At 38.2% G+C, this 123,604-nt stretch overlaps 2 protein-coding genes and 1 long non-coding RNA gene across 11 annotated transcripts in view; 2 read left to right on the top strand and 1 right to left on the bottom strand.

The window, feature by feature from the left end:
* Positions 1–13,812, top strand: part of RBM45 (RNA binding motif protein 45) — a 14,424-nt gene extending 612 nt beyond the window's left edge. Inside the window, exons 1-10 of one of the 4 annotated variants that reach the window (XM_075756570.1) lie at positions 1–13; positions 1,621–1,743; positions 1,872–1,998; positions 3,503–3,613; positions 3,961–4,140; positions 5,072–5,201; positions 5,911–6,007; positions 6,351–6,514; positions 8,405–8,601; positions 12,824–13,812. The exon at positions 1–13 is cut by the window's left edge and continues 610 nt beyond it. In XM_075756570.1, the coding sequence (XP_075612685.1) occupies positions 1–13; positions 1,621–1,743; positions 1,872–1,998; positions 3,503–3,613; positions 3,961–4,140; positions 5,072–5,201; positions 5,911–6,007; positions 6,351–6,514; positions 8,405–8,597 (1,138 nt within the window). In that variant the 3' untranslated portion in view covers positions 8,598–8,601; positions 12,824–13,812. Of the gene's footprint in view, positions 14–1,620; positions 1,744–1,871; positions 1,999–3,502; positions 3,614–3,960; positions 4,141–5,071; positions 5,202–5,910; positions 6,008–6,347; positions 6,515–8,404; positions 8,965–12,823 lie in introns of those variants that run through there. The other 3 variants (XM_075756568.1, XM_075756571.1, XM_075756569.1) reach the window with 3 other exon arrangements.
* A 3,559-nt stretch (positions 13,813–17,371) lies between these two features.
* LOC142602347 (uncharacterized) lies at positions 17,372–25,988 on the bottom strand. The gene is made up of 3 exons (XR_012836069.1): positions 25,859–25,988; positions 18,954–19,239; positions 17,372–17,489 (listed from the first exon to the last, which is right to left on the bottom strand). It is a non-coding gene; the product is annotated as an uncharacterized LOC142602347 (long non-coding RNA).
* Positions 25,989–26,066: 78 nt separating this feature from the next.
* OSBPL6 (oxysterol binding protein like 6) lies at positions 26,067–123,038 on the top strand. Of its 6 annotated transcripts, none has more exons than XM_075756549.1 (24): positions 26,067–26,150; positions 73,528–73,765; positions 87,140–87,235; positions 89,740–89,862; positions 93,529–93,582; positions 94,308–94,421; positions 94,541–94,705; positions 95,237–95,372; positions 95,816–95,919; positions 96,859–96,951; positions 101,799–101,873; positions 106,033–106,198; positions 107,161–107,291; positions 111,866–112,003; positions 113,367–113,454; positions 113,650–113,903; positions 116,155–116,292; positions 116,639–116,702; positions 117,310–117,388; positions 118,675–118,819; positions 119,799–119,943; positions 120,935–121,061; positions 121,629–121,751; positions 122,692–123,033. In XM_075756549.1, the coding sequence occupies exons 2-24, from the start codon at positions 73,664–73,666 to the stop codon at positions 122,798–122,800; spliced, it is 2,769 nt and encodes a 922-aa protein (XP_075612664.1). In that variant the 5' UTR covers positions 26,067–26,150; positions 73,528–73,663; the 3' UTR covers positions 122,801–123,033. The 6 variants fall into 6 exon arrangements, with proteins under 6 accessions (XP_075612664.1, XP_075612665.1, XP_075612668.1 ...); XM_075756547.1 differs by lacking the exon at positions 26,067–26,150 and adding an exon at positions 109,386–109,493 and having other exon boundaries at positions 73,532–73,765; XM_075756550.1 differs by lacking the exons at positions 96,859–96,951; positions 101,799–101,873 and adding an exon at positions 109,386–109,493 and having other exon boundaries at positions 122,692–123,038.
* Positions 123,039–123,604: the final 566 nt, after the last annotated feature.

Here is a 123,604-nt window from a genome sequence, read left to right as displayed (position 1 = left end):
CAAGCCCATCAAGGTACCGCCGCCGGGCCGCGCCGCACCGCCCCCTTCCTGGCGGGGAGCGGGGCCAGAGGAAGCGAGCGAGTCCCGGCGGGGTGCCCCCCGCTCCCTCCCCAGCATGGCGGCCGCGGAGGGAAGCAGGCCTCGGCCGCTGCGCCCCGAGCTTGCCGCTTGCAGGTCGTGTTGGCCTACGCGGGGGTGACGGGAAGCCCCTCAGCAGGGGGCTGCGGGGGCGGCCGGTGGCCGAGGCCCGCCGGGAGCAGTCCTGGAACACCCCCAGCGAGCTGGCCGCCTCGCTTGGCGGCGGGCAGCGAACCGCCACGGGGAGCGTCAGAGCCGCGCCTTGTGGCCCTCTCTCCGCCCGCGCTACTGGTGTTGATGCTGTCACCCTTTTGGGTCAAACCCGGGCGGTTTCGGGCTGCGGGGCTTGCGCGCTTGGCGGTGCTCGTCAGTGGCCCCCACCCTTGTCTGAAGTTCCCACGCGTGGCATAAGCTGCAGCAGTCCTGGGGAAAATGCAGTACCTGCAAACCAGCCTTTTTTTTTTTTTTTTTTTTTTTTGAGGGACTCTCTGTGAAATATTCTAAAGCAATATATTTTATTTATTGTAAGCAAGATCGATGTGAATAAATAGCACTGTCTTTGCAAGTAATTATATTTTATATTGGTTTTGTAGGTTATGTACAGGTTTGTTTCAAAACAATTATGGGATTTTTTTTCATCGGTGGAGCTGGCTGGCTGGCAGCTTTTGGCCTTTTGAATTGTTTTCATATCCCCCAAGTACTAAGAAGATATGAATGACTTTGAACAGTGAAAGAAGATTACATGTGTTTCACTTGAAAATGCAGTTCAATCAGTAAAAAATATTTTTTGAAGACCTTGTGGTTAGAAGCCAAAAAATGAGAGTTGTATTCCTTACTCCCCTGCATGACTGTAAGAAAAATAATGTGAGAGCTCTGTGATATCAGTTCCTGTTTTTGCATAAGAGGCTTATTTTGAAGGTTGTTTGCATTTTTCTTACTTGGTTGTTTTGGCTTGGTTTGTTCACTTGGTTTTTTTTTTCCTGGGTGCCTTCTGGGGTGCACTTCTGAGATAAATTTATTTCAATAATTAAAAAGGATTTTAACAGTTACAGATGTGAGAAGTTAACAAACTTTCACGGAGCGCTAGACCTGCAGACTTTGGCCCAACTGAGCAATGGACTGCAGTAGGAAACTTTTAATAAGCTGCTAGGCTTGGTTTTTTGCTTGCTTATTTTTTGTTGCCACTGCTATACTAGGCCTGTTGCAGCAATGCATTTTTTGCTACCCCACATGCCACCTGTGACATTGGCAGTGCTGGTGAATCAGGCTTTGATAGTCCTGAACGTTCTTCATTATCCCCAGTGAGAACTGCTGCTGGCCTCTGTCCTGTTTGGGAAACCATTTGGGGTGTATTATGTTTGTAGGCCTTTTGTCACAGATGCATCTATGATCAGAGATGTTCTTTTTTTTCCATATTAGGAAAGCTAGTTCATGCGAAAGATAAATACAAAGATTTGTTAAAACAAACTATTTTTCTTGCTTGTTGATATGTGGTTAAGACCCTTTCTCCAGTAATTAATGGCTATGTAATTATTTCATTAGGTATTTATTGCACAGTCAAGAGCTTCTGGAAGCCACCGAGATGTTGAAGATGAGGAGCTTACACGAATCTTTGTTATGATACCAAAATCCTATACAGAAGAAGATCTGCGAGAGAAGTTTAAGGTACTGATTTGCTATTTGTTAATTGTTTTTCAAATTGCTTTTGTCTTAATTTATCAGAAGGGCTTAACACATGGAACTTTAATGCATTTTCAAATATTGTAAATTAATATGCTTTTTAATTGTTCTAGATGTATGGAGACATTGAATATTGCAGCATTATTAAAAACAAGACTACTGGAGAAAGTAAAGGTTTGGGCTATGTGAGGTATTTAAAACCATCGCAAGCTGCCCGAGCAATTGAAGAGTGTGATCGAAGTAAGAATTTGAATGAATTCTTTCAAGTTTTTCACAATAAGTGTGTATCATCATTAATGTACCTTTAATTTTTAGTTTTGTTTGCAGGTAAATTATTTAGGCTGTAAACACATCTTGAGACAAAGTTCTATGCAAATAAAAAATAGTATTATTAACACTCATTGAGAACAGTCACCTGATTACATTCTTGCAGGACCAAACTGCAAGTAAGGCCAGTGAAAAGAGTTTGGACATGGTTATAGAATTCTCCTTCATGCATTATTATATGCCTGTAATGTAGGCTTCATACACAGGAAAACCTCATTTTAATGTATCCCTAGGAATATGCATTTTTAATCAAATATATTTGATATAAAATGAATTTAGATATAAAATATATTTGATAATCCATAGGTGTACTGTTTTGATTAAATTTATTTAGGAACAACTACATCTTAATTGAAGTTTGGGAGTTGGTTTGTTTTGTGGTTTTTTTTTTTGTTTGTTTTCATTTAATGTCATGATTAATCTGTTACAGAATGGAAGACTTTGTATGCTTTATGACCAACCATTGGTTATTTATGCTCTAGTACCAAAAGGGTGTTAATGAATTTGAATGAGTCCAGTGGAAGGCCACCAAGGTGGTCAGGGGCTGAAGCTCGTCCAGGAGGAGAAAGGCTTTTGGGGAAACCTAACAGCAGCCTTCCAGTCCAACCTCCTGTTCAATGTTTGCTTAATCACAAATATGAAACAACTTGGTGTGTGAGTGTGGTTGGTTTTTTGTAGTTCTTGTGGGTTTTTTTTTCTTTTTTCTCCAGTAATATATATGGTATTGCTACATCATATCTATTGTAAGTGGTTCTACAAAAATTATATTTGTGACAATTCTTGCATAGGAATATGAGTCTGAGATTACTTAGCAGTTAAATTTTATTTCCTTTTTGCTGTGAGGTTGAAATGAAATTAGTTGGATAGCCTGTGAGTAATAACTATTTCTTTCATAAAAGCAAAACCTAGATCAGTGCAAAACCTGCATAAACTGCTGTTACAGCATGGAAGTTCAAATGATTGCCTCTGGAGTGTCTCTGAATCCTGCCAAGTATCACAGAATGGTTGAAGTTGGAAGGGACCTCTGGAGATCGTCTTGGCACCTGCCTGGCTCAGCCAGGGTCACCTGGGCACTGTGGTTGCCCAGGACCATGTCCAGATGGCTTTTGGATATCTCCAAGGACAGAGACTCCACAACCTCTCTGGGGAACCTGTGCCAGTGCTCAGTCACACTCACAGCAAGAAGGCTCTGTTGTGCTTAGCTTGTGACTAGGAGTAGTTCTATGTGGAAGTTGTTAATTTTCAGGCAATTATTATGGCAGACTGCAAGAGTTATAAATTAGTTATTTTCCTAAAGCCAGCACTTTCTGGGTTTTTAGAATAATATGTTTCTAAATACGGTACTTGGAGAATGCAGATCCGGTCAGATAATTCAGATATGCTGAGGCGTTGCTATATGTGTGATTGTTTCTTTCAGGCTACAGGGCTATTTTGGCTGAACCTAAAAATAAGTCATCTGACTCTTTTGAACATGATTATTATAGTAATAACACAAGGCAAGAACCAAGAGGAAATACACTTCCATTTTGTAAGTCTCAGCTTTTTATACTAAAAATTATTTGTGGACTTGAGTACGGTCACAAAGTAAGAACGCAGTTTGGAAGAAGGGAAGCTAACGGAGGCTTAGATCAACACTTATGTAGTAGATTGAGTGTTGGAGTTAGAAAGGAGTCAAGTATTTCGTTTCTATATTTTTATGGCTCGCTTTCCTCTAGTTGGCTGATTATTCTGTGACCTGCGTTGGTGAAATAAGCACTTTACCTTTAGTATATAGTTGACCTAGATTGCTTTTAAAAGTTAAATGAAAAATATGTATGAAATGAAGGCATGCTAGTGTGATGACTTGAATTATTTATTTTTGTGTTGATTATTGAGGTGGGCAGCCAGAGTTTTGTAGTTTTGAAAAAAATGAGAGCAGAATTCAAGAGTCAGTCTCCAAACGTCTGTCAGTGGTATCGCAGCTTCCCTTTATCCAAGAGCAGCTGTTTGCCCTCTTTGATCTAGTCCCAGGACTGGAATATTGTGATGTTCAGCGAGATCCTCATACTAATAGTGGTAAGTTAAAGTTCAGAAAGACTTTTTTTATGAGTGGAAGTAATCTTAATTGTACTTCATTTGTGTTGCAAATACAGTACACTTGTTGGAAAGAATTAATGTTTTATGTATCAATGGCTGCTGCTATCACTGATGCATAAACCCAAAAATTTAGTCTTGTTTGAACCTCTTTTGACAGGTAGCCTTAAATACCTCTATTTTCAGATAATAGAATCTCAAGGACAGAATCAAAACCAGAAGAAGTGCTTTTTGGTCAAATTCAGTTAATAGTTTTGGGCTGAATAAAAGGAGAAAAAGTTTTGAAAAATATTAGACATGTAGTTTTCATGTTCTCTAAACAGATCTTCTGAGTTTTCAACATGAACTAGGGTGTGCGTATGTGTCTCTGTGTGTAGAAGCTGACATGAGTAAACAGGATTAAATCATTCCAAAACAAATACTGTTTTGTATTGGAAGGATTGTTTTGGTTTCAGTTTTCTTGTTTCGCTATTGCTGAGAAAAACGTGGAAGAGCTCTGTTTCCCAAGAAGCTTGAAACAGAAATGATTCAGACTTAAAATGTAACTTTACAGTACTTGTGATTCACTGTTGATGGGATAATTGCATTTTAAAATGAAACTGTATATGTTTTTGTTTCTAATACAGGGTTAGGGAAGAAGACATGTTTTTACTTGTGTTGCTTTGTTACCAGCTTTTCAAGTTAGCATAAATATAGCTGATCTGTCACTAGTTAATTCCACTGAATTTTTCTTCACAAACGCTACTGATGTTGCTATTAAGTAATGTATTCTGTGGTAAAAAAAGTACATTAAAAGACTTCAGAATTTTGTATCATGCCTGACAATGTGCACTTTAGTCATAGTGCTTTATGAGTGTAGTTTGTTCTTAGGATTTACCCATATCAACTGAAACTGTGTGCACTGTATTTGTAGGGTATGCGGTGATTCAGTACAGTACTGCTGCATCAGCTATATATGCCAAGTATAAATTACACGGTTTTGAGTATCCTCCTGGAAATCGATTAACTGTCATTTTCCTAGAAGATGGAAGTGATAGCTCAGAGTAAGTACCAATACATATAGAAAGTTGTAACTTGTATTCTGGAAAGCAATATTTAGAAGAAATATTTTTTTTTTTTTTTTTTTTTTTTACATAAGAAGTAACAGCAATGCCACTGTGGTCTTATTTCATACTTGTAGGTAGTATTTTCTGAAATTTAGGCATTTCATGGTCCTACAACATGGGCTGTGAATCTATGCAAAAAGTGCAATTGCTTTTTCTTATTCCCAAACAGAACAAAGAAAAATTACTGGAAAATGAGACCTGAAAGTAAACTTTCTGTGATAATATTCTGACTTCTGAATTCAATCTCTGTGCTCTTTATTGAAACAGGTTACATTTTTTTCCATCCCTTCTGCCTTTTAGGCACCTTTTACAAAATCTAGTGGGCTCTGTAGAGTTAATTTTTTTTTTTATTCCCTGCCAGAGTATTAAAAAAAGCAAACAAGAGGTTTGTATCTCTAAATGTAGAAATATATGAGTCCTTTGAGTGAGTTGCAGTCAGCATGCATACTTTCAGATCACGGCTAGAGTGTCATGAAAGCCTGACTTGATTTTTATCTACACGAGTTCACAGAATTCCAGATATGCTTTTAGCTGTGCATTAAAATTTATTTTCACTTGCTGAAAAATAAAGTGAAAATGAAATAATTTATGATTACTGTAACTTAGCTTTTTCTTTAAAATAGTTTATCATCACTTCTGCTTGCAGCCTCATCAGAAAAATGGCAACACAGCTGGTAACAGCGCATGTGTCATCAGTGTTGCGGAATAACAATGCAATTGCTCAGCAGTATAGGACACCTCCTGTAAGTTAATATAATGGATACTGTTAATATTCTTCTGAGTTGTAAGAAACTTCAGACATGTCAAGGAAGAACACTGCTCACTTTCTTCTGTAACTGTTTTAGATGCTACATTTTTAAGATGTACCTCTGGTTGGTTTGTACGTTTTTAATCCCTGTAAAGGTGTCTGACTTTACTTGGATTTATTGTCCAATTTAATGAAATATCCAGAGTAAACAAATTAATTGAGAACTGGTAGAGCCTGTTTATGTCCTGTGATAGAACAAAAATTGTAAAGAAGGTAAAATTACTTCCCTCCCCCTGCATTGGTTAATTTATACTTGCATTTTTGCCCTGTTTCAGCAGGCATTTGGAGGAACTTCTGGCTCACAGTTACTTCAGCCCCAAACAGATGCAATACTTCCACCACACAAAAAAAAAGTTCCACCTGACACTTCTGTGAAGGAAAGGCTTTTCATACTTTTTCATCCCCATCCTTTACCCGTAAATGTGTTGGAGGATGTGTTTTGGTAAGACTCCATTTACAAATAAGTGTTCTTTAACCAAAAAAATAACCATGACATGTTTAAAATAAATGTTGAAAATAAAAAAAAAAAGATGGTCATCATGAAAACTCTTTCCGGAAAAGACAGTACACAGTGATCAATAAGTAGTAAGTGATCAATAGGTAGCAGTTGTGTTATGAAACAAGTGTGTAATGGAATTTACCTTGAAACACAGATGCAAGATCATCAGTATAGCAGCTTTATTATCGAGTAATGTGATCTGAAGTAACATGTCTACTCTTTTAAAATTTTTTAACCAATAAGTGTAGTACTTGCTGTTCTTATAACCTAATTTATTTGGCATTTTCTTGTACATATTTCTATAAGGAGTTTAGGTATTTTGATAAATTTCCACAGTAATTTAGGGGAGTAAGTATAGGGAGGTCTCTTTTCTCCTATGTCCTGAGACATTTTGATGGTTTGCATCTTAATGACACTGTTTCAACTGTCCTTTCACACTGCCTCCCTCTGAGGAGCAAAGGCTTGAGAGACAATTGTTGCCATCTTTAAAACAAATCTATAGTTCAGCTGTTCTCCAGTATTTTATATTATTTATTTTTAGTGTATTCTTGAAGAAAAAGACATTATTTCCCTCTTGTAATAGCTGGCATTTGCAATAAATCTTTGGAAAGACAAAATACTTTCAAAGCACCAGGAGGGGAAAAGAAACAATATAAACTTGTGTGGAATTTAAAACTGTACCTATCTGATATACTGGATTTTCTTAACTGGATGCTGGAGAAGAAAAAGGCTATGCATCCTAGTCTTGACACTTGTATAACTTCAGTATGAAGCAAGCAGACTTTATTTTTTGAAAACATTTTTTAAGGAGCTGTCCAGGAATCTCCTGAGGACTTGGAAATCTGGGTTTTTCCACAAGGATTTTGCACTTGCTTTCTGAGTCATTTCAGTGAGACCTTTTCAAAAATGAATCACAACTGAGCAAGGTCATTTAAGTGAGTTGCAAGTTTAGCCTTTGAATTACCTGCTGGTTTGTGTGTGTGTGCTTATTTTGTTTTGTTGTGGTATTGATTAGCTTTACATATTCTTTTAAAAAAGATAAATCACTGGTGCTTCTGGTTCTATTGTAATATTCTGTAGAAAACATTGCCTACGAACTTTTGATTTTATTTCTATGCTGCCTGGAATTCTAGAGAACGGGATATGAAAATTGGGAGATTTGGAGGAGGGCAGCACAAGAAAATACAGTATACCTATGAGAATATAGTTTTTGCAGCTACCAAATCACATCTACCCAGACTTTAGTAAAGCCTTTGACACAGTTTCCCACAGCATTCTCCTGAAGAAACTGGCTGCTCATGGCTTGGACGGGTGTGCTCTTCACTGGGTAAAAAAACTGGCTGGGTGGTTGGACCCAGAGAGCTGTGGTGAATGGAGTTAAATCCAGATGGTGGCCGGTCACAAGTGGCGCTCCCCAGGGCTCAGTACTGGGCCGGTTTTCTTTAATAGCTTTATCAATGATCTGGACGAGGGGATCGAGTGTACCCTCAGTCAGTTTGCAGGTGTCACCAAGCTGTGTGGGAGTGTTGGTCTGCTTGAGGGCAGGAAGGCTCTACAGAGGGATCTGGACAGGCTGGATCGATGGGCTGAGGCTGATTGTATGAGGTTCAACAAGGCTCAGTGCCGGGTCCTGCACTTGGGTCACAACAACCCCATGCAATGCTACAGGCTTGGGGAGGAGAGGCTGGAAAGCTGCCTGGTGGAAAAAAAAGGTCTTTTCCAACCTAAACAATTCTATGATTCTATATTTACTTCAGATCAGATAATAGGTATCTATGTTGCAGCAAAACCTGTAAATTATCTTTTTGTTTGTTTTTCTTTTTTTTTCCCCAGTCGTTTTGGACACTTGATAAAAGTTTACCTGGTAGCTGGAAAAAATGTGGGCTACGCAAAATTTGCAGATAGAGCAAGTGCCAGTGATGCCATAACTGCGTTACATGGCAAGATTGTGAATGGTGTCAGGCTTAAAGTAAGGTTGGCAGACTCACCTACAGAAGAATCTAACAAACGTCAGAGAACTTACTGAGCAGGTGAGTACCCAGTCTGAGCTGTTACTTAAACTGAAGTTCAACTACTTGAAATAGTGATAGGCAAAGCATGTTGAAGTTAGGTATGAACATATAATGATAAACCTGAAATCTGTTTTTAGCTAACAACTTGAAAATTAATTTGTAATATATGTGTGTGTATACATATATATGTATATATGGGTGTGTGTATGCTTATATATGCACACGTACACTTTTAGTAAAAATCTATTTTTATAATTTTTGAACAAATATGAACCAGTTGATTAACATCAATCTGGATGTGCACAGAAATACTACTTTATGTACCTAAGAGTATCAGTTAACATTGAAAAGAATATGGAACAATAAACAATGGAACTGAGATCAGCTTGTGTGTGTCTTGTCTTTCATTAAAACACATGCCCCCACAGCGGTGTTGGATAAAGATGCAGAGTTCAGCCCTTGAAGGGCAGAGGAGGGAAAGGGTAAAAAAAAAAGGACATGGGAAGGACAGGGAAGGTTACCAGGTAGAACTGAAGGTTTGGGATATTTGGGTCATCTGCATTCTCAGAAATCAGATGTAGCTGGAATGTGTGATAGGAGATTGAGGTGTACGTTTAAGATAACTAGTTTGAGAATTTATTAGTTCATGCTTATGGCCTATGAAAGCTGGCTGAGCTCATAGAGAGGTTTTAGATACTTCAGGGACCAAAATTCACTTTGTCTTTTAAAACATTGATTTGACTCAAATTATGTTGTGGTTTTGTTGTTGGGTTTTATTTTAACATTAGGACTATTACTAAAGGAGAACTATAGTTGGGGGGGAAAGGTTAAGCCCTCTTTTCTACAAAATAACTCCCAAATTTTACTGTAGTTTCCAAATAATTTCAGTAGCCATATTATCTTTGTAGGGGACATGCAGTTTTGCTTTAACTTATTCAGAAAACATCACATGAAATCCTGACTCTCTTTGCATCTCTTTTTACTTCTAAGTTTCACTCCTTGTACCTTTCTTTGTGTAGATACTCTTTGTGACCCGGGAGTGGCAAAGACCAAAAAAGATTCTGCCCATAGTGTTCTTTTCCTCCTTTTTCCCGAAGGACTTCCATGTTGTTCTTTGCTAAGCAGCAGTTACTAACGGCAGCCTTAGTCTTTATATACAACTTGCTTTTTTTTTTTTTTTAAAAAAAAAGATTTCTGGCATCTTTTTTCTGCATTGAATTGTAACTAAAACTCATTTGAAACTTTTTTTTTAATGAGCAACTCTGGTGAACGCAATTTTAAGTAACTTGTACCCATGCTCTTATCTTTGTACAAAGGTTTTGTTTGTTTTTAATGTGACTTTCAATAATAAAAGTCCAGTCTCTTGGTCACTACAGGAAAAACTATGATGTAAAGTGTAATGCAATAGCAGGTCTGCCTTGACTACTTTTTCCTAAAAAAGTGTAGATATGATATGCATCCAAAATTATAAAGGTAATTTATCCTTACTTTTTGTTTCTTTGTTTTTAGCAAAGGAAAGAGTGAGAAGACTGGGAGGTTCTTTTCTGATTGTCTAGCTAAAACAATTTTTTTTTTTTTTAAATTCACACACACATGTGCACACATTCACAAGCACACACTTTTCCACTGTGATTTTTGAGAAGATTCCTTAAGGTTTCCAGCTGACAAAAGGTGCAGTTGGTCATCAAATGGAATTTTCAAAAGGCTAAAACTTACTTTATTTCAAATTATGTTCAAAAAGTCTAGTATATACCTATTAATGACTATTTAGAAGCCTGAACTCCCCTATAAGGTGAGGGTAAGACATATACTTTTGCTGTTGTGCCATTTTATCTAATTAGAAAACTGGAGAAATAAGGCCACGTTTGAAGATTAATTGTTTTACACATGCAAAATTACAGCAGAGCTTTTTGTCCTTTCCTAGGTTTTTGCATTTGTGTAGATTTTCAAATCATAAAGAGTAGTAGTTTTAATTTATCTGAAGGTGGACACCCTAAATCTGTCTTGGCCAGATTACGTGTGATTCTGGTGCAAACGACTGCTGAGTATTTCCCTCTGGTTAGCCTTTCAGCCGCTGTGTCCGAGCGCTAACACAGGTAGAAGAGCTTTCTAAATTTACTGTGCTATGTCTTGCTACATCCTGTACATCAGGCTTCTGATTCCGAGTCTTTTAGCAGGTTGCCTTAGCATCTGGCTCTTCTTAGGATAGACAGACAAAATTACTTGCTCTCTTTTTGTCCTTTAGCCAGTTTCTCAAATTCAAGTGAAATACATAAAAAGAAAGATTCTATCTGTGCCTTTTTAAAAGGGCTTGTCTGTTAAATCAGGCTTACTACTCTGACTCTGCACTGGACTGACTGACCAACAAGTTTTGCAGTAGCTTAGAGACTTACATTTTTCTTTCAATTAAAGCTTTAAATTGTGCATGTGAAAGGGGGATGTAATTCTCTCTACCCTGAAATTGTACTTTTTTTTTTTTGAAGATGTGAGAATATTAACTTTTGTTCTTTTCGAATTGCAGCTGGAGGAAATAATCTTAGCTAAAATTTCTGTGAGTTTTCACTTAAGGAAGTCATTGCTTCTTAAAAAAATCCTTTCTAAAGTCCTGTTACATTGCTTGCCTCTTCTTGCTAACAAGGTGACTGGATTTCGGCAATAGTCCTTTCTATGCAAGGTTCTCTGATTAAAATCTGTGATAAGACACATGAATTCAATGGAATCTATATGAAAATAAATTGAATTCAATTTAATAATTCAATTTAAATAAAATATTTCAACACGGGTTTTATCTAACTTTATGAAGTTCTTTCCCCGATAATATTTTTCTTACATAAATCATCTTTTTTTTAATACAATTTACAAAATTGTTTCTTAAAAATGTTTTATGGTAATGGTGTGCTACTTATAATGCTCTTGCAATGTAAACTTCTGATCACAAGAACAGTCTATTATCTTACAACAACCTTTGTTTATCAGGAAAATTTGAATACATACGTATTAATATTCTAAACTAATCCATCTAATGAATTTTGCAGGCTCTGGCTCTCCTACAAGTCAATGAAAATTCAATTGTTTATGACTAGTTAAAAGTAGCAGAGAAATGATGGAAATACAGACCAATAAGGTTCTCTTAACTACTTTAAGTTCTAATGTAAGTTTTTTTGGGTGAGGTTCTCCCCTCTTACGCTAAGTAAGTATTAATGATTGAAATAATCACTTTAAACCATCTTGCTTTGAGTCGGTGTAGGCTTGAGAAGTCAACTACAGTGTCTACTTGTAGGCAGTTGCTAAAAGCAGAAGCTATGTTAATGCTCTTGGTGGTGACCAGCTTGTGCTCTCTACTCAGGCTTTTGCATTGCTTTGAGTATTTTGTGAGAACCTCACTGCAATTGTCTGATGCCTGTTGTGTAAATTACATCGCTCAAAAATAGAAGAGGAAGGAAAGAATTTGGTGTCTTTCAGAAGAATATATTGTGGAATTCCAATTAATCTCTTCATTGCAACCTAGTAGTTCTATTTAAATACCACTACCGCCCAAAAAAACCCAAACCCACAAACAAAAAAAAACCCAAACCCCACCCCAAACATTTTTCATGAAGCTTTCAAGTAGTCCTTAGGAAGCAGAGCTTCTAACTAGCACTATATTAGAAATGCAAAACACAGATATCTAGGGCTGGATTCTGTGTCTCTTAATAATCATTGCTGATTGGCTTTAACCCACAGCAAATGGATTCATTGCATTTTTCCCCTTCTGAAAATGTTCACTGATGTTTTTAAATAATTAGTTAGTTAGTTACTAAGTTGAAAAACATTTTCGCTGTCAGGAAATACTTGGTTATTGTCTTTTATTATCCTTGTCCTGAAAATATCCTAATTTGATTTGTGTTCTTTTTTTTTTTTTTTTGAGTTCAAACCTTTAAATCCTGAAGTTTAACATGTATATTTATAATTTTTTTCTGTGCAAAAATGTTTTTTAAAAAAAATCAAAAAAAAGTGCTATATTTTGTATCAACAGTATACTTCAGAAAAATTGCTGCCTTTCACATGCCGCTCAGAAAAAGAGGTACCTCTTTAAAAGCTAGAGAAGCATATATAAAATTTTGGAATTCTTCTTCTAAATATATTAAAGGTCTTATTTATATGGTGTTGTAATGATTATGTTTTATAATATATATGTTTTTAAATAAAAATAGGTATGTTGCTTTTTGATACTATTTTTGTACTTGTGTTTTTTCTACAGAAACTAAATAATGACATGACCCTCAGCTAGCTGACTGACTGACTGAAAACGTGACTAGACATGGTTCCTGTGGACAGTGACAGCTTTTTTTTTCTTTTTTAAATTGTTACTTAGTTTATCTTCTCTCTCTCTCTCTATATATATATGGTGCTTTCTGGTTTTGAAAATGTAGACATGCCGTTTTGAAAATTATCTAGGCATTAAAAATTGTAAAGTAGTTGTTGTTCTTGTAGTAGTCTATAATCTTGTATTACAGAAGTCTCTCTTTTATGTTTAACTGAATTCCTCCTCTAAGACGGAAATTACAATGATGGGGGAGATAAAGGAGTCAGCATTTTGTGGCTTGACTGGTTAATTGATAATGATTCAGATTATGACTGTTGAAATAGAAGACATTTCTCATGATCCAAATTACATTGAAAATTGAAGTACAGCAGTAAATTCAAAGAAAGTGAAATAACTTGTTTCAAAAACTGCTAGCAAACCTGACAGTGTGAAGCTAGATTTAAGAAAATAGCCATAATTAAGAAAACTATTCAAGTACATTCTTAAATATTTTGTTGATATTTGGGCCAAAAGTATTCATTATGCTTTTGTGTGCTGTGTATTGAAAAGGACATTTGACTGTGGGCCAGACTACCAGAGCTGTTTACATTTATTCTTATCCTGAGGTCTTTTGGTTCTAACGGTGGGGAAAGTATGGAGTCTAGGGGTCGTGTTTTGCTTTGAGGGGTTGGGGGGCTTTTTTGGTCTTTTTTTTTTTGAGGTTTTTTTTTTTTTTAAGAAGTTTTCCATGCGTATGTTGTTTAAGAATTGGGCACTTCAGCATTTCAGCATGAAGAAGAGGATTTCAACATTGATGAAGAATAAATGAAGATGGTTGCACAGATAATTTTCAAATGCCAAATACTTTTCTGTGTATTCCTGAATACTACTTGTTGAATTGAAAATATCCTGGTTATTAAAATAATTTATACAGATAAAATTGATACACTTTAGTTGTATGCACACTAGAGGACAGGCATGCTGTTAGATGCATCCTTCTTCCCAGTGTCTCCAGTCCTGGTCCCTTGATCGTCGGTGTGGAGACAGACACAGCTCCTCTGGCTCTGAGCACCTTCAGAAGGCTTTCCTTCCAAGCAGTCCCTAAGATCGGGGTGAGAATGCAGGTCTTACTCCCTTATTTACCAGGCGTGGGATTGTCAACTGAGTTTCAGAGTAGATGCAGCCAGTGTATACAATTTTAATGTGATGGGACGCTTACTTACATTGATAAGGGGGCTTGGGTCACAGGGGAGACAGTGGGAATGACAGTCCATAGTAGATCTGGGTAGTGGGGTTTAAGAACCAAAAAGAGGTGAGCTTTTATCCTACCTTTAGAGTTCCATGCACCTACCTGCTTTTCTCCCCTCCCTGCCAGCAGCGTTAGGTTCACTTCGCCTCCCTTCCCTTCCAGCGGGGATGTTGGTGCTGTCTGGAGGGTTGGGCAGAAAGTTGCGTTTGTGCTGTGCAGCACTCTCGGGTCCTGCTGGCCAGTGCCCCTGGGCAGCCTTTGGCATCTGTTGCTAGGCAGCTCGCTGAGCTCCAGCATCATCCCTCCCTTCCACAATCTTCACCTTCTGCTTCTCTGGCCCCTTATTCTTTTCAAGAATGCTGCTTCTTATTGGAAACCTTCCTTGCAGCCTCCTTTTTGCTGCTCCAAGCCCCTGACTTTTCCCATCCCAATAACAAATGTGCGGAAGCACACCACCTTAAAATTGGGTTTGTCTTGTGTCTCTTCATTAATTTAAGCTATGTTTTTTACCTACAACAGATGGCTTCCTTTTCTTGGTTTGTTTGTTTTTGAAGGAGAAAGAGGAAGGTAGAAGGTATTGGGAAATACTTCCAGTTGTACGTAGCTGAAAGCTGGAGATGCAACCCTTTTTCATTTTTCTCTGTTCTACAACAGCAAAAGACATGTACCCATCAAAGCAATGCCCCTGGTTGGGGTTGGGGGGGAAGAGGAGGGAGCAGAAGAGCAGAGCCTTTGATACAACCTTTTCAACTGGAAGATATCCTTACTCAAAACTTAGAACTTTACCATTCAGCACTTTACAGTCAGCTGTCTTAAAATACTGCTAGAACACAAACCTAGATTAGCTGTCTAGTAATGCCATGAGACTTCACCTACTATCAAATTAATGCCATTAGAAGAATATCTACATGCAGCATGTATAACATTTCTTATGCAGCATATATTTTAAAAAAATTAGTAAATTGTTCTCTAATACAAGATACAGCCACATTCAACTAGTTTTTCTTTGTTTCCTGCTCTTATAAAAAGAGGTATCAGTAAAAATATTTTTGCATTAGAGATGGTATATGAGAATGAGAGCTGTCATTGAATCCGGTTCAGAAGTTTAAAGTTTAAGTGACAGAAACCGTGTATTTAAAAAAAACACAAAGCAGTGCTATTCCTTATGTTAAAAGAATATTAGAATTCAAATGCGCAAATGTTAGGAAGTTGCAGAATAAAGGTTGCCTAAGAAACCTCCTTTTGCTTCTCTCCATTCCCTTCATGTGTGCTACGATGCAGCCCTCGATGACTCACCAGAAGTTTTTTTCCCCAAGAGCACTTGTTTCATTCAGCATGAAGAACAAAATTGAATCTGGGCTGCACGGTTAAAGTGGGCTGTAAAATTCCTGCTTAATTTCTTGTAGATACTAGAAATTGCACAGTCAACCAAACAGATTTATGGTTGAGCCTGGAGAATGGGACCCTGCCTCTGACTCTGACCCAGAGATTGTTTGTGAGGGTGGTTGCCATTTCTCTGGGATGCCTCTAGAAAAGTCCTGTTTGGGTTTTTGCTTGTTTCCCTCATCCTCACCATAAATTTTGGGTAGAATTTGGGGCTTTCTTATATTTGCTCAGGGGAAAAAATCCTGACCAGGTTGCCATAGATCCAAAAACTCCAGAACTTTCAAGCAGCACCCTTGCAGCCTTAACTACACCGTGTACGTGTGCAGTGAGCCCAGTGTTTTTAGAAAGCGTCAGTCCTACTGTGAGCATGAGAGACACCATGCTCGTATAGCAGGTCTGGCACGTGCTGCTGAAGGAGTGCAAGGTGATGTATCTCCATGTTAGGAGTAAGCTAAACCACAGCCTGCAAGGGCTGAGGTACTGTGCCAGCACAAGCATCTTTTCAGTGTATGTGCAGATCTTTACTGTCTTTATTTGTCTTTACTTGAGAGAGGGCTTAAAGTATAGGATAAGGGTGGGAGTGTTATTTAGGTGCTGGATGAAATGCTGAGAATCTCTCTATAGTCAGCTGAAAAAAGAAAAACTTCTCTTTTCCATGTTTGAATCAGCCTTTTTGACGAGTGTCTGCTATATCAAGATCCCCTGACTAACGTGGCTCTGAAGGTGGATGCCTGTGTGTTTAGGTGATGTAAACATCCCCAGGAATGTAACACTCAAAAATGAAGTGATTGGTGTCTGTATGTAGTCCTGCTTTGGGCTACAAAGCTCTTTTCCCTGCTTGTTCACTCAGGTCTTGAACTGAAGAGAATTGGGCTGGTGCTCAAAGAAATTTCCCCATTTTTAGTACTGACACTTCGAGATACCCTAAGAAGCAGCCTGCAAGCAGACAGTATCCTTCCTTTTCAGTCCCTGTTGAATCAGTCTATTAGATGACTCACATGGAGCCATTTGTAGTGTCCTGGTAACATTTTTTAGAAGATTCTTCAAAGCAAAATTATTAGTTGCCCTCCTTAGAGTTCAGCGTATTTCCCAAAAGCATTGATACCGCTTTGTGTAAATACATTTTGCTATTTTAGAGTCCCCTGGCATTTTTGATTGGATATGATATTCATCACTCCTTGTTTAAATTGTGATATAGCACTACTGATAAGTAGATGGCATGCTGCTTTTCTAGGTCATTTCACTGGTAAGAAAAAACTCTGCTGTGAGATTGAGCATTAGGTTCCTGTACTGGAAAAAACTGCCTCACGTATATTCCTTTTGCTGGTGGTTAGTAAATTGGCTAAAACTGTATAGGGTTTTTTGTTTGTTGTTTTGCAGTAATAGTGCTTTAATATTGGTAAGTAGAATTTAGTATGCTTATCTGTGACTTGGATTTCAGCTGTGTTCGTCAGCCATAGTTTCCATGGGCATTGAATGGGGCTTTTATACCTTTCGAAAATGGGATAATACGGGTTTCATACATTATGCTAAATGATGTTGAGTAGAAATTATTTTATCTGTTTATTGAGTCATAACCACTTGGTCAGCAGAGGAGCCTGTTGTTTGTGTAACTGGAGAAAAGTACTAATTTACTTATGTTGCCTGAATGTCTACATTAGGGTATTTCTGATCATTAAATGAAAAAAGGCCGTTATCAAGAGGGCTGCGCATTCCAGTGGGATCTGTGAGTCAGTGATTGCCATCTGTTCCCTTCGCTGGTCTTGGGACTCCTACTTGAGACCTTTTCCTGTGGTGGTACTTCAGGTGGGGGCAGAGCCCAGGTTTGCACTGTGCAGTGGAAATGGATTTCCTTCGCATCCTTCCTCTTTCTTCCTGTTAATCGTCCGTTTTCTGACGCAGGGTACTCAGTCGTGTTATCTCTATTCTCTCTCCAGAGATACCATCTCATGTCTGCAATGCCAGGCACCTCCGCTCTTTCAATTACTGTAGCAGTGAGAGGCATAAGAAGGAAGAATCACATGTAAGTGGAAGCTGTTGAAGGTGAAAACAACATGCAATTACGTGCACAGCTCCAGTTCAGGAAAACTACTCATTTATATTCTCACCGTACCATTTTGCTAAACTTTCTATCTCTATTTGTTAAACATTCACTTAAAAGTTTGTCAAAGATTCTGCTCAAGTTTTTCGCAGAACGTCAGATTTGTACTGCAGTTGTACTGGTAAATTTTCTCCAAAATAAACTGGAGGAAAAAAACCCTGTAACTGAAAGAAGGAGGGTCAACGATGCCGAGTTCGCTTAACATCATCAGAGTAAAGGCACCAAGGGCGATGCCGGGGCCTGCAGCGCTGCGAGGCCACCCGCCCTGTTCCAGCAGAGGTCACTGGTCTCCTGGATGTGCGGGTAGAGGCTGCAACTCCAAATGGATACGGCTTTTGGAAATCTTAACCCGCTTCTAAGGTAATCAATTTATGTACTGGATTTCTTAACCAAAAGGTTGTGGGTTTTGGTTTTGGGTCATGTTCCGCCCCCCCCCCCCCCCCCCCCCCGAGAATTATCTCTAAGTGTATCTATTCCAAACACATAATTTAAAATACTTTAAAACAATTTAATAATTATTATTTAATAATAGTTAAAGCAATTAAGACAGAATCCTAGTTTAACTTGCATCTTTTCTCTGAATTATTTTTTAAACCATTAATTTCTTCATAGCCTCTTAGTTTCGAACTACAAATGATGTATTTTTGCTTGCACAAGTCTCAAATGTCTGTTTCCGATTCTTTTTCTTGCTGTTCCAGAGGCTTTTCATACTTTTGCAAAGGCAGGGTTAGCCAAATAGTTTTAAAATTATCATGCCCAGTGTGAAAATTTTCTGAGACAAACACCACATATGGAACACCTTTTTATACCATTTCTTGGCATTTTTGCAATTTCTTTGTAAAAGATTGAGTGAGATAAGTAGGAAGAGAACCAGAGGAAAGAGGGACAAAACAAAGGAAAAATAAGGAATGTGATAAAAAAGGAGTTGTGATTTTGAGACAACTGAATAGGAAACCGTCTAATAAGAGGTAAGGCATAGAGGAGTTTCCTGAGGGAAAGTCAATTCAGATATTGGGAAAAGCAGGATAATCCAAATGTTTCACATCTTCAGATGGAAAAGATGGAGTGCACAGTGGTGCTCTGGAAGCCAAATGCTTTAAGATTAGGTTGGGTGTAGGGATTTGGAGTCTCTTGGATGGATGTCTATCACCAATGTACCACAGAAGCCCCTACATCAGTCTGTAGTAACTTCACTATTTTGTGTCTTATTTCTCCTTGGTTTTGAAATACACTGATTGTCAGGCACCGTGCACGTTTCATATGCACATAACTAATATTATGGCACCAGGATTACTTTTAAAGCAATAGCTGCTATTTAAAAATGCGTGCGTTCTGTTGAGCTCCTTTACCTTGCTGGGTCATTCCTCCTTCACCCCTCCGCTGTGTGGTGGTTCTGTTCCTCCTCCTTGCACTCAGAGCCCACCCCCAACTGCAGCTTGACTTGACTGAACAACTTGCAGCACGAATTGGCCTCGGGTCACTCATCCGCAGCCTCTGCTTTTGGCAGGGACAGGCACAGCAGCAGAAGCTTGGGTTACAGGCAGGATCAGGCCTCCTGCAGCCAGCCTGGTGCTGTATTGCACTCGAAAAACTCCGGGTGGTTCCAGACGCTTCAGACAGCTCTGGTCGCTGAAGCTGTGGAGACAAAAGGAGGCAGCTCTGCATCAGGCGACTGCTGGGTGCGAGAGCGAAGGGAAGTGTGCAGCTGAACGTAACACAAAACACGGTTCAGCTGCTCGCCCTGATTATTAATGCGTTAAAGGAAGCTCTAAGGAGGAGCTGCTTGGAGGGATGATGGCCTTTATGGCCTTGGTGCTTTGTAAACATCGTAAATCACAGCTTGAAAGTAACACTTCAGTAGTGCACAATCCATGTATCTCATAGATGGTGGGGCTGTTGTTTTGAACTATACATGGCACTGTCAGGTTAATTAAATACTGATATAAGCCTTTTATTTCATCTACTTTAGCAATATGCATCTGCCTGCTCCCAAACCTTAATCCTCTTATTATGAATTTTTCTTGAAAGTCTGCAAACTCTGTGGGGCTTCACCCAACGTGAAGTGTGAAGTGTTCAAATATAATGTTGACGTGCAATATCTGCAGGACCTTCCTCACACTGAAGAGTTAACTGCTGACCAGACCGGACTCTATATTTAGAGAAAGTGTTTACAAATCATCAGCATGGGAGTACAGGAGATACCCTGGGAATTCTTCCAGCTCTTCTGACTGAGTTCTGTCTATGGAAAGTGCTAATGAGCAAGTTTTTCTGATGTCATTTTAAGAAATACAGGACAATGTTAACAGCGTGTATTCAGATGTCTGGACATACCTGAATAACTCTATTGGAAATGCAAATATATGCTGGAAATATTTTCTGAAATTGAAATTATAAGCAACTTCACAATCAAAATTGTAAGATTGCTGAAAGTTATATTAAATATGAGAACTTCAATTACCCTAATCCCAGGCACACTAAATCCCCCTCCTAATGTGTCTGTTACATCTAAGGATAGCAGGAGTGAAGTTATATTTAATCAGCAAAACAAAATCAAAGGCAACGGCATGTGAAAACATGCACTGCATGTCTTGACCCACAGAAGTTTTTAACTTTTAATCAATTCCACAGAATTCACTTCTATTCAGAGTTCACTTCTATTATAATAATGCTGGGGGAGACTAAAATTTGCCGCCTTCCTTCTTCATGACAACAAACCAGCTCAGCTACTTAAAATTATTGCCACAATTTTGGACACAGGTTATCCACACACACGTATGACAGTAGGTTTTTCCTGTACCTGTTGAAAGGACGAGGGTACAAAGATGGCCTCAATGCCCGTATATAACAACGTTCTTGGAATTTTCTCCTGGAGGCCATCTGAAACTGTTTGAAACTGGGTAATCTCTGTTGTTTCTTTGCAAAAGTAAATTAGATAGTTCTCAGAGGTGCAGAGGAAACTGTACCACTTTTTAAAACTGTAACCTTTTTAAAGTTATTGTAGGGAAGGTATTGAGAGAAAAGTCTTTTAAATCTTGAAGTTTTAAAGAACTCAGACTAGAACAGAAACTAGAGTGCTGGTAGTAATCAGCAGGGTTATAATGGCTGTAGTAACAACACTTCCAACCAGAGATTTATTTCTTCTTGTTGTTGTTTAAAAAGCATGGCTTAAAGCGTTTATACTGCTTTGGTTTTGCAGTCTACACGGTGAAGAAATCATATGCATTCTGCTGAAGATGAGGCCATGGGACTACTATCCATTGCTGAAATCAAGTATGAAACAAACTCTTCTCCTTATCTTTGAGTGGAGATAGCTAGCTACACAGAGGATCAACCATACAGATTTTGTTTATACGAGATTTAACCACTCCAGCTGATTTATCATATGTTTGTCTTCAGGGATTCTTGGAGTTCTGCCAAACTGCATTTCAGATTTGCTTTTCGGATTTCTAGTTTCTTGTATTTAATAGGGTTATTCTTAGTACAGCTCTTATAAATTGTGGTCATCTGTGTAAGATATTTACCTGTAATTTGAGTTTTAAAGCATATCTGGATGTTTCTACTTCCCTTTCCAGTTTCTTCAATGAGACGAAATCACTATCCCTTTCTCTTCCAGGATGTCCAAGAATGGTTTAGATTCTACTCCTGTGATGATCTATGAATATGGAAAGTATTTTTGGTATATTCTATGCATATGATACGTTGTTACGCTTCACGATTTCTCTTGCTATGTACTGCCGCAATCTTGTATAAAGGAGAGCAGAAAATGGTGCTGAAATGAATAGACCAGTGCATATGGATCGTCACTACTGAAACTAAAGAGCAAAATGCTGAGAGGAGAAAAACAGTGTTTCCAGGTTTTCTTCAGGGGAATGGAAAAACACCCAAAAGAGGAAGATCAAGAACTAGGAGTCTGATTTAACTTCCAGGGAAGATGGGGAAAGGCAGGAGTATGCTTTCATACCTAGAGATGCTGCTTGTCCTGTGTTTCTCTCACCTAACTGAGCAGAAAGAAAAGAATCAACCATCTGAATGCCTGTACAGGACCAGTGGAAAGGTCCATTTAATCTGCTGTCCTGTTCTCTGCGGTGGCTGGAAACTGATACCTGGAGAGAGCGTTGAAACAGGGCAGATAAAGCGTGTCCTTTCTTGGGCAACTTTCAGCAGGCAACAGGCAGGCACCTTTTAAGCAGGAACTGCAAAGGGAATTATTGTCCTTAATAGCTACAGGTATCCTTCCTTCTTTCACATAATCCCTGCTTAAAAACATCTGTCTCTTCAGCTCCATAGTGTTGTATAGCAGCAAGCCATCTGATTTAATAACACTTTGTATGGAAAAGTTCTTCCCAGTTGTTGTTTCAAACCTGCTGTCTGATCACTTACTGAGTCCCCTGAAGTCTTGTGTGATGGCAAGTAGCGCGTGATCGTTTCCTGTTGGCCTCCTATGTACCATTTGGGATTTTATAGATTGGAAGACAATCCTTCCTCAGTCTGTTCTCCAGCTACAAATTATCTCCTCACACAAATGTATTCCCATCCCTCTGCATATATTCTTTTAGCCACCTACATGCATTTTCTAGTTCCACATTTTTATATGAAGGAATCAGAACTGTACACAGCACTGAAGTGCACAAGAGATTTACATAGGGATGTAATGAGCTCTTCTGCTTTGTTCTTGGCTGCTTTTGGAGTAATTTCTAACATTGTTTGCCTTTTGGACTACTGCTGAGTAGCAAGCTAATGTTTGCAGAAAACTACTCACAACGACTCCAAATGATATAGGCTTATTTAGAGTCCATTATTATGTATGTTTAGTTAGGGCTATTTTCACTACTGTTTACATTAGTTTGCAGTTATTGACACAGACTTTCAGCCACCATCTCATTGCCCTATCACTCACTATTGTCAGATCCTTCTACAACTGTTGAGAATCAGCTTTCGTTTTCTTTCCATAAGTAATTTTGCATCATCAGGAAACTGTGAAGATCCTGGGTCCTCACATGAGTACTTCTAGGCTATTTATGTGCAACAGTGCTCAGCCAGAAGTGCTCTAAGTAATTCAGCCCTATGGAGGACTCAAAGAAGGAAGCAAATAACGTTGTGTTGGGTGGTCTGTCTCTGCAAAAGAAAGAAGAGGTTGATCTGGTTTCCTACTCAGAATGGAGTTACCTGATGTCAGTCCTGATGGCAGCTGTGCTTTCGATTCTTGGGGACGGCTCTTCAGTCTTCTGGCACTCCCGTACTCTAGGGCACATCCAGTTTCCATCTCGCTGGCACTTGCCTTTTGCTGCCCCTGCAGCACGTGCCTGCTCTGAGCCTCCTCCTGCCTCCTGAATTCTCCCTCTGCCTCATTTGGTTTATTATCAGATGCTCTTTAATGCTCTTTGGTGCTCTACCTCATGCTCATTCTTCAAAGCATTTCCAGTTCACTGGTTACTACTGCTGTACTCTCACAGTTTTGCATAATTCAAATTAATTTGCAAAAAAGACAAGGTGTACTTCGCAAAAATCTTTAATAAAAACATGTGTCTGCTACCTGTGCCTTGCCTAAGGGTACCGTGTTGCCAAACACACACGAACCCTAACAATAAATGACAGCAAAGAAACAACAATATTGCTACTACAGGTGAAAATAAAAATATTTTCTTAAGATTCTGTAAGTAAATATTTTCAGTGCCCATAGATCTGCTTATCATCAGTGTATGGTAAGCAAACCTTTCATATTATATTTAGTAAACTTCCCTGTTGCCTGAATTAAAGAATAGGACATTTTAAAGGCATTTGTGTCTTGCCAAGAATTGTGGAAAGAATTCCATGATTTAACCTGTGGAGCTTTTATCTTTGCATGGAGAATCAAACTCTGTTTTACAGCCTTCTTTTGAAGAACAATGCTCCCAATTGTTAATAAGCCTAAACTTGGGAGGAACAGGTCAAGTTCTTGATGGACGAAATAGAATATAGCTCCTTGCCTGTGTTTACGTTCTTACTTTAACATTTCATCAAGATCTTCAAACCTTTGCTCCTGGCAGTGTAAATTATGAGTAAAAATTAGTGAAAAAAATTCTCATGTCATTGGGTAACAACCACACTGATTTTCAAACACTTTACATAAGACTACATAGGCTCAACTTATATCAATGTTTTTTGCCAGTGTTTCTGAAGTGATATGGTTATAATCTTCTACAGTTATGCAAGAAATGTCCATATGAATCCACCCAAACGATGGCTTATTTCAGGACTAAAGCTTTGTGTAGATAAGCCCTTGAAAGATGAGGAGGGTATCTGTGTGCATACACTTTACCAGCATTTTGTCATCCACCATCTATGTAACATAATTGTATAACCAAAATATTTAAACTGACTTTCTACACATTTGTTTCTCTTTGGTTTAAGTATAAGCAAATTAGTAAAAAACCCCCACCCAAACTCTGTAGAATAGCCATTAAGAATTTGGTATCAAGATTTTTAGAGAATATTAAAGAATAAGAACAATTGTTCAGAAACAAGCCAGCTAATTAACAACACAGTTTTCTGTAATTTCTTTCTGTGCAAGGTTTGCTTTTTCAGGGCGCAGATGTTGAGTGGCCTCTTGACTGAAATGAATAATGGTGTTATTGAATGGTGTCTTTAAGACATGATTAAGCGTTGTGTCCTTTATTTCCTTGGCCTGTTACTTATTTCTTTTAGGAGAAAAATAAGTGACTACATTCCTGATATTATTAAGCTCCCCATAATGTATATTGCTTGTTACTGAATCTTTCTGTGGATTTTACAGGAAAACTTACTCCGACACCTCCTGAAATCCCACATAATTTTTTTGCTGCTTCAACTCTTGGAAACTGAGCACAGAAAATAAAGAATTGTGATACTTAATGAATTCCCTAACTTTATTCAACCACATTCAGAATGAAACTTGCAAGGTGCAGCTGAGAGACTAGAGCATATTTTTCTGAGAAGCTTATCCTAGAAGTTACATCAAAAATACTGTGTCATGGGAACCTTCCCTGGAGGTCTCTGATTCGACAGGAAAACAGCCGTGGCTTTTTGTATGCCAGGGTCTGCAAAATGATGCTTTGCTGCACAATGATGCTGCCAAATCTGGAACTGCTAGTTTGAGAAATGGGGAAAACATAAACCAGCTTCTTTGCTTGATGAATAACATAGGTTCAATAATTAGATTTCTAGAAACGTGTACATCTCTCTACTTTTCCCAAGGAATTTGCCATTTCCCCCTTTTCTCTTATTGAAATTTGCTGGCAGTGACATCTAGTTCTCCAGGGATTTCAACTGATTTTCTTGGGCAACAAAATATATTCCCCATCTTGTTACCACGAACCAGCCAGCAGGGCTAAGCTGGAGGATTACAATAGGACAGCCAGGAGGAGCCCAGTTTGCTAGGAGAGGCCTCAGAGCCATCCCCAGAGGACAGGACAGTGCTCCAGCCCTGGGGACAGGGAGTGACCAGGCTCTAGCAGAAGGACCAGGGTGCCAGAGGCAAGTCATTAACCAGATAGGTGAGTCTGCAACCTGTCTCCTCCACAGCAGGGTGAGCTGTGCCACTCAGTGGCTTCTCTACGCAAGACAGTCCGGCTTCCCATTTCCAAAGGTGTGCCTAAGCCATCAAGGAGGTCGTGAAAGCTGTGATGGACAATCTACAGTAAAAAAAAAAGAAAAAAGAAAAAAGAAAGCTAATATAAACTAAGGGAGTAATTTCTCTGGCAGCGTTCAAGAGTACATAATGTGTTTTTTTCCACAACCTCCCATTATCGGATGACAAAGACCAAATCAGCTAAGGCAATGAAAGCTGCGGGCACGGTGACGGTGCAACGCTGGGTATCGTGCTTGCGTTACCAAGCCAGTGAAGGGAAAGGCCCTTACCGCGGCTGCTGACAGCCCTGCTCTGTACCTACGCCCGGTTGTCTCAACAGCATCCCTTTGTCTGACACCACCCTCCCACCGTGGCACGGAGGTCCCTCTGGCTTGAGCGCATCCCCGGTGTTGCCACGTGCTTTCCTGTTTAATTTTAGACCTGATCTCATGACCGAAGCCCGGTACTCGGTCCCCGTTTCTCCGACACGCCGGCATCAGCTTGACTCCGGGCTTTGCTTCGCGAACCGGGGCCGGCTGCGGGAGCGGCCAGCGAGGTGCCGTGCCCCGGCGCCGCCCCGCCGCTGCGCTCAGAGGGCCGCAGGAGCATCCCGGTGCCGCCGGCCCCCTCCGCTCAGCCCAAGCCCAGCCCAGCCCAGCCCCGCGGTACCTGTCACCGGGCCCGGCCCGCTGCCGCCGGCGTGGCGGGGGCAGGTACGGGGCTGCCCCCGCCGGCAGCGGCCGCCCGCCGCAGGTGGGTGCCGGCCGGCGCGGAGGGCACCTTGGCCGGCGGGCGGGGGCGGGAGGCGGCGCGGCGGGGCTGCGGCGGCGGCGCGGTTGCCCGCCCCCTCCCTCCCTCCCTCCGTCAGACGGGCGGGGAGCTGCGGCGGGCGGGAGCGGGGAGCGGCGGGGCGCAGCCGCCCGCGCCGCAGCGGGGATGCGCCGCGGATCCCGGCGAGGAGGTGGGCGCTGAGCGGCGGCGCTGGGGGCGCGCACGGGCGGGGCGCGGGGGCCGGCGGCCCCGCACCGGGCCCGGAGCCGGAGCGGCGGGGCGGGCCGTGCCGTGCCGTGCCGTGCCGCGGAGCGGAGCGGCGGGTCGGGTCGCGCCGCGCGGCGGAGCCGGGTCTCGGCGGCGCCGGGCCCCGCGGGGGGGGGGGGCAGCGCGGCCGGGTGCCGGGGTGGGCGGCGGGGCGCGGCGGTGCCGCCGTGGGAAGCGGGAGCGGACCGGGGCGCGGTGGCGGCGGGCCCGGTGCGGGGGCTGGCTGTGGCCTGGTCCGGCAGCGGCTGCTGCGGCCGGCCCCGGGGCGAAGCCGGAGCATCCGGACCGGGGGGGGCACGGGGTTACGTAACTGCATCCGCGCAGCGAGATGCGCTGGTGTCAGCCCCGGCCCGGCGGCTTAATTGTCGCTCCCCGAAGTCGCATTTTCCCCCCCCTCCCATGCAGAGCAATTTAAAATGCCTCAATAAACTGCCTGGTCTGTGAGAATGAACTATGGATCAGCTATCCTTAAGTTGATACACTCTTACGGTACCTTTTTCTTTTATTCTCTGTCTGCCTCAAAAAAAAAAAAAAAAAAAAAAAAAAAGAAGGAGCGGCCTGTATTCCCAATTTGCTAGCAATGCTGCAAAACCCTTGCAAGTACTTTGAATACGTATGGATTCATTAAAGCAGTTGTTTGGAAATTATCTGCTTCCCACAAGTGCTGATGCTTAAAATGACCATCTGATGTGGGTTTTGCCATTGGCCCATCATGTCATTTTATTTTATAACTGCTTTAGCATGCTGCAAGGCTACATGGTTGATATTCTTCCCCAAAGCTTCAGCAATGCAGATCCTATGGAATATTAGTAACTGAAACAAAAGACCTTGCTGTACTTCTCGGAGTGAATTAGGAATCCAAGGTCGAACAGCAAACTGCAGTGCAACTTGTATGGGGTAATGTGACAGAACAAAAGTATTCACAAATCTTATTAGAGAGTTTAAGCGAAAAGTCTTCCTTAAATAGACTCTTACTCAGTAGATGAAAAAAAATTCCTTAGTGAAGGTGTGAGGAAATAGCTATTTTAAGACTACAATTAACTGTATCAGCTCGATTTTAATGGAACTAGTACATTTAATTGCATTCCTAACAGATTTTCTGTTCTCCAGATGATTAACTTGCAGAATTATACCAGCTCAAAGATTAAAATCTCATCAAATATCTCATGGTTTCTGTATAATATAATTGTGTTTGGTTTATAATAATTCTTTTCTAATAACCATCCTCTGTCCCTATAGCTGTAGATAGTATAATTAGACTTTTTTTATCTTGGTATAAATGACATGACCTTGACCTTTAGAGGTTAAGCAGATGTGGTTGGTATGCATCTCAATGTCTTATATGTTTAATAAAACATTTATTTTGATGTGTACATAATAAAGAGTTTTCTCTTACTTTTGTTTAAAAACTATACAAGAGGACTGCTTTCTCTTTTCTTTCCATGTTAGATAAATTAACAGAGATATGCACAACATTTAGTGTTTAAAATACCCTAAAGAGGTTTATATTTAAACTACTACTTCTGTACAAGTAAATGGTAGGATGTGTATCTGGAAAAAAAAATTGTAGGATTTGTGACTGAAGACCCTCTAAATATTTTCCCTTGCTACTGAGGGCTGAAAGAGGAACCTTTTGTTGTACTGTAGTTCCTCAAGCTCGCTTCTTCCACGTCCTATTAGTTTGCTATTACACTCCCGGATCCTCCGCGGTGCTTGCGAGCTGTATTGTTAGGTGTATTGTTAGCAGTCTTTCTGATTGCTGGCCCTTTTTTGTTCTTAGCCCGTTCTGGCGGTTTATTCATAAATCTCTGTGCTGCTCCAAGTTTCTATTGCGGCTTTTCTAGTCTTTGTTTTGCTTCAGTTCCACCCAGGAATAACAAAACATTGGTTCATCTAGTTGTAGAAACAAGGGAGATTTTTTTCAAGTGCTGGTATCGAAGGGCTGCACTCGCTCTCTCTCTTTATATGTTTGGATATGTTTTTTATGCAACCATCAAAACCATAACTTTGCTCACAAATGTTAACGGAGCAGCCATTCAGACCTTACTACGAAGCCACCATGGCTAACCAAAGCCTTGTGACTTCCTCAGAGGGGAGTTCCCCACCTCTTGCTCTATTGCAAGTGCTGCTGGAGATGGGGGCTGCTCTCCTTTGGCACTACTTCCTTCAATCCATGCTGGAGATGAAGGCAGAGGGTGTTCACAGTACTGCTTCGTTTTCCTTCAGTCCTTTGGCACATGGACGTGTCTGTATGTGGGATCTGTACGTGTGTTTACCCCTTGGTGCCTCACGTTTCTTCTGAGGTAACAGTGGATTTCTCACTGTGACAGAAGTGAATGTTTTTGCTCTTGTTTTGTCAAATACATGAGATACCAGCATGGGTTTTCTCTGGGGATTTATTTTGCGTATACTTCTTTAGTTTCCTGAGAACTTCGTTTCTAGTACCACGCGGCTTTGTCTCGGGAGAGTTGTATTTCTTAGGGAACATTAGTCCTCCAGGTCAGCCCTTCTGTGCCACTGTGGAGAACCTGCTGTCCCTGACGCTGGTGTTGCAGTGGGAGACAGGAAGGGAACCGCCAGTGCTTCACTGCTGGAGGGGCATATGTGTGTCTATTTTTAATGTGTGCGTGTATACAGTGAGTCTGTCTGAATGGTTTAATTAACCCGTATGCCTTGTATATAGGGTAGAAAATAACTGTCCATTACCCCTGTCTTTTCTAATATTTTTTTAAAACATTGAACAATTCAAACAGTTCCCAGAGATTTCTGGTGTACATGCTGATTAAAAACCAGGAGGCTTTATTTTTCAGGTTTTTTTCCTGGTAACTAAATGCTTGCTGGTTTTGAAGCTTTTGACTATGCTGGCATGGGAGAAAGCAGCAGCTTCTGTAGACAGTTTTCATGGGAAATGTTACTCTGGGCAATTGTACTTCTAAAAGGAATTTCTCCAAGAATTTCCTTCAGGCTTGTGTTTCTTTCCTAAGCTGATTTTAATGAGATTTAAAAAAAAAAAAATCCTTCCCAGTGGAATACTAAAGTAAATGCTTACTTTTCTTTTTTTTTTTTTTTTTTTTTTTTTGGTTGAATTTGCAATATCAAGGTTCTAGATGTTGAAGGAAGCAGCAACAGGTACTATATAGAAATAAAAGTAAACATGCTCAGGGCATATGAGGGATGTTGGGTTTTTGACAGATTGAAAGCATGGCTTTGGTGACAGACAAGGAAACTCTCCAGCTGTAAGAAGTCTGATGGGGAGGAAGTTCCATTATGAGGTGCTAGGTACTGGGAACTGAATTTGTAATATTATGAAATATTAAGGCATATGAAATTATAGTAGTATTCATGCTATGAATGGTGCTATTTATGTATATTTGTAATTAATTTCACTATCTCTGTATCTAGGTTTTCTGAGCTGTAAATACAAGCCTACAGTTTTCAGCTATTTCCTGTAAGTCAAAATACAGACATGAGGGCAGTTAAAAGTTTTCTTTAAATGCTGCCACCACTGTACACATCCCGGTGAATGGTGTTTCTAGTATATCCCTCTTTTGGGGTTATTCCTTTCAGAAGAGCTGAAAAAGGATAGAAGAACCGTTTGGTGCTGACAGCTGCTAAGCCACTCAAAGGGAGCACAGGTAAACGTGAAACGTGGAAGATAAGGGAAGACCACGGGAGCGATCGTGTATGGACAGTCAAACTCGTGTCTTTCAGGGGTTGAATAGACTCGTTAAGATGTTAAGGGAGGAAAAAAATGAAGAATACCAAAATACTAGAGACAACTGTTGAAAGAGGAAAAAAAAGGGTTGAAGTGGGGTTTTGTGTGTGTGTGTTTTTTTCTTTTTGTAAGGGGGGTTGGACCAAGTGACATTCAGAGTATGCTTCCAACCTAAATTATTCTATAATTCTAACTGGTTTGGCATTAAAAGCGAAACCCAGACACTACTATTTTCCATTTACAATGAAAAATAGATGGTGCTTAGAAACTCTGAATTATTTTTTCTGGAGTATGTGTATTAATCCTACAGAATTTCCAGCTAGGTTAGGAGGTGGTTCCAAGTAAAATGTGTCCGTATGTGCAGAGGGCTATATACAGTTATGGGTGGTAGCAGCAGGGAGGGAGGTGCTGAATATCAAGCTTGTCTTTCTGAGAAAGCTACAGACTGGTTTCTTAAATGGTTTCGATGTGACCCCCTCCATCACCAACTCAGAAACCAAAAAAGATTGTATCATCATAGTACTTGTTACTTATAACTTTAAAAAGTGAAGCTTGGAAGGAGGGGGAAGTTGGAGATTGAAGAAGAGTAAGAGGATGGGTCTGGAATGTATGGCAGTTGTAATGTCCTAAAGATTAGGAGAGTTTATAATGATCCTTAGAAATGCCTCGCTGTAGCAGAGAGAACAGCTGCATTTTGAAACCAAGTTAAATAAATTCCTTTCTTTTTTTTTCTTTTTCTTCAAGATGAATATATTCTAATACTAGTTGAGAGCACTTCTCTTAAAGGAAATAGTGGATACTTTAACTTGAGATGTAAAGAAAAAAAATTTCTTGTTGATTGTGAGCTTAACATAGAGTCGAAAGAACTTTAAGTAGCAGGTGTCATGTTGCATTTGATTCAAAGATTAAGTTTTCTACCAGAAAAAATATATTTCCTTCTGGGAAACTTGGCTTTCTTGCTGTCGTCTTGCATGGGGATGGTATCTGTATTTCTAGCAAGTGTGGTCCCTGGGCATCTCTTAAAGGTTCTGTGTTCCTCAATCAAATATTTCACATTTGTGGAATTTAAGCCTGGCCCCCACTCCAGTGGGTCTTTTCCTCCTTATTTGGGGATGCTGAGAATCAGGTGGACAAGTTGAATCTACCCAGAATTTAGCAGTTAGGAAGTCCAGTCTTGGTTATGATCTCTCACAGTGCGATCTGACTGCTTGCATTCCTAGCTCTGCTAAAACAAGAGTTTTATTTTCCCTGTTTCACAGTGGAAATTGAGAGATGGAAATGCATGTAGCCTATAAACTGTATAAAAGACCCGTACTTTTCACTTCACATGAAAATTGTGAAAATCACCAAAGCTATGCTTAATCCCTATTGATTTGCATATTTCTAGTCCAAGCAGAAATGCTAAGGAATTTATGGATCCTTTACCTAAAAGGCTGGATTAATTTACCTGTATGTGGTATTGAATGTAGTCCTACTCTCTAATGCAAATGCTGTTCTGTTGGTACAAAGCTTTTCTATAGCATATATTGTTTCCAATTAAGATAGTGAATTATGTTTGTAAAGGATTCAAAGGTATTAAAATATTAGATCCCTTACATCAGTACAGGGGGACATATATCTGGGATTGCTTTGTTATAAAAACAAATAAATCCAACGTAAGTAACATTTGTATAAGAATGATCTATAGAGCAATTTCATGATACCTTATCTTGGACTGTGATATCCTTTTTCAGATTATGAATTGAAAAGTTTTGTGTTGAGAAATGGAATAAGCTCAGGTTGCGCAACAAAAAGGCCGTATGAAACTTGTGCCATGGGGTGAAGGCTACCTGCTCAGAGAGAGAGGAGACTGTGGCTACATCTGCCCAGCGTTAGCTGACCTGATTAATCCTGGAAAATGAGAAAACAATAAAATACATTTCTTCTCTAATTGTTGCTAACTTCACACTTCCTGTAACACATTTGGGGTGGGAGACAAAAGAGTTACAGAAACCTCAGTGGCAACTGCTAACTGACCTTACATACAGACTGTGGAATTGGTGAGACCTTTGATGGCTCATGCTGACAGTTTAATGAGAAAGCAATAAATAATTAAAGCAGTAGCCCCAGGTGCAGGAGATGAGGGAGCATGACGTGGGACATGCACATACCTCTGGCACTTGGAAGGCTGAGCTGGAGGGTAACAGCCTGGTGTGAGGTCCAGGCCACCGACCAGGACTTGGACACACTAAGCAGTTGTTGTGAGCATTCTGTTCCCCAGGGCCTCTGGTGGCAGTGTCACCTGGACCTTGATTTGTGTGTCTCATAGAACAGACAAGCTGGAACAGAAATGCCACACCCATCTTGCTTAATAAAACACGACTAGATTCTGTGACACAGAGTGGTGTCTTTCTATTCTTGCAACCACCTCACCCCATTCCCCTGTGAAAAACCCAGCATAGATGAGATGATGTTAAACAGGATTTGGGTCAAGAGAAGTTTCTTACAGGAACGGCTCCAAGCTGGTGATTCCTCTTCCCATTTCACCTCTGCCTTCACCATCTCTCTCCTGTGTGTGGTCAACCTGCTTCTGCAGTGAGGCTGCAGATGGGCTCTTGTCCCCTCTTCTACTGTATGAGCATTTTTATGCCTGACCTACTCAGGGTTGCCTGATACCCTTGAGGTCTTGTTCAGGAAAACAACTTTTAACTGTTTTTTCCTATCCTGTCTTTGAAAATAAAATTCAATCTTGTTTGGAAAGTAATGGCACTGTGATTTGAGAAATGAGAGAGAAACGAATCCAGATAGACCGTGGCTCCTCATCTCAGATTCTGATTTTTGAGGTTATGACCACAAGATAAAAGTTTCTTCAATTAATTTATTTTTCTACACTAGGAAAACTTTTAGTGGTGGTGGGCAACTTACTTTATTTTACACCTTTGTATTTAGGGTGCTGGTTAGCCATGTTGCCACCTGGTAAGGATTGATCTTCTGGGGAAACTGGAAAGGCAAAACCGCTGATGGAGAGCTACAGAAATGGCAACAAAAGTACCAGATAAAGGGACTTTCAACTTGTAAATGGGAAGCTGGAATGGTTAGTTTAGTGACAAATGTTTCTTTCAGAGTGGAGTAGGTCAGCTGGGTGAGAAGGTGGTGGCTGATGGTGGAAATGATACTTGGTTAAAAGGAAAAAAGCTTCAAAATAAAACAACTTGTTGAGATCTGAAACTAGCAGTTGGTGTTGAGTCATCTTGATGTCCCTCTAACCCCTATGGGAGCATGACACATGCATCCCTCTGGGAAGTGATGATGTCTCTTTCGTGTTTGAAGTCAGTGTTTCTTGGTTTTAATCTGTTTCTGGAAAACAAGCTTTCTTCAGAAGGTGTTTGCACAAAACAGAAGAATGGGAATGATGTGAAATGGAGCTATAGAGTACTCATCCTCTGAGTCTGGATGTAAAGTATCGGTGTGCCCCTGGTACTGGAAGGTTAGCTCTGTAGCCATACAAATTCGGTCTCTTTCATTGTAATGGTTGTTGATGCATAAAATCCATCTTCTTTTTCCCCTGTTCCAGTCAGCTAAATGCAAGTTGTCCTCCCAAGTTCACTTGCACCTGACAACTATGCTTTTTGGGGCATGTAACTTTTAGTAACTATGGCCAGGTCATAGTTGCTGCCTGGTTTAATGCTCTTGGGTGACACAAACATGGGCAAAAATAACCCATTCTCTGACTGGAAAAAAAAAAAAGTTATTTCTATAACTCTCCTTAACTGTAACCTGTATTTGTGTGGGTGTGCAAGAGTGCTATAGGAAGTTAAATGTAAAATATATGGTGGTCCACTGAGAAGGCTTCTCTCGGTCCATCCTATGACTGGTAGTGTAGCCTACATACAAAACCCATGGTCAGTTTGTAGTATATGATTCAGAGTGACATCCAGTGCAAAATAATCTTTAAAAAAAAATTACAAGGTATTTTCTTCAGTTGCTGCACACTCTGTCCCCTGCCCAGTCACCATAAATACCGTTGCATGACAGAGCTTAAAATTAACAATTACAGTGGCTTCTGTCTCTAATTAATACAATAATGGTTTTGCTTTCTTGTGAAATGTGAGTTGGGGCTTATTGGAGTAGGCCTCAAACCAGGTTAGAGCATGAGGATTAGAATTAGCCAACTGACCCTTGGAGGACTCTTCAATAGCTCCACGTGGTTTTGCAGTATCTGTGAGTTTAAGGAACAGAAGCAGTTTCAAAAGTCGTCTGTGACATGCTTTTTAATTTCTATTTCTGGTGATGCAGTGATTGCTGTTGGATCTGCAAAGAAGTTGGTTGCTCTTAAATGCAGCAATGAACGTGGCAGTTTGGGTTCCTAGCTCTTACCCTTTCCCTAACAGCTGCTGTGTGTCCATCTGCCTGGAGAAGGGAAAATGTGCTACAAATTTAAGTAAAATTTTGTGAGCTACACTAGAGAAAGGAGAACGAGTGGCAGATTCTTTGCCTTTAAAATTTACAAATTCTAATTCATAATTCTCTTTCTTTTTTTCATAGTATTTTGCCGAAATCAGTGTAACATGAACCTATGAACAGTAAGTGAGGTAGAGGAGGTGGTAAACCAGCCATGTTGTAATCACTGGGCCTTTCCTAAAGCTGTGGTATTTTTCTTCAGAACCCTTAGGTTTTAGGCTTCCCACTTGAAATACCTAAGCCAGTTCCCCAGAGGCTGTGTATCAGATTGCTCTTCATAGTTCTCCTGGCATTTTGCGCCTTCTTGATTGCTTCATTTTTCTCCTAATTGTGCCACCTTTATAGACCCAAATAAATACTTGTCCTCTATGATGTGTGCACTTTCTAATAGTTGAAATGTTACTGAACCTGTTACCGCATCGTACCAGGGCTGTGCCTGGGGTGGGGGAAGGATCGTTGCCTTCAGCTCTGATACCTGCCGACTGTCCAGTCCAGCGCTGTGCTGGCCCTCGGCTGCCAGCTCGTGCTGCAAATACACCGTGGTATTATCAGCCCCTGCCACCTTATGCTATTTCTGGTATAATTGCTTTCTGATATGTTCATTATTAGATTTCCCCCCTCAATGTTCTTTAGAATTTTGAGAGATTTATTCAGTATTTGCAAATTTTTGTGCTTTAATCTTAATTTTGTGAGCACATTAACTCAATCATTTTGCATAAAGCCAATCAGTCATAAACCTGTGCTGTATCTCTTTACTATTCTATATACTATTTGAATTATTTTTAAGTTATACAGCATGCTTTTGTAAAGTTTAAATATATTGACTTCAGCATTTTCTACATTTTCTTCATTCTTTTTCACTTGTGTTATTTGTAGTAAATCAGTAAAAATAATGTCAAAGAAGCAGTAAAGAATAATGCTATGTAAAAAATAGGTAGAGACTAACAATACAGACACGGTAAACATGGTGGTATTCTCTTGAGGGCAACAGAAGTATGCTAATTTATGTCAGTTGAGGTGGTTTTAAATACAGTAAACCAAAACTGTTTAATCTGGGATTGGATGTAAGTTAGGCTAATAGTGCGCTCTAGAAAAGAGGCGCTTTCTCATAACAAAGAAGTTTTATTTCTTGATGCCACTGCATGTGTTCAATGGTAAGCTCTCCATCTTTTTTTCTTTCTTTTGTTCTCCTGCATGCGTATGGTTGCGGACACTGTGCTCAGTGCTGAGAAATGCAGAATATGCTTGCGGAGGGCATGGCAGCCTTATTCATTTCATACTTTAACATCTCTGGCAACATTCCCACCTTGAAAGCTGATGGAAACAAACTGCTCTTTAGGCTGCAGATATCTTGAGGAACGTGTAGTTCTGCTTTCTTGGCTGGTTCTTGGGTAGTTTGCCATAAAAAATGTGTCATAGTTGTGTGATTTAACACTGAAAAAACCCCAACGTTAGATAAATCTGTTTATAGAAGGAACTTAGTTTCTTATAAAGAAATATAATGAGTGCAAACTAATGTTGAAACTAATTTTTTTGAAGGACAAGTGCACCAGGGGTGTGTTCATTACTCCTCCAGGTTTCCAGCACCGAGATGTGCTTGCTCAGCTTTTGCCCTCTTTATCATTCTGCCTCTCCTCCGCAGGTCACTCCCTACGCGTTGTTAATACACACCTCTCTGGATTTCGGTCCTGTGCCCAGGCGCACCGATCCCCGCTGGGGACAGAGGCACGTCCCCTTGCCCAGGCTGCCGCTGCTCCGTGCCTCTTCCCTCCAGCTGCCCCTCCTGCGTCCTGGCTGAGTCTTCCGTGCTTCTCCTGAGGGTCCTTTGCCATCTCAGGAGAGGAAAGGAAAAGGAAAAGGGAAAGGGAAAGGGAAAGGAAAAGGAAAAGGAAAAGGAAAAGGAAAAGGAAAAGGAAAAGGAAAAGGAAAAGGAAAAGGAAAAGGAAAGGAAAGGAGGGGAAAAAACCAATTTGGCGAACAAAATGCCTGGAAAATCACAACGTTAAGCGTACCAAAGAAAATCGGTTATTTTCCTAATGGGCCTTATGTCTAATAGCAGCGTAAGGTGCTATTTCTTAATGGCAGCAGGTGAAATATTTTTGCACTTTACGTTGGTGATTCTGTCAAGGTGGGTTATACATTTCAACCATGCTGAAGCAGATTTAAACATAATGGTACAACTTCCAAATGTGAGTTTCTCACGTAGAAGGACAAGTCTGAACAGAAATAAATGTGCATGTGTATTATGAAATCCAGAAAGTAATTCAAGCAGACCTCTCTGAAGTTTTTCTTTTTAAACAATCTCAGTATGCTGCAAAAATGACTTTCAATTCTTTAGGCTCCCACAGATTGCAACACAGAAAATCAATACTTTTTCAGCTAATGTCAGTTTTTTACATTAAAGGATAAATGAGGAAGCGTGAGGCTTCTAGGCTTCTCTGACTTCTGCGCGCTTCCCAGACAGCTAATCTTTATTTATCTTTACATTTTGTATAATGCGTACTTAGTGCTTGTCATTTTATTCTCAACCATTGCTTGTGTTTACAAGTTAAATACTCAAATAATGATGGAATTGTGGTGCATTTTTAAAGCCTTTGTTCAAGTACTTCAAGTTAAGAGGGTGACTGTTTTATTTGAGGAAATTAAACTACATAAGAAACTGAAAATGATCCCTATCACGGGTTAGTTTTCTGCTCATTCAATAATGTGATGGCTTGGCTTGGCTTTGTAGTCACTGAAATTTGTCAGTGTTTAAGTATTGGTACTGTGGAGGGTTTGTTCTTCAGTTTGATTTTTATAAACTGAAATGTTACATTTATATATCCCTGAACAAAAGTTTCCTATTGGTATGTTGGCAGCAAGCCAAATGTATTTAATTTTTTAATTTTGTTTGTTACTTTAATGATCTTCTAGATATCCCCCTATACACATCTTTTGAAAATACTTTGAAAATACTGTAGATTTGAATTAAAGAAACTATTTTTTTATTATATCTGGAGCAAATATGCAGTTTGCATTTCTATTTCTATAGATTTATCAAGAGTAGCAAAAGAGTGGCATGATCAAAGGCAACACAAGGGGTCAAAAGTGAAAGATAGCAAATGTCAAAGTTTAGGTTTTGCTCATTATTTCTCTTTTGCTAATAAGAGCATGTGCGCATATGAGCAGAAGGCAGGAGGCAACAGCATTTGCTCTGGCAGATGAGAAGTAGAGAAATAAAGTAGTGTAGGTCAATGGTGCTCCATTCTAGGAGGAGGTGGATCTCGCAAATAATGGTGTTAGGGGAGAAACTTTAGTAAAATTCTGATGTTTGCTTTTATTGTTGCTGCAAAGTTTGCCCGAACATAAAAGCAACCTCATTTGTTAACAGTGGCTGGCAGGAACAGCATGGTAGGAATTTTCACTTGATGATCTACGAAAGACCTAGATAAATAAAGATGGGCAACGTGTATCTCAGGAACAGGGCACGAGAAGAATGTGATTTAGTGAACGGGCTCTGCTGTTCAGAACGCAGGGTCAGGAACTTTAATTCAGAGACAGAATATTTTCCCCTTTGGGTTATGCCCGATTGCGGATTGCAACGGACAGTTCTGAAGGAGCTTATAAACCCGCGTACCTCGTGTAGCCCCAGCACGGGCGCGGGCAGGACAGCCAGCCATCAGCCGGTTCGGACGGCGGCTGTAACTAAGCCCCTATCTACAGACCTCTAGCTATATACGTTGGTTAGCAATCTCGCAGCGAGCTGAGCGAGGTATTTCAGTATTTTTCATTGTAATTAACATTTTACATGCTTCAGTATATTTAGTACCGTGTTTCTGTTCTTTCTGCGCACAAAACCATAGTTTCCTATCTTTGTTATTAAACTATCTAGCTGTAAGAGGCAGTCAGTGTTAAAGAGAAATGCATAAAAGAGAAAGTAAATGGGAGAAAGTTAAAATTAAGCAAACCGTTTCCAGTGCTATTACTAGATTTAGAAGAGAACACGACATTTTACAAATGGTTCCAAAGACTAAAACATAAATATTTGAGAGGAATGGATGGTAAACTTCAAACTCATAGCAGTCATTTGTCACGTTTGCCTGTGGGCTTGCTGAGGATCTGACTGGAGTGGTGTGGAACTGGAAACCAGTGCCCTGCACAGCCGTAGATGGAGTTTAAAAAAAAAAAAAAAAAGTGAGGGAAGTAAATTTCCTAACTTTCATAAATGCATGGGCAAAGCCCTGTTTGGTAGAACAGATGCAGTTTTCTTGCTTCAGGATGCTTGTTAAAAATGAGAGAAAATAAGTGTGAATGTGAGATTTTCTTTCCAGAACACTGCAATTTCCAACTGAATATCTAAAGTGCTTCCCCCCCCTTGTTAATCTGCCTTTCAGAATTTTTATCGCTGGGAAGCTGTCCCAAAACACTTATTTGTTAGGTGTCACTATGTAGCATTAATACTATTAACCTTACAAGTCCTTTTTTCTTCCTTAGCGTATTTGCTTGGTAATCTTTCAAGAATTATTTTACTGCTATTTTCTGATGTTGATTAATTTTGGAACTGGTATTGCATACAGCAGGGGAGTTTCTCTTCTGTGTAAACGGCTATGGGCATCTTGGCTGACATTGCTGACACATATTTGGCTACACGCTGACTTACTAGCTATTGTCAAGGACTAAGGAATGTTACAAAAATAAAATGAGTTACTTAAGAAAATTACTGTTGTCCTTACAGTTGGAGTGATCTCTCCTCCAAAGGAAGAAAAAGTTTTCTAACAGATCTTGAAAGCTGATATTGAGATATTTTATGATATTGGGGTATGAAATTGTTCTAAAGTGCCTTTCAAAAAAAAAAAAAGTGGCTGATTATCTTTGTTCATTCAGGGGCAATATACACAGTAATGAAAAGTTTCAATTGAAAAACACTGACTAGGTCTCACTTTTGAGTACAATTTAGATCCTTCTCTGTAATTCAGTCCTCTGGTGTAACTTTCTGGAGGTATATTTCTTTGTAAAAATGACAGTATTATGACTAGTAATACATAATATTTTTTTGAGATAACGTTTATGTATAAATAAATATATCACAATATATTTTCACTGTCTAGATGATCGATGACTCAGAGTCAATGCAGTCCAACAGTTTTATTCTAGTGAATTTACAAATACTGAGTTGTCCTGCATATAACCTGAGCTTGTAATTTGTGAATGGTAACAAGGAGCAGAGGGAGAAATTTTATCTGTATTCCTATTTTTGCTGTATCTTTTATGGTTTTTAATATAGTAGCATTTTATCATTTTTTGCATGCAATATACTTTTCAGGACTATTCTTATGCCTAGAGGTTGCTGTCAGGAGATTTCTCGGTAGCTATGAAATCAGTAGACGACAGTAAGAGAAGCTTAAAAAGAAGATGTTGAACTTCAAACCATGGGTTGTACGACATTAGAAGTTCTGAAAAACCTGGTGGCTTGAGTTGCAATTTCTGACACAAACTGTTTAGGTGTTCATGGCCAGCAAAGCATGAAGTAAATCCCACTATCCCATTTTCTGCTTCAACAGTGGTACTTAACTGTTCTGTTTCATAAACATATGTGATTCCCCTGAAGAGGGAAGAGGATGCTTGTATTTTGGTCACCAGTTTTATTCATACAAATTTATCATTGGAATCCTGTCTGTATTTTGTTGAATCTTACTCTGGAAAATCCAAATTTATCAGGATCGCACGTGAGAATAAGAAGCTGTCAGAGTGGGGGCAGTGCTCCCTGATTTGTCAAAGTCAGCAAGCGGAGAGAGGTGGAATACTTAATGAACCCTGTTTGATCAGTCTGAGATAGCCAGCACATCGTCTTGGCTCTGGCCAAGACCGCAGATAAAATCTTATGATGGCTGTTAATAGCAGGGGTGGAGGTGTGGATAGGATCCTGGCAACTGGGGGATTTGATGATACAACAATGAAGTCTCACATCATCATGAAAGAAAATGTTTAGTGTCCTGTCTTGAGCGTGAGTATATACCTAATGGTAATAAATGCCTCCTGTTCAGGATGAGAATCAGTCCTAATAGAATTGCGGGTGAATGTTGTGCTGCTTCCTCCTGAGAAATCTTGACAAAAGTAATTGAAACAGCCAGATTTATGTTCAGCTGCTTACTGCTGGAGGTCTTTTTGTTATCTTTAACCCAGGGTTAATTTAGGTCACCCTTTAATCTAAGTAAGAGAGACCATGTATGCTTTCTGCCTTGACTGTACGTCAGGACAGAATGCCCAGAGAACGCTGTTCATTTTGGTGCTAGTGTACTGTAAGAAATGTCAGTTTATAACCTCTGATATGAAAACAATATGGCTGTTAAAATTATTTGATAGTTTATGCTGTGTATTTATTTATTTATTTAGCGTATCCTCCTGTCTTCCTACTTCTAAGTATATTACCAAGTCCTTAAAAATTATTTGTTCTATTGAAGATCAGTGTGGGTACGCAAGCGCAGCAGGAGTCTGTGAGTCTGTAATATCTCTGCCCTGTGATTTGAAGCGCTCAAGCAGTGTCCTCCTGGAGCCCCGCTGAAATAGATGAAGGGCTATGTGAACTGTAAACTCCAAGGTCCACACATAAATATCTGTACAAGCAAAAGTGTCTTCAAAAATTGGCTCAGAATTGAAAACAGAATACAAAAACCCACATTAAGTTGTTTGTTTATTTTCTTCGTAACACCAAATAGTGCAAGGAATGTTTTAACTTGTCATTTACTCACGTAGCGCCTCAGAAAATTAACACACTGTCAATAGTAGTAGTTGTAGGGACAAACCTTACTTTACTTTTCCTGAATACAGTCCACCACTGTCACTGTCATAATAATTTATAATAGAGAAATATGGCTCCTATTGTCTCTTTCTCCAGGCTTAAATAGGAAAGATGTCTTTTCATTCCTATTCATATTATGTACGTTAAAGCATCATTATGAAATTGAAAATGCCTCTGAGTACATTTTATGAAAGTTGAAAGCCCCTGAGTGATAACGGCAGGATATCACTGACCTTGTTGGTGTACTAAGTGGTAGTGGTAGGGTTTCAGGATGCAGAACATCTTGATAGCCAGTTATCTGTGACCTTGGCCTCTCAGACGTTCTTGTTGTTCAAGTGTTCTTAGTGGTAAAATCTGCTTTCTTATGTTAGAGAACGGGAGTGCTTTCCTTGGACAGGGAAAAATGTCTGAAAATGTAGAACACTTGTAAGAAAGAACTACCCAGTCCGGAAGTAACAGAGGCCAAGAAGGTTTTTTTGGCCCAAAGTAGTTGCAAGTGTTTGCAAATCTAGCTAAGCAAACACTATGATGGAGCTTTCTGACCAGTTGTGGCTAAATAAGTCCACCAGAAATTGCTAAAGTTATATCTCTTACTCTGTTTAGTGGGAGCTATTCTCAGGCTTTGGGAACTGGGATGATCCACGGGAAAAAAAAGGGTTATTTTTAAACCAGCATCCTTAGAAAAGTACTGCTAATGGCTTTGAAAATATTTTTTGTTCCCTTTTTTTTCCTTTCCTCCACATGAAAGATGAGCACAGGATGGCTGGGGCACGTTGGGTCTGCTGAGCCCTGCGTCCTGCCTCTGGCAGTAACTCACAGCAGGGAGCGCAACGCCCCGCTCTTACCGGCGCTTCCCCGGGGGCTTCCCCTGCACTGGGAGGCATCTCAGATAGCTTGAGATACAGCTTTCCCTCCATAGTTGGTCCAATCGTTTCCTAGACCTTAAATTTGGTGCTTATTATAGTGTGCTTATGTGCTTATTATAGTGTGCTACAGTGTGCGTAGGTTTGAAGAAACTCAGGGAAGATAGACATTGCATCCAGTAATGTGGGCTGGTTGGCGTAGGCTGGAGAAACCTTTATGTGTTACAGGGCAGATGCTAAAGTGAAAACAGAGTAAACACAATTAAAAGAAAAAAATTGGGTTATTTTCTGTCTTTCTGGTAGGGCCTTAAAGGATTCACTGTAAGTTTCTGCATGGCATCTGTCACACGGCTCTCCAGGGGCGATGAAAACTGGAGAGGGCTGGGTGGATCTCTACCTCCTGTGGTCCAGGCAGAAGATAGCGAGGCAGTACTTGGATCCACAGAAGAGGACTTTTGATTCTGTTAGATTAGGAAGTGGGGTTTATTGGTTCATTATACTCTGAAAAAAGTTGCAGTTTTGTACCTTTGTTAGTGAATTTGGATTAAATTTAGCAAATATTTTCCATAAAAGGAAAAATGGAGAAAAATTTGAAAAGCTGAAATTTCTTTTGAATATGTTTGTAATGAAATGATCGTTTTCCTGTGTCTTGATGTTGAAATGAAACTTTTCCCCCCAAGTTACTTAAAATTTCTCCTTTCTTCCTCCTTTTGGTCTCTGAACTAAAAACATTCCACCATTGATACAGCCGAAGTAGGTTCTTTTTTTGGTTAAGGATTTGAGGTTTATGAAACATGTCAATAAACACGCCCAAGGAAAAACTCAACTGTTCCAAAAATATAAGGCAGACTTTTCTGGTTAAGAAAAGCCATCCCAGCATATGGTGTGTTTCTTTTAAATTGCAAAATATTCATAGACTGAGATGAACCTTCTGGAGGAACTTTGAGGCAATTGCTCCTGCTCTTAAAGCTTCTGCCTTTATTTGTTTCAGCAGAGATTTACTTCCTAAAAGTTTTTCTTCCCAATCTCTAAAAGATGTTAATAGTGCCCTGAGGCCAAACTGTTGTTAACAATCTATTTCTTGTAGGATGCTGTTGTATATAAATAGCTTTTTTTATATATATTTAATTTTCCAAGCCAAGAGGAACATTCAGATTTGCTTTCAACATGAGTCTAGAATAACATTAATGTCTCTGGCATAGTAGTTGGAGTCTTGTATGACAACTCTTGTACACATTATCGTACACAACTGTAGCTGCGGAATAGATTGGGGTTTATATGTGATTGATGCTATTGCATACAGGACTATGTATGCAATCTATTTTTTTTTTCAGTGCGTTGCTTGCAAGTGGTGTTTGCCGCCACTACGCTAGTGTGACCTTCATACAGACCAGCAAAAAACCCATCTTGTTTGCTCAGCATCCCAAAAGACAATTAAGAATGGTTGCCTGAGCAACATAACATCCTTGTCAAATACCACAGGGATCGCTGTGATGCCAGTTGGACTGTTCCCGCAGAAGTGGCATGCTTCCACGCACAAATAGTGGAGTAGCGAAGGAATGTTGTTGCTTCCCATTTCCTTTTTATCTTTGCTTGGACTCTTTTCTGCTGAAGTGGTAGAAAATAAGCAAAGGCACAGAGTAAACAGAGGAGTAGGAGAAAAAAATTGAAAAGCAACAATAACAAGGAAAGGAATCCTGTGGAAAATAGAGGTGGGGATGCTCTGCATTTTGGACGCAGGAACAAAGCAATGGAAAAAAATCAAATAGAAAACAGTGTCAATGTGGAAGAAGCATTTAAACAGAATAAAGCCATTTAGAAAAGGAAAGAGGGAGAAAACATGGGACGTGCTGATGGAACAGTATAAAAGGGTAAAAATGGGAAACATCTTTTTTTTTTAAGCAGCTAGTAACTCTTATGTTAAAACTGTATTTCTTCATGAGAGGTACAGTTTTTGTCTTTGCTGAAAAATCTGAAAAATTTCAGGGGGTTTTTGTTTTGTTTTGGTTGGTTGGTGATGTGTTTTGTTTTGTTTTGTTTTAAATTAAAAAGAAAACAACAGTCTTATTGATGCTTTGATACTTGGGTTTGTTTCTGTAATACAAAATCTGCCAAAGATCCCTTCTGGGTGCAGGTGGCTTATCAGTCTTGTGTGGTTAAGACACACTTGTATTTTGCAGCCAACAGCACACAAGGGAGCAATATGGCTAGTATCACATCTGTTTGCCTTTTTTCTTCTCAGCTTGAATGAAGAGGTACCTATTTACAGCTAGGATAACTGCGGGAAGGCCTTGGCACCCGTCCAGACAAAGGGCTCGCACTCACATCTCTACAGCCATAGTGGGATGCTGTAGCTACTTTCCTGCTGTTAACCCACCTAATTTTCCTTGTTTCATACACATATAGTCTGTGAATTCTTGGATAGCTCATGTACTGTATGAAGTATTTGTTCCATCTGTTCAGAGCATTTAAGCATTTATAATAAATTCTGAGCAATTCAGAGATTTAGTTCTTGACTGTTTTCTTTAGCCAGTAAAGAATTATATTACATGGAAGCCTTTCGAAATAAAAGCTAAACCATGAGAAGAGAACAACAACAAACTGAAAAGGAAAAAAAAAATATCTTCTTTTAGTGTTTTTCCTGGGAGAGGTGTGTGTGTGTGTGTTACCTAAGCTCTCATTAAGAGACAGTTTATTCTGCCACTTAGGTGTTAGCTGCTTCAATTTTTACAGAAAGACATTCATTGTTAGTCCAGAAGTGTTCGTGTTCTCCTTTAACTGCTTTTCTGCTATGTAATTTCATTATGGATGATGTCATCTTCAAGGCTTCCCCCCCCCCCCCCCTCCACTAGCGTGGTCTGATGGGATCAACAAAATCTGTTACATTGATGTGTGTCCTAATGGATTACAATCTAATTTTCGCTGGTCATTGTAGTACTCTGTCAGCTACTTTTAATGTAGCTGTTACTGCCAACAGTCACAATTACTACAGAGAAGTCATGCATGTGGCATCGGGTGTAGAAATTGGGGTGCACTGGCTTATAAGTTATAGAGCTCTAATGCTAGCTACAGCAAAATTCATCTCCCGTCTCTGGACTGCTTAAAAGTTGACATGAATTTATTTGATGCTTTCATGGGGTCCACTTCTGTTCACGTCCTATCTCTATTATAACCTGACCAACCTCTCTTCATGTTGCTGCGTGATGTTTATATAGCAAGGTGAAATTCTGATTGTTTAGTCAGCTGCTTATACAAACATCAATTACCAAAGCAGCGGAATATAATGAACCTGTTACATAAAAGTACCGATACAGGTTGCCCTGTCCTGTCCCTCTAAATTCAGTCTTCAGAGCATCCCACTTCAGATCTGTCTTTTTCTTTTAGAGAGTCTGCACTCGATTTGAGATTTGAGTTCCCTTTTTGCTAAAATGTTTATAAACTCAAAGCAACTGCAGTAGCTAGGCATATAAAATAGTCACCCTGCTGTAGGAATTTGAGCAGGTTTCTTGTAAGAGCTTCGAGTCTGCTATTGGGAATTTTCGTTTTATTTAAATTTCAAGTTAAATCAAGTCTAAATACAGATTTAGGAGGTTAATTTTAGGTTCCCCGTTGTTTAAAAAAATAGACATAATTGACTCTTATCTCTAGGATAAAAATAACTAAAATGAAAAAATGATATGTTTGCGTACACTGGCCTTAGGATAAAACATCTCTGTTTATAGAAATAGAGAATTTTCTTTATTTATTTTAAATGATAAAGAATAGTGCATTTTTAAACTGAGGTGCAATTAAAATTCTTCCTATTATTGTATGAATGTTATAAATAATAAACAGACCTAGCGTAATTTCTTTAACATTTAGAGAATAGAATAAATTCTACTGAAGTGTTTTTGTTTCTACCTTGGAGTCAAAATCTCTTTTATGGTATGTAGATATAAAGATTCATATTTTTTGTCTATTGACTAAAAAATATTAAAAAAAAAAGAAACAAAAACCATTTATTTACTCTTTAATACAAAAATTGTTTACTTTGTACTTTGCAAAGCTGTATATTTCATAGTTTTTGTCTTGTGTGCCTAGAATTTCTTGCATTTTAAACAATACCTTCATGATAATACTTAAAGTACTTCTAATCATCATAATCTCCTTTAAAAAAAGAACACTGATCATTCTATAATTGTATAACTTTTTTTTCTTTTCCATTTACCTCCTTTACCTGCAGCCTGTGTAATCTTCTTAGTTTCTATTCTTCTGATCCCATATTTCCCAGGAGATCCCTATGTATTATTATTTTTATGAGATTAAAATAGAATTCCTGAAACATTTTCTGTATGTCTGCTATTAATGTGATTGGGAAGGGACTCTCTGGGTTGTTTTATTTATTTCCTTGTATTCATACGTTGGAGTGCCTTGTCATAAATACTTATGCAAGTCAAGTGGATTGGTGAGTCACTGTGATGTTAAAGTTAGGTTACAGTCAACCCCCCTGCGTCTTACTCAACTCTTCAGAGATATATGGTCACTGGTAATGAGTCAGCTCTCTTGACTTCGCTGATTTATTCCTACTGTTGCTTAAAACTTTGATACTGTGGCAGATGTGGTACACATACAGAACTAAATAAGATGGAATATTTACCAGCATGCAGGTCATAACCAAAAGATACTAGCTGAATTCCAGTTACAGAGGTTCTGTGTGCAGTACAGTTGTAGATACACTTCTAGGACTGATACTTTCATATTTTTTTTTAATAAGTACATAATGAGTTTTTATATTTGAAACCAATCAAATAACATACCATTTATACAGGCAACTTTCAGACGAGGTCTGCACTTTTATATGCATTAGGGAATTTTTATGAGTATAGGAAAAGATGATGGTTGCCTTGCTTGGCCTGCTACCTAGCACAAGAGAAAAACAGCCACTTATAATTCCTGTAATAATCCAATTGATCTGCACTATGTTTTTCTAGCAATAATTCTACTCTTTGCTTATACCAGCTCCATTTAGAAACATAACGGTATAGAAGCAGAGGAAGCCACCTGAATCACTGAATCCAGCCTACAGCATCACATGCAGTTCAGCAGTGGAGAGTAAGTCCAGAAGGTCTGTAAAAGCACCTGCTGTGGCCAGAAGTCAGAAATATGCCCAGCATCGTAAGTCCTATTCTGTCAAAATCCCAGAGATAAAAACATGAATTGTGCTACCAAGAAAGCAAGACTATTTCCATTGTCTTGACGTACCCCAATGACTTGGAAGAGTTGATATGTCACCAGCAAAGTGTTCATACTCACATGGGACATGCCATGCTCATTTCTTTCTTGCTGTCTCTCCATAAGCTGTGGCAGTTTGAGCTAGAGGAAAAACTTGTTCTTGATCCTAGGTCTGGTAATCAAATTAACTCTGGAAGTATGCAAGTTCTTGAGAAGCTTCTCATTGCCATTAGGATCATCAGTCCTTCCTGCTTGGTACCACACCTGTGTCTTCTGTAAATCTCTGATGGTTCAGGATCTCTCTGCAAGTATGACGGTGGAGGAATAGGGCACTTCCTGGTGCGGGCAGACTGCTGGCACCAACAGGGGAACGTGGTCCGACTCAAGAAAAGAGAAACAGCAAACGCAGTGTTGGTCAACATACCTTCTCATTTCTGCAAAACCTGAAAAACTGAACACAAATTGAGTTGTTCATATAGTCCTACTTGAAAATGTGTACTTTAGTATAAATACGTTAGCTTCAACTTGAGAATGGTACTTTGTTTCTCTGTCCAAGTCTCTGAATTTAGAGCAGACTGAAATCCAAGACCTTGTAAATCGCACTAAGTGTGAGCACTGGTGATTAGGGTAAACCTGTGCTGCCTGTTAGGTGCGTGCAACAAGGAAGGAAATGACAGCACTTTTAAAAAGCTGTAATCACAATAATGGTCCTGTTGACTGGGTCAATTCCAAGGCAAAAAAAGGTCACAAATGAATTTACTATATGAACTCTTATTAAATGTGATGTTGTTTGTGAATTGTTTTTTATTTACATTGTCTAATAAATGTAGAAATGTTTTTCTTAACATTTTGAGGCTAGAGAAAGGAAAGGTAAACCCATCTGAGAAGATGGGTTTGGTGAGATGGTGGGAAGAGAGAGAGAAAAAGGCAGCTGGATGACTTCTGAATTTCTGTTGATAATGCTTACTGAACTGTGATGGCCAGAATGGTGATGCAGAAGTCTGATGTGCCAGTGGTGAATCTTATACACATCATCTTTATTGTTCTAGGATTGGGTTTCTTTGCTTAAACAGCAGACAATTTTCCAAGATACGTGATGCTGTTAATTGTTATAGCATTAATTTGGGATACATTGGATTAAAGAATAGATTGTCATAATTTCAGCTCAATGGATTTTCCAGGATAATGGCAATTAATAAACAAGGTTATATTCAAATAGGAAGAAAAACAAAGAGAGGATTATATGCAATACAAAATCTAGTCAAAATAATTGTTTTAAAGATTCAGCTGTGTATTCTCATACTACTGCAGCTAATCTGACTTTTGAGAGAATTTATTTTGGAATATTAGTTTTATTGATACTCTAATAAGATATTTGTGCAGTATTAAAATCTTTGCATTTCAATTGGTACACTACAGGCAAACTTGGTGCTGAAGGATTTAACCTTTTAAATTGAAAAAGGAAATTCTGTTTCTTTCTGAATTCTGGATGACAAATGACTGAATAATGCTACAAAGTTGATCAGCAGATATGAGCATGGTATGAGCTGGTAAAGAACAGTAATTTGATTGTCTATACTAAAAGAAAACCATTTCTTATGAAATTTAAAATATTCTCTTTTACATTCTGGTATATGAATAATCGTGACTAAAATGCTTTCCCGAAGAAGTAAGAGTACAGCGATGGACTCATAATTTTGATCCTTTTTTTCTTTTATAGTTTTTATTTGTGTGGCAAGTTTGAGGGTGCTCTTTAAGTGATTTGTATTTTGCCTTAGTCTGGAACTGCTGCACCCTCATCTCTTATGGGTCTTCAAAGACTTGGTTTGTAGCACTGCAGGTGTAAAGATGATGTATTTGGTCATTGTGTGCTCTGTTTGTCCTGGCTCTAATAGTGGCCCTTTGCAGCGCCGTCAATCTTCATAGCGTGTCAGCTTCTTCCGATGAACAAGTACTTGATGGCACTGTTTTCTCCTTGGTGGGTTTGCTTTGTATGTCATACGTTCCTTAGGAACCAATCTGTTTCTTTTGTGTGATAGATCACAGTGAGAAAAGGATTTGTGTCTTTTCCGTGTATCTCTTAGAGGAAGCAATGAGACCTGTTACATGGCAGTGTTGATTTCGATGACCCTCTTCTGGTGACAAATATGTACATGTGTAATATCTTTGAACTGGCTATACTAATACATAGACTTTTTTTTTTTTCAGTTTTCCAAGGTGATCTGGTACACCAAGATATACTAGAGTTGACTTTCTCTGAAGAATGCAAAGTATGCAGGATTCCTCCCAGCTTCTTTGTCTCATGTGTCAAATATGCCACTTAGATTAATTATCCTAAAGTTCTGTGATGACAGTTGTCATGCATAGAAATGGTATTTATATAGTAATGGTTAGGTGATACTTGCAGGTTTTCAGGAAGTGCTGGCATTTCCGATGGTGCTAGTTTATTCCTGGAGAGCAGCCCCGTTCCTGTAGCTCTATGCATACTGCAACCTTTGGTTGTAGTTCGGAAAGACAATGTGTCCCACAATGTGTGTAGTGGGGGTTTTCCCTTTTTTTAAAGTTTTGTCAACATTTTTCTTTTAAAGCATTTATTAAATCATCTCAATTAGGATGCAGTTTTTCATATTACAGAATTAGTCTCGAGTATTTTGTTGTAGTGTATTACAGCAAAAATATTTCTGTAATAATTGGCTCTTGTGGCCTTTCAGCCTACCAGATGGGCAAATGGTCAAAGTCTAAACATTTCTTATTTCAGGATAGTAAGATATTTCAAATCAGAATAGCTAGTGCCACCGTGACTAAAAATCCTAAATTTTCTGTCTGACTGTAGAGCTTAGGACGCTGCAGAATATTCCGGGTATCTGCAGTGTGGAGCGTAGGCAGTGAGTCATACACGCTCCTCTGTCTTAACTGGCTTCAGGAGGGAGGGTAATGCAAACTCGGCGGTCCTTAGCTCTGGCTTCTCTCCACAGGCATTCAGGCAAGACAGAGTGGCGGTAGTTATAGTGGCTTTTGGGATGGGAAAGCTTTTATTGACTGCATCAGTAACACCAGTGCCTTTTGGGATATGGCAGACCACTAACTGGTGTTAGTGAAGAGTGAGATTTGGTTGCTGTTAGTCTGCTTTAAAATGTGACCCGGTGGGCTTTGATTGTTCCTGAATTTTGAATTACAGCTCTGGTATTTGACATGGGTGTGCCACCTTAGCTGGATAGGAAATTACTAAGATTCCTTTTATAAATGAAATGATGAATTGTGGGTTTGTTCCAATATGGAAGCACAGTAAAACATACAAATTTAGGAACTTTTATAAAACATCCCACATTCCTCTAATTTCTGCCTTTTATTTCTCCTTTTTTTCCAAACATATGGAAAAAAAAAGTTATTGTACCATTTTCTCCAAGTGCCAGATAAGTGGTGTTTGGATATTTGCAGATCCACAAACCACTGCCCCTATTACAGTGAAACAACAGTTCAAAGAGAGCTAGTTCAACATTCTTCAACTATTAAAATACAATTAAATAGATACAGGTCTGTAGGGAAAACACTGCAAGATGCAGGTATTATTTGTTTCTGTCCTGTTTGTTAGCTGTAGAATGTCACTTTGGGTTTACATTTTAATAACCTCCCAGGTACATTTTAATAACCTCCCATGTTTAGTGGTTTAGTATCAACTGAGAGAAATGTAATTGCATGCAATTTTTGTTTTTCTTGGAGGAGTAGTTAATATCTTGGTATGTGTTTGGGTTTTTTTTTTTTGTTTGTTGTTGTTTTGTTTGTTTTGTTTTGTTTTTTATTTTTTAGGGAACCACTGAGTTGATTATTCCATTGCAGTGAAGCATATGAAGATGATGAGTACTGGCCTGATAACTACTTTTCTCTGTTCTTTACTTTCTAGCATGCTGCTTTGAGCTCCCTGATTTCACAAAACCCATTCTGACTGGAAGTGGCAGTTGCATTTTAAAGTTCCCAAGCACTTGGAGAAAGGGGAGACTAGTCTTCCTGATAGTCAGTGACAGGCATTTTAAATACCACTTCTCTTGTCAGCTTGTTCAAGCAGGTCTATATGATGGCTAGATCTACTATTGAGGATTATGAAGATGGTGCTGTACAACATACACAGCAGTTAGATCAAAAAGAGAGTTGAACTGACAAATAGGTGTGGACTACCTGGAAAACTCCATTTATAACCCAGCTTCTTCATAGTACATAATAATAAATTTGGTTTAAAATTTGTGAATACTGCTTATCAGGGTGTATTGTGTTCAGGACGACATAAGGAACTGGAACTTTTATTGCAGTCCTTCTTGTCTTGCATTATTTTCAGCTTCAAAATTGTAGAGAGGGATATCCAGGTAACTGATCCTATATTGGAACTTCTTTTTGTGGCAGACTTCTACATGACATTAGTTGAGGTGACGTTTTCCTTTTGATTTCTAAATAAAAACCTTATCCCAATGTTGTATAGGAAAAAGTAAGTTTATTTTAGCTGATGGGATGGGACTAGAACATTCAATGTTAGCAGGTTGGTTTTCACCCCTTCCTTATTTTATGTAGTAGGGTTGTGATCAGAGGTTTTAAAGGAAAGATGTGCCTATCTGGAACAGATAATGTGGTTATAGTTGGAAGATGGTTCAAGGAAAGTGTACCTTAAGACTTTGGCTCTATTCCATTTGATTGAATGTACCATCGTTGGAACATTTCATCATAACTTAGGTGATGAGTCATTTCTGACTCAGGCAAAGAAAAAGAAATCAATCTATAAAGAAAACAAGCTTTGAAATGAGAGTGGCAGCCAGGACAGAATAGAAATATGGAATGTTGGAAATCTGGATATGAAATTCTCTAGCATCTCCATTTTGTATGCTTTTATTTGTCTAGTGGATGAAGTAATGAAGAAAGCCTTGCTTGAAAATCTATCTCCAATTAGTGGAAGCTACTGTCAATCTGGTAATAGAATAAATGATTTAATTAAATATTCTTTAAATCATAGAATCATAGAATGGTTTGGGTTGGAAGGAACCCTAACGATCATCTAGTTCCAACCCCCCTGCTGCGGGCAGGGACACCCTCTACTAGACCACGTTGCCCAAGGCCCCATCCAACCTGGCCTTGAACTTCCAGGGATGGGGCATCCACAACCTCTCTGGGCAACCTGTTCCAGTGCCTCACCACTCCAACAGTAAAGAATCTCTTTCTAACATCTAATCTAAATCGACCCTCCTTCAGCTTAAACCCATTACCCCTTGTCCGGTCACTACACTCCCTGATAAACAGTCCCTCACCAGCTTTCCTGTAGGCCCCTTCGGGTACTGGTAAGCCGCAATTAGATCTCCCCGGAGCTGCCTTTTCTCCAGGCTGAACAATCCCAACTCTCTCAGCCTGTCCTCATAGGAGAGGTGCTCCATCCCTCTGATCAGCTTCGTGGCCCTCCTCTGGACTCGCTCCAACAGCTCCATGTCTCTCCTGTACTGGGGCCCCCAGAGCTGGACGCAGTACTCCAGGTGGGGTCTCACAAGAGCGGAGTAGAGGGGCAAGTTCTTCTTATTGTATAATAGTTCTTCTTATTGTATAACCAACAGTAGTTGACTTAAGGAAGTCCAACATATGATAGGTTTCTCTTTCTTTTGTGATAAATTCTTTGAATTGCTAGCTTTCAGTTTACTTCACTCAGGATACTGAGGTGATTTGTTTTGCCACACAAACATATAAAGGTGGTGGGTAGGGGAAGAGGAAGGCAACAGAAATGTAAGTGACAAGTCTTCTGCTTGGATGCATAGACCATAAAAAAGTGAAGTCCTTTTGGTCTTTTTCATGCAGAAGTGGCATAACAAGGCTTTGTTCCTTGTCCTTTATCCTGTTCTGAGCGAGGCCTTACAGAAAAGCCCCCAACATCTGTGCCACTGTTGAGTCCTTTGTGTGCTAGATAGAGTTATGTTCTAAGTTCACTGTTGACTTGGTCTTGACCGTAGTCACAAGACGTTCACAAATCAGTGCTTCTTCTCTTTGAGAAGGGACCTGCTGAAGTGCCAGCTCTAGTTTGGTGAAGCTCGCAGAGCAATAGGAGCAACAGGAGGCAGAGGAGGAGAGAAGATGATAAGATACATATTTAGGGTAGACAAACTTCTGTAGTTTCATAAAGGGTTTGAGAAAACATGCAAATATTTTAATAAAGTGAAACAATATTAGACTTCTACATTGTATACTAGCTATTTGCTTTCACTTTGTATTTTAAAGTCAAGGGAAATAGCTGAGTATTTGCCAGATATATATGGAAAAATGTAAAGTTGGAATATTTTACTTGATGTTTCTCTTACTTGTGCTTCCTTATGCAACTTGCCCATTTAGAGGATAGGCTGGGTTAATCATTGTATTTGGCTGAATCAAATTTCAAAGACAACTTAAAGGTAGTTTATAATGCATCGTTCTCTTACTATCTTCTCTGCTGCATCATCCTGCAATTGTGAACATTGCAGTCTTAATCTTATGTTATAGTTGCTGGGTAATCCTTTTATTATTTGGTCTTTTGTCTCCCATCAAGCTGAAGGCATCATTACCTCATCTTAGAAGGATCAAAAAAAAAAAAAAAAAAAAAAATTTGTATTCTAAGGAGCAGAACCCATTAATTCTAGGAGCTTTCTGTTCTACTTGCTGCTGCTTTGTTTTAGTTGCTCCCCCCTCAAGGTGGAAAGGAGCCAGCTGTGTTAGAAGTAGCATCTCAAGAACATGATGGACTTTTGGATCTAGATGATGTTTGAGGTCCCTTCCAACCCAAACCATTCTATGAACATGAGCTGTCATGTCAGCACCTCATCATTCAGTTTTGTTATGCTGAGACATAAAGGAGGTTTCAACAAAATGTTGATCCTATGGGTATTGCTGGATTTGATCATAAATTACCTTTCCTCAAGCATTTGCCATCCTCGATGGTGCTGAATTAAAATTTCTGTATATGTTGGAAAGTTCTCTGACCCAAAATGTTTATGATCACTGAAAACTTCCCTCAGATTTCTTTTTAATGCAGCAGTTCATTACAATACACATGCTCTTGTATAGTTGCTGCAGCTCTCTGACTTCTTGCTGTGCCATTTCTTTGTACTTTAGGTTTTCTCTAAATCTAACAGATGTGATTAAAGAAGCTGACACCACGAGCAGGTAAAATGAATATTGCTGTGGTCTCTGTGACATCCTTAGCCTTTGACTTTTTTTTGGCATGTGGATTAATACAGTGTATGGCAAATACTGTGGTACTGGCACTTGGCTACCACAGGTTCCTAAGGGTAACCACTGTAGGCTGAAATAGCTTGTTTAAGCAAATAACCACAACATACAGTTACTTTGTTAATTAATACAAAAGCTCTTTATTTTTCTATAGCTTCCTTTTCAGATTCATTATGATGACTTAGAAATGATCATTATAAATAATGAAAAAGGATTTCTATTTCAAACTCTGTGTGAAAACATGGTCAGGGAGAGCAGGCTTGTCCTCTTTATAAAAAACGGTTTTGTGAGCTAGCTCCTGCTAAGCCGTTCTCTGGAGGCTGGAGGCAGAACTCGGCTTAATGCCTTGTGCCAAGAGCAGCATTGCAAACAGGGCAGCGTTTTATTGTGCAGTGTGAGAAAAAGTACTTTTTTACAGATCATGTTGACAAACACAATCTGTTAATAGTTTGTTAGTGTAAAGAACAACACTTCAAAAGCAGGCAAAAATAGTTCTAGAAATACCTTTTCAGGCTGTGGCCAAGCCTAATATCCAGCTATGATTTCCCAGACACTGACAAAATTATTTCACTTCAGTGTTGCTCAGATGTACACTCTGTTTTTACATTCCTCTGCTGCAGCAGGCAGACTATATTTAGCAACGGTCAATTAGCACCATAATCTCTAATCTGTGGTATATAGTATGTCAGGGAAATACCCATCTGAAACGTGACACGATTATGCAAAAGAATGACAGATTTAATGGATCTCTCTACAGTTCATATTCCACAAATCTTCTCCCCTACTCCCCCAAAGTCAAACGCATTGGTACTGTGTTTACAAAAATTTGCAGATGCCAGTTCTGAGGTAGAAGGTTATTACAATAGCCTTGCCAGTCAAGAATGAATAATCTCTGAGATGTCTGGAGTCATCAGTCAGGTTTTGGGGTTTTTTTTTTGGAACATATTAGTTGCACAAATTATTAACTTTTAATTGGTCATACCTTAAGAGCCTTTTTTTTTTGTTTGTAGAGGCCTGTGATCTATATTAATATATCATTGCGATATAAATAATAACTCCCGTAGCACTATATATGTTGGTTCAGTTGTCGTATGTGTATCCTTTCAGTGGAGACTAGGTAGGCAGTAGAGGGTGCATGAAACAACCATAGACCAGGACGTTCTCCAGAAAGCAAGGGATGGATGTGGAGGGCAATGCTCTGGCACTACCAGCTGTGAAACTTTATGGGAGGACTCAGGCAGAGGTACCAGAGGAAAAGCAAGCAGAGGAAACTGGAGGGAGAATAAAAAAAAATGTTGGGTTTTGTTGGTAAAGAGACATTTTTGAAGATGGGGGACTGTTAAATTACAGCTATGGATGATGTAGAGCCTCTTTGTGTACTTGAGAAGATAGGTAGTGGGATTTTATTCAGGCAGCAGAAGCACAAATACCAGTGACGTAACTGGTCATTTTGAAACCAGATGTGTACCAGCACTGGATAAAGGCATGGGAGGGCATTCTTTTAATGACATATTTTCAGCAGTTGCTCTACGGCCATAGAAAATTGTTTTTTTCATTTCTGTCTCTATCAACACAAATTGTAAACACTTCACATTGTTGCTAGGAATTTGTGGACTTGAGAGCCAAGCTGCTTCCTTATATGGTCCCATTAACACTTTCTGATTGTAAAAGCTGCTGATGGATTGCTGCAAACTTGAGAAACCTGTTACAGCCAGATTCTATTACATTTTGTGTAGGACAAAATGCTGCAAGCTGCTTGGTGCTGTGGTGAGAGTGCTTGGCACTTATACAGCCACGTCTTTGGGTACTGTTGCACAAACTGTCCTATGTATCCAGCGCAGCAAGCTTTTCATGCAGTAGGTGCATGCTAATTCAATTATTTTCTTTGGAGCTTTTTCCAGTACTTAAAATTTTTATACTTCTGAAATACTTCTCAGTGTGTCTTTTCATTGCAATCCCATCACAAAAGAAACAACCATTGTCCTCTTGAGCAGACTGCCCTGAATCTCAGGAATTACTAAGGAAGGTTAAAATACTGCAAAGTCATACTGACTTCGTTGCATCTGCAGATACAGCTTAGTTTGCAGTTGCTCACCATTCTTAATGCAGAGGTCTAATTTATGGTTATTTGCTGTTTACTAAATTTAGATTGGACAGTTTTGCTTGCCTGTTTTTGAAACAAAGGTGAGGTATCTTACAGTTTGCTTCAGATTTGAAATTCAGTTTTTGTAAATTACTCAGTAAGTTAAATTTTAAAAATAGGCTCCTCTGAATTATGTTTTGGAAGTGAACTTCCTTTCATTTACATGGCAAGTTTGTGGGCCAAGTCCAGAAGACTCCTCATGTAGAAAAGTTGTGTTGCTAATCTGACTCCTCAGTGTTGACAAAGTGTAACTAATAACAGTAAGATGTTCTAAGTACCCCTTAGAAATGCTGGCCTGTTCAGACAGGTGAATACTTCATATGAACCCTCATTCTAAATTGTCTGATGCCATGCAGAGAACACAGGTGCAGCATTGCCATCAGAGGCAGGGATAACCTAAAAAAGTGAGGATGTGACCAACCCTGCTAACATCTGATACCAGTTCCTAATCATAGAATCATAGAATCATAGAATGGTTTGGGTTGGAAGGGACCTTAAAGCTCATCTAATTCCACCCCCACTGCTGCGGGCAGGGACACCCTCCACTAGACCACATTGCCCAAAGCCTCTTCCAACCTGGCCTTAAACACTTCCAGGGAGGGGGCATTCACAACCTCTCTGGGCAACCTGTTCCAGTGCCTCACCACTCCAACAGTAAAGAATTTCTTTCTAACATCTAATCTAAATCGACCATCCTTCAGCTTAAACCCATTACCCCTTGTCCTGTCGCTACACTCCCTGATAAACAGTCCCTCACCATCTTTCCTGTAGGCCCCTTCGGGTACTGGTAAGCTGCAATTAGATCTCCCCGGAGCTGCCTTTTCTCCAGGCTGAACAATCCCAACTCTCTCAGCCTGTCCTCATAGGAGAGGTGCTCCATGCCTCTGATCAGCTTCAAGGCCCTCCTCTGGAGGGCTCCAGACCCTCTGGGATTTGGAGACTCTCTGGGTGGAGTGAACTGTAAGACACTTGGAGCAGCTCCCTCTTTGGTTGTTCATCCTACTCATACCAAGATGGAAAACAGTCTGTATTTTGGTTAGATTTCATTGAGTTAAAAGTACATAATAATCGGTTTGCTATTGTGATTTCCATTTCAAGTACGATAAAATGATTTAGTAATGAAAAGATTGTTAGAAAATTGTTTTATAGGCCATATATAGCAAAAGAATGTATGGGAATTGACATACAGAAGTGAAACAATACCAACACCTGCATCGTATCTGGGACCAACAGTGCCAGCCAGGACATGAGGGTGGAAGAGTCCCTCTTTTATTCTGTTCAGGGCAGCGTGGTGGTTTGAGGAAAACACATTCACTGATATGCTTGTTTTCTTGAGTGGTCTTCTGAATGGTTACTGTACAGATGAGGAGACTCTAAGTTAATAATTAATCAGTCAAACAACTGAAGAGCAGCAAACAAACAAATATTTCATTTCAACTTTAACTTTAATGAAATATTTCAAGATTTTATAAGTATTTTTAGTGCCTTTTTTTTTCTTTTCTGTAAGGTGTGTGTATGTGTATGAAAACTTTATTATCAGAAATTGGTCATAATCCTGGTTCTGACAGTGACAACTGCTATAATTCATAATATATAATTATAACTAGCTTTCCGCTGCTATTCCCAGTTTTTTGATAAAGAGATGATAGTACTTCCATTGCAGCAGTTAAAAAAAAGCAGACTTTTGAATAGTTGCAGTAGCACAAGGGAGGAACAATTCCAACTTTTTTTGTTTTCTCTTTCAAGCTTGTTCCTGCACTGTTGATCTTTCCATGAGCTGAAATGGCAACAGGTTTAGACCTGCACTGTAGTTTAGGTACTCTTGGTCAATCTTGTGTTACTTCACATGCATGAAAGATTACATTTTCTGAGTTAGTAAAACCCCATGTAGTTCACTGGTATATTGTGTGGCTTTTTAGACCTCCCCATGCATAGGATCAAACATTAACTGCCTTCTAAAACAGGAAACACAGAAGAGGTTGAACAGTCAAGGCTTTCTGTTATTTCATTGATGTTCGTAAGCATCAGAGGGCAAGATGTTATTTTTAGATGACATGAGGTTTTCGGTTATTTGAGTTCGGACACAACTCAAATCTAATTCATTCTTAATTGATGTTACTTTTAACTGAATGTATTGGAGAAAGAAATCTTACATTTCCTTTATGCATTAAGCAAAGTCACTCTTCATGAAAAGCCACCACTTGGTGCTTGTGACTGATGCTTCATCCTGTCCAGCCGACCAGCGTAGAAATGGTCAAGACTGCAGAAGAGCCCTCTTTCAGCTGTATTTGTTAACTTCATCAGTTTTTTGCACTAGAGTAGCAATTCTATCGACTACTAGATTTTGCATCCATCTCTTCCGCTGTCACCGTAGCTGAGTCACCGCCTTTGGCCAGCACAGGCCAGATGCTGGATTTGCCTTTTGGCTGTTCTTTTCAGCTGCGGCGTTTGCTGTTCACTTTGACGTTAATGCATATCAGGCAGCAAAATGCTTGAGTGTCGCTTTCACAATTGAACCACACGTTTGGCTGCTCATATTTGGTTAGCAGCTGGCCAACTCTGGGCACTTGTGCTTGTTTGGGAAAAGAAGGAAACATTCCCCCCACCCCATAATATCCATTCGCCTTCTCTCTCATCTTACCTTAAAAGAAACCTCAATTTTTCACCTTCCAAGTTCAGTGATGTGTGTCAAAGCTTGCTGCAGGTTTTGTATTTAGTCTGCCTCACTGTTATTCTAGAATCTCTCCAAAAGGCACCTCTCTAATGATGTCTACTTCTACAAATGCAAAATGTGAAACTCTGGCATTTACAGATACGAGAGCAATGTAGCATTTTATGTTACCTGTTTCAAAAAAGTTTTAAATTAACCTTAAATAATCAGAGGGCTTTTAAAACTTTTTTTCTTATTCTTATCAATGTAGTTAGAATGAAAAATATATAAATACCTTGTAAATATAGCATGATTTGGAAAGTTCAGAAAAATAAATTAAAATGAAGAAATTTGATTTCCTGTATGATCCATTGAGGTTTTGAAATTAAAATATTTCCTTAAAAAAAGGAAAATATTTGATTTCTTTTATTGGGTTAATAGACTCCTAAATAAAAGTTTCAAAAATTTGGAACTCAATATGAGATACTGTACTTGTGTGGTGTTTTTAATTAAGAATGTGTGCTAAATTTTGATAAATGTACCAGGTTACACATATTTGTTTATAATATCAGGTAACAGTTATTTGCTGACAACATTAGCAAATTAGATGCAACCCTAAAACATGATTTAATTTGGCAAAAACTGAATTTGTTTCTTACTGGTGAAACTGAGGAATTCTTCTGGGTCATTTTGAAGTCACATAAAAATCAGGCAGTTTGGGCTTTTCTCTTGAGATCAGTTTGTGAATTTTGCATTTGGGCACAAAAGAAAATGTATTAGTTCCTAGTAAATATTCTGCTAAAGCACAATGGCAAGCAGTGTTGTGCATAATTGGCAGCCACTTGCCATTTAGAGCTTGAATGGAACTGTTATTTCAGATCGTTAATAAGAACTTTGTGAGAATTGATTGCAACTTGCAAACTCTGCATCTGCTGTGACTGACTTTATGCTAAAATTAAACTCCTCCTTCTTAAAATGCTTTTGAGAAGTACAGCTGAAAAACACTGTGTAAGTGCTGATGTTGTCGCTGGTGTCACTTTAAGCCCCTCATTAAAAATTGTTTTGCAAAGAAAATTACAAATAGCTTGTGATAAAATGATAGTGTAACAGGGGTTTAGTAGTGTTGAAATAAGACATCTTTTGCTTGTTGTTATGCCATTCAATTGTTCAGATCAAGCTGAAGAAAAACTTTCTCGTATCTCAGCCCTAGAGAGAGAAAGGCTGGGGCGTAAACCTGTGTATTGCAAAGTGGCGGGGTGCAGATGGTCTTTTAATTCTAATTGTAGATTCTCTTTGTTTCTTTAATTTTTTTCTTATAATGGGAATCTGCAGCCATGTCCTCTTCCAGGAAGAGCAGTTTTTCGCAAGTACAGAATATGTTTTAAATAGTTTCTAAAGAATTTGTTGCTGTGAGCTGACCTTCTAGCCTGTGCTGTGTAACATAAAGAAGTGGGGTCTGTATAGAGCTCAGGTTAGAAAAGGAAAGATAAATTCAAGGGATCATGATTGTGTGCAATTTATGAGAGGAGCACACAGAAAGAGGAAAAGAGACCTGGCATGGTTATGAAATATAAAGGAGTAACCGGGTCTGTAGCAAGGCAGTGTGTATTTCATGGTTGCAGGATGAGGGAGAGGAAGAATGAAAAATACTGGAGTGGGGACAGAGAGGTTGAGCTTTGACTGGGGTGGGTCTGCAGGACATAGAGCACTTGGGGAATCGGGGGTGATGCAACATCACGAACAGTGGGGAAAAATGAATTTGTAGTAAAAAGTTAAGATGTTAGTAATATATAGTGGCATGTTAGGGATTTGTGTTTCTGTTGCTCTGTTATCCCTGCAAGTCTTCTGTGCTGGTTATCACGGTTTATTCATATGGCACTTGGGGGATGGAGATGTTATAGAGCATCAAATAGTTTGCAAGCACCTAGCGAGGTTGGTCGGTGTGAATGTTGATCACCAGCACAGAATAGCCCTCCTCTCTGGCCTGTGAAAAATTAACCCATTTTTCAGTTGATCGACTGAGCTCGATACGCCCTATTTCTGGATTGCACGGCTCCATCTGAGTCTCTCAGTCTTATTCTTTGCTGCTGTTGTACGTGTTGTGGCTTATTGTGTGTCAAGTAGAGGAAAACTAATTTCACGTCTTGCAAGTGGTGCTAATGCAGCAGGTCATGCAATAATGATCACTACTCACTGAAGTGTTAAAAGGCAAGTTGTTTTTAAGGAGGGATGAAACAGGATTCTCAGCTGGGCATTACTCACCTTGGCATTTTCTATAAGACACCAAAAGGTATGAAATGTAAGTCTCCTGTCCCTAATTATGGGGAAGCGTAAGTAGAATTTCTGTATATTATTTTCAAACAGAATAGCAATGTTTCATGTTAGAAGGGAAGGGTGATTGTTTCCCAGCACACAAAGAAATAGTGGAGAGTACTGGTCGCCAGCTGGCATGTTTACTGTGTTGCTAAGTTATGGATATGTAAGTGTTAATTGTGACCAAAGACTTCTGTACTTTTTTTGGTGTGTTCTTATAGTTTGATCCTTCCTTCATCCCTCAGATTTTTTGTTATAATTCGTGAAGCCTACACAGCCCTGCAAGGAGAGTATCTTTGGGAATCAGTGCCCTGCATAGCTTACACCAGTTTTCCATAAATATGATGGAAGAGCGTAGTGTGGGTTATTATGAGTATCTAAGTGATTGACTATTGTGAAATTCATCTGTGATCGGAATAATTGCTCCAGTATACCTCTAACCAGTGTACTGTTGAAGTACATCATGTCTGCTACTGTGTGCAACGTGGTTAAGCAGCATCCTGAAGTCTAAAAGTGTATGAACAGGTGGATTGCTGTCAGAACTGGGGAAGTTACCTTATCAGGTAACTGCGCTCAAGCAACCTTTCAGCCCTCCTCTTAATTAACTAAATACAGGCCTTTCTGCACATCTGACTATGAAATGTTTGTCACTTCTTTAAATATGCCAATTCTTCTCTAAACTTTCTCAAAATTACTAAAATGCTTTAAAAAAACCTGTGAAAACTGACATTAGATGGCTAAAATCTTGTATCAATACTAATTACAGGGTACTTGTGCAGCAGTAAATTTTGCATTTGAAGAGAGCTCTTCCATGTAGTAGGCAAAGGTTTAACAAGGGTTCTTGGCTAAGGTTTGTGGTTAGACATACTTAAAGGAGAAATAGCATGCACATTCTTAAAAATGCAGGGAAATTAATGTTTGCAAGAACTTATTAGGATTTGTGATTGCTTCCCACCACTGGACGCTTTTGCATTGATGTTAGATTATTTGCTAAATTATATGGTTTATTTGAAACAGGAACTAAGCTGGAAGATTCCCTTGGTCCTTTATATATTAGATGATCACAGTAGGCTCTTCTGGTTTTATAATCTGTTTATGTATAAAAATCAACACGTATTAGCAGTAGTTTTCTGTTTATAATATGTTTTGGAAATCAATGACTGATGGAGAACATACAGCTTGTCAATGATGAGAATATTCTAGGACTGCTCAGATATTTTTTTATGTGTAAGGTGCCTGAGGGCATTTCTGTTCTTGTATTAGATCATGCTTCATGCACAGGTGGAGGGAATTTCGTGTAGTGTAATTTCTGCTGAAATTATTAGTAATGTTGGAAGCAGAAAGTTCCTTCTATGGCAAATGAATGTTTTTACGCTGTGCTTTTTCTCAGTGCAGCTGAATGTTGATTCATTAGTATTTCAAAAGTAGGAAGAACTAAGCATATCTAGCTATTGATGTGTGCAGGACTCAGTGTTTAGTGTGATGACAGGAAATAGCATCTATTTCCCTCATGGAAGAGAGTCAGGAGATAACCAGCTGTGCATTAAGAGAAAAGTGTGTGGGGGTTTGTTTGGTATGGATTTTGTTTGTTTGTTTGTTTTTTGGTTTGGGTTTTTTTTTTTTTTTGGTAGTGTGTGTGTGTGGGGGGAGTTGTCACTGACTTGCTCTGTCAGGAAACTACTTTTGAGCAACTCACTCATTCTTGTGTTTAGTTTAATTCCAGTCAATGTATCTTAGACTTTGGAGGAGCTTCAAAAGCGATTATTCCACCTCATAGTCTTTTTGGCCATACCTGTGATTCCTAATGTTTTTGTAAAGTGCTTGAGGCATTTTTGATACTTCCTTGACATGAACAATAATAGTCTATTTTTCTTTTCTATCTTTCTAGTGAAACCATCACTCAGTGAGGTGCAAAGAAATTCAGGTAGTAATGAGATAAAAAAATGACTTTATGATGTGTTCTTGCTCTTCCATGAAAACTTATGTTTGAAACATATGTGTCAGGAGGACAGATCTCTTTAAAGCAGTAAGAAAAACAAATATTAGCTGTGATCAGAATATACATTTCTCTAGACTTGAAGAAGATTTAACATTGTTCCATGCAAAAGATCGATCTTAATAAATGCCTAGTGACATATGAGGATAAAATTGGAGAACTTCAAGTGGAGACATTAATGGGGTGCACCAAAGATCAGGATTAAGAAAAAAACCAGAGTTTTATTTGTTGTAGTTTATCCCTCTTTTTCTGTGTTGATTTGGGTTTTGTTGGGTTTTTTGGTTGGTTGGTTGGATTTTGTTTGGTTTTTTTTTTTTTTGGTTTTTTGTTGCTTGGTTTCAGTTGTGGGAAGGGAGAGGGAAAGGCTGCATTATGATCTAGGCTGAACTCTCACCATGGAATAGGCCATTAGACTGCCCTGAATTAATTTCTGCTTCCAAATCAGTAGGGATGGCTAAGTTTTGGAATATTTAAAAAAAAAAATTAAAAATTCCATTCTTTATCTGAAAATGTCTGCTCATACCCCTACAAATACCCACTGTAATCCTCAGTGGCTTATCAGTGTTTAATGATCTTCATCATTATAAATCTGTGCCTTATTTCTAACCTGCATATATTTATCTCTTCTTTTTGTCCTGTTAGATTGTGTTATACCTTTGAGAAAAATTCTCAAATATAATAATAAATTCCTTTCCCCCATGTAGTGGGCTATAGATTGTCATTCAGTGACCCTTCAATCTTCTCTTTGACAAACTAAATAGATTGACCTCTATAAATCTTTTATTAGTAGTGATGTTTTTCAATCTTGTCGTCATGCTCATGGTTCTCTCTTGAACCCATTTGTGAATGTCTTTGAAATGTTGGCAGCAGAACTGGACACAGTGATTTAGTAGCAGTCACAGAGGTAATACAGCCACCCTATTCCTTCTTGCTGTTTCCCAGATTATATATAAACCATTAACTATATTATTCCATGCAGCTGTGATCCACCGTGACACTTAGTGTTTGTCAAGCTAATTGCTTCCAAGAATAAAATTGCATCCTGTTTTTTGTTCCTGGATGTGACCTTCCATTTAGCACCCCAAAAAATAGGTTTGGTGGAAGCTGTGACTAATCTGCCAGTTTTGTGTCTCCACTCTCTGTTCTCTGTGACCTGAGCAAACTCCATCAACTGCAGTCTTGTATTTGCTCCCATAAATACATTGCATTTATATTGAGACGGCAGTGAGGTTTTGTGGCATCCTCCCTACAAGCATTTGATGATATGCTGTTCAAAATTCAAGACTGATAAAACAGGCAGTTCTTAATTTGCTCTGAATCAAAATTTTACTTGTTAGGTTTGAAAAATGTCGCAAAAATGTAATGTTTGTGAGGTAGTGGAAGTAAAACATGCAGAGAAGCAAGAGATAGGTTAATAAAAGAAGGAGAGTAAAATGCAGCCAGACATCGATTTTAAGGGCCAAAAGCACCTTTTAGGCTCCTGCACTTTGGAAGATTACTACCATTTTTTCTAAAAATATTTTGTAGTCCTTTTATAAGGGAAAAGAGATTCTTTGCTTTAGATCACTGTCCAGTTGAGACTCTAATTAAAAAGCAATTTAAGAGTCTTTAGGCTTCTAATCTATTTTTCCTTTGTCCAAGTTGCCCAGTGGTAAAGAAAAAAATTCATTACTAAAATAAGGCAAAAAGAAGTTTCTTTTTTTTAAAGACCTTGTTGAAAATTGTGAGGATTTTTTCCATGAAAAAAAATCAGGATATCTGAAACTTTTTTTATTCTTTAAAGCATTTCCTGAGTTTTGATTAAAATTTTCAATCTCTTCATGGCTTTTTTCAAGCACTGAAAAATTTGATTTTTGAAATAATTTTGATAGAAACAAAAATCCCTCAGCAGTGTTTTCAGTTTAAAAAAGGGCTGGAGGGATGGAATAGTATTTGTTTGTTGGTTGTTTTTTGATCATTTGTTTTGGTTTTGTTTGTTTGTTTTTCAAAGTTTTCTAGGCTTCTGTTAGTCTAGAAAAGATGATGATGTCCACCAGTTACTTTTTCCTGTTTAATGTTTAACTGGTATATATTGCATATTTGTATTTTTGTATTGGTAAATATGTATACACGCCTAACCCTCTACTCACAGCAATCTGTTACAAATGCATACAACGCAGGTCGATATGCTGCCTCTGTAGTATGCAAACCATTTCCATGCCATGCAAATCAATAGTATTCTATTACTGTGATAGCCTGAGGAACGTGGAGCAACAAAGACATCCTAATGAAAATCCTAGGGTCACTTCAGCTATTGAGGCAATCCTCAGGGACTGCAAATGAGTTGAGGGCTTATTTTGTAATTATGATCTAAACTGGAGGTTTGGACATACTGGAACTCCACTAATTACCATGTATGCTTCGGGGCTTCTGGAAGGGCAGAAAACTCTGCTTAATTGTGTAGGCAAGCAGAAAATAGGAAAGGCAGATGTTGTACTGACCTCTTCTTGTCTGAGTCTGATTATCTGGTTTTTTACCTCATCCATCTATTTGATGAAATCTGTCATAATTGTGTATTTTACAGACATATATGCCTGCGTAAGTAATTTTTTTAAAAGATTGTTTTTACTTTTTATGTTATTGAGACATAATTGGACTAGCCACTCAGGAAAAAAAATGATACCTCAGTGTTAAAGAAATCATACCAGGTGTAAAGTGCTGGGGACCACTACATTCTGTAAAGGATGACATGAAATAAGAGTGTGTCAGTGATATTTGCTGATACTGCAGTCTCCTGTGTAATATGCTGTTTAAGATATAGAGACTATGTACAGAAGTACACCTCCTTAAAAGCAAAAAATTCACAAAATTCTCCTCCCCCCCCCCCAAAAAAAAACCAAACCCAAAACCCAACCAAACCACCCCTTAACCCAACCACCAAAGCAAAGCCTAAGGACTTTAAAAACCACTGCATTTAATAAACTTAGACACTGTTTTGGTAAACATCATGTTAATTCATTTTAATTTCTTTGATAATTCTTCCAACAAGTGCTTATTGTGGGAGGTTGTCAAATGTAGGGCTGTAAAACATGACTGCTATGAAATACGTATTTTTTTTTTCCATTACTTTTACTGTGTTATTGACTATCAGTCAAGGAGAAGTGGTAGCCTAGTTCAGAATAGTGATACAGGTTTAGACTTTGCTCTTACTGACATAAAAATTGTGTCTTAGACAATTGATTATCTAATCTTGAAATAGTTTATAGGAAATTGCATGTGTAAAATGGGTAAGTACTGCTTTTGTCTTCTGGTGAAGAAATTTTTCCTAATATCCAATCTAAACCTCCACTGGTGCAACTTGAGGCCATTTCTTCCTGTCCTATTGCTTGTTACTTGGGAGAGGAGACCGACACCCACCTCACTACAATCTCCTTTCAGGTAGAAAAATTTCTTCACTGAAAGGGTTGTCAAGCACTGGAACAGGCTGCTCAGGGAAGTGGTTGAGTCACCATCCCTGGAGGTATTTAAAATACGTGTAGGTGTGGTGCGTAGGGACATGGTTTAGTGGTGGACTGGTTAATAGTTGGACTTGATGATCTTAAAGGATTTTTCTAGCCTAAATGATTCTATGATCATGGAAATTGCAAATTGTGCTGACCAATTGCAGCAGTTTGGTCTGTATCAGAACTCCACTCCAGGAGTAATGCTGGACTTGACTCATTTCCTACCTACAGCCAGGTTCTAGATCTTTCTGAATATGGGATAAAGAGTGATTTATGGCAATATTTAGGCACTGTGTGCATTTCTGCATACAGTATCCGATTGAGAATTTGTATATACCAATGTTGTTATGAATGCCTGCAATTAGACATATACCTTTGTTATCCAAACCTTGAATATACAGCTTTTAAAATACTTGAAAGGGGAAATGGTGACACAGTCATATAAATTCTAATATCTTCTACCCTAAAAACCATTTAGTGCTAGTAAGATTTCCCAGTTTTCCTGTAGCACCTCATTTATTCCACTTATAAATATTGGACCTGAAAATCATCGGGGGTCCCCTTAGATCAACAGTGTTGTGTTGGTATCTATCTAGGATTTAAAATTCACTGGTCAGAGGTCTAGGACATGTGATTTTTGATGACTACTCTAAATATTAGCCTTGAAAGTTAATACTGGAGCAATTGTATTATTAAAACTGTGCTAGAAAAATGTGGGAAATTGATTTTCTTGATGGGAAATACTGATTTTGAATTAAAAAAGAAAAGGTTGCTCCATTTTTTTCCCTATTGTCAACATGCCAAACATAATCAATAATTTTCCTGAATCTGGAGTTGGCTCTTTATTATTTCTCACAGGACCTGCAAATAAAACAAATCTTAAAATGCATTGATAAAAGCCTTTTCCTAAAAGTTGATGTTTTGCTAAAACGATGTGGCTGATACTCAAATAGTGGCTGTAAATGGACTGGGTCACTTGTCTCTCTCTCTCTCTCTCTCTTTTTTTTTTTTTTTTTTTTTTTTAATGAACAATGAAAAAAAAGACAAATTACTTATTTCTCATAAGTGGTGTATTAAATCACCACAGCACTGCCACTGCACTGACGTTTTATTTCCATTATATTCTTATGTTTGCAACATTCATGTACTGTATAAAAGCATGGTGATGATTTTCCTGCACGGAAGGTCAGCTGTAAAGGGAGGAACAGGCAGGTACATATTCCTCATAATGTGAGAACAAAGGTTGGCCTCCACTGACTGTCTGAATGTAGAATGACTGTATTACACAGCTGCAGAGCACGGCAGAAAACCTCTTCCCTCCCAAATGAAAAACAGCACCATATTGATAGATCAGTGTGAAGATGCTTTGCTTGAAATAATGCCAGTGGCAGTCGCATATTTTTGGTTCATTTATGCCTAGAGACTCAGTTCTGCACTCTAAATTGTCTTCTCAAATTACTCCAGTACTGCACAAGATATTAAACAGTCTATAAAGCATTCTGGGCATTCTTAGAGAAAAGACTCAATCAGAGTAAGAAACAACATAACATTTATGACAGAAGTCTGTTGTTTGAATCCAGACTTCATTTGGAGTTACCTATTGAAAGCTTCCATTTATCTGTTATATGACATGCAGGTTTATTTATAACTCTGGATTTACGCAAGTCATGTATTTGTATGTTTTTGTCACTTCTGCTAATAGCTTTTTCACAAACCACGCTGCAGTTGGTGCAGTTGCCCAGGCTCGGAAGAACATCTTCAGATCTGGGGAGAGGACAGAGATTCCCTAACCAGTGTCAATGGACTTGCCGTACAGTGGCAGCTCGTTAAGCGAGATAGCTCCAATATCCATACCTCTGAGATTGCTAATATTCATTTTCACAGGCTGCTTCTTTCCTCTGTGTGGCCCATTTATTTTGTGCAGTTTATACAGCTTGTGTTTCCTAGGTCTTTGCCCAGTTTTCTCCCTGGTGTCTTGTCTCATTTCACTCCGTGTGTATCTCACTTGGACCTTTTAAATCTACTAACTTTTTTTCCCCACTAAAACCAGCCTTTCTCCATTTCATTCCACCAACTTCTTTTTTTATTTAAATTTTATTTTTAATTTTAGCCAGTAACATAAAATTACTCAATTTTAAAATGAAATTTCAAATAATGACCATCAGATACAATATAGTTTGTTCAGTGAATAAAACTAAGAGTAATGAATTTTTATATGGAGAGTCAGTGTCTTCAGTATTTGTATACTACTGAATAATCCAGGCTACAGAATTCCCAGGAATACTTTTAAGAGATGTTGAATCAAACATATTTTTGTAACCTGGGATAGAGGTGAAGAGAAATCAGTAAATAGGTCTCAGTGCTTCCTTGTCTTTCAAACTATTTAGTGTAACATTGATATAAAAAATAATTATGCTACATGTTGGTACTGGATTGGTCTTTTATTTTGGTGCATCTGAAATAATTTTGTTTCAGATGATAGAAGGCAGGACTTCTGGGTTAACGTAATATCTAGTGTAAAAACCAGTGGTTTCTGATATGAGAAGTAAAGCATGTAATTTTCCTTTATTTATTTAGACAGAAAGAGAACGAAAGAGACAGTAACCCTTTGTGGATGGAAATGATATGAAGAATTACTTTGTTTTTAAGACCTATTTAATACTTGATTTAAGACACCAGGGAAGAAAACCAACAACCAACCCACACCACTAATGAACTGAGAATAAATGAGGAAAAAATAATTGTGTAGTAAAATATGTTCAAATCTGAGATTGAAATAGAGAAAGTATGGGGAATCCTGAGGTCTCCACTGCTTTTTTTTTTTTTTTTTGCCTTTTTTTTTTAACCTCCCCCCTCCCCCAGTCTTAGACGATCTGTAACAATTGAGATCAAGTACAAAAACATATGTTTGGAAAACTCCACCTTGAATTCAAAGGCTAGCTTAAAAAAATAAACATAGTAGGAGTGAACTGCAAGTATGTGGTGGAATAGTTCTCATTTATAAAAGAAGTATTCAATACCAAATGTTTAAGAAAGAATAAATAATTTCTTTACTACTCAGTAAAGAATCTTTACTATATTTCTTCAATAATTTCTTATTGTCATTTCTGTACAGTAATTTTGTATTCCTTTATGAATAGGATTAGATATAGATGTTTTGCCTTATCTGGAGGATGTTACAGTCATGGCACATGGTATTCTTCCTTACATATCAGAGTTAAAAGACCCCGCTGCATGTTCTGCTTAGAACTTGCTCTCTGCTTGACTTTGGGCAGAGCATCTTACCTTTCTATATACATCACCTTACATAAAAACTAAGTAAATAACTTAGAAGAGAATGTACTGAAGAACCAGTAAATAATTTTTATGATTACTAAATTACAAATGATGTTTTAAATCCAAAATAGTTGAGATGCCAGTGAGAAAAGTTGAAGACAAAACTCTCAGCTGGGCGATTTGTACTTGTGATGACCGAAATCATTCTGCAGTGTCTGGTTTTCACGTTCCAGGAATTCTGTCTCCTCTTATATGCTGAAAGCAATAAATGTATTTCCTGCCTTGGGAAGTAATGGCAAAGCAGCTTCGAGGCAAGTCAACTCATGGTCACATTTGATGGGCTGAATCAACTTACAGTCCTAAAATGACAGGTGGTTTTGAGCAGTTCATGAGGGGTTTAGTTGGTGTGGTGTAAAATGCAGCCTATAGGTCAGTGATATTTGGATAAGCAGCAATTAATAACCAATGGCCAATGCTGTTACCCTTGTTTATGCCAGATAATGCCATTCTTTTCAAGTTGTCCAACTGAAATCAATTAAAATACTTTCATGTTGAAGACATATTTGCTGTGAAGTAAAGGCATGATAAAATTTGCCTCTTACAATGAGTCAGATGTTTTGGTCTCTGTCAGGAAATAGTATCAGAACAAAGGCACAATTACTAGGGGAACCCTCCCCTCCAACCCAACATCCTAGTTTTTGGATGTGTTTTTAGATTTTTCTATTATTTTCTAGAGATATTGTACCATGGTATATGGCTTGACTCTGTTCCCACTGAAGTCAGTAGCAAAACTGCCAGCGACTGATGGAAAAAGCCGATGAAAAATGTCTCAAAAGCATTGGTTTCATTTTGGTAAATTGAATTTGTTGGTCAAAAAATTAGATTTATAATTGTTTGCTTCAATCTTGGTTACAGAGAGACTTGTGTCTCTTTAGATCAATTTCACTACATTTATTCCTTATAATATGCTCTAAAAAAGATGTATTACCCAAATTTTAAGCCAAAATTGGAAGATAAGCTCTTACCAATATAGAGAAAAAGAATCCAAATTCAAATCACAATAACAAAAATCTTAATGCTAGCTTTTGCTGGTTTGCATTGAGCTTTTTGTTGTTCTTAGAGTGCTTGTTTTCTCAAATATACCACTTGCCTTTTTTGACTTTTAACCCTGAACTGTTTCTCTAGCAGAAATTTCTATGTATAAGTAATAGTAATTTTGTATTGAAATTATTGTTGCCATTAAATAGGGTAAGAAGAAATGTTTGCTTCTTGTAGCGTGAAGGGGGATGGTTTAGTTTTATAGATCTTTTTTGGGAGACTGCTATCAATCAATCAGTGTGGTTTGAGCAAGTTGTTGGTTAGGTTCAGCTCTTAATGCTTGGACAGTGCCACAGAACTATGGAGTTTGGCTCAGGTGTAAGCCACGCTTTTACTTTTTTTAAATACCTTTCAAAAGAAAAAGCCCATACTCCACAGAATCTCAAACCTGGCAACTATTAACAGAACTGTTTTTCTTGTGTAGCAAGAATGCTTGCTAGCACTGTGTTTCTTCTTACAACGGCACCTACACTTTCCGAGAGCCTAAAAAACACACTCGAAGTGCCAGATCACTGTCCTCCTGTGCCAATACTAAATACAAATTTTTCCACATGAGTCAAGTGAGTGAAGATCAGATGTTTTAAAAAGGGTTTGATTTTCATTTGCCTGAAGGCTGCTCTGCTAAAAAATTTTCAGTGACCTCACAGCTGAAAGTGACTGAAAATTTGTCCTTTTAGCTATTAAATGACTCAACTGTTCTGCACAGCTTTGTGAACTAGGATTATAATTTTTTTGTTCTAATTTTTGTAATTTGATTTTTTTTGTTTATAGGAAAATTGCATAGACCATGAGATATCCCTGTTGGTACACCTCCATGGCTAAAATTTGCTTAATGCATTTCTAGGATATGAAAATGCTGTTAAACTAGATCAGCAGTCCCTAGAAGGAAAAACCTCTTTTTGGGTGCAACTTCATTATGTTTTCCTCTCTGAAGTTCTGACACAAATGTGCTGTGTAGCTTGTTTCTTTCTTCCTGCAACCTCCATCTTCTTGTAGCTGGCTCTAGCATCTCCAGTACAATGCAGCTTCCTAGGCCTCTTCTAGCAGGAACCTGTCATCCTGAAAAGAATACAGAATTTGCCAAGATGTTCAGGCTATGTGGGCTGGGATGCCTGGGGCATCTCTTCCCCCTCCTTCCCTGACCCTGGTGTCCACAGGGTTGTTTGTCACTTGTTTTCTTCCTCCTCCTCTGCCTATACGGTGTTTTCTGCCCTAAAACACCTGTTTGCAGACAGGCTCAGCTGTGCCCGGCAATGGGTGGGTTGGAGCCAGCTGGAACAGGCTGTGTTTAGCTTGGGCAGCCCCGGCCTCTCCTCACAGAGGCTGCCCCAGCAGCCCCTGCTGCCAGACCTGGCTGGGCATCGCACCCAACATGGCTGCCCAGAGTGTCTGAGTTAGGCCCTGGGTAGCTCCTGCCTTCAAAAATATGGTTTTTTTTGTACTTGGGATTCAACAAATATACTGAAGTTTTTGTCCAGATGAAAAAATTAATACACCCTGACCACAGTTTTGTGGCTGAAAGCGTTTTCTGGTCAAAACATATTGTATTATCTTTCAGTCATCTTTGAGAGCAAGATGTGAGTGCGTGGTGAGCTCTGCACCATCTGAAAGGTGCTGATTTGTGAAACTGGGTTGTCCACCTCTTCAGTGAGGCCACTATCTTTGAAAGAAGGACCTGCTTTTAAAAAACAACTTGCAGAGCCCTTAACCTAACCGCAGGATTTTTAAGAAGCACTGCTTATAATGGAGTGTTCAGTGGTATTTGTGTTGTGCGGGAAGTCCTAAGGAGTTACTTGATAATGTTATGATACTATGCAAGATGGGATAACGACCCCTTGTCAGGGATTTGTAAACTTTGCCTGAGAGTTGCTGTAAATTCCTTAAGCCTTTCCACAGGGTTTTTTGAAATAATGTAATACCACTTTTCACCTTCTGTGAGAATGTAGAACAATGTATTTGTGTTTGTACTAGGTTGTTGTTAGGAAGGGAAATAAAAAACTGGGAAATCTGTTGGATTAAATAGTGACTATCAACAAATTTGTTTGCTGCAGAGCTACTTTGGAGTGAGGGTGTATTTGCTCACTCTTTCTCTCACATTTTTCTTTATTAAGGTGCAGTTCAGATGAGATTGAATTCCTCTTTGGCTGTCTGTAAACTGTGAAACAGAAGGATGCAGAAGACTATCCCTTGCCTTTCTGTACATGAGTGATAAGAGCACAAGATCATTACTACAAGTTTGCTGCAAAGATGAGTTCAGAGGATAAGAGTATATCTCCAGCTCACAAAACATCCACTCCATCACACAGAAGTGCCTCCTCTTCATCATCTTCTCAGAGGGACAGGAGGCAGGTAAGGAAAAGATCTAGATGTTTGTAACATCTTGTGAAATGATTCATTTATTCCTGTAATGTGGCTGCTAGTTCTTGCTAGCTCTAAATTCACTTGCTTATACCACTGGGTGATATCACTGTAGCCAAGAACTGTTGATTGTTTTTTTTCTCCTACTTTCTGAAGTGGTTTGAAAAAGATTCAGAAGCAACATGGACATTAGGTATAGTGCCAGAGCGGGAAGGATACAATCACACGGACAAGGAGGAAACATGCTCTAAAGTCTGTATTATTTTCCCCTCAAAACAACTTAGGCATTCCTGTGTGTTTTTTGAGGGCTGGGTGTACAGTCTGGTCCCAGCATCAGTGGGAGCATTTCAGAAAGTGTCAGAGCTATTGCTGCCCGCTAGATTTCAGATGGGCTGTTACATGCGTATTTACAAATGTTGTAAATCATTTTCAATTGATACTGCAAATTTTATTAGAACTGGAATATACTTTAAAACTTTGATCCCTGGAAACCTTGAACACTAAATCAGCTTCTGAGTTAGTTTAACGTCATCATGTTTTAAAAAAGAAATGTACAAAATGTAAGAATATAACAACTTTAAAATATTGTGAAAATATTATAATTAATGCAATACTGGCTTCTTTTCTGCTTGACAAGAAAAAAAAACAGCAAAAGAATTTAAATAATTGTTTAAATGCTGTGGTATGCATTTACTTGAATGGCTGCAGCTTAAGAACATCTTCCCAGCTACTTGTATGCCAGCTGTGACACTATTTCTCAGCTGCTGCTGAAGTAGGTTTTTTTCCTTTACCTGACTTACAAAGATTTTGAAAACTGAGGATTTTGATGAAAACTGTGACATTTACAGCTTTGAATGTAAACACTCTCACCATAAGGTATGTTTAAAATGTTAAACTAGGAGAACAACTCTGTCATGTGTTCGATAACAGACAGGAAATGTGTCTGGAATTTTTAAAATAATTTTCATTGCTTTTCAGTGAAGCCAAAAATGTTCTCACAGGTGATAAATATTTTCACTTTCATGCTGCACAGGATTTGGGATAGCCATACTCAGTTAAGTCCTGGTTAGCATATGAACTCCTCTTAATTTTTCATTGGTTCCATCTGGAGCAAGAATTTTGACATCTTTTTTTCAAAGCATCAGTATATTTGGTCTCCCACATTTAAACCCAAAGAAGGTAAATGCAAGACTTGTAGGAGCTGCTGACCTCAGCTAAGAGCATATCCTCTGAGTTCTCATTGTAATTAGGTAGTTTGGTACAATCATGCAAAGGAGAATGAAAAAAAATTACCTTTTGGGAATACATTTTACCATAAATCTAATGGCTAACATATCTGTTACCATAGCAGCGGGGAAGAGCAAGGTATACCTGTCATCATCATAAAATGGATGCTTAACTTTAAGTCCATATTTGTTCACTGAAATGTGAAGCATTATTTTAAAATAATGCTGAAGAGGTTGATGGTGTGATTCATCCAGAGCTCTCTTGGATCCAATAATGTCCGATGATGCTTAACAAGTATATTTAGGCATGTAAATGTGGACTGTAAAGGCTACAGCTAGACATTCATTTTTTTGCCTTGTTGCTTTCACTGTTAAAGGCAGAGAAATATCCAGGAGAATGAATGGATGGGCAATTTCTTCTGCAGTGAAACTGAGCTACAGCGTGCAACACAGTGTGAGGTGCAGTGGTACTATATCCGGGGAAATAAATGTATGGATATTTCCTTTGTGCATGTAGACACAGTAAATCAACCAGCTTCATCGTACCATCTACTATAACAATTGTATTTCTAATTTCTTTCCTTGCTTGTGTCATTATTTGTATATGTTTTGGTTTTCATAGGCTTTCCCCCAAACGCAATGATACCTAGGGAGTACGGGATTTTGGTTTGGGGGCTGTTGCGTTTTACTCTGAAATGGCCTGAAAATTCTGTCTTGCTGCCTCCTTGGTCTCCTCATAGCAGGTAGTAGAAAAGCACCCTTCCTGAAGGGGTAATATGTATGGATATGGAAAGTGATGTGACTGGATGAAGTGTCAATGTAGCTTTCATTGTCATATGCGAGGATAACACTTGATATTTCTAGATGGTTAATGACTGAATTCTTCTCATCATATAATTCTTGTCAAAGTCATACCAGCAATTATGGAACAGTTTCCCAATAAATTATGGCGCAGGAGGCTGAATGAGTGTGAACATGACTATAATAAATCATTTCAGGGAGAGTGGAAAATGTCGTGTTGTATATAATGCTGACATTTTAATGTAGCTTTCTTATTTGTGTAATATACATCACCTAAGAGAATTAGCAGTCAGCAAAAGCTTTGACATTGCCAATTTGCAGGTTCCATGGCTAAGTAATTGATGAATGAACAGACTACCGAAGCCAGCAATAACCAAAAAACAGTTCACATTTTTGTTGTCGTAGGAACTTTTAGCATCATTCATTTTCATCAAAATTGTGGTTAATTTGGACTATTAGACAGAAGGTGGCCCAGGACCAACCTGTTTTGTTGAGCTGAGCAGGGTGGCAGGGCAGTTGCGGTGTCCTTGAAGAGGAATACCTTAGAATAGAGCAGCAGAAGTTTTTCCTACTTTGGAGCTGTTGCAGTGCGGAACCCCTGTCATTTCCACTGTCAGGGGATCTCCCTGAGAAAACTGAGTCCCCATACATAAGTGCGCATAAAAACTTCAATTCTGACAGCTTTTTTTGTGAGCCATGCTGGAAAAGAAGATTCTTGTTTTTCATTCCTCGTGAAACTCTGAAAAAGCTAGTCATATTCTGTTGCACAACAAAAAGGAGGAACACCAACGCTGTTTTTAGAAAGTACAGCTGAATATGATAAAAGCATATGTTGTGCATTCAGTTTGGGTGTAAGTTCTTTATAAATATTCCATATTTTATTTATTGACTAAGTATGCAAGTCATACTGCAGACTGTAATACGTTATATATTCTCTGCAATGCATGGGTAGTAATACTGTGCTGAGAAGACAGTAAGAAGTAAATACATTATAGGGTTAACAATGTGCAGTTTGTTAAATTGAGGCCTGACCCCAGGCTATTAAACAGAAGGAGTGATACAGAAGAAGGGTAATAATAATGAAACTGTGAACAAAGGAGAGATTTTGACTTTTCTGACCACCGTCTAAAGGGTAGCTAATGCATGATGAGAAGTGGATTTAGCAGTGTCTGCTATTTTAAATGTGAGGATTTCTCTTCTAATGTCTCAATTTTCTTTTTGGTCTTTTTGGGAGGGGGAGGGGGATGATGAGCTGTTATCTCTTTCTCTCTCTGTTTCTCTTTGTCAGATTGCTGTTTCAACAAATCCTTGGTTCTCTTCCCACACAGCAGACACAAAAGGAGCAAAGCTTTTAGTCCTATTGCATTTAGCCTTGTGTGGTCACCTTTCTAATAGGAGAGCTTTCATATTTCAAATGACTATTGTCTTTCAGCCATATGTAAAGACTGAAAGATAGGGGCTTTGAAGGAAAAAGAAAAAAAATTTCCAGAGCAGCAATTATCTACTTTTTCAATTTTAATGTGGGGTTTTTTTGTTTTGTTTTGTTTTGTTTTGTTTTTCTTTTGTAAGAGCAATATTGACTAATAGGGGAAGGGGTGTACTCAAGGGATGCAGAAATGGCTGAGTTTGGGCTGAAGATGTTTATCTGGCCTTGAAATTTAGGAGCAGAGCGCAATTCCAAAGTCAAGGCTCTGGTCTTGCCCAGAGATCTGTGCTGGAAAACTCCTAGTTAGCTTTTTATAACCACTAAACTTTAATTGTCAAATTAGTCTCCTGAAAGCAGTATTTCCTAAGGCGGGTATCACCATTTTGTAGATATAAAGGCTTTAATGATGATGGAAGGATCAAGTCATTTGTCTGCAGCAACCTTAACCAAACCTTAGTTTATAGAGTAACTGGAAGACTGTAAAAAAGTTATTGCAGTATGTGAATCTGAGGGTGAAATGTATAGTACCTGAAAAAAAGGACTAATAATTGTTATTTGGATACAGAGATGCAGTAGAAACCTACGCCTCACAGTGCTATGCACTGTATTAAGCATGTAATAATAGGCAGTCACTCGCATAAAGTGCTGATTAGATGAGACAGACATAGACTGGAAGCAGAAAAAGAGGTGATTTGTCTGTTGTCTCTTTCATCAACTAATGGTAAAGCATAATGAGGAGAGATGTGCGTAATAGGAAAATATGGGGTTTACATAAATTCTAGAGTTTCATGCTTTCAGCAAGCATTAAGAACAGTAAAAGCAGAATTATGAAGGGAAGTCTCTTGGCTAAGAAAACTGCCATCAAGTTTTTCCCAGGAGATAATGAGCTGCAAATTTTTCATCAATGTACTGCAGGGACCACCAGGTTCTGTGAAGCTGAGTTCACATGGGCAATCTGCACGCCACAGCAAGCAGGTGGTGCAGGAGGGAGAAGTAAGAAGTGCCAGGAGCGGAGTGCTCAGCTGTGCAGTATAGAAAGCAAAAGGTACCTGATTTAGAGAGTGACTCTTGCACAGGAAATTAATAGCTGAAACAAATGAGTAGCGGAGAGAGAACTGGGTGGGCCAAATGCTTTGTGTGGTTGTAGAAACTAAGGAGCAAGGGCTGGTTTATAGGGAGAACAACAACTAGCTGGAAAAGTAAGGGCAGAGTAGAGAGAAGGAAAGCAAGGGGAGAGGTAGGGTTTTTTTGTAATCAGGAGTATTTGGGAGAGCTGGTTGATGTGTAGAGGAAAAAAAAAGTCGCAAACAATCTTTCATTCTAACTGCTTGAAATTGAAGAAGGTCTTTTTATGTGATTTTTCTAAGAAATAGCAGATTCACTTTTTATCTGTCCCGCAGAAAAGACTGAAGCTACTTAATGCAAAATGCTGGGGCTTAAAATGAGACAGCCGCTGCTGCTATTGCCTTGGCTCTTTCCTGGCAGAGCAACGGGAAGGCGAAGAGCAGTGGCAATGGAAAGGGTCATGGCAGGAGCAGCTGTGATGGCAGCAGCTATGGGGTTTCAGCCACTAGTGTTTTTCCCTTAGTAGGCTAGGTTGGCGGGGGAAGGTCCATCATATACACAGAGCCATCTTGCCTGCTGGAAATTAAAGTCCTTTGGAAGTCTTTCTCTTTTCATTGTCCTATTTCATTTAGCATTTTTGGTGCTTTTTCTGGGAGACTGAGGACAATTAGATGTGTGAGAGTTCATGAAGGAATAGGAGGGAATGTTAATGCTCATGTAGTTTAATTTTTTGGTTTTAATATATTGAGATACCTCAAACTCAACTTTCTCTTTGTTTATGAGCAGTAACAATCAGTGACACAATATCAAGGATGCTTTTGTAGCTTCATTATAGATTTCTGCCTCATAAACAATGACAATATAACGAACTGGCATTTTAACCATGCCTGCCTATCTGTCCAGTGTGCCTTAGTCAATGTTGCAATATAATATAATGTAATATATTCCATGTGGAATAGAAGTCTGAGGTCATTTATATCCCTTCTTTATTCTTAAATTGAATAGCAACCTATGCGCTCGCTCACTGCTGACAGCCTGATGTGACATCTGGGAAAAAATTCTCGGTGTTTCCCTGTAAATTTCACTTGTTTCTGTCTCTCCATGACTTTAACAGAAAGGAAGGCAAGGATGGACACTTGTCTAGTAGTTAAGGTACAGACCTGAGAACATGGAGCCTTATTCCTATTTGCTCTGTAGCAAAGCATAGACATTTATGAGCATTTTTACTTCTCAGTAGATTGTGACAATTATTTCAACAATAATTATTAATCTCTTTGAGAGTTTCAAACTGAAGATGCTATTAAATGCCAAGTACTGTTATTACAGTGATGCAATTCTCTTTTGCTCTGTTTTGCTCTCTTTCCTGATTAAGTCTTTTATAATACAGTTGAAGCAGCATTGGAGCAGGAAGTGTTAAATAAGTACTTTAAAGGCAACAACTTACTGGAGCAAGCAAATGTTCTGAGGGAGCCAAAGAACGAAGTGGCAAAATTGTTAACAAAACCATGCAATTATTCTTTAAATTGGTTAGCTCCTGTTACTCTACAAGATTTTTTTTGTAATTCTGTGTCTTTATAATAGAGTCTGAAAATGTTCCTTAGGTTCAGGAGGAAGTGGGTCTTACTTCAGTATCTGAAAAAATGTCTGAAACAATGAACAGAGTAACTTACGAAGCTGTAGAACACCCATGTGAATGTTACATTAAGTTCAATGCCATAGCACTTGTCTTAAATGAAATCATAAATCTCATGCCTGCTAGATTCCTTTTTCACCTCTCAAGTGGATAACAGTGAACTATTTGATGAGTGAACATCTACATGTGGCACAATCAGACCATCAGAAGAAGGCAAGGACTTTTAGACCGAAGTTCTCTGGACTACATATTTGTCCAGGGACAGGGTAGGAACCCATGTAAGAAAGACTTGGAGGGAATTGGTGCAGATTGACCCCAGGGGCGAGGCAGATGCCCCCGAGCACCAATGCTGATGGATGCATTGAAAGTATGAAGCATTCCTGCTCTGGCAGTGGGAATCCTTGGAGGCAGGGCTGCTGGCACACATTGGCAGAAACACACACCCAGGAGCCCAGTTCAGGCTGGATGCATCAGGTTCGCTGTCTGTATTGTTGTGAAGCCAGCCTGCAGGCATGCAGCAGATGTCCTTCATCTTGTGCCTGTATTTCTGCCTAGAATTTACACAGTAGATATGTGGCAACCAGAAGTATGTCTGTGTGCACGTGCACTGGATGGGCCCTCTCCAATCAATAGATACTTGGATCACGAGTGCCCCTGCCCTTGGTAATACCTCTGTTTGGAGACAAGATCTCCCAGAGTACAATCCTGGAGAGTAATAGAGGGAGATACTGTCTCTTTCTTAAGAAAGACTTGGCCTTAAAGCTGTGGAAGAAATAAAATGGGCTGGAGCAGTCAAGAAGAGGCAAGCCAGCACAATGTCTGAAAGACCTGTGAGGGAGAAAAAAGGCTGTGCAGGAGACAATTCGGTTCTTGACAGCGATAGTTTGCGTGCCAAGCTGTCCCATGGGGCTGTGTGTACGCGTTCTCTGAACTTCATAAACATGGCTATGTGAGTTATCTTGCCTCCAGGAGGTAAGGCTGCATGGAGAATGCTGAAGTTCAGATATGTGCTATGAAGAAAAATTTCTTTTTTTAACTGTGTCAGTTCGATTAGAAATGGTGTATGTAGCTATCTTCTATTACAAAAGCTGGGAAATTGCTCACATAAAAGCTTAATTACCCATGCAAATTATGACAGATAATTTAAACTGATGTTTTCAGAACATGGTCATTCTTGCATTCTTCCTGTCTCATTTTTGACCCTTTACCGTGCATGCATGTCCATACCTACATGAGCATGTCTCACTTTCCATGAGAATATCAACTGAAAGATTAGCTTGTATGTTTCAAAAAATGAATATTCATACAATTCAAGTGTCCTCAAACATTAATTGATATTATTATAATATGCACTCATTTTCTAACTGCAACTGGATCTAAGATGGGTTGTCTGGGATCAGTGAGGACTATGTGTGTGTGTGTACACACACGCACACACACAAACACATGAATTCAGAGGGAAGAAGTACAGACCTCTGAAGTGCCATTTAGGATTTCTCGGAAACAAATGGAGAGGGAGAAAAAGAAGCATGATTTTCTCTTCATTTCCTCAGTGGAGAGAAAAGACACAAAAGTGAAGAGAGAGGGTGATGGCGGTTATGATGTGAAAGCTTCTGTTTTCAAGACATTCATGCATGATTTGGATTATCCATATTCAAGACATACAAATGTATTAGACAGAATAAATGTGTACCTTAGTAAAGCTATTTGCTGTTCTGACATCTCTCTTTTTCTGTTTTTATTAAATATTTATCCTCGAATTGAAAATGAAGCTGTTACATCCAAACTTTTTTTTTATTAAAAAAAATAATGATCTGATTAAAATTTTTTTCAAGCCTCTTTTTCCCTAGCTCCTATATTTTTGTACAGCATATATTAAAGTTTAAAGGATATTGAGAAAGTCTAAGTGGGTAGCTTACACAAGGATGTGAAAGAGAGCCCCAGGAAGAAAGGGCTTTCTTTTTTTGAACCTATGCACTTTTTAAGGTGAGCGTCCAACTTTTTGTTGTTATGTTAACTTAGACTCCCTTGCAACCATTTATTAAAGTGAAAACTTCATATATTTTCTGAAGAAGGCCATTCAACATGTCTAGAATGCTTTCATTAGTTAACAAATTAACCTATAAAGGAATGGTTTTCTTTTGTGTATGTAATTTTATTTTCCCTCTTTTTTTTTTTTTAACATCAAGACTAATAAAATGAATTGCTAGCCTGAGACTATTTAGCAAAATATCAATCCTTTTAATTGTGATTATTCAATAATCATAAAAAGCTTTGTATCATTAGCAAATATTTGAATTCTCTCTGTCAGATATTGTCAATTTATCTGTTTGCTCCATTTTGAGCTTAGTGTGTCAAAATCTAAAGTATCAAAGGGGAAGATTGTCATTAAAGTCATAAAGACTGTGACTTGGTAGTGATTCCAAACAATTGCTCTGGCAAAGAGAAGATTGCTGTTACAATGCTAGCTCTTTTCTACTTTATTCAGTTGTGCTAATACTTCCCTCCAAGAAGCTCTTCAGAGGAGCAAAAGCTTATTTCTCTTCAGAGTTTGTCAAAAAGTACCTTGAAAAGCGAAGGCTTCTTTGCTTCCAGAGCCTAAAAGCAGTGACGTGAAGCGCTACGTACAATACAAAGCTGGAGTTCCAGAAAGGGCTGACAGAGAGCTCCTCAGCTAACAAATCCTTGACATTTCTGTAACACAAGAAGTATTTATTTTGCATATCCCAGGAAAGATGGAGAGCCATACATGCCTGTATGTTATTAATATGCTACAGAACTGCTGCTTAGATATACTCACCTTTCAGTAAAAAGGTTACAAAGAGAAAATGTTGCTCTTATTAAGCACATTTCTGTACAAGATGAGCATGTGCTACAAGAAGCGGGTGGGGGGGGGAAGATTAACTGATTAACTATATGTGCTATTTGTAATGTATTGTAAGTTCCTTTGTCTGTTGGTTGATAGCCCAGATTGTTGAAAACAGCTCTGGAGCAGTGTCAATAGGAGAGACTGAGTATGAGAATAGGACCATGGTTACTTTATAAAAAAAAAAAACCCAAACAACTATGCTAGAAGAAAGAAAGGAGAAATACACTGATGGAGACATGGTTGCTTTCCTTTGTACTCACCGTTCTCTCACAGTGATATTCAAGACTCTGTCTTTATTGCAACATCAACAGAAGGAAAGCCAGAGCTGACTGAGAAGCAGCCTAAGATAAAAGCAAATTCCAAGGTTATTCCATTTGCAAATATTTCAGATTAACTCAGCATATATCACAACTCTATTCAAAAGGTAGTAAAAACTGGTATGTCTGCAGTCAAATCTGTATCTACCTTATTACTACTGCTGTATTTCAGATAACTGGAGAACATTATGTTTTTAGTTGAGAGAAAGTGATTAAGCATTGCACTTCATACTAAACAGAACTCAAATAAGAACACAGGTCTGTGCAGAGGGTAGCTACGTTGCAAAAATAATGCCAATGAACAGTGGATAATAAAAGATGCACTAGTTAGTCCTTTGGATTGGAAAAAACCCAACACAAACAACCCAGAGAGAAAAGCTCTATTTTAAATTACTGTTGTAGAACAGTGTATGTCTAGGCCCCAAGGTTATGGGTATTGAAGACTGCTGAATGCTGTGAGCAAACAAAATGACCCACCAATTCTTTTTTATTAATTATCTGTTAGACACATGTTGTGCACATTTCTGAACTAAAGAGAGTCAGACTCCAATGTGAGTGATAAATTCCTCACCAGCTTGTCTTTTTCTTGAAAATGAATAAATTATAAATTAGAACTCATTGCCTTAAATATAATTAATTCCATTAAGTAATTAAGCAGTGAAGCAGAAAGAGAGGCATGAGACTTGCCCTTCACTGGATTTCCTATCTGCTTACCCAATATTTCTTTTCTTTCCTTGCCTTCCCTTCGAAAACAATTGAATGTCTTTTCTTTTAATGGGAAGTCAGATTCAGTTAAGAAGTGTTAGGGTCTTCAGCCTCTGGCCTGATGGAGACCAGATGCTCTATGTGTTAGCGTTTGTTCTGGTGGATGAGGTGAACGGGTCACTGAACTCCTAGCTGAGAAATTAAGTTAGCAAAATACAGAGAAAGATATGTTTTCCATTCTTGCCCTCCAGAGAAGATGAGAATATAAACCAACATGATATTCTCTCCATCAGCTTCCTTCTCTCTCACCTGTCTTTGGGAAACAACCTGAAAAAAAATGTAGTGCAGAATCAGCGTTTGCATTCCCCGTGTGTAGGCTTGCTAGGGGCATTTTGAGGCAAATGTGTGCTCACATATATAATGTATGTTGTGAATAATCTCAAAGCTGAAGGAAGGATTGTAGTTAGGACTAAGATTGAGCAATGGGATTACAGAGCAATTTCAGTTAAATTTGTAATTTCCAAGAGCACACAGAATTTGACGGTACTGGCGTTTTTCTCCAGGACAAGCCAGCTATAGCGCACAGGTCATCCTGAAGCATGAGGGAAGTGTGGAATGGAGCAAATGTAAAGGTTGATTTTGTCTGCCTGTATTCTTGGGATGAGAGGGGGAGAGTATCAGGCTGATTGATACACCTAGATTAAAGGATTATTCATTTTTCTGTTTGTATAAACAAAACCAGAATCTGTATTGATCTGCCTCTCTCTTCCTTTTATTTTCATCGGCTTTTTTTAACTGCTTTACTAACTCTATTTTTCATGTTAAAACAAAAAAAACCACTTGCTAATAACTTCAAGATCTACATAATTTTTATTTCTGTGATGCCAAATAATCAAACTCTTGCATTATAGAAATACCTGCTTTTCAAAATGTCAAAGAATTGTGTAATTTCTAGCTGTAATTTTGCAGAAAAATAACATGCATTAATGGAAAACATTTTGCACCAAGTAACATCTCTTAATATTATGTTAGAGACATGTCACAAATTTAAAGAAATTATTTTATGTCAGTGTAGTGGTGGTCATGACAGGAAAGTATTGGAAAGCAGACATTTATAGACAATAAGACAACACTTCTTGAAGTAAAGAATGTAAAGAAGGCAATTTTATTTTAAAAGTGTTTGTTTTCTTATTTCCAAACAAATAGCTGAATAAGTCAGTATTCATTAAAGTGCTGTTAGCTAATAATGTATTTCTCAACTGAAGTGGAACTGTAATGACTGAGGGCTGATTAGGAAAAAAAAACCAAAACCCACAAAAAACCCTTGCCTTAAAATCATGCGATTGAAAATGTCACTGGAAATCTGGCAAGCCAAGGGCTGTTGGGTTACTCCACTCTAAATATTGTACAAAATGAAATTGCAGTTATGTAACAACAAACCGCACCGGCTGCTACACATGAGACCTTCTGAACATCTGTGTTGGGCTCCATCTCAAGATGGAGGGGTTCCTGCCTGCCAAACAAAACTGGCAAGAAAGTTGGGAATCATCCTGATTATGCTAATCAAGCGACATTTTAATCTTCCTTGGAGGAACAGATTTAGTTTTTCTTGTATATTGTTTAAATGTGATATCGTGTGCATATGTAGCATTTCATCTATTCAGTGAGAAAACTTTATCATAGTTTATCATTAGTAACTTTGTGATGCTCAGCTCAAACAAGCATATGAAATTATTTGATATGTAACATAGGAACTTGTGCTACATAGATAGAAACGTTTTTCTCATCTGGCTAGTAATTGGGCTAAGTAATAAGAGTGGCCTGTCTCTGTCTATAAAGCAGATGATTTCAAAGCACAGATGACAAAACTTTTGTTGGTTGGCCCTAGGGAATGTGGCAGGTAACATAATACTGCTGCTTTGCCACATTCTTCACTGTAAAATTAAATTAAAAGTAACTGACAATAAATGCTGGTTATTGTTGCATAGTGGCAGGGATGCTTGTTACTCTCCACTGACAACAGAGACAATCCCCACATTTTCCTATTCTAATTCACAGTTGCAAATTGAAAGAGAACAATAAAGGTCTGTGTGTTGCTCTGCAGTAAAATGTGGTCTGTGTTACATATGCGTTTATATGAATAGCTGTGCTTACTTTCGTTTAGTTTGGTTATGGTCCTTATGTACTTAGTTATCTGTATAAACAATAATATTTACTCTGCTGTTTGTATGTATTTTTATATTCCCTGATTGTTTCTGCTGTCGCTTGTACCTGTGTAATCTCTTCTTCAATGAATGCAAAGAAGCTTAATTGTGAACAAAATTTAATTGTCTTTTTCAGTTGAGAGAAACTTACCCTTAGACGGTAATGGCAATTGCAAGTTTGTTGTTGTACTACATGTTGTGGAAATGAAATAGTTTTATTTCATGCCAAAGAGATACTACTGACATGTTGTGGTAGAATCCTTACCAAATAATAATATGAGATGTAGCAAAGTTTCACCAGAGAATAAAATGCAAATCCAAGCAGGCAGAATGTGGTTATTTTCTCCTGTAGCAAAAATTATTTTTCTTTTGCAAAATATGAATGAAAGGTTCCTGGAAAATGGGAGGACATTTTTAGATGTCTTTTACGAATAGCAATTTTTTCAAGACTAGTTGTGACATTATGTTTTTCATTTTTGTACTGTGCTTTGAAGAGATAAAATTTTATAGTATTGTCATACGTAAAAATAGCTGTAATGGTTTAAGATCATTGTGTTCCATAAATGTTCATCAGCAAGCCTGTCAACTGAGACCCAGTAACTGATCTTGTGAACACCTGTAATCTATTAAAAGCACTGTTGTAATGAGTTACTTCATCTCAGTTGAGAAGCCAATAACAAAATGCTAAGGTGTGATAATGAGTATGTTAGAGGCAGCAACGTCTTACGTGCAATGGTTTACTTTGGAAGCAAATGTAGGACAGTGCCGACTGCATGGTATGTATACTCAGTGTCTTGTATCTTACCAGAAAACTAATAGGTCTGGCTAGGAGCACTTCACATCTCTGTAGATAAGAACTGTGTTGCTTGTCTTCCCCTTATTTAGTTTCCAGTCATTTCTAGGCTGACCAGACTAATTAGTTTAAAACCAATGATAAAAAAAAGAAAGAGAGGAAGGAAAGAGAGCTGTACTGCTTCAGAAGACAAACTGTTTGTGCAGTTATGTTATGCATGGGTGGTACTTGGTATGTTTTCAGCCCCAATACTGATATTTTATATAATGACTGTAATGATCGGTCATTCATTACTTTGTTTGTTTGTTTGTTTGTTTGTTTTTAAGAGTGTTCATATTTTGGAGCGGAAGGCTTCTTCGGGAAGCACAGACCCTTCTTTAAGCAAGCAGTTCCTTGAAAGCGACCCTATCTCTCTATCCAAGGTAAGCAAAAGCATGGGCTGTAATCTGGATGATGAGTTTCCCTGTGTAGATACAAAAAGACTAACAGCTTTGGGACATTGTTTTGTATGATTCTACCATTGAGTATATTGTGAGCCTGCCTTAGAGGTTCCTATTCCCCAGGTGTGAGAGGGGCCTCCTGTGTGGTGCTTTGCAGTTAACTTCCTGGCTGAATTCCTCGGTTTTGGAATAACTAATGCCAAATAAGTCTAATTCCACGTAAAGAAGGTTTCATTTTAAGATACTTCATGTGAAAAAGCTGTTGGTAGTGTCTTCTTTGCTCCCAATACCTGGGGCACATGCAAACCCAGGGTCTGTAAGTTGTACTTGTGTTTCCCTGGTCCTGGTGCTTTGCGCAGAGCTGTTTCTCACGTAATATGTCGGGAATTGCAAAACCCCTAAAGTACTAATGCTGTACTTGGGAATCAGCATTGGATGAGGACCCTTCAAGCATATCCTTTTCACTCTGATTTTCCCCCATTTCTGGCTGCTCTTGCGTAATGTCCCTTGTATTGAGCATAGCTCATCGCACCAGACCTGTGGGATGAGGCCCAGTTAGGATTGTTAGGATGGTTTTAAGAACAGCTTGTAGCACTGGTGCAGCAGAAAACAGGTATCCACATTGCACTGAATAATTGCTCATTTTGTCCTTCTATATCAGACCTTTTGTTTAAATGAATAGCTATATGAGATTGTGTGATTTCTAGTTGCGAATTAACCAATACTGATGTTATCTAGTAGATAAAAGACTTATGCCTGCAGCTGATCTTCTAAAGGAGAAATCAATATGGGGAAGAATCAGTTGGTAGAGTTGTGGAGAGAGATTCTCTGCACACCCCAGGGGCCTCATAGTTTAATTTGCCCCCCTGAAGTGCCAAGTGCTTCTTTGTAGGGAAAAAACAATGCATATGGCTTCACTCTACAGCAGTGGAAATAGAATATCCAAGCAAAACACAGGGAAGTAAAAAAAGATGTTTTCTGAGCATGGCATTTACAGGCACTGGAATAGTTCTGGTTTATAGTTATGCAGGGATAACTAAACTGAAGTAAACATTTCTATTTAAAATTTACTGCAGTATCTATTATTTGGGATAGAGCTTTTCACTCTTCTCAAAATAACAAGACCTTATTGAAAATTGTAGATTTTAAATTTGTTGTTACTTTTGAAATCGTATTTTCATAATAGTAACGTTAACATTATCAGGGCTGTGTAACTTGGAGGTGTTAGAAAGACTGACAGTGCTCGGCTTTGAACAGTTTTGTGGGAAATGGAGAAGACAATGTTTTTTTCCCTTTAATTGTTCGATGCTGTATGACCTCCTTCCTCTCTTGATAACTTTTCGTAACATTGCTGGGACTTGTGAGAGATCAACTGAGAAAATGCATGTTTACAACTTTGTAGGACACAATTAGTAAAATAGAGTCTTAATGAGCAGGCAATAGGAGATTTTTAAATTGGTACAGAATTTTGTTGATTACAATAGTAGCAAAAGGACAGAAATAAAGGGGTGACTGTTTTTTCTCTTTAACAATATTGTTTTTCAGCTGTTCACTATGGTATTTTATAAGTCTGGCTTGAGTTGTGCAAGAAATATGCTTTAATTTGCTCCCTGAAAGGCATACAGCTGGTTGTGTCTGAAATGATACAGTTCCTATTCTTTCCTCTAGAGACAAAATTAGTTAGCTTTCCTAACCTTTTCTGCTTGTTAGTCTGATTTTAAGGAAAAATTACTGTATCCAGAATCAATGTAGCTTGCACTTTAAAGATCAGAAAATTTACAATTTTTTATGATCAGGAAATACCACAAAGGGCACTGTTAATATATGCCCGTACATTTAACAGTATGTTTTCTTCCTCATTTCATCTCACAATCCCATCTTTTTATTTAGAGAAGGAATAGTCAGAGTAAAGGTTCATTTTTAACATGCAGATTCTGTCCATACCCCACTTGCAAAATCTCTTCAGTCCTTTTAGTTCTTACAGTGCAGTGCTTATTTGTGGGGTGACTTCTGGACAGACTTAACAGGTGGTCAGAGCCACCTGCACTTACACACCGTTACCTCCAGTAGCCGGTCTGACCTTTCTTATACTTAGCTCAGCCACAATTTTATCCTGTTTTCATATATTTGGATGTATTTATTTCATTGGGACGCAGTCCTTGTTGTGAACAGCATGTCCAGACCTACCCTCAGATTGGTGTTCAGTTACCGTGTCAGCCTTTTTTAAAAGTTTCAACTTCTTTTTAGTTACCTGCTAAGGGTTAGACTTCCAAAAATATTCATATTTAGTAGTTTTATATGAGATACAGCTGGACATAATACAGTGACCATGTAGTTTGTTACCTAAATAGGCTGATTTAAAAGCCTAGCCCTCCTTTACTCTTTGTCTTGCACTGGAGATTTTGTGCTACATACATATAAGTGCAATTTTTCATCATGTGTTTGCATAGTTAATTAATTGATGTGTCTTCATACTTTTTCACCAGGAACCTGACAGCTGGGAAATCATAGAGGGTCTGAAAATAGGCCAGACCAATGTCCAGAAGCCAGACAAACATGAAGGTTTCATGCTGAAAAAGAGAAAATGGCCTTTAAAAGGTTGGCACAAGGTAAATGTCTCATAAAACAGTCAAAAGATTATTACCTCATTTTATGAGTTGGGATTTTTTTGTCTAGAGGAAATCAGGATGTCAGATAAATGCCCAGGATTTTGGTGTATGATTTTTTCTTCAAACGGTGTAAAGAATTAGTTTGCATACACGCTGCTTCCAAATTGCAGTGCCTGCTACCTGATCTTGTATTCAAAATCCAGGTGGAAGTTGTAAATAATGCAGCAGATGCTTTGTGGTTTAAGAGGTTTAATCAATATTCCTTTTGTTCTTTCCAATATATTATCACAAAATGTAGCTGTGTACTGTAAGATTGCAGTGAGTTTACATTAAAGTACACAGGACTTCATGATAGCAGAGGAGAGCTGAGAGGCTTTTGCATGGACCCATGGTGTTCATATAGGAGAGCATTCCCCTTCAGACGTACTGACGGAGCAGATTTGCTCAGCTTTGTCCCTGAATTTTGTTTGTCTTCTTGATTGCAGTCTTCTGTGCGGGCATGCAGTGGGACGATGTGCTTTTGCCATTAAATGTCTCAATTTAAAAAAAACAACAGACCCAAACACTCCAAAACTCAATCCCAAATCTCCTGTTTCTGTTTAGTTAATTTGGAGACACTTCTCCATGCATAATTCCACCTTTTGTTAGCCTTAAACCTGGTGTTCATAAACTTTTGTCTGTATTTTATACTATAATAATTACATTTTTCCCCTTTTTTTAGCAACAAGATGTGTGGTATTGACACTCACCTATCTTTCTGTATCTGACGGTACTTGAAGCAGGATAATTTCCTAGGATAGAATGCGTTTTACTGCAAAGGATCATGAAACCATTTGCTACGTATGGCGTTTTTTTCTGGGAAAGCATTAACTTTTGTTTTCTTACTAAACACTGGAACTTACTCAGATCTGAGTCCAAATGTAGTCCACACTAGTATAAATTACACTTTTTTCTAATTTCTCTGTTCTTTCTGAATGTTATACTAACTTATACATATGACTGCCACTCTTTTTTGTGCACTTTAGATTTTTTGGTTTTATTTTACTTAACTAGGGTTTGTAGTTTCAGCAACCAAATACATATGTGCTACTTGAATTTAGTCTAGGGAAATTAAAGGATTTCAAACTGTTACACCTGAAACACCGAATGAACAGAAAAGGAGAGCTTATTAGAAAAAAACAAAACCCCAAACCCAAACCAAAAAAACAAACAAACAAGCACACTGAAAAACCCCAAACAAACAAAACCCCAACAAACCACCCCCGCCCCCCAAACAACAACAACAAAAAATCAATATCAGATGTGTAAGAATATATGTAATAACCCACGGCTTCCATTCCTTTAAAATTCATTATGTTAATGTGATGTTTCTTGAACAAGTGTCTGTTTTGGTAAGGAACTTTAGAGGAGAGTAAGGGGAGTCCAACTTTCACAGTTCTATAAAGGAGATCCCTACTGATGATCTGCTTTTCATGCTGACTTTAGAGCAGTTACCTGTGTAAATAATTTTTAATGTGATTAATACCTTCACATTTCAGCATCCCCCTCTACTCTGCTTCACATTTCACTTAAGGATCTATGCTGAACTTGTCTTTAGAAACTGTGGATTTGTCAATAAGGTGTTTTTTTTTTTTTAAGTGCTGCCTTGATATCCTGCAGTTTCCATAACAATACTTAGTGCTGAGAGCCCAGGGAGGAGTTCCAGAGACAGAAATTGTAGCATGTGCTGTGTTAGTGTTTTGCTAGCAAAGCCGTAGCATCCTCTGTCTATTGAACATTGCATGTCTGTCCTGGTTTCAGCTGAGAGGATTGATTTTTTTTCATAGTAGCTAGTGTGGGGATACGTTTTGGATTTGTGGTGGAGACAGCATTGATAATATAGAGATGTTTTTGTTCTATGGACTTATTGTTGAGCAGTGTTTACACGAGGCCAAGGCCTTTTCTGCTTCTTTTCCTCTATATTATCAATGCTGTCTCCACCACAAATCCAAAACGTATCCCCACACTAGCTACTATGAAAAAAAATCAATCCTCTCAGCTGAAACCAGGACAATGTCGTATTCTGATCGTTCTAAATGTGCTTTAGTATCATACCAAATATAATGAATACAACTTGGAGAGTAGCTTATCATTTTCTGAAGTGCAGTATGCTTTGGAATGAAATGTGAGGAAAGTCCCACATTTTCTTTTGTATGTGTAACTTAGAGAGGCAGAGCAATATCAAATTAATATCATGTTCTTGTGAAGTCCATTAATGACCATACCTCGTTAAAAAAAAGCAGAAGAAAACCCCCTCCTGTTGTTTTGACATCTTATTCAAGAAGTTACATCTCCAGTAAAGCACTGTTTTCTTGGCCTGTGTGAGATATTGGTACCATCTGTTGTGTGACTGACATAATTTCCAGAAACATCTTCAGGAGATATTTTTTGCCATCTAACTACTGACCCTGCTCACAGTGTCAGTTTAACAGGTTCAGATCATGAAAACATCGTCCTTTCCTTCCATGTCAGAGAGCTTAGAGAGTCTAGAATAATATTTTGCTGTGTTCTAGATTTTCAACATAGATCAGTGCTTTAGGTTAGACTCTAAAAATATGAATTAGTTTCTATTAATTAGCATGCTTTGAAAGTTAGTGGTGGTAAACACCAATTAGTGAATCTCATTTAATGCCTGGGTTTCCTGCTAGGCTGTATCTTTATGCTGTGTGCCAAAGTCTATGCTAACTGCTCCGCAATGCAGCTTGAGTGGCCTGGTACACACAAGCTAGGGCAACTTTAATTGCAGGAGAAACACTTTGTGAATAGGGGATTCTGCCCTCTGCTGTAAATAACAGCCACTCAATAAAAGAAAGCAATGGCACAGATAGATGTCAGATTAGCTGCAATTTGTCTAGCCCTGGTGACTGTGTTAAAGAAGATGTCACCATATCAATGACTAACACCCAAAACATAAGCCCTCTCCTGACCTGGGTGTGTTGCTGGGAATGATGTAATATTTACACTTGTATTAGTACCTGTATTAGCAAGATTACAGCAAGAAAAAGTATAATCAGCATGAATTACAATCTCATCTTTACCTCACTGCATAGAGGTCTGCCATGAGCAAAAATTTTGGATGATAGGGCAGCGTCTTACAGCCTATATTTTTTTCCCCAGCTGGAGATCAAGGAGACCACAAGAACATCCATATGTGGGTCTTCCTTTTGGGATGTAGATCTTGCACTAGGGAAAACTTTTCAGTTTCTGGATAGGGAAGGTAGGTTGCCAATTTGAAATGTGACCAGCTTCTGTGGGAAGAAAAACAGGAAGAAAATGAAGAAGCATAACAACTCTTCTGGCCTACAGTGTCTTTCTTATAGAATTTATTGAATTGGCTGGAAAACTGAAAAAATACCCTTCATTACTGAGGTTTGTTAAGTTAAACCAAGAACATAATGTTGAAAAAAGAGAATCTAGTTTCTCTTTCTTAGAAGATAATTGTTGTCAAAAAACAAGCAAGGAAATCATTCAATACTGTATCTAGCCTCTCTTTCCAACCCACACACACACTCCTTAATTGCTACAGAGTAATTCTTTTCTTTTGCAGATGAATTATAGTAAACAGTTTAAATTGAATCTACTCGTTAAGAAAGAGTTGTGTGGTTTTTTGTTTTTTTTTTCTTTCAGAGGTTTTTTGTCCTGGATAATGGAATGTTGAAATATTCAAAGTCACCAATTGATGTAAGTAAAATTGAAGACCATTTTAAAATTTGTATTGGAATTCAGCCTGCTGGCCTGATTAAATCTCATACTCGCTCTAGACATATTTATGACAGCGCACACGTGAAAGTTATTGGTGGATTCAGAGAGAGATCTGTATGTGGAAAGCATGTAAGGTTTTGGTTGAGTGCTGTCCTAAAGAGTTCTGCCTTTCCTTACTTCTGTGAAAATAAAAACTATGTTACTTAAAGTAGTTTATTTAAGGAAGGTGCTTGAGGGATTACTCTGACCATGTATTTTTCTATTTTAATTTTTATGTCAGTCAGAGCTGATTATTCTGAGATATGTGGATAGGACAGAGAAGTGATTTACAATGCACTCAAGAGATATAAAGGGTAGCATTAAATTAGTTAGATCTGATACCAATAACTATCGAGCGGTAGCAGCAGGGAGCTGAGTACTGTCTAATTTTCTCTGCTTCTCACTTACCTGTAGCTGTGTACTGGTGTGAACCAACACACTTTAACTTTGGAATTGCCTCTGCAGTGAGCACTTGTTGTGAGATATTTTTCTCTGTCTATAAATATAGTAAGTGGTTATTCTGACTACAGGTTTTATTTTTTAATATAGGTTTATATTAAAATGTTTGTAAAATGGGAAACCATTTCAGCACCAGATATTTTTCTGTTAAATATAGTGAAGAAGTGCATGATACTACCAATTTCTTACCCTGCTTTTTATTTTAGATACAGAAAGGCAAAGTCCATGGGAGCATTGATGTTGGTTTATCAGTTATGTCGATAAAAAAGAAGGCTCGTAGAATAGATCTTGACACAGAAGAACACATCTATCATCTGAAGGTGAAAAGTGGTGCAAATACTTATTCTCTTTTCATCCACAGTGGAAATAAATAAAACTGTAAAATATGTGCAGAGAAGTAGTATTTTGAATGCTTTCTTGATAATGAATTTGTTTCCAGGTGAAGTCCCAGGATTCATTTGATGCATGGGTTTCAAAATTACGCCACCACCGGTTGTACCGTCAGAATGAGATTGTGAGATCTCCAAGAGATGCTAGCTTTCATATATTCCCTTCAGCCTCGACTACAGAGTCTTCACCAGCTGCTAATGTGTCAGATGGAAAGGTGTGTAGTGTTCTTTTGTTGAAAACTGATGCCTGCTGGGCTTAACGTGGGCGGTTTCAGTGGGCTTTGCTTGTAATGCCAACAGAGAGGAGTTTCCACTGTGGGAACCAATGGCCAGGAAAAAGCTGTGAATATGTGCAGCTGAAATACCATCTAATTTGGCCTTATGGCAGCCTTCATTAACAGTCTGTTGTTGACATCTTGCAAAGAATTCACCATCTCCAGAACAATTTGCACTTGCCTTTGTCATCAGGGATAAATCTGGGTTTTTTTACTGTTTGATAATGCTTTTCCTCTTAAACAACGGCTTTTCTAACTGGTGGTTAGCAAACACAGTTTGCTTGTGATGTTCTTGGTTTGGTTCTCCAACATGCTGTTCAGAAAAATCTATGTCTTGGGGAACTATATAGTCAAATCACAGGTGTCACAGAATCACTGAAATTTTTTGTTTTCTCATTCTGAAGTAGTATGGTGATTACACTGACTGAGCAACATAGCAACAGTTAAATTAAGCATTTTATTATGCCTTAGGTGCAACAAAATAGCTTCCCCTGGCAGCAGTCTCCAATACCTTGCAGTAACAGCCTTCCTGCTACTTGCACTACTGGTCAGAGTAAAGTAGCAGCCTGGCTGCAGGACTCTGAAGAGATGGACAGATGTGCAGAAGGTTAGTCTTTACCTTTTCATGCTGCCTTCTTTCAGCAAAACTTCTTGTTGATATAAAATAAGAAACAGTTAGAAAAGTGGTTAAGTTGCATCTTTACATGCACATGAAGTAGCTCTTCAGGTAATTAGATGCTTGTGGTGGGAACTTCCCTCTGCATGTTTTGACATGTTGCTTTTAAAATTTATCCTAATAATCTGTGTTACCTTAAAGGATGTAATTGTTAAAATATGATCAACTTTTGAGGTTCAGACTTGTTGCTGACTCCCATAGAAATAACAAGTGCTCAACATCTCTAAAAATAAAGCTTTTACTTAGATGCCTTACTACCAGGGATTTTGACATTTAACTTTTATAATGCAATAAAGTGCCAATGATGGACATCATAGAAGAAAAAAAAAGTTTGAACTGAAGCACCTAATGTATTTTTGTTTTATATCTGTTAGATCTTGCTCATTGTCAGTCAAACCTTGTGGAACTCAGTAAACTTCTTCAAAATTTAGAAATACTACAGAGAACTCAGTCAGCACCAAATTTCACAGACATGCAGGTAAATATGCTTGAACATAAATAATCACACTGAAACATTTGTTCTTTGTGTTAAAGGAAATACAGAGATATTGGCTGTTAACTCAGAATGATTTTCTGAAATCATAGTAACTCTTGGATGAAAGGTTTATCTTATGTGTTTATCTTAATCATGTACAATAATATTTCAAGTGTAAACAAATAATTAAGGTATCTTAATTATTTGAGTTAAATGGGATGAATCAAGTGATTCCAATGATCAAATGATTGCAAAGCAAAACTGAGAACTGTTACGATAGAAATACATGTATACATTGAAATTGTATTTAAGGAGTTTTTATTGTGCTGAGTAAGATATGATCTTAAGTTTTTAAGGAGTGGAGACCCAAAGACCCTCAAAGATGAAGTTGCATGATTTAGAAAAGAGGGCATAATACAAAGGTCCCAAGGGTTGGACCATTTCCCAGGTCAGCATGAGTTTTCCTCTTGACCACAAGAAAGCAACAGCAGATCCCAAATCCTAAATATTTTCTTCCTTTTTCACTCAGTCCTCTTGAATACACAAATCTTGCAGTGGTATTGGTGTGTTGGGAAGTCTAGTTCCAACGAGGTAACGAGACTCACCACTGATTTCAGGAAGAGGTGAACTCTGTATTTTTCTGAGTAGCACCATAATAGAAATCCACAAGGATTTCAAGATTTGGTCCTAAATATTGTGCACTCATGAAGAAAGTATACCAGTAGTTTTGCTAAATGAGCTAAATGTACCATGTGTTTATAGAAGTGTATGGATAGCTACAGCTGGTCACTGCTGTAGTTGTGGGTCCTGGCAGTGGCATTCTTCTCCTTTCTAATTTGTAGATGTCTAATGCTACAACTTTTTACTAACTTGCTGTACTGTCTGTGTTGCTTGTGTCAACTTAATAGTACTTTGTCGCTTTTAACTATTTGTGTAATGTAGGCTAACTGTGTAGATATTTCAAAGAAAGACAAGCGGGTCACGAGACGATGGAGAACAAAAAGTGTCAGCAAAGATGCAAAAATTCAACTTCAGGTACTGAATGTACAATGTTTTACTTTTCACTGTACTTTTAGATTAACTTTTAAGCATGAAATGATATACTAGCTGAAAGTAGGAAGTCAATGTACTGTGTCTTATGTTCCTGATGAAGTAAATTAAGTCTCGTTTGTTGTTTAAAACCTGGAGAATATAGTGAGAAAAGTATTGATTTTACTTTCATTCATATGAAAACATTGCCATCTAGGGAAAGGAGTGGGATCTGAATACTAGTCAATTAAGGTGCAAAAGAAGTAACATGCATGCAGCACACAGGGATACTGATGTTCTATCTCAAATTTGCCAAGAAGGGCAGGTGAGCAGGCGACATCAAGCTAAAAGCAGAAAACATGAATGAAATACTAAACCCACCAGTTGTCTTTGTGAAGACCTATACTAGGAATGTTACCAATAAGAAGTATTTTCACAAGCCTTCTGTTATGGAAAAGGCTAGTATGGGAACAAACTGAATAAACCAAAGAATAAATTATGTGATAAAAGAATTTACCCCATCCTGCCTTAGAGTTGAAAAGTAAAAGCACAGAAATAAGCATAATATGCTTGTCTTACTGCTAGATCTAGGGTGTCTTACTGTGCTTTGTCAGTAGTTGTGTGTTTTGAGGCCTAATCCAAAATCTAATCTTTCTTATAATTGATAATGAAGACTATATTCAACTGACTTCAGGAGCTAACAATCATCACTGTGCTGTCTGCTACAGAATAAATGTCAACAACTTTTGATCCATTTAAATTCCTTGAAATTCATGCAAACTTGGAAAGCCTTTAATATGTCCCCTAGAGGTACAATAAGGAATTTTCTGTGACTCAGAGGCACAGTAAGAACTCTCTGTGACTCATTTAAAGTTAATAATCTTAAGGAAAGAAGAAACTGTAGTTGCATCAGCTTTCTCATTGCAGCTGCTATAGGTGATTTTTCTTTCTACCTGTTATACTAGATAAATCACAATAGGTTGAACAATGAAGCATCTGTTAGGATTAAAAAGGTTTATTAACAGAGGAATTTTGGTGATTGATGTCTTGTCCTATTACCTGCATTTGAAGGATCACTGTGTTTCCCTGCTGCCGAATAACATAGGCAAATAAAAATATCAGGAAAATGGATGCAGGTACTTGGTGCCTACGAAGATGCAGGGTCAACACTGCGTGTTCTTCTTTCATGCCACAGTGATCTCAGAGAAATTCCTCTCCACAAAAATTATGAAAAAATGATGTAAGCAGTCAATGTATGATCTAGAGTGGGTCATGAGGAATTACAAGCTGCTCCTGTGTTGCCTGCACTTTGCCAAAGTGACACTGGTCAGGGCTTCTGTCATTTTGACACCGGACTATCAAACTGCTGTTTGTGGCTTGAGCTGAGGCACAGCTCCTGAAATTCTCAAATACAGTTGGTTTGCAGGTTTCCCTGAGAAAGTTTGTGTGCATAGCACTGCTTTACATGTCACTTCTGGGTTGATAATGAACTCTGCCTAACCTGGGTCAGCATTAACTCCTGGCAAGCTTCTTGCTGGAAATGTAAAGCTTATTTTGTTAGAACAAAGCGTGAAGTTATTGATGGTGGATCTATAAATTGATTTGCAGTGAAACAGAAACAATAAAATTATTCTAAATTATACGGAAGATGAAGACTCCTTTTTGGCTGCTCCGTTATCTTTCCTGGTTTGATGGGCTCAGCACATTGTTTATTCTTCCAAGGGCTGTCCCATGAATGGTCTAAAGCTGTGATCTGTGGAAGATGGCCTCACTGTGACTCATTGTGTTATTCCTAATTTGCTCATGTTGCCATGCCACTAAAATGTGGATTTCCTCCCATGCATAGGTGCTTTTTAAGCTTACAGTCTCATTTTGTTCTTCTGTTAGCCATTTCTTCTAGCTTCACTGGCCTTCCTTATAGGTCATTTTTTTCAAGACTACTCCCACTCTTTATAAACTGTTTATCAGGGCATCCACTAATGAGAATCACTTTGTCTAATTTGTGATTGTTTCTTCATGGTGTTGACACACGGTTTGCTATTAAATGGTTGACATTTGGTACTAAGGAAACTTCTGTTGTCCTTTTCCCCATGTCTCCATACATCTCATTAGGTTTAGGGGATAATGCTAATACTAACACACGAACTTTAAGCTAGTTGCACTATTAATTCCGTTTGAAGTACTTGCACCTATTTATTTTAGAATGAGCAGTTGTTAAATACCATCAAAAGACCTTCTGATAGTATGATGTTGAGAGCCATCCTTCCCATAGAAATTAGGGAGCTTTGTGTATAGGTGTCTTGTTCATGAGTAATGAGGGACAAGGATGTAATTTTTGCTAGCTCAGGATCCACTGTGTAAGATGCAAGGAGAGAATTCTCCCATCAAGATTTAGTATTGTACTTGTTACCAGTTTTTTGTTAATAAGATAGCTTTTGTTGTATTCCTGCTAACACATTCTGGAATATGAATGCTAGGTGAATAATGTGTTTAAAATGTACTTTTTCTCGTAAGAAAAGCTGCTTGCTTTGTTTCTTAGAAATATATATTTACCAATTAGGTATACCAGTTCTGTATGCAGTTAACTTTGCTCACACTTCTAATCCCAGTAACTGGAGTGGGATTACTTCCTGAAGTAAAATTGAGTGTAGCATGTGTGTATATGTTTGCAGGATTGGGGGTTTAGTATTGCTAAATTGTTTAGAATTAACAGCTTGATTTACAGGCCTTTACTCAAGAGTAAAACATGGACTGCTTCTGTGAAGAAAGATTGCTTTTATGAAGGAGGTTTATTTTGTTTTTTAAAAGCCTATTTAAAGTCTTATGAAAATGGCCTGCAACAACAGGTTAGTTGACCTGTTTTCATTCATTTCACAAATGACGCTTTTGTACAAAGACAGAGGTATGTGTGGGTTTTTTGTGGGTTCCCCCCTGTTTTAGGTAAAAGACCAATTTGTCATTCTCATGACAATCTAAAGATCTTCAAAAGAAGAAAAAAAATATTACTGAAAAGCAATAAAATGAACTAACGTTGATTTGATATCCCTCAAAAGCTCAGAGTTTTGAAGTTCAAAGACTGATTTTTTTTTCCTTTATTTTTTTTCAAGGGGTGTAGTTTAATAGAGAACTATATTGTATGGAGCAATCTGAAAAGTCAGCTTGCTCTACTGAGGCTTTCAGCTCAGAAATTAAATCAGACCCAAATACTGGCTTATTACCTTTTCCCTTAAATAAATATTTTTTTATGTTGTAACCCAGATTATCACCTCACTTTCTATTGTGTTGAGGGGACTGTGTGTTTCTGCAGAGCTTGTTGTTCCCATTTTAATAATGTGCATCTTCATTCATAATTTTGCAGATATATATACATTTGCACATGTGTTTCTCTCTGTACATATATAAATTTATATATGTCCTTATTAGTTAAACCAGAATTTTCTTCCAAATTCTGATTCACAGGATAGACATACTTCTGTATAGCAGAAAGAGCTTTACATTATGCATATGATACATTCTCTGCTTTTACAAAGTTTATACTCTAGAGGTTATGTATATGTGTTTTTAATGTGAGAATTTTACAAAATATTGCAAAGCAAGTCTTCCCTTACTGTGATCATTAGACAACTGTTCCATTGTCAGTAGCACTGCCACTAGTATCAGCCAGAGGGTGGTGGAGTGTATGGCCATTCTCAGACACAGCAACACTACCAGCAGGAATGTTACAGGAGCAAGACACTTCAGCTAACAAGTGACCTACAGTATCTTGTTCTGCAGCATGGTGTCCATGTATCCAATCTATACCATTGTTATTTATATGGCGCCCAGGCTACTTTCAGAAAAAGTAAAAATGTATATAGATTTAGAAATACTGTATAGGCTATAGCTGAAGATATAGGGGAAGAAAGAAATAAAGGGATTGAAATTTTTTTTCTAAGAGCAGAAAGGTAGCTTTTCTAGTCTTCTTAAAATGGCTTCGAAATAATGACATGTTGATTAGACATTAACTAGAAGGACTTTACGATAGGTGTGGAGCTCCTCTGCATTAAACAATTACTTGCTTGACTTTAATATACCATGATGAATTTTCTCAAATGTAAAATAAAAGTGAAATTGAGCAGGATGAGACCACAAGTTAGGCATGCAGAAAAGGAAGGAGTTGTTGGAATACTTAGTTTTCATTTGTACTGCTTTATCTGAGTTTTTGCATTGCTGTGGAAGCCAAGCCTTCAGTCATTTTTTGGAGAAGTAGTTGGAACTCAAAGAAGTGCTGTGTGGAGAAAATGAACAAATAGGCTCAAGGAGGGACACCGAAATGCTAGAGCTGTCACAGGAATGTTTACATAAGCAAACTCACTATAACATACACACTGAAAGGCTTTACCATTAAGATGCATGCATCTTCGATGACCACAGTTCATGCAGTTCCACTAATGCAAAGTGATCTCTTTGAGAATTCACCTTCTAGATGGTCAAGTGACCACCAGAAGGAGTTTGGGTTTTGTGTTTTCTGCTATGCCATAGCATCCTTTTTCATTTCTTATTCCATAATTGCCTTATGACTCTGAATGGCAATGCTAGTATAATTTTTTTTTTTGTATTCTTAGTGAGTGCACTGCAGTCCAACTCATCTAGAGATAATTTTAGCAAAATATCTAGCTTTTTTATGTCTCTGGCATACACAACTGAACACATGTGATATGTCCTCAGAATGTGTAGGCCATAAGAGTTAACAAAATTGAAATCCACTTAAAGACTCTCCCTCTCCCTTTTCTGATCACCTTTCATCTTCCTGTGTCCCATCACCCCTTCCCTTCTCTTTTTCTACTTCCTTCTCTTCTTGCATTCACTGTCAGGAAGGGCCGGCACCGAAGGGCCAGTTCAGCACAACACGACGCCGGCAGAGACTAGCAGCTGCAGTGGCTACAACAGTGAGTGGATTTAAAAATCAAGGGTTAGCTCTAAAGATGGGAAGCTGTGTACATGAATGTGTAATAAGCTTATAAAAATGTTTCTTGCACTTTTTGGAGGTGTCCATGCTACCCACTTTTAGCTAAGTTTCTTAGAATTCATCAAGCCCGACACAAATGAGTTCCATAAATGGGGGTCTGAGCTTGTTTACACAGTACATGTCCCTCCTCCTTTATGCAAGTGCAAGTGATGATTAGACTCAGGCCCTGAACTATTTGAACATGTCTTTGACATACTCTGCTATAAACTATGCAAAATGGAAAGAAATTATCTAATTCTATTAAAAGTTTCTCATGACAGTCTATAGCAAGACAGCAGAACCAAGATTTGTTACAAACAACCATGGAATTATTAAATTTCCTGATTTCTTTTCTTTTTTAAAAGTAGTGTAAGGTTAGCCTTTTCATTTGAGACACTTTCTGTTTACATTCCATAATCCCAAAAAGTCATATTACTACCTCTAGTGTCTGTATTTAGTTTTGCTAATTCTCAAAGTCTTTGACGCAAAATCTGTAGCTATGAAATCAACACGCGGGCTGGGAATTGGGAGGGGGAAGTGCTGTTTGTGAAATCAAATTAACGTCAAAAGGATATCTTCAGCTGCTGCTTTATCAGGAAAGCACTTATTAGGCATGCACAATATAGACCTTAGTACTAATCCATCAATGGATTAGTACAACAGCTAGATAGGGAAAACTCTGTGCAGTCAAAGATTAAAGTCAGCTTTAAACGCATACCCCTTACCTAGCCCAAGCAGTGAATGTCTTCACCAGGCTAAAGTATTCCAGGGTCTGCTGCCCCATCCCATAGCTAAAATCCCATAGATCAGGCAGCTTCTGCTTAAGCCTGAATACCTTGAGCTCCTGCTACGTGAACCACTCGGTTACTGTTAGGCCCTCCTAAAAAACATGAGAAAAATCAGTGTTTCTCCAGTTCCCAAATTAACTCATCTAAATTTAATCCCCTGTAATCAGTTGATGCTGAATGCTGTGCTCAATAATTGATTGATATTCCAACCTCATTGGTCTGCCTGCCTAGCAGAGAAATCAACTCACTTCTCAGTTTTTGTGGCTGAACAGTGTCAGTGGGAGGCTCTAACCAGTAGGTTCAGCAGTAGTTAAACAGCGTTGGCAAGAGCTGTACCAAGGAGTGCTTACGTGGAGCAAATACAGCTGGACTATAGGAGTCCAGGGAGTCGCTTGTTACCTGAAAGTTGCTACCTGCAGCTGAAGTGAGGACCTGTTGAGGGAGGTCTTGGAAGAGCTGGAAAAAGCACAGGAGAAAGGAAAATTAGAGGCACCAAAATGACTCTGCAGCTCTTGCAGTGGTCGTGGCAATAGCCCGTTCTTCCTAGCTGATATAGCAAAGTGCTTGTCTCTCCTAAACAGCGAAGCTGTGTGTATAGACTGAGGGATACAGAATGACATTTGTTAAATGCATAGCAGAAAGAGGAGGTTTTCCTTACAACCCACTTTACCAGGAACAGTCTGTTCCTACATGAACATGTAATTCTGAATATGGGGATGGATGAGTGGGTATTTTGACCCTGGCGTAAAGCAGAAAGTCAGGACAAGGTACATCAGAGATCTAGAAGAGTGTGTGTGTATGGAGGAAACCAGAGTGGTGCATCAAGAAGCTAAATATTTTAAAAATAACCTCCAAAACAACAACAACAACAAAAGCAAATGCCTGGGTAATAAAGCCAGAATCAAGTCACTATGGATGTAGAGACAAAGCATGGCAGCGAAAGGAAAAAAGGGAGAGAAGTATGTTGGTAGTGTTTCTTGAATTGTTGCCTATTCAAGAGAATGAAAGAGTTTGTTCAACGTGGATTTTTTCATCTGTTGTGGAAAGTAGCTGGGAAACTTTTCTAAAATATGCATATGAGGAGAATTCATGTCAGTCAACAGTTCAGTATTTTTGGTTCTTGTATTTAAAGCAGTCAGCAGAGCAGCTACTTCTCTCTGTCATGTGAATGTATATTTCTTGCAGTGTGACAGTATTTGTAGAACATGTAAATGCTGTTTCTAGGACATACTTTAAAATGTTATTTTTCCAGTAAATCTCACTGCAGAAACATTGCTTTTCAGCCTGGCCAGATGAGGTATGAGGCAGAAATGATTGATCTAAAGCAGATCTCTTCAGCTAGGTTCATCACAAAGTGACTGAAGAGCCCCCCTCGTGTGTGGGCAGCCTACCCACAGCTCTGCCAGTCTGTGTGGGGCTGGGGAAACCTGCCCCATCACCACAGAAATGTGGGGCTGCAGGGACTCTCCCTCAAGCTCCTGTATCATAGCTGGGATCAGCTTTCTTTCCTGCCTTCTGGATGGACTTGAGGGCTGGATACGTGCTCCTTGCACACATCATGTAGCCACCTACTCTGCCCACCTGGAGCAATTGAACATGCTCTCCAATTTAGGAAGTAAAAGGTTTTGTAAAAGAAACTTGAAATTAACCTACATTTAGTCATATTAGTCAATTAAACTAGTTTTATTGGGCTGTTTTGAGAAGCAGTCTGGTACTCATGAAGAAGATAATGGGGTAAATACTCAGTACGGACAAAAGGAATTTACTCCACATCTCCTGTTATTGTCTTCCTGATATGAGGCTAAAACGAGGTACAATAAAAAATACCTACTTTGTTGATATAGCTGGAAATCAAAATATATGAGAGAAGAGAATAAATAAAGTTTATACTGGATAGGTGCCATAGATATATGCTGGATGTATCTGGAAGTTGAGGAAGAATAGGACGGAAAATGGTATTTTGCAGAATACACTCACGAGTGGAATGAGATGTGATGAATAGATCCGACAGGATTTTGAGGGTTTCATTGGGGAATCAGAAACCTGAAACATATACTGATGACAGCTTTTACAGGAGGGGATTGATAAAACCATTCCCTGATCTAATCAAATAACAAGGTACCAATTTCAAATACTGATGGTAGTATAGAACTTAACTGTAGTAATAATTCTTAGTAATATGACTTTTTATATTATCTGCTGCTCTTTATCATGCCTCAGAAGACACATTTTATGTTTTGGCCCCATTTTTCATATTTGAATAATAACATTAGACCGCAGTGTGCAAATTCTTGATTTATACATTTGATCAATATAATGAAATAGATTAAATGTATTTGATGTGTTTAACAGTGCTTAATATTTAAGTAACAAAATGTAGTTCTGCATGCCTTTCCTTTGCATTTAAATTTGAAAATTGGGTTCTTGGCCCAATTTTTATACAACTGTGTGTAAATGGTAAAATTAAAATAAAATATAACATATGCACACACGCACACATCATGTATATGACAGCGGTAGTCATGCACTGCATATGTAGTATATAGGTAACTGTGCAGTATACAATACAAGTGTATATAATTTATAAAGACTTTCATGCATATTTTTATTGCTGTACCTGAAAAGTATAGAAGGAGAAAGAGAAGTGGAAATTATAATAAACTAAATTATTTGCTCCATCTTACTGAACTGTATCTCTCTGCATTTATTTATGGTTCATGTACTTTAAATGGAAATCAGGTGGAATTTTTTTTATTTTTATGTGGTTGTTGTTTATTTGTTTACTTAGAAAGAATATAGAAAACTATATGCTTTTTCCCTCTTCGTAGTTGCCAGTACAGTGGGTTTCAACTCAAGATTTACCAGTAGTTTTGAAAAGTTTCAATGATACATTTGATAATATCATATTTCTAGATCTGTGGAGGAACTTGCATACTTCAGATGTTGGTATCGTAACAACAGAATCATACTACATGTACTCTCAAATGTCCAAATATAAAGCAGCATGTGTCATGGCTCAAATTTCCAGTCATCTTTTAAGCATTAGGAAATGGGTCATTTTTGTAAATGTTAAAATTGAAATGCTCCATTGTTAGCTGTTAGCTATGTATTTAGGCCTTCTTTTGTCTGTTTCAGTGAAAATTTTCAAGAGCATTCTGCATCAGCTGTGCTGAGATTTAGGAGAGTTAAAAGTTACATGTTCACTCTTACCATGTTCTTCACATTGTGAACTAAGTCTTTTGTTTTCAGAAGTTTGTATTTTGCTTCAACAGAGTCAAAAGGTTGGTTGTTTTTTCACTGTTTTTGCTGTAGGTCCCTTTCAGTGCTACAATGTCACCCGTTCGACTACATTCATCCAATCCCAACCTTTGTGCAGACATTGAGTTTCAGACTCCCCCAAGCCATGTAACGGACCCTCTGGAGTGCTCTACAGAGTACATGAAGCTTCAAGAAGAGTTCTGCCTGATGGCACAAAAAGGTAACTGGAAATGTCAAGCGTTTCCTTTATTGTGCTTCTCTTTTGTGTTTCTTTATTGCCTTCACTTAATTATGGCCAGAGCATTCATCTGCGTTATATGATATTGGATAAGAATTTTTAGCTGGTCGGGTGGCTTACATAAAGAACGATATGCATTAGCCTTCTTACATTTTCCATGGATGTCACGAATATAGAGATAGGTAAATTCTGTCTGATAAGAGATTTTTTTTACAAGTCTTCTGAACCACTTTCTGCATCTTGTAAATACCTGACTGAATTTGCAAACATTTTGATTCTCAATAAAATGCTTTATTTCTCCCCAAAGATGAATCAGAATGTCACTGCTACATAAAATGCTGTGCAATTTATTTTGTGCAATGTTTTCTATGTCAGTGGAAACAATGGAAGAGCTTATTACTAGAATGTATTTTAGAAATGCCCTTTTATTGCCAATAAATGAATGGTCCTTCAGACTGAAAAACACTATTTTAAAAGGGTTTGTTATCAGTTTGCTATCCCTTATATAAAAACAGGAAAAACACGAGACTGATATCTTAACAAATGTCAAAAAACTGTTTAAAGACCAAGTAATCCTCTTAGTGCAATATTAAGTCTGAGCAGAACTGGGTTTTTTATTACTCTGAAAAGAAAAAAAAAAAAAGAACCAGAAAGAAAAGAACACACATTGGACACAGGTTTTCCAAATATGCACCTGTCCATACGTTCAGCACCAAGATGACATGTGTCTGAACATATAGTATGCACATTACAACCTCAAGCTGTAAATGTTAGTACTTAATTTGGCATGGATTATTTGAAGTTCAGATCCTTGTTTCAAATTTCCATAATTGTGGGGTGGAAATCTCGCTCTCAGTCTTTATTGCTGAAATATTGTAATAGATGTCAATGTGCAGTTCTGTAGCTAAGAAAACACTTGTTTTCTTTTTTTTCTTTTTGCTTAGTGCATTCTCTTTTGAAGTCTGCCTTTAACAGCATAGCTATAGAGAAGGAGAAGCTTAAGCAGATTGTTTCAGAGCAGGATCTTACAGGCCACAATGCTCAAATAGCACACCTCAGACAGTCCCTCTCTCAGGTATGTTCTTCATTTCATTTCAAGCACATCTAGCTTGCCTAGTGCACTGTTTCTTTTGTATGATGTTGGCCATTTCCTGAGGTAGAAGGAGCCAAGAAAAAGCCAAATTCTTGACCAAAACTATGATATATGTTCTGTTATGATGTAAGAGCATAGATTTAACCTCAATGCATGTGGAGGTGAAGGATATAATTTGTTTATGTAAGTATGTATCTGTTACGGTTTTCCAAAATAAAGAAAAAGGACTAAATGTTTTTATATAAATGCTAGATATCTTTCCTGGAGCTGTTTCCATCACCAAGGAGATACTCTTGTTTTCTTAATTAATTTTAAATTTTGACTGTATATTTTCAGATTTATTTTATATGTCCATGTCTCTAACTGCAAAAGGAATCACGGGTTACAGGATAATCATGGGTAAATTGGATTTTCAGATACACACCTGTTACTGTCCAGCATCTCTCCCACTTAAGCCAAAGGAAAGATTGTCATTGGCTTTAGTGGGGAAGAAGAGGTGAAGTAAGAGTAAGTCCTCAGGTTGCAAAATAACTCAAATTTTTTAATTCATTGTCAAGGAAATATGAAAGCTTTTACTCTGAAGAATGGATTGGTGTGGAGCACTGCATCTGCAAGAAATATGAGCAGAGGTTCAAAGGCAAACATAACTTCATCCAAATGTGTATATAATTTCATACACTGTTACTGGGTTGGCGGTTTTTGCTCTGAGATTAAAATTGATGCACAATGTTTCTATAGATACAGATGGGTATCATGTTACACAGATTGATTACTGTGTGTTGTAATACAGAAAAGTTAAGGACAAGAGATAAGGGTAACCATTTCTGGTTATTGATACAAATTTAACTAAAAGACCTGTGGAGACTTATTTGCACCTTGTATGAAATAGGTGATCATGTTTTCTTCTTGCTCCTGTCACACATTTGTTCATAGTCTTAATGGGAAATAAGTGGAAATTTGACCTTAGACAGCCTGGTTTGACCAGTCTCATGACCAGGTTTGAGCAGTTTAAGAAGCTACTGCCAGGCTGCTTCCCTTCTTGGTGGATGGCAACTGTGAACAAGACCAGACCATTTCAGAACAAAGCAAAACGGGGTAATAGAAACTGTTTAGTGACAGTTTAAGCTAACCTGTTCTACTTTGTTCCTACTTTGTTTCAGTACATTCATGCAATCTATTCCTGAGTCTCAGAAGAAGATTCTTACTCCATTATAACAGTCATTAGTAAATTTCTGCTAAAACAGTATGGCTGTCTGTCTTGTTCTTTTCTATAATCCCCAGTGCTGGGGTCATATTAGGATTAAGTCAGTTCATGTTCTAGGAATGTAACATATTATACTTTTTCCAGATTTCAGAATCTTGCACACGAGTCTTTCTAGATAACAGACAATAAATATATATGCACCCAAGTTTATAATCTAGGTTGGGCTTTAAAAAAGGAGAAAAATCAGCAGATACCAGACACCAGTTGAATTCTGTTGGTATTTGTGACACAAGTAGATCAGTAATTTGAAATAAGTACACACATGCCAATATATCAACTTGATCTGGATGGGCAAACACCCAGTGATACTAGCAATTATGTTGTTGTTGATGGAGAGGAAGCAATTTCCTTTTGCAGGCTCTAAGTGCTGATAACCTTGGTTCAGAAAGGGCTGCATCGTTGTAAACCAAGAGCTGCCTCTTTGCGCATTTTGCAGGTAGTTCCCGTTTGTTGTTCTGCAGTTTCATTCTTTCTTGCTGTGCTCACTCCCCATTTCCATAATGTACATAACCCACCAGTATACCTGCCAAAGAGCTTTCTGAAGAATTAAGGTAGAATGCCACTGTTACATTGTGAGAGTATATCGGTAACCCGTCTCCTGAAAATCACTGAAGGCAATCCAACCACAAGATTAAATCATGTTAGAGAGGATTTCAAAATAAATATCTCTCTAAAAATGGAAGAAAGGAGGTTCTGTGATTTCTTAGGAAATTGCTGGGAAGAAGCTACCTTTTTTTTTTTTTTTTTTTTTTTTTTTGCTGTTTAACGCTTACCTTTTAATTTTAAATGAAATGTGCAATTTTTATTTTAAGGCTCTCAACCAGAATGCTGAACTAAGGAGTCGCTTGAACAGAATACATTCAGAATCTGTTATTTGTGATCAGGTTGTCAGTGTAAATATTATCCCTAGTCCTGATGAGGTAAGACTTTGGCCTTTAATGGATTTAGAGTACAATCAAACCTTGCTAATTCTCACTAATAGCTGAAACACACCTGGCAAATTACAGAATTTTTCAGATTCGCAAGTGTTCATTTATAAAAAAGTAAGATTATATTTTCCCTTCATAAAATGAAACTTCTGTCTTTTATTTTGCATATGTCAGATCATGAAAGAACTCAGTTTGGTCTCTGCAGAGTAACAGGGAAGGACTCCAGTTTTGGAATATTAATTGTTGGCTGTGGGAATTAGTGAGGTTTTACTGTATTTGAATGTAACACACAGTAGCTAACCAATTCTGTATCTTAGTTCTTGCCAAATCAACAGAACAGTTTAGTATTTAAGGGCCTGATCCTGCAAATGCTGAAAGGGCCTGATGCTTAATATCTTGAGTGGCACTGCTGAAATCAAAAGGTTCAGTCTATGAACCAAGCACTATATTAATATCATGTTTGCAACATCTAGTCTTTCTTGTTTTGTTTTCCTCAGTCAACAGATTACCGAACATTTGTATTAATAACAAGTCAGATTCCCTCATGAGAAGGACAAATCTGAATTTGTGAGCTGTAGTATGTTACAATTATTGTGGTCACTTTTGACAACCATTCTGCTTGCATTTTACCAAAATATTTTTCATTTGTCATTTCCACTAATTTTTTTTTCTATGCATATGCCATTTCAATTAACATACTCTTGTCTCCTAATTATTTCTTCCAACAAGAAAGGAAGGTGAAAATATGTTTCCAATTACTTTTGTTTATTTCCTTTTTGAAAATGTCCAAACAATTTTTCCAAGAGTCCATCATGTTGGAGACTAGCAACAGAAGATAGAAGTGAAGCGATGACACAGCAGTGAAGTTCTGAGCAATGACCATCGCTTCTATTTTGTATTTTTTTTGTTGGTTAGCTGTTTCTTTTTCTTATGTACATCATTATCTTCGTACAAGTGTATCTGACTGAAAGAGTTTTTCAAAGAGGTTCCCAGATCTCTCATTCACTTCTTTTCTTGATTGCTTTATATACATGATCTTGCAGTGTGTAGATAATGCCTGTGTGAGCATCTTTTTCAGGTAGGGTAGGGACATGTGTATTTTTCCAAGTCTCCTCTAGCTTATACAAAAACTTAAAATTTTAATCACTTCCTGTAAAGATAACAGTGAAATGAGCTGCTGTTTCCATAATAATTCATGAAGCATTGTAAACCATCTACAAGCTTATAAGCCCCAGTGAAAAGGAACGGTTTTTGACCTCCTGGTTTGTTTATGATTTTTTTTTTTTTTTGTTAGTGCATTTTGAGGCAACTATATAGAATAAGTCTAAAGGATTAAGACGTCAGCAAAATCATTTGCAGAACTTCTGTAGTAAGATTAATGGGGATGGAGTTGCAATCTGAAGAGTTAACTGTGTTTAGAAGGGCTTCAGTAGTTTCATCTGTATTATCTCCCAGAAGCATCATGCTGTATAAATTAAGGGATTAAGTCAGAAGCCCATTTCTCTCGACAGCAGCAGCTCCTTTGGTGGAATGGCACAGGGAGAGAAATTTTTTTTTTTTTCCTCCTTCTTAAAGTGATAGCCTGTAGAGTAACACGTTGAAACCTGGTGTTCTTCCAATCAATAGCAGGAAGAGGAAGGTAGGTTCCACTATTTAAATTAGCTTGCTCCCCCTCCTGATATACACATAACACAATTTTGAACCTTTGCCTTTGCTGTTAAATTGTCTTTATAATAAACCGTAGAGAGTTCATTCCGTTTAGTAGTATTGAGTCAGTGTTAATGGCATAATTCAAATGAGATTTGGAGTACGAACATGGAATAAAAGCACATAAATACTAGAGACATCCTCCTGAATATTCAAACATTTCAAACGTTTGCTATTAAACTTGTTCACGAGCACATTTATTTTGAAAGTAGCTTATAAATCCTCGACCTTATAAAGCTTTATATTTGAGTTTTGGTTGTATCAAAGCTAGCTCCCAATGATGTAATTTGTTATGACCAGGTGTCTTTTCATCTGAATTTTATGGTTGAACTTGCCTGATACAATCCAGCTATTGTCCACAAAATCATTCCTCTGTATACAGAACTAGATATGTGATTATTCGTGCTGCTAGAACTTAGCAGTTGATGCAGAGCAGGCCTCAAATGAAAACATGTATTTCACTGCTCAAAATGCACTTTATTTTGTAATTGTCAAAGTCTCATCTGTTAGGTACACACAAAGCCCTACTAAAATGCCATCTGTGCTATCTGTGCTTATATTTGGCATAGAAAAATTATTCAGGTGATTTACCCCTTCTATGCATCTTTGTTTTATACTAGAAATAATACTTTTGTTTTTCTGTGCTTTATTTACAGACGGGTGAACAAATTCATGTCAGTTTGCCGCTGTCTCAGCAAGTTTCTAATGAGAGCAGGCTCTCTATGTCTGAATCTGTTTCAGAGTTCTTTGATGCACAGGAAGTGCTTCTGTCTGCCAGCTCATCAGAAAACGAGGTAGGCCATAACAGCATGCTGCAGCTTTTCCGTTGGACAGATTTAGGTATTGCTACCACTAGTGAATGATTTTTATTTTTTTTTAATAATACTACTTAGAATGAAAAGGTATCAGAATGCGTAAGATGTAGACAAATGAACCTGAGACTCCCTTGTGCTGGGGTGCAGAAGTTCCCTGAAGTGTAAAACTGAGTTGAAAGTTGCTTAGCAGTAGCTTATCTTCAGTATATGTCCTTGCTAGACTATGGCAGTTTCAGATTAGGATGACATAGACAGGAACAATTATGTCTGACTCTGCAGTCAACTAATTTAGATTTTTAAATATTCTAAATATTCTTTAAAAAAAAAAATCTTCTACTATACATATGAAGTGAGTCTCTGTAATCAGAGAAGTAAATAAAAGCCTGAAAAATTGTCTCACTCAGAGTTGAAGCAGTCACAGTTCAGGCTCCTGAATCATGTTCCTGCCTCCTATCCTTTCCTGTGCTATCCTGAATAAATTCTTCAGTTGTAAATATTTATTTATTTTTTAAAATATCTTTTTATAAAGCCAGAGTAGAGCTGTGGTCTATCACAATTCTTCTGTAAGAGGAAATAGGAGTGTGCCACCATATTTTCCCCTTTGACAAGGATTGCTCATGTGCCATGAGTTGCCATAACCACAGCTCGAGTTGTTCATCTGAAGGATGGAATGGTTCCTTATCTTATTGCTTGTGGCAGGTGTAAAGTGCATGTTATCTCAATAGTCAATATTGTGAGCATGGAAAATTGGTGTGTCTGAATGGCATAAACAAAATGGAAACTTTAAAAAATCACCCCCAAGTGGTATAGGCCTTATAAGAAATACTCTGTCATCAGGAAATACTGTAAAATATTTTGAAAGTCATATTTCTGGAAAAAAAATTGTTTAAAAAAATCTTAACACTCATGTAGTTCTCATTTTGCAAAATGATAGGTCAATGTTTATATAATTTTTTGCTGAAACACAAGCTGCATTTTATTGTTCCTTATAAAAAGCACAAATCTGACTATCTCTTCTCACCTCCCATCCCCAGCCCATTATGTACTCAATTTTTTTGTTTATCTCTGATGTCATTTGAAGTCACCCTTTTGCAAATTTAATGTCTGTACTTGGCTTCTTAGTAAGGAATTCAGAAACATAAGGAAAGCATAGCATTTGTTTTGACACTTAAAGAGCATTGGCAGTATGGGCTGATTGAAACATCCAGTTGATTTAGTTAAAAGCTCTAACTAGGTAGAGATTATTTCTTTGAATATTTGTGTTTAAATTGATTATTTTTGTCTAATTTGTCAGTATATTTTATATGTATTTAACTTGATTGATATTTTATTTATGTTTTAGGCTTCTGATGATGAATCTTATATCAGTGACGTGAGTGATAATATATCTGAAGACAACACCAGTGTTGCAGACAACATTTCTCGGCAAAGTATACTGCTATGTTTTAAACTTCGGGAAATTACATCTGTTATGTTCATGTACCCGATTTACTGCATGTCTTTACAGACCAACTCAGCTGAAATCAGTGAAGTTGGGCTTGCTTGTTCTGGTGGTCATTAGGTTCAATGGTTAAGTCTGTCTTAATCTGGTGCTTTCTTATGATCATAATTTTTTACCTTCACAGTTCTTAATGGTGAGCTAACAGGAGGCGCATTCAGGAATGGACGGAGAACTTGTCTCCCAGCCCCCAGCCCTGACACCAGTAATATCAATCTGTGGAATATTTTGAGAAATAACATTGGCAAAGATCTTTCCAAAGTATCCATGCCAGTTGAGCTAAATGAACCTCTGAATACCTTGCAACATCTTTGTGAAGAGCTGGAATACAGTGAACTCTTGGACAAGGCTGCTGAAACAGATGATCCTTATGAACGCATGGTAATAAATTTAGCGTAACACTTCTTATGTCTGTATTAAAAAGGGAGCTGTTGAGTGAAGGTCTGTGCAGGGTTCTCTCTTGCTCTTCCTGTTTACAGAGGAAGAGGTCAACAGACCTCCCTGCTGGGTCAGATGAGTGCTGTGAACAATTCCAGGTGACAGGTTTGATCTGAACAAGGCTGACGGACTTTTCTTGACTTCAAACCAAGTCCTGTAATTGTGACTCATTGATGCGAAGACTGATCTCACTCTCTAGGACTGTATATGTATGCACTGGCAGTTTCTAACCCTGCAGCATCTTTTCCTGGCTTTCATTGATCAAGTCCAGCAGCCTCCAAGAGCTAATCAAGTCTGTGGCTGGCTGATGATCAATGTAGGTGTCAGTAAGATGTCATCCTAGGCAATTTCTAATAGAGAAGTTCCAAAACACCAAAACAAAGTTTGTCTGGGCAGCCTGACTTCAGGTCCCCTGTAAATACGTCTTGGTTTTTTAAATGGCAGCCGACAGCCTATGTTCAGCTCTCAGGGTGTTTTGATCTGTCATGTCTCCTTTTCTTCAGAAGAAATGGGGAAAGGCTGTTAGGGAAAAGTTGGTAGTGTTGCTGCTGAACATATTTACTGTTCTCTGGTATGGGTTGGCATCCCTGCGGATAGAGGGGAGAAGAGGGGTTGCCCAGGGCTGTCATATAGCCACATGCTTACGTCCATGAACTGCCATGTTCATGTGGTCTGCAGGAGAGCAAGAGGTCCTGGCATTTTTTCCTTGCCACTGAAGAAATTGGACCTGTCTTATGATAGGGTGTTGAATTGTTATCGTCACATGCTGTTTTCCTGCAAGACTCCTTATGTCCCTCACAAAAGGGAGATCATGTAAGAACAGGGCATGGTTGTACTGAGGAAAGCAGTCTGTTTGCTTGTAGGACTGTCTCCTTTGTTGAAAAGCTTGGAAGACGAGTGGTGAAGGAGTCAGGAGAGTTCAGGAAGGAAAAACCATGATGCAACCAAAAACTTCTTGGAAATGTGGACTCAATCCTCTTCTCTGTTACAGCTATCTAGTGCAATACTGGGGATAAAAGTCAAACTTTTAACAAGCACTTTAAAAATGCAAATTGCACACCCAAGCTGAGGCATGTGAGACTACTTGGCAGAAGTGCTGAATACCCAAAGCATCAGTGGTGGCAGTGCTGTGAATATGATACCTGCTTCTGCACTGTTCTCTGAAAAATCAGGACTTTGCTATCTTAACTAAGCATACAAAAGTAGTGGAAACTTTTTCCTTCTCGTTGCTTTATATATCATAAGGATAGTAAAACCTCTCATTGCTCTGTAGTGTCTTATAGTTAAATTCATGAAAAAACTTTTGGATGAATGAAGGTTTTTAATGTTGAAGCAAAGCCTGTGAAAAGAGTATTAATTCTGTTGATGTTGCATTTATGAATAATATGAAATGAATAAGAGAATGGAGCACCCATTACACAGATGGAAGAAAACAAAGCATGTAAAAGCTCACACAAGTGTTATGTCCTTGCTAGCATGAGGAGAGGGGGACTGGGTTAAGGTTCACCCTGCTGTTAGCAGATTATCCATAGCTGAGCAATTTTTATCCCTGTATTGCTTCTCTGGAGTTTTGATTGGCCTTCTGAGTGTCTGTTGTGATTTTTTAAGTCTGCTTAGGGGAGCTGTAATCTCAATCACTGTGGCATGTCAGCTTATTACTGCCAGCTAGGCCTGGTTTAGAGATTACTAAATTTTGGTTGTACATGTAGACAAGGGAGCTGATAAAGCTGCACACGCATGGAATATCCTAAGATAACTTTGCGTTAAGGACATACTAAGTGAGAGCCATTTATGTTTGGCACTAAATAAAATAGTTCCCATAGGAAAATGATATGTGATCTTGTTATTAGAAGTTATCATATAATATTTATTCACAAGGAGCATAGACTAGAGCTGTGTGTGTGTTTTAGATCATTAGTGATAAGCCTGGTCAAAGGTAGAAAAGCAGTATCTTGTGCAGATTGTTATTTTAGGGGACTGTTGAAAGAGACTGACTTGATGAAAAACAAATTATGTCGATAAAAGAAATACAGTTTATACTGGTTCTGGCTGGGATGTATGGTTTCACTTTCAGGCATGTTTCATTAATCCCAATTTCACTCTGACAGGAGTGAGGTGTGTGATACCACATAGCGATGGCATATACACAAGAATTTGCCTATTCTCACTTACGTTCTTGTCTGTATTTTCACAGGTTCTCATAGCTGCTTTTGCAGCGTCAGGCTATGCCTCTACATACTTTAGAGCAGGAAGCAAGCCATTTAACCCAGTGCTTGGTGAAACTTATGAATGTATTAGAGAAGACAAAGGATTTCGATTTTTCTCAGAGCAGGTAAAGCTTGTTTCTAGATAGACACTCCTATTTAGATTTAGATTTTTATTTCTTTGTTTTATAGAGTAATCTTGCTTTTCTTTCTAGTTAGAATGATTTGCTTTCTTAGTAGCAAAGAAAGGTCGTTAGTATGAGTGAACTTCGTTAAATGCTAGAAGGTACATAATTTTATAGTAATCACAAGGGAGTATGGTGTTTTAAGTACAAATTTAAGTTGCCTCTGTTTTCATAGCAAGATAGGTCAATAAATAGTGTGGGCTTTTTAGCATTTTCATATTGTGGTGACAATTGTATTGTCTTAGAAATGAAAATGAACTGTTTTTAACTCAGCCAAACTATTTTCCAGGTTAGCCACCATCCTCCCATTTCGGCCTGTCACTGTGAATCGAAGAACTTTGTGTTTTGGCAAGGTATACATTTTAATTCAAAAGCATAGCTCCTTTTTTTATTAGAAAGTAAAAACTTTGTCTGTACAAGTTGAACTTTGCATTTGGAACTTACCCAAAATTTCTATACTTACTGTTTTTGTAGTAACATATTACAAACTGATGCTCTGAATTATTTCACTCCAAATTCTCATTCTTAAGAGTGAGCAGACATGTTACAACTTCCCTTGTCACTTGCAGTCTGTTTATACTTTTCTGCTTAAAAGCTTTTTACCAAGAAAATCATTATTTCTTACAAACACAAGCAGTTCTTTTTACACAGTTGAACAAGCAGCTCTTTCTTTCCTTGTATCTACTGGCATATGCATTTAATTTATATTGAGTGTTTTCATGAGAGATTTGACAACAACGTAGCACAGGCATGACTCCTACAAGAAAATCAAACTTTAGTTTTTCTGACCTAATGTCATTTCCTAGTATTTTTTTTTCTTTTTTATTTTCATGGCAACCTCATACTGTCCTGTTTTAAACCAAATGATCTAGCATAGATCATTTTGTGTGCCACGCAGGTGATTGCAAGGGCGAGACTATGGTCTTTTCAGTTTTGTAAATCTTTCACTATTATATTCAGATATCAGGTGGAAAAACAAATTCTGGGGCAAATCAATGGAAATTCTGCCAGTTGGAACCTTGAATGTGACTCTTCCAAAGTAAGCTACTGTCCTATTTCCTTTTGTTTTCAGTCTTTGCTGCAATCTAATCTGTGCTGCCTTGTGAATGGATTGGGGGAAGTGTGTGCAGACATCACATGAATTGTACTGGTGAGAGTTAGCGCCTAGCTTAAATCTCTCCTTAGAGTACAGGTGGGGATACTGAAGCATTTTTTAGCCTGAAGATCCATTTGGGATTTCGAAGGAAAAATATACAAACTCTCTAGAAAGCAATAGACAAAGTGGGATAGAAATGTTTCAGGAGAGAGAACCCAAGTTTTACATGTACGGTAGCGATCAACTGTTCAGAACAAGGCTGCAATATAGGACTGTCAGCAGCTAGCGCTGTCCTACTAAGGCTATCAATACTGCTAAGTGTTCCCTCAGAACAACCACTAGTAATAATGCAAGGTCATTTTTCAAAATGTAGATAAGCAAAACATGTTCTTCAGATGTTGACAGAATAGTGAGAAGAAGTTTCACCACAGGCAAGACTAGTTGCAAGATGTAAATCCTGAGAATATGCAAGGAGAGGATACTTTAAACATGTCTGCTGGTTTTGCAGTACTATTCCTGCTCATGTACATTGCAGCCAGCCTTTCTTTCTGTGTCTAACAGGATGGCATCACTCCACTTCTTTATCCTTCTCATGAAATTGAAGTAAATGCACTCAAGAGCATCTTTGTCTTCTGTCTTCATGCTTTCCCCTCAGCTCCATATGTATGTGGAGTATGTGCTTTGCACAGTATAATTCCCTCATTTTATTCCCTTGTTTGACACTAGAGATGCTCTGACTCTGGGTAGTTGTTACAGAGGGAAAGGCATTATGTGCCAATGAGCTCCTGCTTCCTACTTCCTTTCTGTTATCTACTTTCCCTATTTATTTTGTTCTATTTGTAATTTAATTACATTGTCTGCTTATAGCCTCAATTCAGCCTTATGTTGGTCTTTGGGTCACTGTCCTGCTCCTAAAGGAATTGTGGCTGAAGCACTTAATGCTCTGAGGACTGTGAATATGCTGTGCAGGGCTTCAGTGGTTCATAATGTCTTGATTTGTGGTTCATAGCACCATTCTTCAGTTCTCTGCACTAGAGCATAGGTGAGCTCCTCTACAGAGGATTAGTAATGTACCCGGAACCAATGCTTTAATAAAAGTAAGCTATTGTTTCAAAAATTTTTGAGGAATATGGTCTTGTATTTATGATAATGGGGCTATGTTTTACTTTTTTTGTCCATAATGATCATGATTAATATATGTTACCAACTACTTGTTAATCTATTTTTAGGTATGGAGATTACTACGTCTGGAACAAAGTCACTACTTGCATACATAATATTCTTAGTGGAAGGAGGTGGATAGAACACTATGGAGAGATAACTATCAGAAACACGAAAAGCAGTATTTGTATTTGTAAACTCACATTTGTCAAGGTAACATACGTATTCTAGTACATATAATATACTCATAAAGCTGCATAGTTTAAGCATACATCAAGCTGTTTCTTCAGTATTCCTGAAATCGACATTCCACATCTTGTCTTATCAACATTTGTAAAAATGTAAATTGTCAAATGAGAGTGCTATGTCAAGTGGTATGACTATTCCACTGAACATTTGATATCAGTGTGTTGCATTGCTGTACAGCTGTGCGCTATACTGTTGTTGGTTTTAGGTTAAAAACAAATTGTCAAAATTTCTATTACCACAATGAAAATGCAAAGTCATTGTAGACTTCTGTGGCATTTTACTTCTGCCTTTTCTAGAATTTGGCGGTCAATATTTTATGTCTTTAGATTAAATAATGCAGTATTAGCAATAGCATGTTGCCATAACTCTGAAATTCATGTTTTGATGGATGTTCTGAGAATGGGCAACTAGCTCAGTAGGTGAAGGTGTAAGAAATAAATGTGTCTAAGAAAAGCAAAACAGAGAAAAGAAACAGAAAGCACAATTAACAAGTAATACCGAGTGAATGTAATCCCTGCTGCAAACAGTAGTGTACAGCACCCATCAAAAGATTCCCCTACATACCCGGGTATATTCAGTATTTCTCCATATAGAAAGAAGAGAGTTAGCTGGCTCTGATCTTCCAACTTTCAGAGTGTGATTTTTACTGAATTGTGTGGGATTTGGGTTAATGGACAACAATATAGTTCCCAGATAATTAATTGTGCTTAAATACCTTTATACCAAAACCATTATCAAATATTCAGGGTTTCTGATATACTAAATCAATTAGTATTCAGGTCATCTGAATTTTGAATTCTTATATTCTTGGTTCCAGGTGAGCTGTTCTGATACAAAATTTGGTCAGTTGGTGCCACATATTAAGATTCATGCAGTATCTGTATTGGTACAATGGGTAATGCGACAAACAGTGTGAACTAGCAATTCTTTATTAAACTTGCAGGTAAACTACTGGAATTCAAATGTAAATGAGGTCCAGGGTGTTGTGATAGATCAAGAAGGGAAGGTGGTTCATCGCCTTTTTGGAAAGTGGCATGAAGGCCTTTATTGTGGGGTTGCACCTTCCGCCAAATGTATATGGAGGCCAGGTAAGACGCTTGTAATAAACTCTGTCAGGCACGGTAGTGTGACCCTTAACTGTGTAACGCTGTTCTAGCCATTTTTTTAAATACACAAAATACTAGTGGAGAAATTAAACTTCTGGTTAGATAAATAAGCAAGAATTTACATGAGTTTATAATAATGGTAATTGGAAATGTTCTTACAGGGCATAGTCTTCTACATCTCAGTCTGACTCCTGGTCAAATATTCTGGGGTTTTGGGGTCAACATAAGAATAAAATTAAGAAAAAAATTGGATGTCTGAGCCTGCCTGCCTTCTCACAGAAAGCAGAGTAGCTTATTTAGATTCAACAAATAGGAGGTGCCAGTTTGTTGAGTTTGTTTTCTTAATGCTTTATCAACCTAAAGGATTGGTCTTCAGAGATGGTGAGCTCTTGTGATTTCAGGAGCTGATTTCAACTTCCTTACTGCTTGCTTAGAGGCACAGAGGTTGAATTAGTCATTCTTTGCACCTATAGTGTCTTTCATACACGCAGAGCGATTATCCAGGAGTTGTCATTGTTGGTATTTTGAACCCTACTTTGCAATGCCTACTCGGCCTGCTGTTAGTGCTGAAGGTGTTGGACAGCGCCAAACCAGTCTGCGACTGAGCGTTATGTTTCAAAATGAACTCTGAAGATCAGTTAAGGTTAGCTTTTATACAGACACTTGATAAGCCCACTTTCCAGGGAACTTGAAAATCTTGAAAACAGTAATTTTTATGTAAAAAGGAAGGAAGATCATAAAAGTTTTGAATCTATTAGCATGTAATTACAACCTCTGTGGGATAAGGAGTTGAAATTAATATTTAGTGAATGTTGTTCCACCTAGAGAATAGCTTTTGATGCTTTCTAATTGTATGTAAGAGTGAAATGTATTAATATTTTTGCTGTTATAGTTTAATAAATAAATTAATCTCTTGCATATTTAGAGGAATAGTTTAAAAAAGCTTTTTTCTTTCTCATACATATTCATACAGGCTCCATGCCAACCAATTATGAACGTTATTACGGCTTCACGAGGTTTGCTATTGAGCTCAATGAATTAGACCCTTTATTGAAAGATCTTCTTCCTACAACAGACGCGCGATTCAGGCCGGATCAAAGGCAAGAGTGCTTATTTATACACTTAATATTTGGAGGTTTTAAGGCTGGGTTGGCTGAGTATTGAATTTTGTCTATGTCTTCACTACGGTCTGAACTAAACTTTGGAGTATTCTGCTAGCAGAGAAGGTATTCGGTATTGCAATCAAATTTCTGCTTTACCCAGTTGAGGGAAAGTAGAAAGCATCTTGTTGGTATAGTAGAGCTATAGTGCAGAGGTAGGATTCCTCATAACAAACTGGAAAGACAGGCTCTGAAATGTCATGCCCTCCTCCTATGAATGGAAGCAACATTAATTCCCTCCTAATTCTCAGTTCATAGTACTTCAATGTTTGTCATATGCTGAAGTTACTGAAGAAAGTGTATGCCTTAGGCTATCGGTCAGGTACATGTAACTGGGGAGTTCCATCTCGGTTATTGTTATTTTATGAGGTTATGACTAGATCTGAAAGTGGGTACAACACAGACAACAGGCTTGACTTCTACTTGTCTTTTGTGATGATTGGTGTTAGAAAATACCTTGTTCTACACACTGTGTGATTGCTATAGGACCTGTTGTTATTCATACAGGCTTCTGGAGGAAGGAAATGTAGAAGCAGCAGCATCTGAGAAACAAAGAATAGAGGAACTCCAGAGAGGTCGAAGGCGGTACATGGAAGAAAACAGCATTGAATACGTACCCAAATTTTTTAAGTGAGTCTCTTTGTTTCAGTAGTAACCCTCTGTTTTCTACAGCGTGACTGGGCAAAGTACTACAAGAATTGCCACCAACATAGTCTGTTAATTGTGAAATCCCGGAAAATGGCAATTTTAAGAAAAATAATCAGATACCTTCTGCCTGAAGCAATTTTTACATAGTTTAAAGCTTCATAATTGAAAGACCATTTTCTCACAATGGGTAACAGCTATACAAGCCTGTTGTAGCCCTTGGCCAATGTATTTGAACTTTGAAGTGGAATAGAAGTGTAATATTAGGATCTAAGATTTAACAATGTTATTGTTTTAAGTCATTACATAAACAAAGTAATAAATAGTGACCTGAACAACATCACATGTATATATACACACTTAAATTACAATTTATTTATTTTTGAGTGGAGGGTTGGGTTTTTTGTTTTCTTTTTATTTTTAATTAAGCATTCTTCTGAAACAAGGGGTAGTCATACCAAATAGCCTGATGTTTAGCATGGGGAATCAAAACTGAAAAGATTGAACATGCTTGATGCAGTTTTGTAGTGGAAGTTGAGCAAAACACAGAGGAGACAAACAAGCTAAATGATAAAAGGCTTGCATTCTGCAAACTAGATCTCTTGGTTGATCCCCTGCACATAACCAGAATCTGTAATGGCCAAAGAGGCTTTATGTGGCTCTAAGACATGCTCACACAGATCAGAGAATGGATTTGCAGTCTTTGCTCTTTTCTAAACCTTCCACTTTTGACACAGGTAGAGGTTGGTTTTTATTTTTGAATCCTGATTGTTATTGTGTCCTTTAGAAATATGAAATCAGATTTAATGTGGGGTTAGATCAGAAGGGTATGGAATTTGATTTCATAGTGCATAAGAGCAGAGATCTATGGTCAGAACTTTTTTTTTCTTCTCTCTCTCTTTTGTGGTTTTTTTCCTTTCTACAGAAAAGTTATCGACGCTAATCAAAGAGAAGCCTGGGTTACCAATGACACCTACTGGGAACTGCGAAAGGATCCTGGCTTTAGTAAAGTAGAAATTCCTGTACTCTGGTAAACTGAGAATGTAGATCTAGTAAACATATCACTCTGAAGGAAAAAATAACTATGCACAATATGTTTCTTATAGCTAAGCGTGGTTTGTGGGTCTACAGAAAAACCTATCATTTGCATTTATATTCATCTTTATAACGGACTTTTGAAAATGCATTAGACCAGGCCCCTGACCACTTCTGGATCTTTTTAATTTTGCAGCAGCCATTAAAAAAAAAAAAAGAAACAAAAAAGAAACAAAAACCTTTTAAAGTTTCATACACGGAAAATTCAGAACAAAAGAAGCAGATGAGTTATCCAAAGTCACTTGGAAGAGGTGGTAAACACAAAACTGCAACCGGTGCTTTAAACAGACATTAAGAGTAATGTAATTTAAATTAAAAAAAAATTTAAAAAAAGGAAGAAAAAGAGGAAAAAAAATCCATTTTGTTTCAACTATTTTTGTTAAAAGCTCTTGGGTCACAATACTATCATTGCTGGCTTCAGGTTAGTCCTTTGGTGTGATGTGCTTGGACTGGCCTTTGTCAAAGAGATATGCTTTTCTGGAAGCTGTTCCCATTCATATGCCATTGTTCATGCCTTAAAGTATGAAGATGTACAGTAAGTAATTTTAAAATAAATATGCTTAGGCTTGTGTGAAGGGCAGATTTTTAAAGCACTAGAATTTTATCATGATATAAATATTGGAGAACCTGCATTATTTAAAATCAAAAGACAACCAAACATCTAACTGTATATGAGATCTTCTGTACATGCTTTAGTTTTGGGAAGCTGACTGTATAATCAGACTGAAAAGAAACTGCTAACT

This window comes from Balearica regulorum, chromosome 6, assembly GCF_011004875.1.
Source record: "Balearica regulorum gibbericeps isolate bBalReg1 chromosome 6, bBalReg1.pri, whole genome shotgun sequence".
Taxonomy (NCBI): domain Eukaryota; kingdom Metazoa; phylum Chordata; class Aves; order Gruiformes; family Gruidae; genus Balearica; species Balearica regulorum.
This window is presented reverse-complemented; position numbering and strand designations above follow the sequence as displayed.

What these genes read in the sequence shown, in the direction of transcription:
- OSBPL6 (XM_075756547.1), top strand. Translation starts at nt 73,664, where the DNA reads ATGAGTTCAGAGGATAAGAGTATATCTCCAGCTCACAAAACATCCACT. An exon ending in ATGCAAAAATTCAACTTCAG is followed by an intron (nt 96,952 to 101,798) that starts GTACTGAATGTA and finishes ATTCACTGTCAG; the next exon opens with GAAGGGCCGGCACCGAAGGG. An exon ending in CAAATGTATATGGAGGCCAG is followed by an intron (nt 119,944 to 120,934) that starts GTAAGACGCTTG and finishes ATATTCATACAG; the next exon opens with GCTCCATGCCAACCAATTAT.